Genomic DNA, 144,179 nt, shown 5'->3' on the forward strand with positions numbered 1-144,179 from the left:
ATGTAATGTAACACACACCCATACAATGCGCACCACAACGTGATGTTTTTCTCACTTCTACTTGTGAATGTAATGTAACACACACCCATACAATGCGCACTACCCCGCGATGTTTTTCTCACTCCTACTAGTGAATGTAATGTAACACACACCCATACAATGCGCACCACCCCGTGATGTTTTTCTCACTCCTACTAGTGAATGTAATGTGACACACCCCCATACAATGCGCACAACCCCGTGATGTTTTTCTCACTCCTACTAGTGAATGTAATGAAACACACACCCATACAATGCGCACCACCCCGCGATGTTTTTCGGAAACCTACCCTACATTGCCACTGCATGTTCCCTGACCTCCCCATGTGGACCACCCCGCGGTGCTTTTCTCCATCCTACATTGCCACTCACTGCCTATCCTTATTCAGACCCTCCGATTCACACCACCGCGTGATGTTATTCTCACTCCTACTAGTGAATATAATGTAACACACACCCATACAATGTGCACCACCGCGCGATATTTTTCAGAAACCTATCCTACATTGCCACTGCATGTTCCCTGTCTTCCCCATGCTGACCACCCCGCGGTGCTATTCTCCATCCTACATTGCCACTCACTGCCTATCCTAATTCAGACCCTCCGATTCACACCACCCCGTGATGTTTTTCTCACTCCTACTAGTGAATGTAATGTAACACACACCCATACAATGCGCACCACCCCACGATGTTTTTCAGAAACCTATCCTACATTGCCACTGCATTTTCCCTGACCTCCCCATGCTGACCACCCCGCGGTGGTTTTCTCCATCCTACATTGCCACTCACTGCCTATGCTAATTCAGACCCTCCGATTCACACCACCCCGTGATGTTTTTCTCACTCCTACTAGTGAATGTAATGTAACACACAACCATACAATGCACACCACCCCGCGATGTTTTTCAGAAACCTATCCTACATTGCCACTGCATGCTCCCTGACCACCCCATGCTGACCACACCGCGGTGCATTTCTCCATCCTACATTGCCACTCACTGCCTATCCTAATTCAGACCCTCCGATTCACACCTCCACGTGATGTTTTTCTCACACCTACAAGTGAATGTAATGTAACACACACCCATGCAATGCGCACCACCCCGTGATGTTTTTCGCACTCCTACTAGTGAATGTAATGTAACACACACCCATACAATGCGCACCACCCCGTGATGTTTTTCTCACTCCTACTAGTGAATGTAATGTAACACACACCCATACAATGCACACAACCCCGTTATGTTTTTCTCACTCCTACTAGTGAATGTAATGTAACACACACCATACAATGCGCAGCACCCCGTGATGTTTTTCTCAATCCTACTAGTGAATGTAATGTAACACACACCCATACAATGCGCACCACCCCGTGATGTTTTTCTCACTCCTACTAGTGAATGTAATGTAACACACACCCATACAGTGCGCACCACCCCGAGATGTTTTTCTCACTCGTACTATTGAATGTAATGTAACACACACCCATTCAGTGCGCAACACCCCGTGATGTTTTTCTCACTCCTACTAGTGAATGTAATGTAACACACACCCATACAATGCGCACCACACCGTCATGTTTATCTCACTCCTACTAGTGAATGTAATGTAACACACACCCATACAATGCGCACCACACCGTGATGTTTTTCTCACTCCTATTAGTGAATGTAATGTAACACACACCCATACAATGTGCACCACAACGTGATGTTTTTCTCACTTCTACTTGTGAATGTAATGTAACACACACCCATACAATGCGCACCACCCCACGATGTTTTTCTCACTCCTACTAGTGAATGTAATGTAACACACACCCATACAATGCGCACCACCCCGTGATGTTTTTCTCACTCCTACTAGTGAATGTAATGTGACACACCCCCATACAATGCGCACAACCCCGTGATGTTTTTCTCACTCCTACTAGTGAATGTAATGTAACACACACCCATACAATGCGCACCACCCCGCGATGTTTTTCGGAAACCTACCCTACATTGCCACTGCATGTTCCCTGACCTCCCCATGTGGACCACCCCGCGGTGCTTTTCTCCATCCTACATTGCCACTCACTGCCTATCCTAATTCAGACCCTCCGATTCACACCACCCCGTGATGTTTTTCTCACTCCTACTAGTGAATGTAATGTAACACACACCCATACAATGCGCACCACCCCGTGATGTTTTTCTCACTCCTACTAGTGAATGTAATGTAACACACACCCATACAATGCGCACCACCCCGCGATCTTTTTCAGAAACCTATCCTACATTGCCACTGCATTTTCCCTGACCTCCCCATGCTGACCACCCCGCGGTGGTTTTCTCCATCCTACATTGCCACTCACTGCCTATGCTAATTCAGACCCTACGATTCACACCACCCCGTGATGTTTTTCTCACTCCTACTAGTGAATGTAATGTAACACACAACCATACAATGCACACCACCCCGCGATGTTTTTCAGAAACCTATCCTACATTGCCACTGCATGCTCCCTGACCACCCCATGCTGACCACACCGCGGTGCATTTCTCCATCCTACATTGCCACTCACTGCCTATCCTAATTCAGACCCTCCGATTCACACCTCCCCGTGATGTTTTTCTCACACCTACAAGTGAATGTAATGTAACACACACCCATACAATGCGCACCACCCCGTGATGTTTTTCGCACTCCTACTAGTGAATGTAATGTAACACACACCCATACAATGCGCACCAACCCCTGATGTTTTTCTCACTCCTACTAGTGAATATAATGTAACACACACCCATACAATGCGCACCACCCCGTGATGTTTTTCTCACTCCTACTAGTGAATGTAATGTAACACACACCAATACAGTGCGCACCACAACGTGATGTTTTTCTCACTCCTACTAGTGAATGTAATGTAACACACACCCATACAATGCGCACCTCCCCGTGATGTTATTCTCACTCCTACTAGTGAATGTAATGTAACACACACCCATAAAATGCGCACCACCCCGCGACGTTTTTCAGAAACATATCCTACATCGCCACTGCATGTTCCCTGACCTCCCCATGCTGACCACCCCGTGGTGCTTTTCTCCATCCTACATTGCGACTCACTGCCTATCCTAATTCACACCCTCCTATTCACACCACCCCGTGATATTTTTCTCACTCCTACTAGTGAATCTAATGTAACACGCACCCATACAATGCGCACCACCCCGTGATGTTTTTCTCACTCCTACTAGTGAATGTAATGTAACACACACCCATACAATGCGCACCACCCCGTGATGTTTTTCTCACTCCTACTAGTGAATGTAATGTAACACACACCCATACAATGCACACAACCCCGTGATGTTTTTCTCACTCCTACTAGTGAATGTAATGTAACACACACCATACAATGCGCAGCACCCCGTGATGTTTTTCTCAATCCTACTAGTGAATGTAATGTAACACACACACATACAATGCGCACCACCCCGTGATGTTTTTCTCACCCCTACTAGTGAATGTAATGTAACACACACCCATACAGTGCGCACCACCCCGCGATGTTTTTCTCACTCGTACTATTGAATGTAATGTAACACACACCCATACAGTGCGCACCACCCCGTGATGTTTTTCTCACTCCTACTAGTGAAAGTAATGTAACACACACCCATACAATGCGCACCACACCGTCATGTTTATCTCACTCCTACTAGTGAATGTAATGTAACACACACCCATACAATGCGCACCACACCGTGATGTTTTTGTCACTCCTATTAGTGAATGTAATGTAACACACACCCATACAATGCGCACCACAACGTGATGTTTTTCTCACTTCTACTTGTGAATGTAATGTAACACACACCCATACAATGCGCACCACCCCGCGATGTTTTTCTCACTCCTACTAGTGAATGTAATGTAACACACACCCATACAATGCGCACCACCCCGTGATGTTTTTCTCACTCCTACTAGTGAATGTAATGTGACACACCCCCATACAATGCGCACAACCCCGTGATGTTTTTCTCACTCCTACTAGTGAATGTAATGTAACACACACCCATACAATGCGCACCACCCCGCGATGTTTTTCGGAAACCTACCCTACATTGCCACTGCATGTTCCCTGACCTCGCCATGTGGACCACCCCGCGGTGCTTTTCTCCATCCTACATTGCCACTCACTGCCTATCCTTATTCAGACCCTCCGATTCACACCACCGCGTGATGTTTTTCTCACTCCTACTAGTGAATGTAATGTAACACACAACCATACAATGCACACCACCCCGCGATGTTTTTCAGAAACCTATCCTACATTGCCACTGCATGCTCCCTGACCACCCCATGCTGACCACACCGCGGTGCATTTCTCCATCCTACATTGCCACTCACTGCCTATCCTAATTCAGACCCTCCGATTCACACCTCCCCGTGATGTTTTTCTCACACCTACAAGTGAATGTAATGTAACACACACCCATACAATGCGCACCACCCCGTGATGTTTTTCGCACTCCTACTAGTGAATGTAATGTAACACACACCCATACAATGCGCACCAACCCTTGATGTTTTTCTCACTCCTACTAGTGAATGTAATGTAACACACACCCATACAATGCGCACCAACCCGCGATGTTTTTCAGAAGCCTATCCTACATTGCCACTGCATGTTCCCTGACCTCCCCATGCTGACCACCCCGCGGTGTTTTTGTCCATCCTACATTGCCACTCACTGCCTATCCTAATACAGACCCTCCGATTCACACCACCCCGTGATGATTTTCTCACTATTACTAGTGCATGTAATGTAACACATACCCATACAATGCACACCACACCGTGAAGTTTTTCTCACTCCTACTAGTGAATATAATGTAACACACACCCAATACAATGCGCACAACCCCGCGATGTTTTTCTCACTCCTACTAGTGAATGTAATGTAACACACACCCATACAATGCGCACCACCCCGTGATGTTTTTCTCACTCCTACTAGTGAATGTAATGTAACACACACCCATACAATGCGCACCACCCCGTGATGTTTTTCTCACTCCTACTAGTGAATGTAATGTAACACACACCCATACAATGCGCACCACCCTGCGACGTTTTTCAGAAACCTATCCTACATTGCCACTGCATGTTCCCTGACCTCCCCATGCTGACCATCCCGTGGTGCTTTTCTACATCCTACATTGCGACTCACTGCCTAACCTAATTCAGCTCCTCCTAATCACACCACCCCGTGATATTTTTCTCACGCCTACTAGTGAATGTAATGTAACACACACCCATACAATGCGCACCACCCCGTGATGTTTTTCTCACTCCTACTAGTGAATGTAATGTAACACACACCCATACAATGCGCACCACACCGTGATGTTTTTCAGAAAACTATCCTACATTGCCACTGCATTTTCCCTGACCTCCCCGTGCTGACCACCCCGCGGTGCTTTTCTCCATCCTACATTGCCACTCACTGCCTATCCTAATTCAGACCCTCCGATTCACACCACCCCGTGATGGTTTTCTCACTCCTACTAGTGAATGTAATGTAACACACACCCATACAATGCGCACCACCCCGTGATGTTTTTCTCACTCCTACTAGTGAATGTAATGTAAAACACACCCATACAATGCGCACCACAACGTGATGTTTTTCTCACTCCTAATAGTGATTGTAATGTAACACACACCCATACAATGCGCACCACCCCGTGATGTTTTTCTCACTCCTACTAGTGAATGTAATGTAACACACACCCATAAAATGCGCACCACCCCGCGACGTTTTTCAGAAACATATCCTACATCGCCACTGCATGTTCCCTGACCTCCCCATGCTGACCACCCCGTGGTGCTTTTCTCCATCCTACATTGCGACTCACTGCCTATCCTAATTCAGACCCTCCTATTCACACCACCCCGTGATATTTTTCTCACTCCTACTAGTGAATGTAATGTAACACGCACCCATACAATGCGCAACACCCCGTGATGTTTTTCTCACTCCTACTAGTGAATTTAATGTAACACACACCCATACAATGCGCACCACCCCGTGATGTTTTTCTCACTCCTACTAGTGAATGTAATGTAACACACACCCATACAATGCGCACAACCCCGTCATGTTTTTCTCACTCCTACTACTGAATGTAATGTAACACACACCATACAATGCGCACCACCCCGTGATGTTTTTCTCAATCCTACTAGTGAATGTAATGTAACACACACCCATACAATGCACACCACCCCGTGATGTTTTTCTCACTCCTACTAGTGAATGTAATGTAACACACACCCATACAGTGCGCACCACACCGCGATGTTTTTCTCACTCCTACTAGTGAATGTAATGTAACACACACCCATACAGTGCGCACCACCCCGTGATGTTTTTCTCACTCCTACTAGTGAATGTAATGTAACACACACCCATACAATGCGCACCACACCGTCATTTTTATCTCACTCCTACTAGTGAATGTAATGTAACACACACCCATACAATGCGCACCACCCCGTGATGTTTTTCTCACTCCTATTAGTGAATGTAATGTAACACACACCCATACAATGCACACCACCCCGTGATGTTTTTCTCACTCCTACTAATGAATGTAATGTAACACACACCCATAAAATGCGCACCACCCCGCGACGTTTTTCAGAAACATATCCTACATCGCCACTGCATGTTCCCTGACCTCCCCATGCTGACCACCCCGTGGTGCTTTTCTCCATCCTACATTGCGACTCACTGCCTATCCTAATTCAGACCCTCCTATTCACACCACCCCGTGATATTTTTCTCACTCCTACTTGTGAATGTAATGTAACACGCACCCATACAATGCGCACCACCCCGTGATGTTTTTCTCACTCCTACTAGTGAATGTAATGTAACACACACCCATACAATGCGCACCACCCCGTGATGTTTTTCTCACTCCTACTAGTGAATGTAATGTAACACACACCCATACAATGCGCACCACAACGTGATGTTTTTCTCACTCCTACTAGTGAATGTAATGTAACACACACCCATAAAATGCGCACCACCCCGCGACGTTTTTCAGAAACATATCCTACATCGCCACTGCATGTTCCCTGACCTCCCCATGCTGACCACCCCGTGGTGCTTTTCTCCATCCTACATTGCGACTCACTGCCTATCCTAATTCAGACCCTCCTATTCACACCACCCCGTGATATTTTTCTCACTCCTACTAGTGAATGTAATGTAACACGCACCCATACAATGCGCACCACCCCGTGATGTTTTTCTCACTCCTACTAGTGAATTTAATGTAACACACACCCATACAATGCGCACCACACCGTGATGTTTTTCTCACTCCTACTAGTGAATGTAATGTAACACACACCCATACAATGCGCACAACCCCGTCATGTTTTTCTCACTCCTACTAGTGAATGTAATGTAACACACACCATACAATGCGCACCACCCCGTGATGTTTTTCTCAATCCTACTAGTGAATGTAATGTAACACACACCCATACAATGCACACCACCCCGTGATGTTTTTCTCACTCCTACTAGTGAATGTAATGTAACACACACCCATACAGTGCGCACCACACCGCGATGTTTTTCTCACTCCTACTAGTGAATGTAATGTAACACACACCCATACAGTGCGCACCACCCCGTGATGTTTTTCTCACTCCTACTAGTGAATGTAATGTAACACACACCCATACAATGCGCACCACACCGTCATTTTTATCTCACTCCTACTAGTGAATGTAATGTAACACACACCCATACAATGCGCACCACCCCGTGATGTTTTTCTCACTCCTATTAGTGAATGTAATGTAACACACACCCATACAATGCACACCACCCCGTGATGTTTTTCTCACTCCTACTAATGAATGTAATGTAACACACACCCATAAAATGCGCACCACCCCGCGACGTTTTTCAGAAACATATCCTACATCGCCACTGCATGTTCCCTGACCTCCCCATGCTGACCACCCCGTGGTGCTTTTCTCCATCCTACATTGCGACTCACTGCCTATCCTAATTCAGACCCTCCTATTCACACCACCCCGTGATATTTTTCTCACTCCTACTAGTGAATGTAATGTAACACGCACCCATACAATGCGCACCACCCCGTGATGTTTTTCTCACTCCTACTAGTGAATGTAATGTAACACACACCCATACAATGCGCACCACCCCGTGATGTTTTTCTCACTCCTACTAGTGAATGTAATGTAACACACACCCATACAATGCGCACCACAACGTGATGTTTTTCTCACTCCTACTAGTGAATGTAATGTAACACACACCCATAAAATGCGCACCACCCCGCGACGTTTTTCAGAAACATATCCTACATCGCCACTGCATGTTCCCTGACCTCCCTATGCTGACCACCCCGTGGTGCTTTTCTCCATCCTACATTGCGACTCACTGCCTATCCTAATTCAGACCCTCCTATTCACACCACCCCGTGATATTTTTCTCACTCCTACTAGTGAATGTAACACGCACCCAAACAATGCGCACCACCCCGTGATGTTTTTCTCACTCCTACTAGTGAATGTAATGTAACACACACCCATACAATGCGCACCACCCCGTGATGTTTTTCTCACTCCTACTAGTGAATGTAATGTAACACACACCCATACAATGCGCACCACACCGTGATGTTTTTCAGAAAACTATCCTACATTGCCACTGCATTTTCCCTGACCTCCCCGTGCTGACCACCCCGCGGTGCTTTTCTCCATCCTACATTGCCACTCACTGCCTATCCTAATTCAGACCCTCCGATTCACACCACCCCGTGATGGTTTTCACACTCCTACTAGTGAATGTAATGTAACACACACCCATACAATGCACACCACCCCGTGATGTTTTTCTCACTCCTACTAGTGAATGTAATGTAACACACACCCATACAGTGCGCACCACCCCGTGATGTTTTTCTCACTCCTACTAGTGAATGTAATGTAACACACACCCATACAATGCGCACCACCCCGTGATGTTTTTCTCACTCCTACTAGTGAATGTAATGTAACACACACCCATAAAATGCGCACCACCCCGCGACGTTTATCAGAAACATATCCTACATCGCCACTGCATGTTCCCTGACCTCCCCATGCTGACCACCCCGTGGTGCTTTTCTCCATCCTACATTGCGACTCACTGCCTATCCTAATTCAGACCCTCCTATTCACACCACCCCGTGATATTTTTCTCACTCCTACTAGTGAATGTAATGTAACACGCACCCATACAATGCGCACCACCCCGTGATGTTTTTCTCACTCCTACTAGTGAATGTAATGTAACACACACCCATACAATGCGCACCACCCCATGATGTTTTTCTCACTCCTACTAGTGAATGTAATGTAACACACACCCATACAATGCGCACCACAACGTGATGTTTTTCTCACTCCTACTAGTGAATGTAATGTAACACACACCCATAAAATGCGCTCCACCTCGCGACGTTTTTCAGAAACATATCCTACATCGCCACTGCATGTTCCCTGGCCTCCCCATGCTGACCCCCCCGTGGTGCTTTTCTCCATCCTACATTGCGACTCACTGCCTATCCTAATTCAGACCCTCCTATTCACACCAGCCCGTGATATTTTTCTCACTCCTACTAGTGAATGTAACACGCACCCATACAATGCGCACCACCCCGTGATGTTTTTCTCACTCCTACTAGTGAATGTAATGTAACACACACTTATACAATGCGCACCACCCCGTGATGTTTTTCTCACTCCTACTAGTGAATGTAATGTAACACACACCCATACAATGCGCACCTCCCCGTGATGTTTTTCACACTCCTACTAGTGAATGTAATGTAACACACACTATACAATGCGCACCACCCCGTGATGTTTTTCTCAATCCTACTAGTGAATGTAATGTAACACACACCCATACAATGCGCACCACCCCGTGATGTTTTTCTCACTCCTACTAGTGAATGTAATGTAACACACACCCATACAGTGCGCACCACCCCGCGATGTTTTTCTCACTCCTACTATTGAATGTAATGTAACACACACCCATACAGTGCGCACCACCCCGTGATGTTTTTCTCACTCCTACTAGTGAATGTAATTTAACACACACCCATACAATGCGCACCACACCGTCATGTTTATCTCACTCCTACTAGTGAATGTAATGTAACACACACCCATACAATGCGCACCACACCGTGATGTTTTTCTCACTCCTATTAGTGAATGTAATGTAACACACACCCATACAATGCGACCACAACGTGATGTTTTTCTCACTCCTACTAGTGAATGTAATGTAACACACACCCATACAATGCGCACCACCCCGCGATGTTTTTCTCACTCCTACTAGTGAATGTAATGTAACACACACCCATACAATGCGCACCACCCCGTGATGTTTTTCTCACTCCTACTAGTGAATGTAATGTAACACACACCCATACAATGCGCACCACCCCGCGGTGTTTTTCAGAAACCTACCCTACATTGCCACTGCATGTTCCCTGACCTCCCCATGTGGACCACACCGTGGTGCTTTTCTCCATCCTACATTGCCACTCACTGCCTATCCTTATTCCGACCCTCCGATTCACACCACCGCGTGATGTTATTCTCACTCCTACTAGTGAATATAATGTAACACACACCCATACAATGTGCACCACCGCACGATATTTTTCAGAAACCTATTATACATTGCCACTGCATGCTCCCTGAACACCCCATGCTGACCACACCGCGGTGCATTTCTCCATCCTACATTGCCACTCACTGCCTATCCTAATTCAGACCCTCCGATTCACACCTCCCCGTGATGTTTTTCTCACACCTACAAGTGAATGTAATGTAACACACACCCATACAATGCGCACCACCCCGTGATGTTTTTCGCACTCCTACTAGTGAATGTAATGTAACACACACCCATACAATGCGCACCAACCCGTGATGTTTTTCTCACTCCTACTAGTGAATGTAATGTAACACACACCCATACAATGCGCACCAACCCGCGATGTTTTTCAGAAGCCTATCCTACATTGCCACTGCATGTTCCCTGACCTCCCCATGCTGACCACCCCGCGGTGTTTTTCTCCATCCTACATTGCCACTCACTGCCTATCCTAATACAGACCCTCCGATTCACACCACCCCGTGATAATTTTCTCACTATTACTAGTGCATGTAATGTAACACACACCCATACAATGCGCACCACCCCGTGAAGTTTTTCTCACTCCTACTAGTGAATGTAATGTAACACACACCCAATACAATGCGCACCACCCCGCGATGTTTTTCTCACTCCTACTAGTGAATGTAATGTAACACACACCCATACAATGCGCACCACTCCGTGATGTTTTTCTCACTCCTACTAGTGAATGTAATGTAACACACACCCATACAATGCGCACCACCCCGTGATGTTTTTCTCACTCCTACTAGTGAATGTAATGTAACACACACCCATACAATGCGCACCACACTGCGACGTTTTTCAGAAACCTATCCTACATTGCCACTGCATGTTCCCTGACCTCCCCATGCTGACCATCCCGTGGTGCTTTTCTACATCCTACATTGCTACTCACTGCCTATCCTAATTCAGATCCTCCTAATCACACCACCCCGTGATATTTTTCTCACGCCTACTAATGAATGTAATGTAACACACACCCATACAATGCGCACCACCCCGTGATGTTTTTCTCATTCCTACTAGTGAATGTAATGTAACACACACCCATACAATGCGCACCACACCGTGATGTTTTTCAGAAAACTATCCGACATTGCCACTGCATTTTCCCTGACCTCCCCGTGCTGACCACCCCGCGGTGCTTTTCTCCATCCTACATTGCCACTCACTGCCTCTCCTAATTCAGACCCTCCGATTCACACCACCCCGTGATGGTTTTCTCACTCCTACTAGTGAATGTAATGTAACACACACCCATACAATGCGCACCACCCCGTGATGTTTTTCTCACTCCTACTAGTGAATGTAATGTAACACACACCCATACAATGCGCACCACAACGTGATGTTTTTCTCACTCCTACTAGTGAATGTAATGTAACACACACCCATACAATGCGCACCACCCCGTGATGTTTTTCTCACTCCTACTAGTGAATGTAATGTAACACACACCCATAAAATGCGCACCACCCCGCGACGTTTTTCAGAAACATATCCTACATCGCCACTGCATGTTCCCTGACCTCCCCATGCTGACCACCCCGTGGTGCTTTTCTCCATCCTACATTGCGACTCACTGCCTATCCTAATTCAGACCCTCCTATTCACACCACCCCGTGATATTTTTCTCACTCCTACTAGTGAATGTAATGTAACACGCACCCATACAATGCGCACCACCCCGTGATGTTTTTCTCACTCCTACTAGTGAATTTAATGTAACACACACCCATACAATGCGCACCACCCCGTGATGTTTTTCTCACTCCTACTAGTGAATGTAATGTAACACACACCCATACAATGCGCACAACCCCGTCATGTTTTTCTCACTCCTACTAGTGAATGTAATGTAACACACACCATACAATGCGCACCACCCCGTGATGTTTTTCTCAATCCTACTAGTGAATGTAATGTAACACACACCCATACAATGCGCACCACCCCGCGATGTTGTTCTCTCTCCTACTATTGAATGTAATGTAACACACACCCATATAGTGCGCACCACCCCGTGATGTTTTTCTCACTCCTACTAGTGAATGTAATTAACACACACCCATACAATGCGCACCACACCGTCATGTTTATCTCACTCCTACTAGTGAATGTAATGTAACACACACCCATACAATGCGCACCACCCCGTGATGTTTTTCTCACTCCTATTAGTGAATGTAATGTAACACACACCCATACAATGCGCACCACCCCGTGATGTTTTTCTCACTCCTACTAGTGAATGTAATGTAACACACACCCATAAAATGCGCACCACCCCGCGACGTTTTTCAGAAACATATCCTACATCGCCACTGCATGTTCCCTGACCTCCCCATGCTGACCACCCCGTGGTGCTTTTCTCCATCCTACATTGCGACTCACTGCCTATCCTAATTCAGACCCTCCTATTCACACCACCCCGTGATATTTTTCTCACTCCTACTAGTGAATGTAATGTAACACGCACCCATACAATGCGAACCACCCCGTGATGTTTTTCTCACTCCTACTAGTGAATGTAATGTAACACACACCCATACAATGCGCACCACCCCGTGATATTTTTCTCACTCCTACTAGTGAATGTAATGTAACACACACCCATACAGTGCGCACCACCCCGCGATGTTTTTCTCACTCCTAATAGTGAATGTAATGTAACACACACCCATATAGTGCGCACCACCCCGTGATGTTTTTCTCACTCCTACTAGTGAATGTAATGTAACACACACCCATACAATGCGCACCACACCGTCATGTTTATCTCACTCCTACTAGTGAATGTAATGTAACACACACCCATACAATGCGCACCACCCCGTGATGTTTTTCTCACTCCTATTAGTGAATGTAATGTAACACACACCCATACAATGCGCACCACCCCGTGATGTTTTTCTCACTCCTACTAGTGAATGTAATGTAACACACACCCATAAAATGCGCACCACCCCGCGACGTTTTTCAGAAACATATCCTACATCGCCACTGCATGTTCCCTGACCTCCCCATGCTGACCACCCCGTGGTGCTTTTCTCCATCCTACATTGCGACTCACTGCCTATCCTAATTCAGACCCTCCTATTCACACCACCCCGTGATATTTTTCTCACTCCTACTAGTGAATGTAATGTAACACGCACCCATACAATGCGAACCACCCCGTGATGTTTTTCTCACTCCTACTAGTGAATGTAATGTAACACACACCCATACAATGCGCACCACCCCGTGATGTTTTTCTCACTCCTACTAGTGAATGTAATGTAACACACACCCATACAATGCGCACCACAACGTGATGTTTTTCTCACTCCTACTAGTGAATGTAATGTAACAGACACCCATAAAATGCGCACCACCCCGCGACGTTTTTCCGAAACATATCCTACATCGCCACTGCATGTTCCCTGACCTCCCCATGCTGACCACCCCGTGGTGCTTTTCTCCATCCTACATTGCGACTCACTGCCTATCCTAATTCAGACCCTCCTATTCACACCACCCCGTGATATTTTTCTCACTCCTACTAGTGAATGTAACACGCACCCATACAATGCGCACCACCCCGTGATGTTTTTCTCACTCCTACTAGTGAATGTAATATAACACAAACCCATACAATGCGCACCACCCCGTGATGTTTTTCTCACTCCTACTCGTGAATGTAATGTAACACACACCCATACAATGCGCACCACAACGTGATGTTTTTCTCACTCCTACTAGTGAATGTAATGTAACACACACCCATAAAATGCGCACCACTCCGCGGCGTTTTTCAGAAACATATCCTACATCGCCACTGCATGTTCCCTGACCTCCCCATGCTGACCACCCCGTGGTGCTTTTCTCCATCCTACATTGCGACTCACTGCCTATCCTAATTCAGACCCTCCTATTCACACCACCCCGTGATATTTTTCTCACTCCTACTAGTGAATGTAATGTAACACGCACCCATACAATGCGCACCACCCCGTGATGTTTTTCTCACTCCTACTAGTGAATGTAATGTAACACACACCCATACAATGCGCACCACCCCGTGATGTTTTTCTCACTCCTACTAGTGAATGTAATGTAACACACACCCATACAATGCGCACAACCCCGTGATGTTTTTCTCACTCCTACTAGTGAATGTAATGTAACACACACCCATACAGTGCGCACCACCCCGTGATGTTTTTCTCAATCCTACTAGTGAATGTAATGTAACACACACCCATACAGTGCGCACCACCCCGTGATGTTTTTCTCACTCCTACTAGTGAATGTAATGTAACACACACCCATACAGTGCACACCACCCCGCGATGTTTTTCTCACTCCTACTAGTGAATGTAATGTAACACACACCCATACAGTGCGCACCACCCCGTGATGTTTTTCTCACTCCTACTAGTGAATGTAATGTAACCCACACCCATACAATGCGCTCCAGACCGTCATGTTTATCTCACTCCTACTAGTGAATGTAATGTAACACACACCCATACAATGCGCAGCACCCCGTGATGTTTTTCTCACTCCTAATAGTGAATGTAATGTAACACACCCATACAATGCGCACCACCCCGTGGTGTTTTTCGCAATCCTACTAGTGAATGTAATGTAACACACACCCATACAATGCGCATCACCCTGCGATGTTTTTCTCACTCCTACTAGTGAATGTAATGTAACACACACCCATACAATGCACACCACCCCTTGATGTTTTTCTCACTCCTACTAGTGAATGTAATGTAACACACACGCATACAATGCGCACCACCCCGCGATGTTTTTCTCACTCCTACTAGTTAATGTAATGTAACACACACCCATACAATGCGCACCACCCCATGATGTTTTTCTCACTCCTACTAGTGAATGTAATGTAACAAACCCCCATACAATGCGCACAACCCCGTGAATTTTTTCTCACTCCTACTAGTGAATGTAATGTAACACACACCCATACAATGCGCACCACCCCGCGATGTTTTTCAGAAACCTACCCTACATTGCCACTGCATGTTCCCTGACCTCCCCATGTGGACCACCCCTCGGTGCTTTTCTCCATCGTACATTGCCACTCACTGCCTATCCTAATTCAGACCCTCCGATTCACACCACCGCGTGATGTTATTCTCACTCCTACTAGTGAATGTAATGTAACACAAACCCATACAATGTGCACCACCGCGCGATATTTTTCAGAAACCTATCCTACATTGCCACTGCATGTTCCCTGACTTCCCCATGCTGACCAGCCCGCAGTGCTATTCTCCATCCTACATTGTCACTCACTGCCTATCCTAATTCAGACCCTCCGATTCACACCACCCCTTGATGTTTTTCTCACTCCTATTAGTGAATGTAATGAAACACACACCCATACAATGCGCACCACCCCGTGATGTTTTTCTCACTCCTACTAGTGAATGTAATGTAACACACACCCATACAATGCGCACCACCCCGTGATGTTTATCGCACTCCTCCTAGTGAATGTAATGTAACACACACCCATATAATGCGCACCAACCCGTGATGTTTTTCTCACTCCTACTAGTGAATGTAATGTAACACACACCCATACAATGCGCACCAACCCGCGATGTTTTTCAGAAGCCTATCCTACATTGCCACTGCATGTTCCCTGACCTCCCCATGCTGACCACCCCGCGGTGTTTTTCTCCATCCTACATTGCCACTCACTGCCTATCCTAATTCAGACCCACCGATTCACACCACCCCGTGATGATTTTCTCACTCCTACTAGTGAATGTAATGTAACACACACCCATACAATGCGCACCACCCCGTGATGTTTTTCTCACTCCTACTAGTGAATGTAATGTAACACACACCCATACAATGCGCACCACCCCGTGATGTTTTTCTCACTCCTACTAGTGAATGTAATGTAACACACACCCATACAATGCGCACCACAACGTGATGTTTTTCTCACTCCTACTAGTGAATGTAATGTAACAGACACCCATAAAATGCGCACCACCCCGCGACGTTTTTCAGAAACATATCCTACATCGCCACTGCATGTTCCCTGACCTCCCCATGCTGACCACCCCGTGGTGCTTTTCTCCATCCTACATTGCGACTCACTGCCTATCCTAATTCAGACCCTCCTATTCACACCACCCCGTGATATTTTTCTCACTCCTACTAGTGAATGTAACACGCACCCATACAATGCGCACCACCCCGTGATGTTTTTCTCACTCCTACTAGTGAATGTAATGTAACACACACCCATACAATGCGCACCACCCCGTGATGTTTTTCTCACTCCTACTAGTGAATGTAATGTAACACACACCCATACAATGCGCACCACCCCGTGATGTTTTTCTCACTCCTACTAGTGAATGTAATGTAACACACACCCATACAGTGCGCACCACCCCGCGATGTTTTTCTCACTCCTAATAGTGAATGTAATGTAACACACACCCATATAGTGCGCACCACCCCGTGATGTTTTTCTCACTCCTACTAGTGAATGTAATGTAACACACACCCATACAATGCGCACCACACCGTCATGTTTATCTCACTCCTACTAGTGAATGTAATGTAACACACACCCATACAATGCGCACAACCCCGTGATGTTTTTCTCACTCCTATTAGTGAATGTAATGTAACACACACCCATACAATGCGCACCACCCCGTGATGTTTTTCTCACTCCTACTAGTGAATGTAATGTAACACACACCCATAAAATGCGCACCACCCCGCGACGTTTTTCAGAAACATATCCTACATCGCCACTGCATGTTCCCTGACCTCCCCATGCTGACCACCCCGTGGTGCTTTTCTCCATCCTACATTGCGACTCACTGCCTATCCTAATTCAGACCCTCCTATTCACACCACCCCGTGATATTTTTCTCACTCCTACTAGTGAATGTAATGTAACACGCACCCATACAATGCGAACCACCCCGTGATGTTTTTCTCACTCCTACTAGTGAATGTAATGTAACACACACCCATACAATGCGCACCACCCCGTGATGTTTTTCTCACTCCTACTAGTGAATGTAATGTAACACACACCCATACAATGCGCACCACAACGTGATGTTTTTCTCACTCCTACTAGTGAATGTAATGTAACAGACACACATAAAATGCGCACCACCCCGCGACGTTTTTCCGAATCATATCCTACATCGCCACTGCATGTTCCCTGACCTCCCCATGCTGACCACCCCGTGGTGCTTTTCTCCATCCTACATTGCGACTCACTGCCTATCCTAATTCAGACCCTCCTATTCACACCACCCCGTGATATTTTTCTCACTCCTACTAGTGAATGTAACACGCACCCATACAGTGCGCACCACCCCGTGATGTTTTTCTCACTCCTACTAGTGAATGTAATATAACACAAACCCATACAATGCGCACCACCCCGTGATGTTTTTCTCACTCCTACTCGTGAATGTAATGTAACACACACCCATACAATGCGCACCACAACGTGATGTTTTTCTCACTCCTACTAGTGAATGTAATGTAACACACACCCATAAAATGCGCACCAACCCGCGGCGTTTTTCAGAAACATATCCTACATCGCCACTGCATGTTCCCTGACCTCCCCATGCTGACCACCCCGTGGTGCTTTTCTCCATCCTACATTGCGACTCACTGCCTATCCTAATTCAGACCCTCCTATTCACAACACCCCGTGATATTTTTCTCACTCCTACTAGTGAATGTAATGTAACACGCACCCATACAATGCGCACCACCCCGTGATGTTTTTCTCACTCCTACTAGTGAATGTAATGTAACACACACCCATACAATGCGCACCACCCCGTGATGTTTTTCTCACTCCTACTAGTGAATGTAATGTAACACACACCCATACAATGCGCACAACCCCGTGATGTTTTTCTCACTCCTACTAGTGAATGTAATGTAACACACACCCATACAGTGCGCACCACCCCGTGATGTTTTTCTCAATCCTACTAGTGAATGTAATGTAACACACACCCATACAGTGCGCACCACCCCGTGATGTTTTTCTCACTCCTACTAGTGAATGTAATGTAACACACACCCATACAGTGCGCACCACCCCGCGATGTTTTTCTCACTCCTACTAGTGAATGTAATGTAACACACACCCATACAGTGCGCACCACCCCGTGATGTTTTTCTCACTCCTACTAGTGAATGTAATGTAACCCACACCCATACAATGCGCTCCAGACCGTCATGTTTATCTCACTCCTACTAGTGAATGTAATGTAACACACACCCATACAATGCGCAGCACCCCGTGATGTTTTTCTCACTCCTAATAGTGAATGTAATGTAACACACCCATACAATGCGCACCACCCCGTGGTGTTTTTCGCAATCCTACTAGTGAATGTAATGTAACACACACCCATACAATGCGCATCACCCTGCGATGTTTTTCTCACTCCTACTAGTGAATGTAATGTAACACACACCCATACAATGCACACCACCCCTTGATGTTTTTCTCACTCTTACTAGTGAATGTAATGTAACACACACGCATACAATGCGCACCACCCCGCGATGTTTTTCTCACTCCTACTAGTTAATGTAATGTAACACACACCCATACAATGCGCACCACCCCATGATGTTTTTCTCACTCCTACTAGTGAATGTAATGTAACAAACCCACATACAATGCGCACAACCCCGTGAATTTTTTCTCACTCCTACTAGTGAATGTAATGTAACACACACCCATACAATGCGCACCACCCCGCGATGTTTTTCAGAAACCTACCCTACATTGCCACTGCATGTTCCCTGACCTCCCCATGTGGACCACCCCTCGGTGCTTTTCTCCATCGTACATTGCCACTCACTGCCTATCCTAATTCAGACCCTCCGATTCACACCACCGCGTGATGTTATTCTCACTCCTACTAGTGAATGTAATGTAACACACACCCATACAATGTGCACCACCGCGCGATATTTTTCAGAAACCTATCCTACATTGCCACTGCATGTTCCCTGACTTCCCCATGCTGACCAGCCCGCAGTGCTATTCTCCATCCTACATTGTCACTCACTGCCTATCCTAATTCAGACCCTCCGATTCACACCACCCCTTGATGTTTTTCTCACTCCTATTAGTGAATGTAATGAAACACACACCCATACAATGCGCACCACCCCGTGATGTTTTTCTCACTCCTACTAGTGAATGTAATGTAACACACACCCATACAATGCGCACCACCCCGTGATGTTTATCGCACTCCTCCTAGTGAATGTAATGTAACACACACCCATATAATGCGCACCAACCCGTGATGTTTTTCTCACTCCTACTAGTGAATGTAATGTAACACACACCCATACAATGCGCACCAACCCGCGATGTTTTTCAGAAGCCTATCCTACATTGCCACTGCATGTTCCCTGACCTCCCCATGCTGACCACCCCGCGGTGTTTTTCTCCATCCTACATTGCCACTCACTGCCTATCCTAATTCAGACCCACCGATTCACACCACCCCGTGATGATTTTCTCACTCCTACTAGTGAATGTAATGTAACACACACCCATACAATGCGCACCACCCCGTGATGTTTTTCTCACTCCTACTAGTGAATGTAATGTAACACACACCCAATACAATGCGCACCACCCCGCGATGTTTTTCTCACTCCTACTAGTGAATGTAATGTAACACACACCCATAAAATGCGCACCACCCCGTGAGGTTTTTCTCACTCCTACTAGTAAATGTAATGTAACACACACCCATACAATGCGCACCACCCCGTGATGTTTTTCTCACTCCTACTAGTGAATGTAATGTAACACACACCCATAAAATGCGCACCACCCCGCGACGTTTTTCAGAAACATATCCTACATCGCCACTGCATGTTCCCTGACCTCCCCATGCTGACCACCCCGTGGTGCTTTTCTCCATCCTACATTGCGACTCACTGCCTATCCTAATTCAGACCCTCCTATTCACACCACCCCGTGATATTTTTCTCACTCCTACTAGTGAATGTAACACGCACCCATACAATGCGCACCACCCCGTGATGTTTTTCTCACTCCTACTAGTGAATGTAATGTAACACACACCCATACAATGCGCACCACCCCGTGATGTTTTTCTCACTCCTATTAGTGAATGTAATGTAACACACACCCATACAATACGCACCACCCCGTGATGTTTTTCTCACTCCTACTAGTGAATGTAATGTAACACACACCCATAAAATGCGCACCACCCCGCGACGTTTTTCAGAAACATATCCTACATCGCCACTGCATGTTCCCTGACCTCCCCATGCTGACCACCCCGTGGTGCTTTTTTCCATCCTACATTGCGACTCACTGCCTATCCTAATTCAGACCCTCCTATTCACACCACCCCGTGATATTTTTCTCACTCCTACTAGTGAATGTAATGTAACACGCACCCATACAATGCGCACCACCCCGTGATGTTTTTCTCACTCCTACTAGTGAATGTAATGTAACACACACCCATACAATGCGCACCACCCCGTGATGTTTTTCTCACTCCTACTAGTGAATGTAATGTAACACACACCCATACAATGCGCACCACAAGGTGATGTTTTTCTCACTCCTACTAGTGAATGTAATGTAACAGACACCCATAAAATGCGCACCACCCCGCGACGTTTTTCAGAAACATATCCTACATCGCCACTGCATGTTCCCTGACCTCCCCATGCTGACCACCCCGTGGTGCTTTTCTCCATCCTACATTGCGACTCACTGCCTATCCTAATTCAGACCCTCCTATTCACACCACCCCGTGATATTTTTCTCACTCCTACTAGTGAATGTAACACGCACCCATACAATGCGCACCACCCCGTGATGTTTTTCTCACTCCTACTAGTGAATGTAATGTAACACACACCCATACAATGCGCACCACCCCGTGATGTTTTTCTCACTCCTACTAGTGAATGTAATGTAACACACACCCATACAATGCGCACCACAACGTGATGTTTTTCTCACTCCTACTAGTGAATGTAATGTAACACACACCCATAAAATCCGCACCACCCCGCGGCGTTTTTCAGAAACATATCCTACATCGCCACTGCATGTTCCCTGACCTCCCCATGATGACCACCCCGTGGTGCTTTTCTCCATCCTACATTGCGACTCACTGCCTATCCTAATTCAGACCCTCCTATTCACACCACCCCGTGATATTTTTCTCACTCCTACTAGTGAATGTAATGTAACCCGCACCCATACAATGCGCACCACACCGTGATGTTTTTCTCACTCCTACTAGTGAATGTAATGTAACACACACCCATACAATGCGCACCACCCCGTGATGTTTTTCTCACTCCTACTAGTGAATGTAATGTAACACACACCCATACAATGCGCACAACCCCGTGATGTTTTTCTCACTCCTACTAGTGAATGTAATGTAACACACACCCATACAAGGCGCACCACCCCGTGATGTTTTTCTCAATCCTACTAGTGAATGTAATGTAACACACACCCATACAGTGCGCACCACCCCGTGATGTTTTTCTCACTCCTACTATTGAATGTAATGTAACACACACCCATACAGTGCGCACCACCCCGCGATGTTTTTCTCACTCCTACTAGTGAATGTAATGTAACACACACCCATACAGTGCGCACCACCCCGTGATGTTTTTCTCACTCCTACTAGTGAATGTAATGTAACCCACACCCATACAATGCGCTCCAGACCGTCATGTTTATCTCACTCCTACTAGTGAATGTAATGTAACACACACCCATACAATGCGCAGCACCCCGTGATGTTTTTCTCACTCCTATTAGTGAATGTAATGTAACACACCCATACAATGCGCACCACCCCGTGGTGTTTTTCGCAATCCTACTAGTGAATGTAATGTAACACACACCCATACAATGCGCATCACCCTGCGATGCTTTTCTCACTCCTACTAGTGAATGTAATGTAACACACACCCATACAATGCACACCACCCTTTGATGTTTTTCTCACTCCTACTAGTGAATGTAATGTAACACACACGCATACAATGCGCACCACCCCTTGATGTTTTTCTCACTCCTACTAGTTAATGTAATGTAACACACACCCATACAATGCGCACCACCCCATGATGTTTTTCTCACTCCTACTAGTGAATGTAATGTAACACACCCCCATACAATGCGCACAACCCCGTGAAGTTTTTCTCACTCCTACTAGTGAATGTAATGTAACACACACCCATACAATGCGCACCACCCCGCGATGTTTTTCAGAAACCTACCCTACATTGCCACTGCATGTTCCCTGACCTCCCCATGCGGACCACCCCGCGGTGCTTTTCTCCATCGTACATTGCCACTCACTGCCTATCCTAATTCAGACCCTCCGATTCACACCACCGCGTGATGCTATTCTCACTCCTACTAGTGAATGTAATGTAACACACACCCATACAATGTGCACCACCGCGCGATATTTTTCACAAACCTATCCTACATTGCCATTGCATGTTCCCTGACTTCCCCATGCTGACCACCCCGCGGTGCTATTCTCCATCCTACATTGTCACTCACTGCCTATCCTAATTCAGACCCTCCGATTCACACCACCCCGTGATGTTTTTCTCACTCCTATTAGTGAATGTAATGTAACACACACCCATACAATGCGCACCACCCCGTGATGTTTTTCTCACTCCTACTAGTGAATGTAATGTAACACACACCCATACAATGCGCACCACCCCGTGATGTTTATCGCACTCCTCCTAGTGAATGTAATGTAACACACACCCATATAATGCGCACCAACCCGTGATGTTTTTCTCACTCCTACTAGTGAATGTAATGTAACACACACCCATACAATGCGCACCAACCCGCGATGTTTTTCAGAAGCCTATCCTACATTGCCACTGCATGTTCCCTGACCTCCCCATGCTGACCAGCCCGCGGTGTTTTTCTCCATCCTACATTGCCACTCACTGCCTATCCTAATTCAGACCCACCGATTCACACCACCCCGTTATGATTTTCTCACTCCTACTAGTGAATGTAATGTAACACACACCCATACAATGCGCACCACCCCGTGATGTTTTTCTCACTCCTACTAGTGAATGTAATGTAACACACACCCAATACAATGCGCACCACCCCGCGATGTTTTTCTCACTCCTACTAGTGAATGTAATGTAACACACACCCATAAAATGCGCACCACCCCGTGATGTTTTTCTCACTCCTACTAGTAAATGTAATGTAACACACACCCATACAATGCGCACCACCCCGTGATGTTTTTCTCACTCCTACTAGTGAATGTAATGTAACACACACCCATAAAATGCGCACCACCCCGCGACGTTTTTCAGAAACATATCCTACATCGCCACTGCATGTTCCCTGACCTCCCCATGCTGACCACCCCGTGGTGCTTTTCTCCATCCTACATTGCGACTCACTGCCTATCCTAATTCAGACCCTCCTATTCACACCACCCCGTGATATTTTTCTCACTCCTACTAGTGAATGTAACACGCACCCATACAATGCGCACCACCCCGTGATGTTTTTCTCACTCCTACTAGTGAATGTAATGTAACACACACCCATACAATGCGCACCACCCCGTGATGTTTTTCTCACTCCTACTAGTGAATGTAATGTAACACACACCCATACAATGCGCACCACAACGTGATGTATTTCTCACTCCTACTAGTGAATGTAATGTAACACACACCCATAAAATGCGCACCACCCCGCGGCGTTTTTCAGAAACATATCCTACATCGCCACTGCATGTTCCCTGACCTCCCCATGCTGACCACCCCGTGGTGCTTTTCTCCATCCTACATTGCGACTCACTGCCTATCCTAATTCAGACCCTCCTATTCACACCACCCCGTGATATTTTTCTCACTCCTACTAGTGAATGTAATGTAACACGCACCCATACAATGCGCACCACCCCGTGATGTTTTTCTCACTCCTACTAGTGAATGTAATGTAACACACACCCATACAATGCGCACCACCCCGTGATGTTTTTCTCACTCCTACTAGTGAATGTAATGTAACACACACCCATACAATGCGCACAACCCCGTGATGTTTTTCTCACTCCTACTAGTGAATGTAATGTAACACACACCCATACAATGCGCAACACCCCATGATGTCTTTCTCAATCCTACTAGTGAATGTAATGTAACACTCACCCATACAGTGCGCACCACCCCGTGATGTTTTTCTCACTCCTACTAGTGAATGTAATGTAACACACACCCATACAGTGCGCACCACCCCGCGATGTTTTTCTCACTCCTACTAGTGAATGTAATGTAACACACACCCATACAGTGCGCACCACCCCGTGATGTTTTTCTCAGTCCTACTACTGAATGTAATGTAACACACACCCATACAGTGCGCACCACCCCGCGATGTTTTTCTCACTCCTACTAGTGAATGTAATGTAACATACACCCATACAGTGCGCACCACCCTGTGATGTTTTTCTCACTCCTACTAGTGAATGTAATGTAACACACACCCATACAATGCGCACAACCCTGTGAAGTTTTTCTCACTCCTACTAGTGAATGTAATGTAACACACACCCATACAATGCGCACCACCCCGCGATGTTTTTCAGAAACCTACCCTACATTGCCACTGCATGTTCCCTGACCTCCCCATGCGGACCACCCCGCGGTGCTTTTCTCCATCGTACATTGCCACTCACTGCCTATCCTAATTCAGACCCTCCGATTCACACCACCGCGTGATGTTATTCTCACTCCTACTAGTGAATGTAATGTAACACACACCCATACAATGTGCACCACCGCGCGATATTTTTCAGAAACCTATCCTACATTGCCACTGCATGTTCCCTGACTTCCCCATGCTGACCACCCCGCGGTGCTATTCTCCATCCTACATTGTCACTCACTGCCTATCCTAATTCAGACCCTCCGATTCACACCACCCCGTGATGTTTTTCTCACTCCTATTAGTGAATGTAATGTAACACACACCCATACAATGCGCACCACCCCGTGATGTTTTTCTCACTCCTACTAGTGAATGTAATGTAACACACACCCAATACAATGCGCACCACCCCGCGATGTTTTTCTCACTCCTACTAGTGAATGTAATGTAACACACACCCATAAAATGCGCACCACCCCGTGATATTTTTCTCACTCCTACTAGTAAATGTAATGTAACACACACCCATACAATGCGCACCACCCCGTGATGTTTTTCTCACTCCTACTAGTGAATGTAATGTAACACACACCCATATAATGCACACCACCCCGTGATGTTTTTCTCACTCCTACTAGTGAATGTAATGTAACACACACCCATACAATGCGCACCACCCTGCGACGTTTTTCCGAAACCTATCCTACATTGCCACTGCATGTTCCCTGACCTCCCCATGCTGACCATCCCGTGGTGCTTTTCTCCATCCTACATTGCGACTCACTGCCTATCCTAATTCAGACCCTCCTATTCACACCACCCCGTGATATTTTTCTCACTCCTACTAGTGAATGTAATGTAACACGCACCCATACAATGCGCACCACCCCGTGATGTTTTTCTCACTCCTACTAGTGAATGTAATGTAACACACACCCATACAATGCGCACCACCCCGTGATGTTTTTCTCACTCCTACTAGTGAATGTAATGTAACACACACCTATACAATGCGCACAACCCCGTGATGTTTTTCTCAATCCTACTAGTGAATGTAATGTAACACACACCCATACAGTGCGCACCACCCCGTGATGTTTTTCTCAATCCTACTAGTGAATGTAATGTAACACACACCCATAGAGTGCGCACCACCCCGTGATGTTTTTCTCACTCCTACTAGTGAATGTAATGTAACACAAACCCATACAGTGCGCACCACCCGGCGATGTTTTTCTCACTCCTACTAGTGAATGTAATGTAACACACACCCATACAGTGCGCACCACCCCGTGATGTTTTTCTCACTCCTACTAGTGAATGTAATGTAACCCACACCCATACAATGCGCTCCAGACCGTCATGTTTATCTCACTCCTACTAGTGAATGTAATGTAACACACACCCATACAATGCGCAGCACCCCGTGATGTTTTTCTCACTCCTAATAGTGAATGTAATGTAACACACCCATACAATGCGCACCAGCCCGTGGTGTTTTTCGCAATCCTACTAGTGAATATAATGTAACACACACCCATACAATGCGCATCACCCTGCGATGCTTTTCTCACTCCTACTAGTGAATGTAATGTAACACACACCCATACAATGCACACCACCCCTTGATGTTTTTCTCAATCCTACTAGTGAATGTAATGTAACACACACGCATACAATGCGCACCACCCCGCGATGTTTTTCTCACTCCTACTAGTTAATGTAATGTAACACACACCCATACAATGCGCACCACCCCATGATGTTTTTCTCACTCCTACTATTGAATGTAATGTAACACACCCCCATACAATGCGCACAACCCCGTGAATTTTTTCTCACTCCTACTAGTGAATGTAATGTAACACACACCCATACAATGCGCACCACCCCGCGATGTTTTTCAGAAACCTACCCTACATTGCCACTGCATGTTCCCTGACCTCCCCATGTGGACCACCCCTCGGTGCTTTTCTCCATCGTACATTGCCACTCACTGCCTATCCTAATTCAGACCCTCCGATTCACACCACCGCGTGATGTTATTCTCACTCCTACTAGTGAATGTAATGTAACACACACCCATACAATGTGCACAACCGCTCGATATTTTTCAGAAACCTATCCTACATTGCCACTGCATGTTCCCTGACTTCCCCATGCTGACCAGCCCGCAGTGCTATTCTCCATCCTACATTGTCACTCACTGCCTATCCTAATTCAGACCCTCCGATTCACACCACCCCGTGATGTTTTTCTCACTCCTATTAGTGAATGTAATGTAACACACAGCCATACAATGCGCACCACCCCGTGATGTTTTTCTCACTCCTACTAGTGAATGTAATGTAACACACACCCATACAATGCGCACCACCCCGTGATGTTTATCGCACTCCTCCTAGTGAATGTAATGTAACACACACCCATATAATGCGCACCAACCCGTGATGTTTTTCTCACTCCTACTAGTGAATGTAATGTAACACACACCCATACAATGCGCACCAACCCGCGATGTTTTTCAGAAGCCTATCCTACATTGCCACTGCATGTTCCCTGACCTCCCCATGCTGACCACCCCGCGGTGTTTTTCTCCATCCTACATTGCCACTCACTGCCTATCCTAATTCAGACCCACCGATTCACACCACCCCGTGATGATTTTCTCACTCCTACTAGTGAATGTAATGTAACACACACCCATACAATGCGCACCACCCCGTGATGTTTTTCTCACTCCTACTAGTGAATGTAATGTAACACACACCCAATACAATGCGCACCACCCCGCGATGTTTTTCTCACTCCTACTAGTGAATGTAATGTAACACACACCCATACAATGCGCACCACCCCGTGATGTTTTTCTCACTCCTATTAGTGAATGTAATGTAACACACACCCATACAATGCGCACCACCCCGTGATGTTTTTCTCACTCCTACTAGTGAATGTAATGTAACACACACCCATAAAATGCGCACAACCCCGCGACGTTTTTCAGAAACATATCCTACATCGCCACTGCATGTTCCCTGACATCCCCATGCTGACCACCCCGTGGTGCTTTTCTCCATCCTACATTGCGACTCACTGCCTATCCTAATTCAGACCCTCCTTTTCACACCACCCCGTGATATTTTTCTCACTCCTACTAGTGAATGTAACACGCACCCATACAATGCGCACCACCCCGTGATGTTTTTCTCACTCCTACTAGTGAATGTAATGTAACACACACCCATACAATGCGCACCACCCCGTGATGTTTTTCTCACTCCTACTAGTGAATGTAATGTAACACACACCCATACAATGCGCACCACAACGTGATGTTTTTCTCACTCCTACTAGTGAATGTAATGTAACACACACCCATAAAATGCGCACCACCCCGCGGCGTTTTTCAGAAACATATCCTACATCGCCACTGCATTTTCCCTGACCTCCCCATGCTGACCACCCCGTGGTGCTTTTCTCCATCCTACATTGCGACTCACTGCCTATCCTAATTCAGACCCTCCTATTCACACCACCCCGTGATATTTTTCTCACTCCTACTAGTGAATGTAATGTAACCCGCACCCATACAATGCGGACCACCCCGTGATGTTTTTCTCACTCCTACTAGTGAATGTAATGTAACACACACCCATACAATGCGCACCACCCCGTGATGTTTTTCTCACTCCTACTAGTGAATGTAATGTAACACACACCCATACAATGCGCACAACCCCGTGATGTTTTTCTCACTCCTACTAGTGAATGTAATGTAACACACACCCATAAAATGCGCACCACCCCGTGATGTTTTTCTCAATCCTACTAGTGAATGTAATGTAACACACACCCATACAGTGCGCACCACCCCGTGATGTTTTTCTCACTCCTACTAGTGAATGTAATGTAACACACACCCATACAGTGCGCACCACCCCGCGATGTTTTTCTCACTCCTACTAGTGAATGTAATGTAACACACACCCATACAGTGCGCACCACCCCGTGATGTTTTTCTCACTCCTACTAGTGAATGTAATGTAACCCACACCCATACAATGCGCTCCAGACCGTCATGTTTATCTCACTCCTACTAGTGAATGTAATGTAACACACACCCATACAATGCGCAGCACCCCGTGATGTTTTTCTCACTCCTATTAGTGAATGTAATGTAACACACCCATACAATGCGCACCACCCCGTGGTTTTTTTCGCAATCCTACTAGTGAATGTAATGTAACACACACCCATACAATGCGCATCACCCTGCGATGCTTTTCTCACTCCTACTAGTGAATGTAATGTAACACACACCCATACAATGCACACCACCCCTTGATGTTTTTCTCACTCCTACTAGTGAATGTAATGTAACACACACGCATATAATGCGCACCACCCCGCGATGTTTTTCTCACTCCTACTAGTTAATGTAATGTAACACACACCCATACAATGCGCACCACCCCATGATGTTTTTCTCACTCCTACTAGTGAATGTAATGTAACAAACCCCATACAATGCGCACAAGCCCGTGAAGTTTTTCTCACTCCTACTAGTGAATGTAATGTAACACACACCCATACAATGCGCACCACCCCGCGATGTTTTTCAGAAACCTACCCTACATTGCCACTGCATGTTCCCTGACCTCCCCATGCGGACCACCCCGCGGTGCTTTTCTCCATCGTACATTGCCACTCACTGCCTATCCTAATTCAGACCCTCCGATTCACACCACCGCGTGATGTTATTCTCACTCCTACTAGTGAATGTAATGTAACACACACCCATACAATGTGCACAACCGCGCGATATTTTTCACAAACCTATCCTACATTGCCATTGCATGTTCCCTGACTTCCCCATGCTGACCACCCCGCGGTGCTATTCTCCATCCTACATTGTCACTCACTGCCTATCCTAATTCAGACCCTCCGATTCACACCACCCCGTGATGTTTTTCTCACTCCTATTAGTGAATGTAATGTAACACACACCCATACAATGCGCACCACCCCGTGATGTTTTTCTCACTCCTACTAGTGAATGTAATGTAACACACACCCATACAATGCGCACCACCCCGTGATGTTTATCGCACTCCTCCTAGTGAATGTAATGTAACACACACCCATATAATGCGCACCAACCCGTGATGTTTTTCTCACTCCTACTAGTGAATGTAATGTAACACACACCCATACAATGCGCACCAACCCGCGATGTTTTTCAGAAGCCTATCCTACATTGCCACTGCATGTTCCCTGACCTCCCCATGCTGACCACCCCGCGGTGTTTTTCTCCATCCTACATTGCCACTCACTGCCTATCCTAATTCAGACCCACCGATTCACACCACCCCGTGATGATTTTCTCACTCCTACTAGTGAATGTAATGTAACACACACCCATACAATGCGCACCACCCCGTGATGTTTTTCTCACTCCTACTAGTGAATGTAATGTAACACACACCCAATACAATGCGCACCAACCCGCGATGTTTTTCTCACACCTACTAGTGAATGTAATGTAACACACACCCTTAAAATGCGCACCACCCCGTGATGTTTTTCTCACTCCTACTAGTAAATGTAATGTAACACACACCCATACAATGCGCACCACCCCGTGATGTTTTTCTCACTCCTACTAGTGAATGTAATGTAACACACACCCATAAAATGCGCACCACCCCGCGACGTTTTTCAGAAACATATCCTACATCGCCACTGCATGTTCCCTGACCTCCCCATGCTGACCACCCCGTGGTGCTTTTCTCCATCCTACATTGCGACTCACTGCCTATCCTAATTCAGACCCTCCTATTCACACCACCCCGTGATATTTTTCTCACTCCTACTAGTGAATGTAACACGCACCCATACAATGCGCACCACCCCGTGATGTTTTTCTCACTCCTACTAGTGAATGTAATGTAACACACACCCATACAATGCGCACCACCCCGTGATGTTTTTCTCACTCCTACTAGTGAATGTAATGTAACACACACCCATACAATGCGCACCACAACGTGATGTATTTCTCACTCCTACTAGTGAATGTAATGTAACACACACCCATACAATGCGCACCACCCCGTGATGTTTTTCTCACTCCTACTAGTGAATGTAATGTAACACACACCCATACAGTGCGCACCACCCCGTGATGTTTTTCTCACTCCTACTAGTGAATGTAATGTAACACACACCCATAAAATGAGCACCACCCCGCGGCGTTTTTCAGAAACATATCCTACATCGCCACTGCATGTTCCCTGACCTCCCCATGCTGACCACCCCGTGGTGCTTTTCTCCATCCTACATTGCGACTCACTGCCTATCCTAATTCAGACCCTCCTATTCACACCACCCCGTGATATTTTTCTCACTCCTACTCGTGAAAGTAATGTAACACGCACCCATACAATGCGCACCACCCCGTGATGTTTTTCTCACTCCTACTAGTGAATGTAATGTAACACACACCCATACAATGCGCACCACGCCGTGATGTTTTTCTCACTCCTACTAGTGAATGTAATGTAACACACACCCATACAATGCGCAACACCCCGTGATGTCTTTCTCAATCCTACTAGTGAATGTAATGTAACACTCACCCATACAGTGCGCACCACCCCGTGATGTTTTTCTCACTCCTACTAGTGAATGTAATGTAACACACACCCATACAGTGCGCACCACCCCGCGATGTTTTTCTCACTCCTACTAGTGAATGTAATGTAACACACACCCATACAGTGCGCACCACCCCGTGATGTTTTTCTCACTCCTACTAGTGAATGTAATGTAACACACACCCATACAGTGCGCACCACCCCGCGATGTTTTTCTCACTCCTACTAGTGAATGTAATGTAACACACACCCATACAGTGCGCACCACCCCGTGATGTTTTTCTCACTCCTACTAGTGAATGTAATGTAACACACCCCCATACAATGCGCACCACCCTGCGACGTTTTTCAGAAACCTATCCTACATTGCCACTGCATGTTCCCTGACCTCCCCATGCTGACCATCCCGTGGTGCTTTTCTAAATCCTACATTGCGACTCACTGCCTATCCTAATTCAGACCCTCCTATCCACACCACCCCGTGATATTTTTCTCACGCCTACTAGTGAATGTAATGTAACACACACCCATACAATGCGCACCACCCCGTGATGTTTTTCTCACTCCTACTAGTGAATTTAATGTAACACACACACATACAATGCGCACCACACCGTGATGTTTTTCAGAAAACTATCCTACATTGCCACTGCATTTTCCATGACCTCCCCGTGCTGACCACCCCGCGGTGCTTTTCTCCATCCTACATTGCCACTCACTGCCTATCCTAATTCAGACCCTCCAATTCACACCACCCCGTTATGGTTTTCTCACTCCTACTAGTGAATGTAATGTAACACACACCCATACAATGCGCACCACCCCGTGATGTTTTTCTGACTCCTACTAGTGAATGTAATGTAACACACACCCATACAATGCGCACCACAACGTGATGTTTTTCTCACTCCTACTAGTGAATGTAATGTAACACACACCCATTTAATGCGCACCCCCCCGTGATGTTTTTCTCACTCCTACTAGTGAATGTAATGTAACACACACCCATACAATGCGCACCTCCCCGTGATATTTTTCTCACTCCTACTAGTGAATGTAATGTAACACACACCCATAAAATGCGCACCACACCGAGACGTTTTTCAGAAACATATCTTACATCGCCACTGCATGTTCCCTGACCTCCCCATGCTGACCACCCCGTGGTGCTTTTCTCCATCCTACATTGTGACTCACTGCCTATCCTAATTCAGACCCTCCTATTCACACCACCCCGTGATATTTTTCTCACTCCTACTAGTGAATGTAATGTAACACGCACCCATACAATGCGCACCACCCCGTGATGTTTTTCTCACTCTACTAGTGAATGTAATGTAACACACACCCATACAATGCGCACCACCCCGTGATGTTTTTCTCACTCCTACTAGTGAATGTAATGTAACACACACCCATACAATGCGCACAACCCCGTGATGTTTTTCTCACTCTTACTAGTGAATGTAATGTAACACACACCATACAATGCGCACCACCCCGTGATGTTTTTCTCACTCCTACTAGTGAATGTAATGTAACACACACCCATACAATGCGCACCACCCAGTGATGTTTTTCTCACTCCTACTAGTGAATGTAAAGTAACACACACCCATACAGTGCGCACCACCCCGCGATGTTTTTCTCACTCCTACTAGTGAATGTAATGTAACACACACCCATACAATGCGCACCCCACCGTCATGTTTATCTCACTCCTACTAGTGAATGTAATGTAACACACACCCATACAATGCGCACCACCCCGTGATGTTTTTCTCACTCCTATTAGTGAATGTAATGTAACACACACCCATACAATGCGCACCACCCCGTGATGTTTTTCTCACTCCTACTAGTGAATGTAATGTAACACACACCCATACAATGCGCACCACCCCGCGATGTTTTTCAGAAACCTATCCTACATTGCCACTGCATGTGCCCTGACCTCCCCATGCTGAACACCCTGCGGTTATTTTCTCCCTCCTACATTGCCACTCACTGCCTATCCTAATTCAGACCCTCCGATTCACACCACCCCGTGATGTTTTTCTCACTCCTGCTAGTGAATGTAATGTAACACACACCCATACAATGTGCACCACCCCGCGATGTTTTTCAGAAACCTATCCTACATTGCCACTGCACGTTCCCTTACCACCCCATGCAGACCACCCCGCGGTGCTTTTCTCCATCCTACATTGCCAATCACTGCCTATCCTAATTCAGACCCTCCGATTCACACCACCCCGTGATGTTTTTCTCACACCTACTAGTGAATGTAATGTAACACACACCCATACAATGCGCACCACCCCGTGATGTTTATCGCACTCCTCCTAGTGAATGTAATGTAACACACACCCATATAATGCGCACCAACCCGTGATGTTTTTCTCACTCCTACTAGTGAATGTAATGTAACACACACCCATACAATGCGCACCAACCCGCGATGTTTTTCAGAAGCCTATCCTTCATTGCCACCGCATGTTCCCGGACCTCCCCGTGCTGACCACCCCGCGGTGTTTTTTTCCATCCTACATTGCCACTCACTGCCTATCCTAATTCAGACCCACCGATTCACACCACCCCGTGATGATTTTCTCACTCCTATTAGTGAATGTAATGTAACACACACCCATACAATGCGCACCACCCCGTGATGTTTTTCTCACTCCTACTAGTGAATGTAATGTAACACACACCCAATACAATGCGCACCACCCCGCGATGTTTTTCTCATTCCTACTATTGAATGTAATGTACCACACACCCATAAAATGCGCACCACCCCGTGATGTTTTTCTCACTCCTACTAGTAAATGTAATGTAACACACACCCATACAATGCGCACCACCCCGTGATGTTTTTCTCACTCCTACTAGTGAATGTAATGTAACAAACACCCATATAATGCGCACCACCCCGTGATGTTTTTCTCACTCCTACTAGTGAATGTAATGTAACACACACCCATACAATGCGCACCACACTGCGACGTTTTTCAGAAACCTATCCTACATTGCCACTGCATGTTCCCTGACCTCCCCATGCTGACCATCCAGTGGTGCTTTTCTAAATCCTACATTGCGACTCACTGCCTATCCTAATTCAGACCCTCCTTTTCACACCACCCCGTGATATTTTTCTCTCGCCTACTAGTGAATGTAATGTAACACACACCCATAAAATGCGCACCACCCCGTGATGTTTTTCTCACTCCTACTAGTGAATGTAATGTAACACACACGCATACAATGCGAACCACCCCGTGATGTTTTTCTCATTCCTACTAGAGAATGTAATGTAACACACACCCATACAATGCGCACCACAACGTGATGTTTTTCTCACTCCTACTAGTGAATGTAATGTAAGACACACCCATACAATGCGCACCTCCCCGTGATGTTTTTCTCACTCCTACTAGTGAATGTAATGTAACACACACCGATACAATGCGCACCTCCCCATGATGTTTTTCTCACTCCTACTAGTGAATGTAATGTAACACACACCCATAAAATGCGCACCACCCCGAGACGTTTTTCAGAAACATATCCTACATCGCCACTGCATGTTCCCTGACCTCCCCATGCTGACCACCCCGTGGTGCTTTTCTCCATCCTACATTGCGACTCACTGCCTATCCTAATTCAGACCCTCCTATTCACACCACCACGTGATATTTTTCTCACTCCTACTAGTGAATGTAATGTAACACGCACCCATACAATGCGCACCACCCCGTGATGTTTTTCTCACTCCTACTAGTGAATGTAATGTAACACACACCCATACAATGCGCACCACCCCGTGATGTTTTTCTCACTCCTACTAGTGAATGTAATGTAACACACACCCATAAAATGCGCACAACTCCGTGATGTTTTTCTCACTCCTACTAGTGAATGTAATGTAACACACACCATACAATGCGCACCACCCCGTGATGTTTTTCTCAATCCTACTAGTGAATGTAATGTAACACACACCCATACAATGCGCACCACCCCGTGATGTTTTTCTCACTCCTACTAGTGAATGTAATGTAACACACACCCATACAGTGCGCACCACCCCGCGATGTTTTTCTCACTCCTACTAGTGAATGTAATGTAACACACACCCATACATTGCGCACCACACCGTCATGTTTATCTCACTCCTACTAGTGAATGTAATGTAACACACACCCATACAATGCGCACCACCCCGTGATGTTTTACTCACTCCTACTAGTGAATGTAATGTAACACACACCCATACAATGCGCACCACCCCGTGATGTTTTTCTCACTCCTACTAGTGAATGTAATGTAACACACACCCATACAATGCGCACCACCCCGTGATGTTTTTCTCACTCCTACTAGTGAATGTAATGTAACACACTCCCATAAAATGCGCACCACCCCGCGACGTTTTTAAGAAACATATCCTACATCGCCACTGCATGTTCCCTGACATCCCCATGCCTACGACCCCGTGGTGCTTTTCTCCATCCTACATTGCGACTCACTGCCTATCCTAATTCAGACCCTCCTATTCACACCACCCCGTGATATTTTTCTCACTCCTACTAGTGAATGTAATGTAACACGCACCCATACAATGCGCACCACCCCGTGATGTTTTTCTCACTCCTACTAGTGAATGTAATGTAACACACACCCCTACAATGCGCACCACCCCGTGATGTTTTTCTCACTCCTACTAGTGAATGTAATGTAACACACACCCATACAATGCGCACCACGTGATGTTTTTCTCACTCCTACTAGTGAATGTAATGTAACACACACCCATAAAATGCGCACCACCCCGCGACGTTTTTCAGAAACATATCCTACATCGCCACTGCATGTTCCCTGACCTCCCCATGCTGACCACCCCGTGGTGCTTTTCTCCATCCTACATTGCGACTCACTGCCTATCCTAATTCAGACCCTCCTATTCACACCACCCCGTGATATTTTTCTCACTCCTACTAGTGAATGTAATGTAACACGCACCCATACAATGCGCACCACCCCGTGATGTTTTTCTCACTCCTACTAGTGAATGTAATGTAACACACACCCATACAATGCGCACCACCCCGTGATGTTTTTCTCACTCCTACTAGTGAATGTAATGTAACACACACCCATACAATGCGCACCACCCCATGATGTTTTTCTCACTCGTACTAGTGAATGTAATGTAACACACACCCATACAATGCGCACCACCCCACGATGTTTTTCAGAAACCTATCCTACATTGCCACTGCATGTTCCCTGACCTCCCAATGCTGACCACCCCGCGGTGCTTTTCTCCATCCTACATTGCCACTCACTGCCTATACTAATTCAGACCCTCCGATTCACACCACCCCGTGATGTTTTTCTCACTCCTACTAGTGAATGTAATGTAACACACACCCATAACATGCGTACCACCCCGCGATGTTTTTCAGAAACCTATCCTACATTGCCACTGCATGTTCGCTGACCTCAACATGCTGACCTCCCCGCGGTGCTTTTCTCCATCCTACATTGCCACTCACTGCCTATCCTAATTCAGACCCTCCGATTCATACCACCCCGTGATGTTTTTCTCACTCCTACTAGTGAATGTAATGTAACACACACCCATACAATGCGCACCACCCCGTGATGTTTTTCTCACTCCTACAAGTGAATGTAACGTAACACACACCCATACAATGCACACCACCCCGTGATGTTTTTCTCACTCCTACTAGTGAATGTAACGTAACACACACCCATACAATGCGCACCACCCCGTGATGTTTTTCTCACTCCTACTAGTGAATGTAATGTAACACACACCAATACAATGCGCACGACCCCGTGATGTTTTTCTCACTCCTACTAGTGAATGTAATGTAACACACACCCATACAATGCGCACCACCCCGTGTTATTTTTCTCACTCCTACTAGTGAATGTAATGTAACACACACCCATTCAATGCGCACCACCCCGCGATGTTTTTCAGAAACCTATCCTACATTGCCACTACATGTTCGCTGACCTCAACATGCTGACCACCCCGCGGTGCTTTTCTCCATCCTACATAGACACTCACTGCCTATCCTAATTCAGACCCTCCGATTCACACCACCCCGTGATGTTTTTCTCACTCCTACTAGTGAATGTAATGTAACACACACCCATACAATGTGCACCACCCCGTGATGTTTTTCTCACTCCTACTAGTGAATGTAATGTAACACACACCCATACAATGCGCACCACTCCGTGATGTTTTTCTCACTCCTACTAGTGAATGTAATGTAACACACACCCATACAATGCGCACCACCCCGTGATGTTTTTCTCACTCCTACTAGTGAAAGTAATGTAATACACACCCATACAATGCGCACCACCCCGTCATGTTTTTCTCACTCCTACTAGTGAATGTAATGTAACACACAACCATACAATGCGCACCACCCTGTGATGTTTATCTCACTCCTACTAGTGAATGTAATGTAACACACACCCATACAATGTGCACCACCCCGTGATGTTTTTCTCACTCCTACTAGTGAATGTAATGTAACACACACCCATACAATGCGCACCACCCCATGATGTTTTTCTCACTCCTACTAGTGAATGTAATGTAACACACACCCATACAATGCGCACCACCCCGCGATGTTTTTCAGAAACCTATCCTACATTGCCACTGCATGTTCCCTGACCTCCCAATGCTGACCACCCCGCGGTGCTTTTCTCCATCCTATATTGCCACTCACTGCCTATCCTAATTCAGACCCTCCGATTAACATCACCCTGTGATGTTTTTCTCACTCCTACTAGTGAATGTAATGTAACACACACCCATACCATGCGCACCACCCCGCGATGTTTTTCAGAAACCTATCCTACATTGCCACTGCATGTTCGCTGACCTCAACATGCTGACCACCCCGCGGTGCTTTTCTCCATCCTACATTGCCACTCACTGCCTATACTAATTCAGACCCTCCGATTCACACCACCCCGTGATGTTTTTCTCACTCCTACTAGTGAATGTAATGTAACACACACCCATAACATGCGTACCACCCCGCGATGTTTTTCAGAAACCTATCCTACATTGCCACTGCATGTTCGTTGACCTCAACCTGCTGACCTCCCCGCGGTGCTTTTCTCCATCCTACATTGCCACTCACTGCCTATCCTAATTCAGACCCTCCGATTCATACCACCCCGTGATGTTTTTCTCACTCCTACTAGTGAATGTAATGTAACACACACCCATACAATGCGCACCACCCCGTGATGTTTTTCTCACTCCTACAAGTGAATGTAACGTAACACACACCCATACAATGCACACCACCCCGTGATGTTTTTCTCACTCCTACTAGTGAATGTAACGTAACACACACCCATACAATGCGCACCACCCCGTGATGTTTTTCTCACTCCTACTAGTGAATGTAATGTAACACACACCCATACAATGCGCACCACCCCGTGATGATTTTCTCACTCCTACTAGTGAATGTAATGTAACACACACCCATACAATGCGCACCACCCCGTGATGTTTTTCTCACTCCTACTAGTGAATGTAATGTAACACACACCCATACAATGCGCACCACACCGTGATGTTTTTCTCACTCCTACTAGTGAATGTAATGTAACACACACCCATACAATGCGCACCACCCCGTGATATTTTTCTCCCTCCTACTAGTGAATGTAATGTAACACACACCCATACAATGCGCACCACCCCGTGATGATTTTCTCACTCCTACTAGTGAATGTAATGTAACACACAGCCATACAATGCGCACCACCCCGTGATGTTTTTCTCACTCATACTAGTGAATGTAATGTAACACACACCCATACAATGCGCACCACCCCGTGTTATTTTTCTCACTCCTACTAGTGAATGTAATGTAAAACACACCCATACAATGCGCACCACCCCGCGATGTTTTTCAGAAACCTATCCTACATTGTCACTACATGTTCGCTGACCTCAACATGCTGACCACTCCGCGGTGCTTTTCTCCATCCTACATAGACACTCACTGCCTATCCTAATTCAGACCCTCCGATTCACACCACCCCGTGATGTTTTTCTCACTCCTACTAGTGAATGTAATGTAACACACACCCATACAATGTGCACCACCCCGTGAGGTTTTTCTCACTCCTACTAGTGAATGTAATGTAACACACACCCATACAATGCGCACCACTCCGTGATGTTTTTCTCACTCCTACTAGTGAATGTAATGTAACACACACCCATACAATGCGCACCACCCCGTGATGTTTTTCTCACTCCTACTAGTGAAAGTAATGTAATACACACCCATACAATGCGCACCACCCCGTCATGTTTTTCTCACTCCTACTAGTGAATGTAATGTAACACACAACCATACAATGCGCACCACCCTGTGATGTTTATCTCACTCCTACTAGTGAATGTAATGTAACACACACCCATACAATGTGCACCACCCCGTGATGTTTTTCTCACTCCTACTAGTGAATGTAATGTAACACACACCCATACAATGCGCACCACCCCATGATGTTTTTCTCACTCCTACTAGTGAATGTAATGTAACACACACCCATACAATGCGCACCACCCCGCGATGTTTTTCAGAAACCTATCCTACATTGCCACTGCATGTTCCCTGACCTCCCAATGTTGACCACCCCGCGGTGCTTTTCTCCATCCTACATTGCCACTCACTGCCTATCCTAATTCAGACCCTCCGATTCACACCACCCCGTGATGTTTTTCTCACTCCTACTAGTGAATGTAATGTAACACACACCCATACCATGCGCACCACCCCGCGATGTTTTTCAGAAACCTATCCTACATTGCCACTGCATGTTCGCTGACTTCAACATGCTGACCACCCCGCGGTGCTTGTCTCCATCCTACATTGCCACTCACTGCCTATCCTAATTCAGACCCTCCGATTCACACCACCCCGTGATGTTTTTCTCACTCCTAGTAGTGAATGTAATGTAACACACACCCATACAATGCGCACCACCCCGTGATGATTTTCTCACTCCTACTAGTGAATGTAATGTAACACACACCCATACAATGCGAACCACCCCGTGATGTTTTTCCCACTCCTACTAGTGAATGTAATGCAACACACACCCATACAATGCGCACCACCCCGTGATGTTTTTCTCACTCCTACTAGTGAATGTAATGTAACACACACCCATACAATGCGCACCACCCCGTGAATTTTTCTCACTCCTACTAGTGAATGTAATGTAACACACACCCATACAATGCGCACCACACCGCGATGTTTTTCAGAAACCTATGCTACATTGTCACTGCATGTTCCCTGACCTCCCAATGCTGCCGACCCCGCGGTGCTTTTCTCCATCCTACAATGCCACTCACTGCCTATCCTAATTCAGACCCTCCGATTCATACCACCCCGTGATGTTTTTCTCACTCCTACTAGTGAATGTAATGTAACACACACCCATACAATGCGCACCACCCCGTGACGTTTTTCTCACTCCTACTAGTGAATGTAACGTAACACACACCCATACAATGCACACCACCCCGTGATGTTTTTCTCACTCCTACTAGTGAATGTAACGTAACACACACCCATACAATGCGCACCACCCCGTGATGTTTTTCTCACTCCTACTAGTGAATGTAATGTAACACACACCAATACAATGCGCACGACCCCGTGATGTTTTTCTCACTCCTACTAGTGAATGTAATGTAACACACACCCATACAATGCGCACCACCCCGTGATATTTTTCTCACTCCTACTAGTGAATGTAATGTAACACACACCCATACAATGCGCACCACACCGTGATGTTTTTCTCACTCCTACTAGTGAATGTAATGTAACACACACCCATACAATGCGCACCACCCCGTGGTATTTTTCTCCCTCCTACTAGTGAATGTAATGTAACACACACCCATACAATGCGCACCACCCCGTGATGATTTTCTCACTCCTACTAGTGAATGTAATGTAACACACACCCATACAATGCGCACCACCCCGTGATGTTTTTCTCACTCCTACTAGTGAATGTAATGTAACACACACCCATACAATGCGCACCACCCCGTGTTATTTTTCTCACTCCTACTAGTGAATGTAATGTAACACACACCCATACAATGCGCACCACCCCGCGATGTTTTTCAGAAACCTATCCTACATTGCCACTACATGTTCGCTGACCTCAACATGCTGACCACCCCGCGGTGCTTTTCTCCATCCTACATAGACACTCACTGCCTATCCTAATTCAGACCCTCCGATTCACACCACCCCGTGATGTTTTTCTCACTCCTACTAGTGAATGTAATGTAACACACACCCATACAATGTGCACCACCCCGTGATGTTTTTCTCACTCCTACTAGTGAATGTAATGTAACACACACCCATACAATGCGCACCACTCCGTGATGTTTTTCTCACTCCTACTATTGAATGTAATGTAACACACACCCATACAATGCGCACCACCCCGTGATGTTTTTCTCACTCCTACTAGTGAAAGTAATGTAATACACACCCATACAATGCGCACCACCCCGTCATGTTTTTCTCACTCCTACTAGTGAATGTAATGTAACACACAACCATACAATGCGCACCACCCTGTGATGTTTATCTCACTCCTACTAGTGAATGTAATGTAACACAAACCCATACAATGCGCACCACCCCGTGATGTTTTTCTCACTCCTACTAGTGAATGTAATGTAACACACACCCATACAATGCGCACCACCCCATATGTTTTTCTCACTCCTACTAGTGAATGTAATGTAACACACACCCATACAATGCGCACCACCCCGCGATGTTTTTCAGAAACCTATCCTACATTGCCACTGCATGTTCCCTGACCTCCCAATGCTGACCACCCCGCGGTGCTTTTCTCCATCCTACATTGCCACTCACTGCCTATCCTAATTCAGGCCCTCCGATTCACACCACCCCGTGATGTTTTTCTCACTCCTACTAGTGAATGTAATGTAACACACACCCATACCATGCGCACCACCCCGCGATGTTTTTCAGAAACCTATCCTACATTGCCACTGCATGTTCGCTGACCTCAACATGCTGACCACCCCGCGGTGCTTTTCTCCATCCTACATTGCCACTCACTGCCTATCCTAATTCAGACCCTCCGATTCACACCACGCCGTGATGTTGTTCTCACTCCTAGTAGTGAATGTAATGTAACACACACCCATACAATGCGCACCACCCCGTGATGATTTTCTCACTCCTACTAGTGAATGTAATGTAACACACACCCATACAATGCGAACCACCCCGTGATGTTTTTCCCACTCCTACTAGTGAATGTAATGTAACACACACCCATACAGTGCGCACCACCCCGCGATGTTTTTCTCACTCCTACTAGTGAATGTAATGTAACACACACCCATACAGTGCGCACCACCCCGTGATGTTTTTCTCACTCCTACTAGTGAATGTAATGTAACACACCCCCATACAATGCGCACAACCCCGTGAAGTTTTTCTCACTCCTACTAGTGAATGTAATGTAACACACCCATACAATGCGCACCACCCCGCGATGTTTTTCAGAAACCTACCCTACATTGCCACTGCATGTTCCCTGACCTCCCCATGCGGACCACCCCGCGGTGCTTTTCTCCATCGTACATTGCCACTCACTGCCTATCCTAATTCAGACCCTCCGATTCACTCCACCGCGTGATGTTATTCTCACTCCTACTAGTGAATGTAATGTAACACACACCCATACAATGTGCACCACCGCGCGATATTTTTCAGAAACCTATCCTACATTGCCACTGCATGTTCCCTGACTTCCCCATGCTGACCACCCCGCGGTGCTATTCTCCATCCTACATTGACACTCACTGCCTATCCTAATTCAGACCCTCCGATTCACACCACCCCGTGATGTTTTTCTCACTCCTATTAGTGAATGTAATGTAACACACACCCATACAATGCGCACCACCCCGTGATGTTTTTCTCACTCCTACTAGTGAATGTAATGTAACACACACCCAATACAATGCGCACCACCCCGCGATGTTTTTCTCACTCCTACTAGTGAATGTAATGTAACACACACCCATAAAATGCGCACCACCCCGTGATGTTTTTCTCACTCCTACTAGTAAATGTAATGTAACACACACCCTTACAATGCGCACCACCCCGTGATGTTTTTCTCACTCCTACTAGTGAATGTAATGTAACACACACCCATATAATGCACACCACCCCGTGATGTTTTTCTCACTCCTACTAGTGAATGTAATGTAACACACACCCATACAATGCGCACCACCCTGCGACGTTTTTCAGAAACCTATCCTACATTGCCACTGCATGTTCCCTGACCTCCCCATGCTGACCATCCCGTGGTGCTTTTCTAAATCCTACATTGCGACTCACTGCCTATCCTAATTCAGACCCTCCTATCCACACCACCCCGTGATATTTTTCTCACGCCTACTAGTGAATGTAATGTAACACACACCCATACAATGCGCACCACCCCGTGATGTTTTTCTCACTCCTACTAGTGAATTTAATGTAACACACACCCATACAATGCGCACCACACCGTGATGTTTTTCAGAAAACTATCCTACATTGCGACTGCATTTTCCATGACCTCCCCGTGCTGACCACCCCGCGGTGCTTTTCTCCATCCTACATTGCCACTCACTGCCTATCCTAATTCAGACCCTCCAATTCACACCACCCCGTTATGGTTTTCTCACTCCTACTAGTGAATGTAATGTAACACACACCCATACAATGCGCACCACCCCGTGATGTTTTTCTGACTCCTACTAGTGAATGTAATGTAACACACACCCATACAATGCACACCACAACGTGATGTTTTTCTCACTCCTACTAGTGAATGTAATGTAACACACACCCATTTAATGCGCACCTCCCCGTGATGTTTTTCTCACTCCTACTAGTGAATGTAATGTAACACACACCCATACAATGCGCACCTCCCCGTGATGTTTTTCTCACTCCTACTAGTGAATGTAATGTAACACACACCCATAAAATGCGCACCACACCGAGACGTTTTTCAGAAACATATCTTACATCGCCACTGCATGTTCCCTGACCTCCCCATGTTGACCACCCCGTGGTGCTTTTCTCCATCCTACATTGTGACTCACTGCCTATCCTAATTCAGACCCTCCTATTCACACCTCCCCGTGATGTTTTTCTCACTCCTACTAGTGAATGTAATGTAACACGCACCCATACAATGCGCACCACCCCGTGATGTTTTTCTCACTCTACTAGTGAATGTAATGTAACACACACCCATACAATGCGCACCACCCCGTGATGTTTTTCTCATTCCTACTAGTGAATGTAATGTAACACACACCCATACAATGCGCACAACCCCGTGATGTTTTTCTCACTCTTACTAGTGAATGTAATGTAACACACACCATACAATGCGCACCACCCCGTGATGTTTTTCTCACTCCTACTAGTGAATGTAATGTAACACACACCCATACAATGCGCACCACCCCGTGATGTTTTTCTCACTCCTACTAGTGAATGTAAAGTAACACACACCCATACAGTGCGCACCACCCCGCGATGTTTTTCTCACTCCTACTAGTGAATGTAATGTAACACACACCCATACAATGCGCACCCCACCGTCATGTTTATCTCACTCCTACTAGTGAATGTAATGTAACACACACCCATACAATGCGCACCACCCCGTGATGTTTTTCTCACTCCTATTAGTGAATGTAATGTAACACACACCCATACAATGCGCACCACCCCGTGATGTTTTTCTCACTCCTACTAGTGAATGTAATGTAACACACACCCATACAATGCGCACCACCCCGCGATGTTTTTCAGAAACCTATCCTACATTGCCACTGCATGTGCCCTGACCTCCCCATGCTGAACACCCCGCGGTTGTTTTCTCCATCCTACATTGCCACTCACTGCCTATCCTAATTCAGACCCTCCGATTCACACCACCCCGTGATGTTTTTCTCACTCCTGCTAGTGAATGTAATGTAACACACACCCATACAATGTGCACCACCCCGCGATGTTTTTCAGAAACCTATCCTACATTGCCACTGCACGTTCCCTTACCACCCCATGCAGACCACCCCGCGGTGCTTTTCTCCATCCTACATTGCCAATCACTGCCTATCCTAATTCAGACCCTCCGATTCACACCACCCCGTGATGTTTTTCTCACACCTACTAGTGAATGTAATGTAACACACACCCATACAATGCGCACCACCCCGTGATGTTTATCGCACTCCTCCTAGTGAATGTAATGTAACACACACCCATATAATGCGCACCAACCCGTGATGTTTTTCTCACTCCTACTAGTGAATGTAATGTAACACACACCCATACAATGCGCACCAACCCGCGATGTTTTTCAGAAGCCTATCCTTCATTGCCACCGCATGTTCCCGGACCTCCCCATGCTGACCACCCCGCGGTGTTTTTCTCCATCCTACATTGCCACTCACTGCCTATCCTAATTCAGACCCACCGATTCACACCACCCCGTGATGATTTTCTCACTCCTATTAGTGAATGTAATGTAACACACACCCATACAATGCGCACCACCCCGTGATGTTTTTCTCACTCCTACTAGTGAATGTAATGTAACACACACCCAATACAATGCGCACCACCCGGCGATGTTTTTCTCATTCCTACTAGTGAATGTAATGTACCACACACCCATAAAATGCGCACCACCCCGTGATGTTTTTCTCACTCCTACTAGTGAATGTAATGTAACACACACCCATACAATGCGCACCACACTGCGACGTTTTTCAGAAACCTATCCTACATTGCCACTGCATGTTCCCTGACCTCCCCATGCTGACCATCCATTGGTGCTTTTCTAAATCCTACATTGCGACTCACTGCCTATCCTAATTCAGACCCTCCTTTTCACACCACCCCGTGATATTTTTCTCTCGCCTACTAGTGAATGTAATGTAACACACACCCATAAAATGCGCACCACCCCGTGATGTTTTTCTCACTCCTACTAGTGAATGTAATGTAACACACACGCATACAATGCGAACCACCCCGTGATGTTTTTCTCATTCCTACTAGTGAATGTAATGTAACACACACCCATACAATGCGCACCACAACGTGATGTTTTTCTCACTCCTACTAGTGAATGTAATGTAAGACACACCCATACAATGCGCACCTCCCCGTGATGTTTTTCTCACTCCTACTAGTGAATGTAATGTAACACACACCCATACAATGCGCACCTCCCCATGATGTTTTTCTCACTCCTACTAGTGAATGTAATGTAACACACACCCATAAAATGCGCACCACCCCGAGACGTTTTTCAGAAACATATCCTACATCGCCACTGCATGTTCCCTGACCTCCCCATGCTGACCACCCCGTGGTGCTTTTCTCCATCCTACATTGCGACTCACTGCCTATCCTAATTCAGACCCTCCTATTCACACCACCACGTGATATTTTTCTCACTCCTACTAGTGAATGTAATGTAACACGCACCCATACAATGCGCACCACCCCGTGATGTTTTTCTCACTCCTACTAGTGAATGTAATGTAACACACACCCATACAATGCGCACCACCCCGTGATGTTTTTCTCACTCCTACTAGTGAATGTAATGTAACACACACCCATAAAATGCGCACAACTCCGTGATGTTTTTCTCACTCCTACTAGTGAATGTAATGTAACACACACCATACAATGCGCACCACCCCGTGATGTTTTTCTCAATCCTACTAGTGAATGTAATGTAACACACACCCATACAATGCGCACCACCCCGTGATGTTTTTCTCACTCCTACTAGTGAATGTAATGTAACACACACCCATACAGTGCGCACCACCCCTCGATGTTTTTCTCACTCCTACTAGTGAATGTAATGTAACACACACCCATACATTGCGCAGCACACCGTCATGTTTATCTCACTCCTACTAGTGAATGTAATGTAACACACACCCATACAATGCGCACCACCCCGTGATGTTTTACTCACTCCTACTAGTGAATGTAATGTAACACACACCCATACAATGCGCACCACCCCGTGATGTTTTTCTCACTCCTACTAGTGAATGTAATGTAACACACACCCATACAATGCGCACCACCCCGTGATGTTTTTCTCACTCCTACTAGTGAATGTAATGTAACACACTCCCATAAAATGCGCACCACCCCGCGACGTTTTTAAGAAACATATCCTACATCGCCACTGCATGTTCCCTGACATCCCCATGCCTACCACCCCGTGGTGCTTTTCTCCATCCTACATTGCGACTCACTGCCTATCCTAATTCAGACCCTCCTATTCACACCACCCCGTGATATTTTTCTCACTCCTACTAGTGAATGTAATGTAACACGCACCCATACAATGCGCACCACCCCGTGATGTTTTTCTCACTCCTACTAGTTAATGTAATGTAACACACACCCATACAATGCGCACCACCCCGTGATGTTTTTCTCACTCCTACTAGTGAATGTAATGTAACACACACCCATACAATGCGCACCACAACGTGATGTTTTTCTCACTCCTACTAGTGAATGTAATGTAACACACACCCATAAAATGCGCACCACCCCGCGACGTTTTTCAGAAACATATCCTACATCGCCACTGCATGTTCCCTGACCTCCCCATGCTGACCACCCCGTGGTGCTTTTCTCCATCCTACATTGCGACTCACTGCCTATCCTAATTCAGACCCTCCTATTCACACCACCCCGTGATATTTTTCTCACTCCTACTAGTGAATGTAATGTAACACGCACCCATACAATGCGCAACACCCCGTGATGTTTTTCGCAATCCTACTAGTGAATGTAATGTAACACACACCCATACAATGCGCATCACCCCGCGATGTTTTGTCACTCCTACTAGTGAATGTAATGTAACACACACCCATACAATGCACACCACCCCGCGATGTTTTTCTCACTCCTACTAGTGAATGTAATGTAACACACCCCCATACAATGCGCACAACCCCGTGAAGTTTTTCTCACTCCTACTAGTGAATGTAATGTAACACACACCCATACAATGCGCACCACCCCGCGATGTTTTTCAGAGACCTACCCTACATTGCCACTGCATGTTCCCTGACCTCCCCATGCGGACCACCCCGCGGTGCTTTTCTCCATCCTACATTGCCACTCACTGCCTATCCTAATTCAGACCCTCCGATTCACACTACCGCGTGATGTTATTCTCACTCCTACTAGTGAATGTAATGTAACACACACCGATACAATGTGCACCACCGCGCGATATTTTTCAGAAACCTATACTACATTGCCACTGCATGTTCCCTGACTTCCCCATGCTGAACACCCCGCGGTGCTATTCTCCATCCTACATTGTCACTCACTGCCTATCCTAATTCAGACCCTCCGATTCACACCACCCCGTGATATTTTTCTCACTGCTACTAGTGAATGTAATGTAACACACACCCATACAATGCGCACCACCCCGTGATGTTTTTCTCACTCCTACTAGTGAATGTAATGTAACACACACCCATACAATGCGCACCAACCCGCCTTGTTTTTCAGAAGCCTATCCTACATTGCCACTGCATGTTCCCTGACCTCCCCATGCTGACCACCCCGCTGTGCTTTTTTCCATCCTACATTGCCACTCACTGCCTATCCTAATTCAGACCCTCCGATTCACACCACCCCGTGATGGTTTTCTCACTCCTACTAGTGAATGTAATGTAACACAAACCCATACAATGCGCACCACCCCGTGATGTTTTTCTCACTCCTAATAGTGAATGTAAAGTAACACACACCCATACAATGCGCACAACCCCGTGATGTTTTTCTCACTCCTACTAGTGAATGTAATGTAACCCACACCCATACAATGCGCACAACCCCGTGATGTTTTTCTCACTCCTACTAGTGAATGTAATGTAACACACACCCATACAGTGCGCACCAACTCGCGATGTTTTTCTCACTCCTACTAGTGGATGTAATGTAACACACTCCCATAAAATGCGCACCACCCCGCGACGTTTTTAAGAAACATATCCTACATCGCCACTGCATGTTCCCTGACATCCCCATGCCTACCACCCCGTGGTGCTTTTCTCCATCCTACATTGCGACTCACTGCCTATCCTAATTCAGACCCTCCTATTCACACCACCCCGTGATATTTTTCTCACTCCTACTAGTGAATGTAATGTAACACGCACCCATACAATGCGCACCACCCCGTGATGTTTTTCTCACTCCTACTAGTGAATGTAATGTAACACACACCCATACAATGCGCACCACCCCGTGATGTTTTTCTCACTCCTACTAGTGAATGTAATGTAACACACACCCATACAATGCGCACCACAACGTGATGTTTTTCTCACTCCTACTAGTGAATGTAATGTAACACACACCCATAAAATGCGCACCACCCCGCGACGTTTTTCAGAAACATATCCTACATCGCCACTGCATGTTCCCTGACCTCCCCATGCTGACCACCCCGTGGTGCTTTTCTCCATCCTACATTGCGACTCACTGCCTATCCTAATTCAGACCCTCCTATTCACACCACCCCGTGATATTTTTCTCACTCCTACTAGTGAATGTAATGTAACACGCACCCATACAATGCGCAACACCCCGTGATGTTTTTCGCAATCCTACTAGTGAATGTAATGTAACACACACCCATACAATGCGCATCACCCCGCGATGTTTTGTCACTCCTACTAGTGAATGTAATGTAACACACACCCATACAATGCACACCACCCCGCGATGTTTTTCTCACTCCTACTAGTGAATGTAATGTAACACACCCCCATACAATGCGCACAACCCCGTGAAGTTTTTCTCACTCCTACTAGTGAATGTAATGTAACACGCACCCATACAATGCGCACCACCCCGTGATGTTTTTCTCACTCCTACTAGTGAATGTAATGTAACACACACCCATACAATGCGCACCACCCCGTGATGTTTTTCTCACTCCTACTAGTGAATGTAATGTAACACACACCCATACAATGCGCACCACAACGTGATGTTTTTCTCACTCCTACTAGTGAATGTAATGTAACACACACCCATAAAATGCGCACCACCCCGCGACGTTTTTCAGAAACATATCCTACATCGCCACTGCATGTTCCCTGACCTCCCCATGCTGACCACCCCGTGGTGCTTTTCTCCATCCTACATTGCGACTCACTGCCTATCCTAATTCAGACCCTCCTATTCACACCACCCCGTGATATTTTTCTCACTCCTACTAGTGAATGTAATGTAACACGCACCCATACAATGCGCAACACCCCGTGATGTTTTTCGCAATCCTACTAGTGAATGTAATGTAACACACACCCATACAATGCGCATCACCCCGCGATGTTTTGTCACTCCTACTAGTGAATGTAATGTAACACACACCCATACAATGCACACCACCCCGCGATGTTTTTCTCACTCCTACTAGTGAATGTAATGTAACACACCCCCATACAATGCGCACAACCCCGTGAAGTTTTTCTCACTCCTAGTAGTGAATGTAATGTAACACACACCCATACAATGCGCTCCACCCCGCGATGTTTTTCAGAGACCTACCCTACATTGCCACTGCATGTTCCCTGACCTCCCCATGCGGACCACCCCGCGGTGCTTTTCTCCATCCTACATTGTCACTCACTGCCTATCCTAATTCAGACCCTCCGATTCACACCACCGCGTGATGTTATTCTCACTCCTACTAGTGAATGTAATGTAACACACACCCATACAATGTGCACCACCGCGCGATATTTTTCAGAAACCTATACTACATTGCCACTGCATGTTCCCTGACTTCCCCATGCTGAACACCCCGCGGTGCTATTCTCCATCCTACATTGTCACTCACTGCCTATCCTAATTCAGACCCTCTGATTCACACCACCCCGTGATATTTTTCTCACTGCTACTAGTGAATGTAATGTAACACACACCCATACAATGTGCACCACCCCGTGATGTTTTTCTCACTCCTACTAGTGAATGTAATGTAACACACACCCATACAATGCGCACCAACCCGCCTTGTTTTTCAGAAGCCTATCCTACATTGCCACTGCATGTTCCCTGACCTCCCCATGCTGACCACCCCGCTGTGCTTTTTTCCATCCTACATTGCCACTCACTGCCTATCCTAATTCAGACCCTCCGATTCACACCACCCCGTGATGGTTTTCTCACTCCTACTAGTGAATGTAATGTAACACACACCCATACAATGCGCACCACCCCGTGATGTTTTTCTCACTCCTACTAGTGAATGTAAAGTAACACACACCCATACAATGCGAACAACCCCGTGATGTTTTTCTCACTCCTACTAGTGAATGTAATGTAACACACACCCATACAATGCGCAACACCCCGTGATGTTTTTCTCAATCCTACTAGTGAATGTAATGTAACACACACCCATACAATGCGCACAACCCCGTGATGTTTTTCTCACTCCTACTAGTGAATGTAATGTAACACACACCCATACAGTGCGCACCAACTCGCGATGTTTTTCTCACTCCTACTAGTGAATGTAATGTAACACACACCCATACAGTGCGCACCACCCCGTGATGTTTTTCTCACTCCTACTAGTGAATATAATGTAACCCACACCCATACAATGCGCTCCACACCGTCATGTTTATCTCACTCCTACTAGTGAATGTAATGTAACACACACCCTTACAATGCGCACCACCCCGTGGTGTTTTTCGCAATCCTACTAGTGAATGTAATGTAACACACACCCATACAATGCGCATCACCCCGCGATGTTTTTGTCACTCCTACTAGTGAATGTAATGTAACACACACCCATACAATGCGCACCACCCCGCGATGTTTTTCTCACTCCTACTAGTGAATGTAATGTAACACACACGCATACAATGCGCACCACCCAGCGATGTTTTTCTGACTCCTACTAGTTAATGTAATGTAACACACACCCATACAATGCGCACCACCCCATGATGTTTTTCTCACTCCTACTAGTGAATGTAATGTAACACACCCCCATACAATGCGCACCACCCCGTGATGTTTTTCTCACTCCTACTAGTGAATGTAATGTAACACACACCCATACAATGCGCACCACCCCGTGATGTTTTTCTCACTCCTACTAGTGAATGTAATGTAACACACACCCATACAATGCGCACCACCCCATGATGTTTTTCTCACTCGTACTAGTGAATGTAATGTAACACACACCCATACAATGCGTACCACCCCGCGATGTTTTTCAGAAACCTATCCTACATTGCCACTGCATGTTCGCTGACCTCAACATGCTGACCTCCCCGCGGTGCTTTTCTCCATCCTACATTGCCACTCACTGCCTATCCTAATTCAGACCCTCCGATTCATACCACCCCGTGATGTTTTTCTCACTCCTACTAGTGAATGTAATGTAACACACACCCATACAATGCGCACCACCCCGTGATGTTTTTCTCACTCCTACAAGTGAATGTAACGTAACACACACCCATACAATGCACACCACCCGTGATGTTTTTCTCACTCCTACTAGTGAATGTAACGTAACACACACCCATACAATGCGCACCACCCCGTGATGTTTTTCTCACTCCTACTAGTGAATGTAATGTAACACACACCAATACAATGCGCACGACCCCGTGATGTTTTTCTCACTCCTACTAGTGAATGTAATGTAACACACACCCATACAATGCGCACCACCCCGTGTTATTTTTCTCACTCCTACTAGTGAATGTAATGTAACACACACCCATACAATGCGCACCACCCCGCGATGTTTTTCAGAAACCTATCCTACATTGCCACTACATGTTCGCTGACCTCAACATGCTGACCACCCCGCGGTGCTTTTCTCCATCCTACATAGACACTCACTGCCTATCCTAATTCAGACCCTCCGATTCACACCACCCCGTGATGTTTTTCTCACTCCTACTAGTGAATGTAATGTAACACACACCCATACAATGTGCACCACCCCGTGATGTTTTTCTCACTCCTACTAGTGAATGTAATGTAACATACACCCATACAATGCGCACCACTCCGTGATGTTTTTCTCACTCCTACTAGTGAATGTAATGTAACACACACCCATACAATGCGCACCACCCCGTGATGTTTTTCTCACTCCTACTAGTGAAAGTAATGTAATACACACCCATACAATGCGCACCACCCCGTCATGTTTTTCTCACTCCTACTAGTGAATGTAATGTAACACACAACCATACAATGCGCACCACCCTGTGATGTTTATCTCACTCCTACTAGTGAATGTAATGTAACACACACCCATACAATGTGCACCACCCCGTGATGTTTTTCTCACTCCTACTAGTGAATGTAATGTAACACACACCCATACAATGCGCACCACCCCATGATGTTTTTCTCACTCCTACTAGTGAATGTAATGTAACACACACCCATACAATGCGCACCACCCCGCGATGTTTTTCAGAAACCTATCCTACATTGCCACTGCATGTTCGCTGACCTCAACATGCTGACCACCCCGCGGTGCTTTTCTCCATCCTACATTGCCACTCACTGCCTATACTAATTCAGACCCTCCGATTCACACCACCCCGTGATGTTTTTCTCACTCCTACTAGTGAATGTAATGTAACACACACCCATAACATGCGTACCACCCCGCGATGTTTTTCAGAAACCTATCCTACATTGCCACTGCATGTTCGTTGACCTCAACATGCTGACCTCCCCGCGGTGCTTTTCTCCATCCTACATTGCCACTCACTGCCTATCCTAATTCAGACCCTCCGATTCATACCACCCCGTGATGTTTTTCTCACTCCTACTAGTGAATGTAATGTAACACACACCCATACAATGCGCACCACCCCGTGATGTTTTTCTCACTCCTACAAGTGAATGTAACGTAACACACACCCATACAATGCACACCACCCCGTGATGTTTTTCTCACTCCTACTAGTGAATGTAACGTAACACACACCCATACAATGCGCACCACCCCGTGATGTTTTTCTCACTCCTACTAGTGAATGTAATGTAACACACACCCATACAATGCGCACCACCCCGTGATGATTTTCTCACTCCTACTAGTGAATGTAATGTAACACACACCCATACAATGCGCACCACCCCGTGATGTTTTTCTCACTCCTACTAGTGAATGTAATGTAACACACACCCATACAATGCGCACCACACCGTGATGTTTTTCTCACTCCTACTAGTGAATGTAATGTAACACACACCCATACAATGCGCACCACCCCGTGATATTTTTCTCCCTCCTACTAGTGAATGTAATGTAACACACACCCATACAATGCGCACCACCCCGTGATGATTTTCTCACTCCTACTAGTGAATGTAATGTAACACACAGCCATACAATGCGCACCACCCCGTGATGTTTTTCTCACTCATACTAGTGAATGTAATGTAACACACACCCATACAATGCGCACCACCCCGTGTTATTTTTCTCACTCCTACTAGTGAATGTAATGTAAAACACACCCATACAATGCGCACCACCCCGCGATGTTTTTCAGAAACCTATCCTACATTGTCACTACATGTTCGCTGACCTCAACATGCTGACCACCCCGCGGTGCTTTTCTCCATCCTACATAGACACTAACTGCCTATCCTAATTCAGACCCTCCGATTCACACCACCCCGTGATGTTTTTCTCACTCCTACTAGTGAATGTAATGTAACACACACCCATACAATGTGCACCACCCCGTGAGGTTTTTCTCACTCCTACTAGTGAATGTAATGTAACACACACCCATACAATGCGCACCACTCCGTGATGTTTTTCTCACTCCTACTAGTGAATGTAATGTAACACACACCCATACAATGCGCACCACCCCGTGATGTTTTTCTCACTCCTACTAGTGAAAGTAATGTAATACACACCCATACAATGCGCACCACCCCGTCATGTTTTTCTCACTCCTACTAGTGAATGTAATGTAACACACAACCATACAATGCGCACCACCCTGTGATGTTTATCTCACTCCTACTAGTGAATGTAATGTAACACACACCCATACAATGTGCACCACCCCGTGATGTTTTTCTCACTCCTACTAGTGAATGTAATGTAACACACACCCATACAATGCGCACCACCCCATGATGTTTTTCTCACTCCTACTAGTGAATGTAATGTAACACACACCCATACAATGCGCACCACCCCGCGATGTTTTTCAGAAACCTATCCTACATTGCCACTGCATGTTCCCTGACCTCCCAATGTTGACCACCCCGCGGTGCTTTTCTCCATCCTACATTGCCACTCACTGCCTATCCTAATTCAGACCCTCCGATTCACACCACCCCGTGATGTTTTTCTCACTCCTACTAGTGAATGTAATGTAACACACACCCATACCATGCGCACCACCCCGCGATGTTTTTCAGAAACCTATCCTACATTGCCACTGCATGTTCGCTGACTTCAACATGCTGACCACCCCGCGGTGCTTTTCTCCATCCTACATTGCCACTCACTGCCTATCCTAATTCAGACCCTCCGATTCACACCACCCCGTGATGTTTTTCTCACTCCTAGTAGTGAATGTAATGTAACACACACCCATACAATGCGCACCACCCCGTGATGATTTTCTCACTCCTACTAGTGAATGTAATGTAACACACACCCATACAATGCGAACCACCCCGTGATGTTTTTCCCACTACTACTAGTGAATGTAATGCAACACACACCCATACAATGCGCACCACCCCGTGATGTTTTTCTCACTCCTACTAGTGAATGTAATGTAACACACACCCATACAATGCGCACCACCCCGTGAATTTTTCTCACTCCTACTAGTGAATGTAATGTAACACACACCCATACAATGCGCACCACACAGCGATGTTTTTCAGAAACCTATGCTACATTGTCACTGCATGTTCCCTGACCTCCCAATGCTGCCGACCCCGCGGTGCTTTTCTCCATCCTACAATCCCACTCACTGCCTATCCTAATTCAGACCCTCCGATTCATACCACCCCGTGATGTTTTTCTCACTCCTACTAGTGAATGTAATGTAACACACACCCATACAATGCGCACCACCCCGTGACGTTTTTCTCACTCCTACTAGTGAATGTAACGTAACACACACCCATACAATGCACACCACCCCGTGATGTTTTTCTCACTCCTACTAGTGAATGTAACGTAACACACACCCATACAATGCGCACCACCCCGTGATGTTTTTCTCACTCCTACTAGTGAATGTAATGTAACACACACCAATACAATGCGCACGACCCCGTGATGTTTTTCTCACTCCTACTAGTGAATGTAATGTAACACACACCCATACAATGCGCACCACCCCGTGATGTTTTTCTCACTCCTACTAGTGAATGTAATGTAACACACACCCATACAATGCGCACCACACCGTGATGTTTTTCTCACTCCTACTAGTGAATGTAATGTAACACACACCCATACAATGCGCACCACCCCGTGGTATTTTTCTCCCTCCTACTAGTGAATGTAATGTAACACACACCCATACAATGCGCACCACCCCGTGATGATTTTCTCACTCCTACTAGTGAATGTAATGTAACACACACCCATACAATGCGCACCACCCCGTGATGTTTTTCTCACTCCTACTAGTGAATGTAATGTAACACACACCCATACAATGCGCACCACCCCGTGTTATTTTTCTCACTCCTACTAGTGAATGTAATGTAACACACACCCATACAATGCGCACCACCCCGCGATGTTTTTCAGAAACCTATCCTACATTGCCACTACATGTTCGCTGACCTCAACATGCTGACCACCCTGCGGTGCTTTTCTCCATCCTACATAGACACTCACTGCCTATCCTAATTCAGACCCTCCGATTCACACCACCCCGTGATGTTTTTCTCACTCCTACTAGTGAATGTAATGTAACACACACCCATACAATGTGCACCACCCCGTGATGTTTTTCTCACTCCTACTAGTGAATGTAATGTAACACACACCCATACAATGCGCACCACTCCGTGATGTTTTTCTCACTCCTACTAGTGAATGTAATGTAACACACACCCATACAATGCGCACCACCCCGTGATGTTTTTCTCACTCCTACTAGTGAAAGTAATGTAATACACACCCATACAATGCGCACCACCCCGTCATGTTTTTCTCACTCCTACTAGTGAATGTAATGTAACACACAACCATACAATGCGCACCACCCTGTGATGTTTATCTCACTCCTACTAGTGAATGTAATGTAACACAAACCCATACAATGCGCACCACCCCGTGATGTTTTTCTCACTCCTACTAGTGAATGTAATGTAACACACACCCATACAATGCGCACCACCCCATGATGTTTTTCTCACTCCTACTAGTAATGTCATGTAACACACACCCATACAATGCGCACCACCCCGCGATGTTTTTCAGAAACCTATCCTACATTGCCACTGCATGTTCCCTGACCTCCCAATGCTGACCACCCCGCGGTGCTTTTCTCCATCCTACATTGCCACTCACTGCCTATCCTAATTCAGGCCCTCCGATTCACACCACCCCGTGATGTTTTTCTCACTCCTACTAGTGAATGTAATGTAACACACACCCATACCATGCGCACCACCCCGCGATGTTTTTCAGAAACCTATCCTACATTGCCACTGCATGTTCGCTGACCTCAACATGCTGACCACCCCGCGGTGCTTTTCTCCATCCTACATTGCCACTCACTGCCTATCCTAATTCAGACCCTCCGATTCACACCACGCCGTGATGTTGTTCTCACTCCTAGTAGTGAATGTAATGTAACACACACCCATACAATGCGCACCACCCCGTGATGATTTTCTCACTCCTACTAGTGAATGTAATGTAACACACACCCATACAATGCGAACCACCCCGTGATGTTTTTCCCACTCCTACTAGTGAATGTAATGTAACACACACCCATACAATGCGCACCACCCCGTGATGTTTTTCTCACTCCTACTAGTGAATGTAATGTAACACACACCCATACAATGCGCACCACCCCGTGAATTTTTCTCACTCCTACTAGTGAATGTAATGTAACACACACCCATACAATGCGCACCACACCGCGATGTTTTTCAGAAACCTATGCTACATTGCCACTGCATGTTCCCTGACCTCCCAATGCTGCCGACCCCGCGGTGCTTTTCTCCATCCTACAATGCCACTCACTGCCTATCCTAAATCAGACCCTCCGATTCCCACCACCCCGTGATGTTTTTCTCACTCCTACTAGTGAATGTAATGTAACACACACCCATACAATGCGCACCACCCCGTGATGTTTTTCTCACAGCTACTAGTGAATGTATTGTAACACACACCCATACAATGCACACCACCCCGTGATGTTTTTCTCACTCCTACTAGTGAATTTAATGTAACACACACCCATACAATGCGCACCACACCGTGATGTTTTTCAGAAAACTATCCTACATTGCGACTGCATTTTCCATGACCTCCCCGTGCTGACCACCCCGCGGTGCTTTTCTCCATCCTACATTGCCACTCACTGCCTATCCTAATTCAGACCCTCCAATTCACACCACCCCGTTATGGTTTTCTCACTCCTACTAGTGAATGTAATGTAACACACACCCATACAATGCGCACCACCCCGTGATGTTTTTCTGACTCCTACTAGTGAATGTAATGTAACACACACCCATACAATGCGCACCACAACGTGATGTTTTTCTCACTCCTACTAGTGAATGTAATGTAACACACACCCATTTAATGCGCACCTCCCCGTGATGTTTTTCTCACTCCTACTAGTGAATGTAATGTAACACACACCCATACAATGCGCACCTCCCCGTGATGTTTTTCTCACTCCTACTAGTGAATGTAATGTAACACACACCCATAAAATGCGCACCACACCGAGACGTTTTTCAGAAACATATCTTACATCGCCACTGCATGTTCCCTGACCTCCCCATGTTGACCACCCCGTGGTGCTTTTCTCCATCCTACATTGTGACTCACTGCCTATCCTAATTCAGACCCTCCTATTCACACCTCCCCGTGATGTTTTTCTCACTCCTACTAGTGAATGTAATGTAACACGCACCCATACAATGCGCACCACCCCGTGATGTTTTTCTCACTCTACTAGTGAATGTAATGTAACACACACCCATACAATGCGCACCACCCCGTGATGTTTTTCTCATTCCTACTAGTGAATGTAATGTAACACACACCCATACAATGCGCACAACCCCGTGATGTTTTTCTCACTCTTACTAGTGAATGTAATGTAACACACACCATACAATGCGCACCACCCCGTGATGTTTTTCTCACTCCTACTAGTGAATGTAATGTAACACACACCCATACAATGCGCACCACCCCGTGATGTTTTTCTCACTCCTACTAGTGAATGTAAAGTAACACACACCCATACAGTGCGCACCACCCCGCGATGTTTTTCTCACTCCTACTAGTGAATGTAATGTAACACACACCCATACAATGCGCACCCCACCGTCATGTTTATCTCACTCCTACTAGTGAATGTAATGTAACACACACCCATACAATGCGCACCACCCCGTGATGTTTTTCTCACTCCTATTAGTGAATGTAATGTAACACACACCCATACAATGCGCACCAACCCGTGATGTTTTTCTCACTCCTACTAGTGAATGTAATATAACACACACCCATACAATGCGCACCACCCCGCGATGTTTTTCAGAAACCTATCCTACATTGCCACTGCATGTGCCCTGACCTCCCCATGCTGAACACCCCGCGGTTGTTTTCTCCATCCTACATTGCCACTCACTGCCTATCCTAATTCAGACCCTCCGATTCACACCACCCCGTGATGTTTTTCTCACTCCTGCTAGTGAATGTAATGTAACACACACCCATACAATGTGCACCACCCCGCGATGTTTTTCAGAAACCTATCCTACATTGCCACTGCACGTTCCCTTACCACCCCATGCAGACCACCCCGCGGTGCTTTTCTCCATCCTACATTGCCAATCACTGCCTATCCTTATTCAGACCCTCCGATTCACACCACCCCGTGATGTTTTTCTCACACCTACTAGTGAATGTAATGTAACACACACCCATACAATGCGCACCACCCCGTGATGTTTATCGCACTCCTCCTAGTGAATGTAATGTAACACACACCCATATAATGCGCACCAACCCGTGATGTTTTTCTCACTCCTACTAGTGAATGTAATGTAACACACACCCATACAATGCGCACCAACCCGCGATGTTTTTCAGAAGCCTATCCTTCATTGCCACCGCATGTTCCCGGACCTCCCCATGCTGACCACCCCGCGGTGTTTTTCTCCATCCTACATTGCCACTCACTGCCTATCCTAATTCAGACCCACCGATTCACACCACCCCGTGATGATTTTCTCACTCCTATTAGTGAATGTAATGTAACACACACCCATACAATGCGCACCACCCCGTGATGTTTTTCTCACTCCTACTAGTGAATGTAATGTAACACACACCCAATACAATGCGCACCACCCGGCGATGTTTTTCTCATTCCTACTAGTGAATGTAATGTACCACACACCCATAAAATGCGCACCACCCCGTGATGTTTTTCTCACTCCTACTAGTAAATGTAATGTAACACACACCCATACAATGCGCACCACCCCGTGATGTTTTTCTCACTCCTACTAGTGAATGTAATGTAACACACACCCATATAATGCGCACCACCCCGTGATGTTTTTCTCACTCCTACTAGTGAATGTAATGTAACACACACCCATACAATGCGCACCACACTGCGACGTTTTTCAGAAACCTATCCTACATTGCCACTGCATGTTCCCTGACCTCCCCATGCTGACCATCCAGTGGTGCTTTTCTAAATCCTACATTGCGACTCACTGCCTATCCTAATTCAGACCCTCCTTTTCACACCACCCCGTGATATTTTTCTCTCGCCTACTAGTGAATGTAATGTAACACACACCCATAAAATGCGCACCACCCCGTGATGTTTTTCTCACTCCTACTAGTGAATGTAATGTAACACACACGCATACAATGCGAACCACCCCGTGATGTTTTTCTCATTCCTACTAGTGAATGTAATGTAACACACACCCATACAATGCGCACCACAACGTGATGTTTTTCTCACTCCTACTAGTGAATGTAATGTAAGACACACCCATACAATGCGCACCTCCCCGTGATGTTTTTCTCACTCCTACTAGTGAATGTAATGTAACACACACCCATACAATGCGCACCTCCCCATGATGTTTTTCTCACTCCTACTAGTGAATGTAATGTAACACACACCCATAAAATGCGCACCACCCCGAGACGTTTTTCAGAAACATATCCTACATCGCCACTGCATGTTCCCTGACCTCCCCATGCTGACCACCCCGTGGTGCTTTTCTCCATCCTACATTGCGACTCACTGCCTATCCTAATTCAGACCCTCCTATTCACACCACCACGTGATATTTTTCTCACTCCTACTAGTGAATGTAATGTAACACGCACCCATACAATGCGCACCACCCCGTGATGTTTTTCTCACTCCTACTAGTGAATGTAATGTAACACACACCCATACAATGCGCACCACCCCGTGATGTTTTTCTCACTCCTACTAGTGAATGTAATGTAACACACACCCATAAAATGCGCACAACTCCGTGATGTTTTTCTCACTCCTACTAGTGAATGTAATGTAACACACACCATACAATGCGCACCACCCCGTGTTTTTCTCAATCCTACTAGTGAATGTAATGTAACACACACCCATACAATGCGCACCACCCCGTGATGTTTTTCTCACTCCTACTAGTGAATGTAATGTAACACACACCCATACAGTGCGCACCACCCCTCGATGTTTTTCTCACTCCTACTAGTGAATGTAATGTAACACACACCCATACATTGCGCACCACACCGTCATGTTTATCTCACTCCTACTAGTGAATGTAATGTAACACACACCCATACAATGCGCACCACCCCGTGATGTTTTACTCACTCCTACTAGTGAATGTAATGTAACACACACCCATACAATGCGCACCACCCCGTGATGTTTTTCTCACTCCTACTAGTGAATGTAATGTAACACACACCCATACAATGCGCACCACCCCGTGATGTTTTTCTCACTCCTACTAGTGAATGTAATGTAACACACTCCCATAAAATGCGCACCACCCCGCGACGTTTTTAAGAAACATATCCTACATCGCCACTGCATGTTCCCTGACATCCCCATGCCTACCACCCCGTGGTGCTTTTCTCCATCCTACATTGCGACTCACTGCCTATCCTAATTCAGACCCTCCTATTCACACCACCCCGTGATATTTTTCTCACTCCTACTAGTGAATGTAATGTAACACGCACCCATACAATGCGCACCACCCCGTGATGTTTTTCTCACTCCTACTAGTTAATGTAATGTAACACACACCCATACAATGCGCACCACCCCGTGATGTTTTTCTCACTCCTACTAGTGAATGTAATGTAACACACACCCATACAATGCGCACCACAACGTGATGTTTTTCTCACTCCTACTAGTGAATGTAATGTAACACACACCCATAAAATGCGCACCACCCCGCGACGTTTTTCAGAAACATATCCTACATCGCCACTGCATGTTCCCTGACCTCCCCATGCTGACCACCCCGTGGTGCTTTTCTCCATCCTACATTGCGACTCACTGCCTATCCTAATTCAGACCCTCCTATTCACACCACCCCGTGATATTTTTCTCACTCCTACTAGTGAATGTAATGTAACACGCACCCATACAATGCGCAACACCCCGTGATGTTTTTCGCAATCCTACTAGTGAATGTAATGTAACACACACCCATACAATGCGCATCACCCCGCGATGTTTTGTCACTCCTACTAGTGAATGTAATGTAACACACACCCATACAATGCACACCACCCCGCGATGTTTTTCTCACTCCTACTAGTGAATGTAATGTAACACACCCCCATACAATGCGCACAACCCCGTGAAGTTTTTCTCACTCCTACTAGTGAATGTAATGTAACACACACCCATACAATGCGCACCACCCCGCGATGTTTTTCAGAGACCTACCCTACATTGCCACTGCATGTTCCCTGACCTCCCCATGCGGACCACCCCGCGGTGCTTTTCTCCATCCTACATTGCCACTCACTGCCTATCCTAATTCAGACCCTCCGATTCACACTACCGCGTGATGTTATTCTCACTCCTACTAGTGAATGTAATGTAACACACACCCATACAATGTGCACCACCGCGCGATATTTTTCAGAAACCTATACTACATTGCCACTGCATGTTCCCTGACTTCCCCATGCTGAACACCCCGCGGTGCTATTCTCCATCCTACATTGTCACTCACTGCCTATCCTAATTCAGACCCTCCGATTCACACCACCCCGTGATATTTTTCTCACTGCTACTAGTGAATGTAATGTAACACACACCCATACAATGCGCACCACCCCGTGATGTTTTTCTCACTCCTACTAGTGAATGTAATGTAACACACACCCATACAATGCGCACCAACCCGCCTTGTTTTTCAGAAGCCTATCCTACATTGCCACTGCATGTTCCCTGACCTCCCCATGCTGACCACCCCGCTGTGCTTTTTTCCATCCTACATTGCCACTCACTGCCTATCCTAATTCAGACCCTCCGATTCACACCACCCCGTGATGGTTTTCTCACTCCTACTAGTGAATGTAATGTAACACAAACCCATACAATGCGCACCACCCCGTGATGTTTTTCTCACTCCTACTAGTGAATGTAAAGTAACACACACCCATACAATGCGCACAACCCCGTGATGTTTTTCTCACTCCTACTAGTGAATGTAATGTAACACACACCCATACAATGCGCAACACCCCGTGATGTTTTTCTCAATCCTACTAGTGAATGTAATGTAACACACACCCATACAATGCGCACAACCCCGTGATGTTTTTCTCACTCCTACTAGTGAATGTAATGTAACACACACCCATACAGTGCGCACCAACTCGCGATGTTTTTCTCACTCCTACTAGTGAATGTAATGTAACACACACCCATACAGTGCGCACCACCCCGTGATGTTTTTCTCACTCCTACTAGTGAATGTAATGTAACCCACACCCATACAATGCGCACAACCCCGTGATGTTTTTCTCACTCCTACTAGTGAATGTAATGTAACACACACCCATACAGTGCGCACCAACTCGCGATGTTTTTCTCACTCCTACTAGTGGATGTAATGTAACACACTCCCATAAAATGCGCACCACCCCGCGACGTTTTTAAGAAACATATCCTACATCGCCACTGCATGTTCCCTGACATCCCCATGCCTACCACCCCGTGGTGCTTTTCTCCATCCTACATTGCGACTCACTGCCTATCCTAATTCAGACCCTCCTATTCACACCACCCCGTGATATTTTTCTCACTCCTACTAGTGAATGTAATGTAACACGCACCCATACAATGCGCACCACCCCGTGATGTTTTTCTCACTCCTACTAGTGAATGTAATGTAACACACACCCATACAATGCGCACCACCCCGTGATGTTTTTCTCACTCCTACTAGTGAATGTAATGTAACACACACCCATACAATGCGCACCACAACGTGATGTTTTTCTCACTCCTACTAGTGAATGTAATGTAACACACACCCATAAAATGCGCACCACCCCGCGACGTTTTTCAGAAACATATCCTACATCGCCACTGCATGTTCCCTGACCTCCCCATGCTGACCACCCCGTGGTGCTTTTCTCCATCCTACATTGCGACTCACTGCCTATCCTAATTCAGACCCTCCTATTCACACCACCCCGTGATATTTTTCTCACTCCTACTAGTGAATGTAATGTAACACGCACCCATACAATGCGCAACACCCCGTGATGTTTTTCGCAATCCTACTAGTGAATGTAATGTAACACACACCCATACAATGCGCATCACCCCGCGATGTTTTGTCACTCCTACTAGTGAATGTAATGTAACACACACCCATACAATGCACACCACCCCGCGATGTTTTTCTCACTCCTACTAGTGAATGTAATGTAACACACCCCCATACAATGCGCACAACCCCGTGAAGTTTTTCTCACTCCTAGTAGTGAATGTAATGTAACACACACCCATACAATGCGCTCCACCCCGCGATGTTTTTCAGAGACCTACCCTACATTGCCACTGCATGTTCCCTGACCTCCCCATGCGGACCACCCCGCGGTGCTTTTCTCCATCCTACATTGTCACTCACTGCCTATCCTAATTCAGACCCTCCGATTCACACCACCGCGTGATGTTATTCTCACTCCTACTAGTGAATGTAATGTAACACACACCCATACAATGTGCACCACCGCGCGATATTTTTCAGAAACCTATACTACATTGCCACTGCATGTTCCCTGACTTCCCCATGCTGAACACCCCGCGGTGCTATTCTCCATCCTACATTGTCACTCACTGCCTATCCTAATTCAGACCCTCCGATTCACACCACCCCGTGATATTTTTCTCACTGCTACTAGTGAATGTAATGTAACACACACCCATACAATGTGCACCACCCCGTGATGTTTTTCTCACTCCTACTAGTGAATGTAATGTAACACACACCCATACAATGCGCACCAACCCGCCTTGTTTTTCAGAAGCCTATCCTACATTGCCACTGCATGTTCCCTGACCTCCCCATGCTGACCACCCCGCTGTGCTTTTTTCCATCCTACATTGCCACTCACTGCCTATCCTAATTCAGACCCTCCGATTCACACCACCCCGTGATGGTTTTCTCACTCCTACTAGTGAATGTAATGTAACACACACCCATACAATGCGCACCACCCCGTGATGTTTTTCTCACTCCTACTAGTGAATGTAATGTAACACACACCCATAAAATGCGCACAACTCCGTGATGTTTTTCTCACTCCTACTAGTGAATGTAATGTAACACACACCATACAATGCGCACCACCCCGTGATGTTTTTCTCAATCCTACTAGTGAATGTAATGTAACACACACCCATACAATGCGCACCACCCCGTGATGTTTTTCTCACTCCTACTAGTGAATGTAATGTAACACACACCCATACAGTGCGCACCACCCCTCGATGTTTTTCTCACTCCTACTAGTGAATGTAATGTAACACACACCCATACATTGCGCACCACACCGTCATGTTTATCTCACTCCTACTAGTGAATGTAATGTAACACACACCCATACAATGCGCACCACCCCGTGATGTTTTACTCACTCCTACTAGTGAATGTAATGTAACAAACACCCATACAATGCGCACCACCCCGTGATGTTTTTCTCACTCCTACTAGTGAATGTAATGTAACACACACCCATACAATGCGCACCACCCCGTGATGTTTTTCTCACTCCTACTAGTGAATGTAATGTAACACACTCCCATAAAATGCGCACCACCCCGCGACGTTTTTAAGAAACATATCCTACATCGCCACTGCATGTTCCCTGACATCCCCATGCCTACCACCCCGTGGTGCTTTTCTCCATCCTACATTGCGACTCACTGCCTATCCTAATTCAGACCCTCCTATTCACACCACCCCGTGATATTTTTCTCACTCCTACTAGTGAATGTAATGTAACACGCACCCATACAATGCGCACCACCCCGTGATGTTTTTCTCACTCCTACTAGTTAATGTAATGTAACACACACCCATACAATGCGCACCACCCCGTGATGTTTTTCTCACTCCTACTAGTGAATGTAATGTAACACACACCCATACAATGCGCACCACAACGTGATGTTTTTCTCACTCCTACTAGTGAATGTAATGTAACACACACCCATAAAATGCGCACCACCCCGCGACGTTTTTCAGAAACATATCCTACATCGCCACTGCATGTTCCCTGACCTCCCCATGCTGACCACCCCGTGGTGCTTTTCTCCATCCTACATTGCGACTCACTGCCTATCCTAATTCAGACCCTCCTATTCACACCACCCCGTGATATTTTTCTCACTCCTACTAGTGAATGTAATGTAACACGCACCCATACAATGCGCAACACCCCGTGATGTTTTTCGCAATCCTACTAGTGAATGTAATGTAACACACACCCATACAATGCGCATCACCCCGCGATGTTTTGTCACTCCTACTAGTGAATGTAATGTAACACACACCCATACAATGCACACCACCCCGCGATGTTTTTCTCACTCCTACTAGTGAATGTAATGTAACACACCCCCATACAATGCGCACAACCCCGTGAAGTTTTTCTCACTCCTACTAGTGAATGTAATGTAACACACACCCATACAATGCGCACCACCCCGCGATGTTTTTCAGAGACCTACCCTACATTGCCACTGCATGTTCCCTGACCTCCCCATGCGGACCACCCCGCGGTGCTTTTCTCCATCCTACATTGCCACTCACTGCCTATCCTAATTCAGACCCTCCGATTCACACTACCGCGTGATGTTATTCGCACTCCTACTAGTGAATGTAATGTAACACACACCCATACAATGTGCACCACCGCGCGATATTTTTCAGAAACCTATACTACATTGCCACTGCATGTTCCCTGACTTCCCCATGCTGAACACCCCGCGGTGCTATTCTCCATCCTACATTGTCACTCACTGCCTATCCTAATTCAGACCCTCCGATTCACACCACCCCGTGATATTTTTCTCACTGCTACTAGTGAATGTAATGTAACACACACCCATACAATGCGCACCACCCCGTGATGTTTTTCTCACTCCTACTAGTGAATGTAATGTAACACACACCCATACAATGCGCACCAACCCGCCTTGTTTTTCAGAAGCCTATCCTACATTGCCACTGCATGTTCCCTGACCTCCCCATGCTGACCACCCCGCTGTGCTTTTTTCCATCCTACATTGCCACTCACTGCCTATCCTAATTCAGACCCTCCGATTCACACCACCCCGTGATGGTTTTCTCACTCCTACTAGTGAATGTAATGTAACACAAACCCATACAATGCGCACCACCCCGTGATGTTTTTCTCACTCCTACTAGTGAATGTAAAGTAACACACACCCATACAATGCGCACAACCCCGTGATGTTTTTCTCACTCCTACTAGTGAATGTAATGTAACACACACCCATACAATGCGCAACACCCCGTGATGTTTTTCTCAATCCTACTAGTGAATGTAATGTAACACACACCCATACAATGCGCACAACCCCGTGATGTTTTTCTCACTCCTACTAGTGAATGTAATGTAACACACACCCATACAGTGCGCACCAACTCGCGATGTTTTTATCACTCCTACTAGTGAATGTAATGTAACACACACCCATACAGTGCGCACCACCCCGTGATGTTTTTCTCACTCCTACTAGTGAATGTAATGTAACCCACACCCATACAATGCGCACAACCCCGTGATGTTTTTCTCACTCCTACTAGTGAATGTAATGTAACACACACCCATACAGTGCGCACCAACTCGCGATGTTTTTCTCACTCCTACTAGTGGATGTAATGTAACACACTCCCATAAAATGCGCACCACCCCGCGACGTTTTTAAGAAACATATCCTACATCGCCACTGCATGTTCCCTGACATCCCCATGCCTACCACCCCGTGGTGCTTTTCTCCATCCTACATTGCGACTCACTGCCTATCCTAATTCAGACCCTCCTATTCACACCACCCCGTGATATTTTTCTCACTCCTACTAGTGAATGTAATGTAACACGCACCCATACAATGCGCACCACCCCGTGATGTTTTTCTCACTCCTACTAGTGAATGTAATGTAACACACACCCATACAATGCGCACCACCCCGTGATGTTTTTCTCACTCCTACTAGTGAATGTAATGTAACACACACCCATACAATGCGCACCACAACGTGATGTTTTTCTCACTCCTACTAGTGAATGTAATGTAACACACACCCATAAAATGCGCACCACCCCGCGACGTTTTTCAGAAACATATCCTACATCGCCACTGCATGTTCCCTGACCTCCCCATGCTGACCACCCCGTGGTGCTTTTCTCCATCCTACATTGCGACTCACTGCCTATCCTAATTCAGACCCTCCTATTCACACCACCCCGTGATATTTTTCTCACTCCTACTAGTGAATGTAATGTAACACGCACCCATACAATGCGCAACACCCCGTGATGTTTTTCGCAATCCTACTAGTGAATGTAATGTAACACACACCCATACAATGCGCATCACCCCGCGATGTTTTGTCACTCCTACTAGTGAATGTAATGTAACACACACCCATACAATGCACACCACCCCGCGATGTTTTTCTCACTCCTACTAGTGAATGTAATGTAACACACCCCCATACAATGCGCACAACCCCGTGAAGTTTTTCTCACTCCTAGTAGTGAATGTAATGTAACACACACCCATACAATGCGCTCCACCCCGCGATGTTTTTCAGAGACCTACCCTACATTGCCACTGCATGTTCCCTGACCTCCCCATGCGGACCACCCCGCGGTGCTTTTCTCCATCCTACATTGTCACTCACTGCCTATCCTAATTCAGACCCTCCGATTCACACCACCGCGTGATGTTATTCTCACTCCTACTAGTGAATGTAATGTAACACACACCCATACAATGTGCACCACCGCGCGATATTTTTCAGAAACCTATACTACATTGCCACTGCATGTTCCCTGACTTCCCCATGCTGAACACCCCGCGGTGCTATTCTCCATCCTACATTGTCACTCACTGCCTATCCTAATTCAGACCCTCCGATTCACACCACCCCGTGATATTTTTCTCACTGCTACTAGTGAATGTAATGTAACACACACCCATACAATGTGCACCACCCCGTGATGTTTTTCTCACTCCTACTAGTGAATGTAATGTAACACACACCCATACAATGCGCACCAACCCGCCTTGTTTTTCAGAAGCCTATCCTACATTGCCACTGCATGTTCCCTGACCTCCCCATGCTGACCACCCCGCTGTGCTTTTTTCCATCCTACATTGCCACTCACTGCCTATCCTAATTCAGACCCTCCGATTCACACCACCCCGTGATGGTTTTCTCACTCCTACTAGTGAATGTAATGTAACACACACCCATACAATGCGCACCACCCCGTGATGTTTTTCTCACTCCTACTAGTGAATGTAAAGTAACACACACCCATACAATGCGAACAACCCCGTGATGTTTTTCTCACTCCTACTAGTGAATGTAATGTAACACACACCCATACAATGCGCAACACCCCGTGATGTTTTTCTCAATCCTACTAGTGAATGTAATGTAACACACACCCATACAATGCGCACAACCCCGTGATGTTTTTCTCACTCCTACTAGTGAATGTAATGTAACACACACCCATACAGTGCGCACCAACTCGCGATGTTTTTCTCACTCCTACTAGTGAATGTAATGTAACACACACCCATACAGTGCGCACCACCCCGTGATGTTTTTCTCACTCCTACTAGTGAATGTAATGTAACCCACACCCATACAATGCGCTCCACACCGTCATGTTTATCTCACTCCTACTAGTGAATGTAATGTAACACACACCCTTACAATGCGCACCACCCCGTGGTGTTTTTCGCAATCCTACTAGTGAATGTAATGTAACACACACCCATACAATGCGCATCACCCCGCGATGTTTTTGTCACTCCTACTAGTGAATGTAATGTAACACACACCCATACAATGTGCACCACCGCGCGATATTTTTCAGAAACCTATACTACATTGCCACTGCATGTTCCCTGACTTCCCCATGCTGAACACCCCGCGGTGCTATTCTCCATCCTACATTGTCACTCACTGCCTATCCTAATTCAGACCCTCCGATTCACACCACCCCGTGATATTTTTCTCACTGCTACTAGTGAATGTAATGTAACACACACCCATACAATGCGCACCACCCCGTGATGTTTTTCTCACTCCTACTAGTGAATGTAATGTAACACACACCCATACAATGCGCACCAACCCGCCTTGTTTTTCAGAAGCCTATCCTACATTGCCACTGCATGTTCCCTGACCTCCCCATGCTGACCACCCCGCTGTGCTTTTTTCCATCCTACATTGCCACTCACTGCCTATCCTAATTCAGACCCTCCGATTCACACCACCCCGTGATGGTTTTCTCACTCCTACTAGTGAATGTAATGTAACACAAACCCATACAATGCGCACCACCCCGTGATGTTTTTCTCACTCCTACTAGTGAATGTAAAGTAACACACACCCATACAATGCGCACAACCCCGTGATGTTTTTCTCACTCCTACTAGTGAATGTAATGTAACACACACCCATACAATGCGCAACACCCCGTGATGTTTTTCTCAATCCTACTAGTGAATGTAATGTAACACACACCCATACAATGCGCACAACCCCGTGATGTTTTTCTCACTCCTACTAGTGAATGTAATGTAACACACACCCATACAGTGCGCACCAACTCGCGATGTTTTTATCACTCCTACTAGTGAATGTAATGTAACACACACCCATACAGTGCGCACCACCCCGTGATGTTTTTCTCACTCCTACTAGTGAATGTAATGTAACCCACACCCATACAATGCGCACAACCCCGTGATGTTTTTCTCACTCCTACTAGTGAATGTAATGTAACACACACCCATACAGTGCGCACCAACTCGCGATGTTTTTCTCACTCCTACTAGTGGATGTAATGTAACACACTCCCATAAAATGCGCACCACCCCGCGACGTTTTTAAGAAACATATCCTACATCGCCACTGCATGTTCCCTGACATCCCCATGCCTACCACCCCGTGGTGCTTTTCTCCATCCTACATTGCGACTCACTGCCTATCCTAATTCAGACCCTCCTATTCACACCACCCCGTGATATTTTTCTCACTCCTACTAGTGAATGTAATGTAACACGCACCCATACAATGCGCACCACCCCGTGATGTTTTTCTCACTCCTACTAGTGAATGTAATGTAACACACACCCATACAATGCGCACCACCCCGTGATGTTTTTCTCACTCCTACTAGTGAATGTAATGTAACACACACCCATACAATGCGCACCACAACGTGATGTTTTTCTCACTCCTACTAGTGAATGTAATGTAACACACACCCATAAAATGCGCACCACCCCGCGACGTTTTTCAGAAACATATCCTACATCGCCACTGCATGTTCCCTGACCTCCCCATGCTGACCACCCCGTGGTGCTTTTCTCCATCCTACATTGCGACTCACTGCCTATCCTAATTCAGACCCTCCTATTCACACCACCCCGTGATATTTTTCTCACTCCTACTAGTGAATGTAATGTAACACGCACCCATACAATGCGCAACACCCCGTGATGTTTTTCGCAATCCTACTAGTGAATGTAATGTAACACACACCCATACAATGCGCATCACCCCGCGATGTTTTGTCACTCCTACTAGTGAATGTAATGTAACACACACCCATACAATGCACACCACCCCGCGATGTTTTTCTCACTCCTACTAGTGAATGTAATGTAACACACCCCCATACAATGCGCACAACCCCGTGAAGTTTTTCTCACTCCTAGTAGTGAATGTAATGTAACACACACCCATACAATGCGCTCCACCCCGCGATGTTTTTCAGAGACCTACCCTACATTGCCACTGCATGTTCCCTGACCTCCCCATGCGGAACACCCCGCGGTGCTTTTCTCCATCCTACATTGTCACTCACTGCCTATCCTAATTCAGACCCTCCGATTCACACCACCGCGTGATGTTATTCTCACTCCTACTAGTGAATGTAATGTAACACACACCCATACAATGTGCACCACCGCGCGATATTTTTCAGAAACCTATACTACATTGCCACTGCATGTTCCCTGACTTCCCCATGCTGAACACCCCGCGGTGCTATTCTCCATCCTACATTGTCACTCACTGCCTATCCTAATTCAGACCCTCCGATTCACACCACCCCGTGATATTTTTCTCACTGCTACTAGTGAATGTAATGTAACACACACCCATACAATGTGCACCACCCCGTGATGTTTTTCTCACTCCTACTAGTGAATGTAATGTAACACACACCCATACAATGCGCACCAACCCGCCTTGTTTTTCAGAAGCCTATCCTACATTGCCACTGCATGTTCCCTGACCTCCCCATGCTGACCACCCCGCTGTGCTTTTTTCCATCCTACATTGCCACTCACTGCCTATCCTAATTCAGACCCTCCGATTCACACCACCCCGTGATGGTTTTCTCACTCCTACTAGTGAATGTAATGTAACACACACCCATACAATGCGCACCACCCCGTGATGTTTTTCTCACTCCTACTAGTGAATGTAAAGTAACACACACCCATACAATGCGAACAACCCCGTGATGTTTTTCTCACTCCTACTAGTGAATGTAATGTAACACACACCCATACAATGCGCAACACCCCGTGATGTTTTTCTCAATCCTACTAGTGAATGTAATGTAACACACACCCATACAATGCGCACAACCCCGTGATGTTTTTCTCACTCCTACTAGTGAATGTAATGTAACACACACCCATACAGTGCGCACCAACTCGCGATGTTTTTCTCACTCCTACTAGTGAATGTAATGTAACACACACCCATACAGTGCGCACCACCCCGTGATGTTTTTCTCACTCCTACTAGTGAATGTAATGTAACCCACACCCATACAATGCGCTCCACACCGTCATGTTTATCTCACTCCTACTAGTGAATGTAATGTAACACACACCCTTACAATGCGCACCACCCCGTGGTGTTTTTCGCAATCCTACTAGTGAATGTAATGTAACACACACCCATACAATGCGCATCACCCCGCGATGTTTTTGTCACTCCTACTAGTGAATGTAATGTAACACACACCCATACAATGCGCACCACCCCGCGATGTTTTTCTCACTCCTACTAGTGAATGTAATGTAACACACACGCATACAATGCGCACCACCCCGCGATGTTTTTCTGACTCCTACTAGTTAATGTAATGTAACACACACCCATACAATGCGCACCACCCCATGATGTTTTTCTCACTCCTACTAGTGAATGTAATGTAACACACCCCCATACAATGCGCACCACCCCGTGATGTTTTTCTCACTCCTACTAGTGAATGTAATGTAACACACACCCATACAATGCGCACCACCCCGTGATGTTTTTCTCACTCCTACTAGTGAATGTAATGTAACACACACCCATACAATGCGCACCACCCCATGATGTTTTTCTCACTCGTACTAGTGAATGTAATGTAACACACACCCATACAATGCGTACCACCCCGCGATGTTTTTCAGAAACCTATCCTACATTGCCACTGCATGTTCGCTGACCTCAACATGCTGACCTCCCCGCGGTGCTTTTCTCCATCCTACATTGCCACTCACTGCCTATCCTAATTCAGACCCTCCGATTCATACCACCCCGTGATGTTTTTCTCACTCCTACTAGTGAATGTAATGTAACACACACCCATACAATGCGCACCACCCCGTGATGTTTTTCTCACTCCTACAAGTGAATGTAACGTAACACACACCCATACAATGCACACCACCCCGTGATGTTTTTCTCACTCCTACTAGTGAATGTAACGTAACACACACCCATACAATGCGCACCACCCCGTGATGTTTTTCTCACTCCTACTAGTGAATGTAATGTAACACACACCAATACAATGCGCACGACCGCGTGATGTTTTTCTCACTCCTACTAGTGAATGTAATGTAACACACACCCATACAATGCGCACCACCCCGTGTTATTTTTCTCACTCCTACTAGTGAATGTAATGTAACACACACCCATACAATGCGCACCACCCCGCGATGTTTTTCAGAAACCTATCCTACATTGCCACTACATGTTCGCTGACCTCAACATGCTGACCACCCCGCGGTGCTTTTCTCCATCCTACATAGACACTCACTGCCTATCCTAATTCAGACCCTCCGATTCACACCACCCCGTGATGTTTTTCTCACTCCTACTAGTGAATGTAATGTAACACACACCCATACAATGTGCACCACCCCGTGATGTTTTTCTCACTCCTACTAGTGAATGTAATGTAACACACACCCATACAATGCGCACCACTCCGTGATGTTTTTCTCACTCCTACTAGTGAATGTAATGTAACACACACCCATACAATGCGCACCACCCCGTGATGTTTTTCTCACTCCTACTAGTGAAAGTAATGTAATACACACCCATACAATGCGCACCACCCCGTCATGTTTTTCTCACTCCTACTAGTGAATGTAATGTAACACACAACCATACAATGCGCACCACCCTGTGATGTTTATCTCACTCCTACTAGTGAATGTAATGTAACACACACCCATACAATGTGCACCACCCCGTGATGTTTTTCTCACTCCTACTAGTGAATGTAATGTAACACACACCCATACAATGCGCACCACCCCATGATGTTTTTCTCACTCCTACTAGTGAATGTAATGTAACACACACCCATACAATGCGCACCACCCCGCGATGTTTTTCAGAAACCTATCCTACATTGCCACTGCATGTTCGCTGACCTCAACATGCTGACCACCCCGCGGTGCTTTTCTCCATCCTACATTGCCACTCACTGCCTATACTAATTCAGACCCTCCGATTCACACCACCCCGTGATGTTTTTCTCACTCCTACTAGTGAATGTAATGTAACACACACCCATAACATGCGTACCACCCCGCGATGTTTTTCAGAAACCTATCCTACATTGCCACTGCATGTTCGTTGACCTCAACATGCTGACCTCCCCGCGGTGCTTTTCTCCATCCTACATTGCCACTCACTGCCTATCCTAATTCAGACCCTCCGATTCATACCACCCCGTGATGTTTTTCTCACTCCTACTAGTGAATGTAATGTAACACACACCCATACAATGCGCACCACCCCGTGATGTTTTTCTCACTCCTACAAGTGAATGTAACGTAACACACACCCATACAATGCACACCACCCCGTGATGTTTTTCTCACTCCTACTAGTGAATGTAACGTAACACACACCCATACAATGCGCACCACCCCGTGATGTTTTTCTCACTCCTACTAGTGAATGTAATGTAACACACACCCATACAATGCGCACCACCCCGTGATGATTTTCTCACTCCTACTAGTGAATGTAATGTAACACACACCCATACAATGCGCACCACCCCGTGATGTTTTTCTCACTCCTACTAGTGAATGTAATGTAACACACACCCATACAATGCGCACCACACCGTGATGTTTTTCTCACTCCTACTAGTGAATGTAATGTAACACACACCCATACAATGCGCACCACCCCGTGATATTTTTCTCCCTCCTACTAGTGAATGTAATGTAACACACACCCATACAATGCGCACCACCCCGTGATGATTTTCTCACTCCTACTAGTGAATGTAATGTAACACACAGCCATACAATGCGCACCACCCCGTGATGTTTTTCTCACTCATACTAGTGAATGTAATGTAACACACACCCATACAATGCGCACGACCCCGTGTTATTTTTCTCACTCCTACTAGTGAATGTAATGTAAAACACACCCATACAATGCGCACCACCCCGCGATGTTTTTCAGAAACCTATCCTACATTGTCACTACATGTTCGCTGACCTCAACATGCTGACCACCCCGCGGTGCTTTTCTCCATCCTACATAGACACTAACTGCCTATCCTAATTCAGACCCTCCGATTCACACCACCCCGTGATGTTTTTCTCACTCCTACTAGTGAATGTAATGTAACACACACCCATACAATGTGCACCACCCCGTGAGGTTTTTCTCACTCCTACTAGTGAATGTAATGTAACACACACCCATACAATGCGCACCACTCCGTGATGTTTTTCTCACTCCTACTAGTGAATGTAATGTAACACACACCCATACAATGCGCACCACCCCGTGATGTTTTTCTCACTCCTACTAGTGAAAGTAATGTAATACACACCCATACAATGCGCACCACCCCGTCATGTTTTTCTCACTCCTACTAGTGAATGTAATGTAACACACAACCATACAATGCGCACCACCCTGTGATGTTTATCTCACTCCTACTAGTGAATGTAATGTAACACACACCCATACAATGTGCACCACCCCGTGATGTTTTTCTCACTCCTACTAGTGAATGTAATGTAACACACACCCATACAATGCGCACCACCCCATGATGTTTTTCTCACTCCTACTAGTGAATGTAATGTAACACACACCCATACAATGCGCACCACCCCGCGATGTTTTTCAGAAACCTATCCTACATTGCCACTGCATGTTCGCTGACCTCAACATGCTGACCACCCCGCGGTGCTTTTCTCCATCCTACATTGCCACTCACTGCCTATACTAATTCAGACCCTCCGATTCACACCACCCCGTGATGTTTTTCTCACTCCTACTAGTGAATGTAATGTAACACACACCCATAACATGCGTACCACCCCGCGATGTTTTTCAGAAACCTATCCTACATTGCCACTGCATGTTCGTTGACCTCAACATGCTGACCTCCCCGCGGTGCTTTTCTCCATCCTACATTGCCACTCACTGCCTATCCTAATTCAGACCCTCCGATTCATACCACCCCGTGATGTTTTTCTCACTCCTACTAGTGAATGTAATGTAACACACACCCATACAATGCGCACCACCCCGTGATGTTTTTCTCACTCCTACAAGTGAATGTAACGTAACACACACCCATACAATGCACACCACCCCGTGATGTTTTTCTCACTCCTACTAGTGAATGTAACGTAACACACACCCATACAATGCGCACCACCCCGTGATGTTTTTCTCACTCCTACTAGTGAATGTAATGTAACACACACCCATACAATGCGCACCACCCCGTGATGATTTTCTCACTCCTACTAGTGAATGTAATGTAACACACACCCATACAATGCGCACCACCCCGTGATGTTTTTCTCACTCCTACTAGTGAATGTAATGTAACACACACCCATACAATGCGCACCACACCGTGATGTTTTTCTCACTCCTACTAGTGAATGTAATGTAACACACACCCATACAATGCGCACCACCCCGTGATATTTTTCTCCCTCCTACTAGTGAATGTAATGTAACACACACCCATACAATGCGCACCACCCCGTGATGATTTTCTCACTCCTACTAGTGAATGTAATGTAACACACAGCCATACAATGCGCACCACCCCGTGATGTTTTTCTCACTCATACTAGTGAATGTAATGTAACACACACCCATACAATGCGCACCACCCCGTGTTATTTTTCTCACTCCTACTAGTGAATGTAATGTAAAACACACCCATACAATGCGCACCACCCCGCGATGTTTTTCAGAAACCTATCCTACATTGTCACTACATGTTCGCTGACCTCAACATGCTGACCACCCCGCGGTGCTTTTCTCCATCCTACATAGACACTAACTGCCTATCCTAATTCAGACCCTCCGATTCACACCACCCCGTGATGTTTTTCTCACTCCTACTAGTGAATGTAATGTAACACACACCCATACAATGTGCACCACCCCGTGAGGTTTTTCTCACTCCTACTAGTGAATGTAATGTAACACACACCCATACAATGCGCACCACTCCGTGATGTTTTTCTCACTCCTACTAGTGAATGTAATGTAACACACACCCATACAATGCGCACCACCCCGTGATGTTTTTCTCACTCCTACTAGTGAAAGTAATGTAATACACACCCATACAATGCGCACCACCCCGTCATGTTTTTCTCACTCCTACTAGTGAATGTAATGTAACACACAACCATACAATGCGCACCACCCTGTGATGTTTATCTCACTCCTACTAGTGAATGTAATGTAACACACACCCATACAATGTGCACCACCCCGTGATGTTTTTCTCACTCCTACTAGTGAATGTAATGTAACACACACCCATACAATGCGCACCACCCCATGATGTTTTTCTCACTCCTACTAGTGAATGTAATGTAACACACACCCATACAATGCGCACCACCCCGCGATGTTTTTCAGAAACCTATCCTACATTGCCACTGCATGTTCCCTGACCTCCCAATGTTGACCACCCCGCGGTGCTTTTCTCCATCCTACATTGCCACTCACTGCCTATCCTAATTCAGACCCTCCGATTCACACCACCCCGTGATGTTTTTCTCACTCCTACTAGTGAATGTAATGTAACACACACCCATACCATGCGCACCACCCCGCGATGTTTTTCAGAAACCTATCCTACATTGCCACTGCATGTTCGCTGACTTCAACATGCTGACCACCCCGCGGTGCTTTTCTCCATCCTACATTGCCACTCACTGCCTATCCTAATTCAGACCCTCCGATTCACACCACCCCGTGATGTTTTTCTCACTCCTAGTAGTGAATGTAATGTAACACACACCCATACAATGCGCACCACCCCGTGATGATTTTCTCACTCCTACTAGTGAATGTAATGTAACACACACCCATACAATGCGCACCACCCCGTGATGTTTTTCCCACTACTACTAGTGAATGTAATGCAACACACACCCATACAATGCGCACCACCCCGTGATGTTTTTCTCACTCCTACTAGTGAATGTAATGTAACACACACCCATACAATGCGCACCACCCCGTGAATTTTTCTCACTCCTACTAGTGAATGTAATGTAACACACACCCATACAATGCGCACCACACAGCGATGTTTTTCAGAAACCTATGCTACATTGTCACTGCATGTTCCCTGACCTCCCAATGCTGCCGACCCCGCGGTGCTTTTCTCCATCCTACAATCCCACTCACTGCCTATCCTAATTCAGACCCTCCGATTCATACCACCCCGTGATGTTTTTCTCACTCCTACTAGTGAATGTAATGTAACACACACCCATACAATGCGCACCACCCCGTGACGTTTTTCTCACTCCTACTAGTGAATGTAACGTAACACACACCCATACAATGCACACCACCCCGTGATGTTTTTCTCACTCCTACTAGTGAATGTAACGTAACACACACCCATACAATGCGCACCACCCCGTGATGTTTTTCTCACTCCTACTAGTGAATGTAATGTAACACACACCAATACAATGCGCACGACCCCGTGATGTTTTTCTCACTCCTACTAGTGAATGTAATGTAACACACACCCATACAATGCGCACCACCCCGTGATGTTTTTCTCACTCCTACTAGTGAATGTAATGTAACACACACCCATACAATGCGCACCACACCGTGATGTTTTTCTCACTCCTACTAGTGAATGTAATGTAACACACACCCATACAATGCGCACCACCCCGTGATGTTTTTCTCACTCCTACTAGTGAATGTAATGTAACACACACCCATACAATGCGCACCACCCCGTGTTATTTTTCTCACTCCTACTAGTGAATGTAATGTAACACACACCCATACAATGCGCACCACCCCGCGATGTTTTTCAGAAACCTATCCTACATTGCCACTACATGTTCGCTGACCTCAACATGCTGACCACCCTGCGGTGCTTTTCTCCATCCTACATAGACACTCACTGCCTATCCTAATTCAGACCCTCCGATTCACACCACCCCGTGATGTTTTTCTCACTCCTACTAGTGAATGTAATGTAACACACACCCATACAATGTGCACCACCCCGTGATGTTTTTCTCACTCCTACTAGTGAATGTAATGTAACACACACCCATACAATGCGCACCACTCCGTGATGTTTTTCTCACTCCTACTAGTGAATGTAATGTAACACACACCCATACAATGCGCACCACCCCGTGATGTTTTTCTCACTCCTACTAGTGAAAGTAATGTAATACACACCCATACAATGCGCACCACCCCGTCATGTTTTTCTCACTCCTACTAGTGAATGTAATGTAACACACAACCATACAATGCGCACCACCCTGTGATGTTTATCTCACTCCTACTAGTGAATGTAATGTAACACAAACCCATACAATGCGCACCACCCCGTGATGTTTTTCTCACTCCTACTAGTGAATGTAATGTAACACACACCCATACAATGCGCACCACCCCATGATGTTTTTCTCACTCCTACTAGTGAATGTCATGTAACACACACCCATACAATGCGCACCACCCCGCGATGTTTTTCAGAAACCTATCCTACATTGCCACTGCATGTTCCCTGACCTCCCAATGCTGACCACCCCGCGGTGCTTTTCTCCATCCTACATTGCCACTCACTGCCTATCCTAATTCAGGCCCTCCGATTCACACCACCCCGTGATGTTTTTCTCACTCCTACTAGTGAATGTAATGTAACACACACCCATACCATGCGCACCACCCCGCGATGTTTTTCAGAAACCTATCCTACATTGCCACTGCATGTTCGCTGACCTCAACATGCTGACCACCCCGCGGTGCTTTTCTCCATCCTACATTGCCACTCACTGCCTATCCTAATTCAGACCCTCCGATTCACACCACGCCGTGATGTTGTTCTCACTCCTAGTAGTGAATGTAATGTAACACAAACCCATACAATGCGCACCACCCCGTGATGATTTTCTCACTCCTACTAGTGAATGTAATGTAACACACACCCATACAATGCGAACCACCCCGTGATGTTTTTCCCACTCCTACTAGTGAATGTAATGTAACACACACCCATACAATGCGCACCACCCCGTGATGTTTTTCTCACTCCTACTAGTGAATGTAATGTAACACACACCCATACAATGCGCACCACCCCGTGAATTTTTCTCACTCCTACTAGTGAATGTAATGTAACACACACCCATACAATGCGCACCACACCGCGATGTTTTTCAGAAACCTATGCTACATTGCCACTGCATGTTCCCTGACCTCCCAATGCTGCCGACCCCGCGGTGCTTTTCTCCATCCTACAATGCCACTCACTGCCTATCCTAAATCAGACCCTCCGATTCCCACCACCCCGTGATGTTTTTCTCACTCCTACTAGTGAATGTAATGTAACACACACCCATACAATGCGCACCACCCCGTGATGTTTTTCTCACAGCTACTAGTGAATGTATTGTAACACACACCCATACAATGCACACCACCCCGTGATGTTTTTCTCACTCCTACTAGTGAATGTAATGTAACACGCACCCATACAATGCGCACCACCCCGTGATGTTTTTCTCACTCCTACTAGTGAATGTAATGTAACACACACCCATACAATGCGCACCACCGCGTGATGTTTTTCTCACTTCTACTAGTGAATGTTATGTAACACACACCCATACAATGCGCACCACCCCGCGATGTTTTTAAGAAACCTATCCTACATTGCCACAGCATGTTCCCTGACCTCACCATGCTGACCACCCCGCGGTGCTTTTCTCCATCCTACATTGCCACTCACTGCCTATCCTAATTCAGACCCTCCGATTCACACCACCCCGTGATGTTTTTCTCACTCCTACTAGTGAATGTAATGTAACACACACCCATACAATGCGCACCACCCCGTGATGATTTTCTCACTCCTACTAGGGAATGTAATGTTACACACACCCATACAATGCGCACCACCGCTTGATGTTTTTCTCACTCCTACTAGTGAATGTAATGTAACACACACCCATACAATGCGCACCACCCCGTGATATTTTTCTCACTCCTACTAGTGAATGTAATGTAACACACACCCATACAATGCGCACCACCCCGCGATGTTTTTCAGAAACCTATCCTACATTGCCACTACATGTTCGCTGACCTCAACATGCTGACCACCCCACGGTGCTTTTCTCCATCCTACATAGACACTAACTGCCTATCCTAATTCAGACCCTCCGATTCACACCACCCCGTTATGTTTTTCTCACTCTTACTAGTGAATGTAATGTAACACACACCCATACAATGTGCACCACCCCGTGATGTTTTTCTCACTCCTACTAGTGAATGTAATGTAACACACACCCATACAGTGCACACCACCCCGTGATGTTTTTCTCACTCCTACTAGTGAATGTAATGTAACACACACCCATACAATGCGCACCACCCCGTGATGTTTTTCTCACTCCTACTAGTGAATGTAATGTAACACACACCCATACAATGCGCACCACCCCGTGATGTTTTCTCACTCCTACTAGTGAATGTAATGTAACACACACCCATACAATGCGCACCACCCCGTGATGTTTATCTCACTCCTTCTAGTGAATGTAATGTAACACACACCCATACAATGCGCACCACCCCGTGATGTTTTTCTCACTCCTACTAGTGAATGTAATGTAACACACACCCATACAATGCGCACCACCCCGCGATGTTTTTCAGAAACCTATCCTACATTGCCACTGCATGTTCCCTGACCTCCCAATGCTGCCCACCCCGCGGTGCTTTTCTCCATCCTACAATGCCACTCACTGCCTATCCTAAATCAGACCCTCCGATTCCCACCACCCCGTGATGTTTTTCTCACTCCTACTAGTGAATGTAATGTAACACACACCCATACAATGTGCACCACCCCGTGATGTTTTTCTCACACCTACTAGTGAATGTATTGTAACACACACCCATACAATGCGCACCACCCCGTGATGTTTTTCTCACTCCTACTAGTGAATGTAATGTAACACGCACCCATACAATGCGCACCACCCCGTGATGTTTTTCTCACTCCTACTAGTGAATGTAATGTAACACACACCCATACAATGCGCACCACCCCGTGATGTTTTTCTCACTTCTACTAGTGAATGTAATGTAACACACACCAATACAATGCGCAGCACCCCGCGATGTTTTTCCGAAACCTATCCTATATTGCCACAGCATGTTCCCTGACCTCACCATGCTGACCACCCCGCGGTGCTTTTCTCCATCCTACATTGCCACTCACTGCCTATCCTAAAACAGACCCTCCGATTCACACCACCCCGTGATGTTTTTCTCATTCCTACTAGTGAATGTAATGTAACACACACCCATACAATGCGCACCACCCCGTGATGTTTTTCTCACTCCTACTAGTGAATGTAATGTAACACACACCCATACAATGCGCACAACCCCGTGATGTTTTTCTCAATCCTACTAGTGAATGTAATGTAACACACACCCATACAATGCGCACCACCCCGTGATGTTTTTCTCACTCCTACTAGTGAATGTAATGTAACCCACAGCCATACAATGCGCACCACCCCGTGATGTTTTTCTCCCTCCTACTAGTGAATGTAGTGTAACACACACCCATACAATGCGCACCACCCCGCGATGTTTTTCAGAAACCTATCCTACATTGCCACTGCATGTTCGCTGACCTCAATATGCTGACCACCCCGCGGTGCTTTTCTGCATCCTACATTGCCACTCACTGCCTATCCTAATTAAGACCCTCTGATTCACACCACCCCGTGATGTTTTTCTCACTCCTACTAGTGAATGTAATGTAACACACACCCATACAATGCGCACCTCCCCGTGATGTTTTTCTCACTCCTACTAGTGAATGCAATGTAACACACACCCATACAATGCGCACCTCCCCGTGATGTTTTTCTCACTCCTAGTAGTGAATGTAATGTAACACACACCCATACAATGCGCACCACCCCGTGATGTTTTTCTCACTCCTACTAGTGAATGTAATGTAACACACACCCATACAATGCGCACCACCCCGTGATGTTTTTCTCACTCCTACTAGTGAATGTAATGTAACACACACCCATACAATGCGCACCACCCCGTGATGTTTTTCTCACTCCTACTAGTGAATGTAATGTAACACACACCCATACAATGCGCACCACCCCGTGATGTTTTTCTCACTCCTACTAGTGAATGTAACGTAACACACACCCATACAATGTGCACCACCCCTTGATGTTTTTCTCACTCCTACTAGTGAATGTAATGTAACACACACCCATATAATGCGCACCACACCGTGATGTTATTCTCACTCCTACTAGAGAATGTAATGTAACACACACCCATAAAATGCGCACCAATCCGCGATGTTTTTCAGAAACCTATCCTACATTGCCACTGCATGTTCGCTGACCTCAACATGCTGACCACCCCGCGGTGCTTTTCTCCATCCTACATTGCGACTCACTGCCTCTCCTAATTCAGACCCTCCGATTCCCAACACCTCGTGATGTTTTTCTCACTCCTACTAGTGAATGTAATGTAACACACACCCATACAATGCGCCCCACGCCGTGATGTTTTTCTCACTCCTACTAGTGAATGTAATGTAACACACACCCATACAATACGCACCATCTCGTGATGTTTTTCTCACTCCTACTAGTGAATGTAATGTAACACACACCCATACAATGCGCACCACCCCGTGATGTTTTTCTCACTCCTACTAGTGAATGTAATGTAACACACACCGATACAATGCGCACCACCCCGTGATGATTTTCTCACTCCTACTAGTGAATGTAATGTAACACACACCCATACAATGCGCACCACCCCGTGATGTTTTTCTCACTCCTACTAGTGAATGTAATGTAACACACACCCATACAATGCGCACCACCCCGTGATGTTTTTCTCACTCCTACTAGTGAATGTAATGTAACACACACCCATACAATGCGCACCACCCCGCGATGTTTTTCTGAAACCTATCCTACATTGCCACTACATGTTCGCTGACCTCAACATGCTGACTACCCCGCGGTGCTTTTCTCCATCCTACATAGCCACTCACTGCCTATCCTAATTCAGACCCTCCGATTCACACCACCCCGTGATGTTTTTCTCACTCCTACTAGTGAATGTAATGTAACACACACCCATACAATGTGCACCACCCTGTGATGTTTTTCTCACTCCTACTAGTGAATGTAATGTAACACACACCCATACAATGCGCACCACCCCGTGATGTTTTTCTCACTCCTACTAGTGAATGTAATGTAACACACACCCATACAATGCGCACCACCCCGTGATGTTTTTCTCACTCCTACTAGTGAATGTAATGTAACACACACCCATACAATGCGCACCACCCCGTGATGTTTTTCTCACTCCTACTAGTGAATGTAATGTAACACACACCCATACAATGCGCACCACCCCGTGATGTTTATCTCACTCTTACTAGTGAATGTAATGTAACACACACCCATACAATGCGCACCACCCCGTGATGTTTTTCTCACTCCTACTAGTGAATGTAATGTAACACACACCCATACAATGCGCACCACCCCGTGATGTTTTTCTCACTCCTACTAGTGAATGTAATGTAACACACACCCATACAATGCGCACCACCCCGCGATGTTTTTCAGAAACTATGCTACATTGCCCCTGCATGTTCCCTGACCTCCCAATGCTGACAACCCCGCGGTGCTTTTCTCCATCCTACATTGCCACTCACTGCCTATCCTAATTCAGACCCTCTGATTCACATGACCCCGTGATGTTTTTCTCACTCCTACTAGTGAATGTAATGTAACACACACCCATATAATGCGCACTACCCCGTGATGTTTTTCTCACTCCTACTAGAGAATGTAATGTAACACACACCCATAAAATGGGCACCAACCCGCGATGTTTTTCAGAAACCTATCCTACATTGCCACTGCATGTTCGCTGACCTCAACATGCTGACCACCCCGCGGTGCTTTTCTCGATCCTACATAGCCACTCACTGCCTATCCTAATTCAGACCCTCCGATTCACACCACCCCGTGATGTTTTTCTCACTCCTACTAGTGAATGTAATGTAACACTAACCCATACAATGCGCACCACCCCGCGATGTTTTTCAGAAACCTATCCTACATTGCCACTGCATGTTCCCTGACCTCCCAATGCTGACCACCCCGCGGTGCTTTTCTCCATCCTACATTGCCACTCACTGCCTATCCTAATTCAGACACTCCGATTCCCAAAACCCCGTGATGTTTTTCTCACTCCTACTAGTGAATGTAATGTAACACTCACCCATACAATGCGCACCACCCCGTGATGTTTTTCTCACTCCTACCAGTGAATGTAATGTAACACACACCCATACAATGCGCACCTCCCCGTGATGTTTTTCTCACTCCTACTAGTGAATGTAATGTAACACACACCCATACAATGCGCACCACCCCGTGATGTTTTTCTCACACCTACTAGTGAATGTATTGTAACACACACCCATACAATGCGCACCACCCCGTGATGTTTTTCTCACTCCTACTAGTGAATGTAATGTAACACGCACCCATACAATGCGCACCACCCCGTGATGTTTTTCTCACTCCTACTAGTGAATGTAATGTAACACACACCCATACAATGCGCACCACCCCGTGATGTTTTTCTCACTTCTACTAGTGAATGTAATGTAACACACACCAATACAATGCGCAGCACCCCGCGATGTTTTTCCGAAACCTATCCTACATTGCCACAGCATGTTCCCTGACCTCACCATGCTGACCACCCCGCGGTGCTTTTCTCCATCCTACATTGCCACTCACTGCCTATCCTAAAACAGACCCTCCGATTCACACCACCCGGTGATGTTTTTCTCATTCCTACTAGTGAATGTAATGTAACACACACCCATACAATGCGCACCACCCCGTGATGTTTTTCTCACTCCTACTAGTGAATGTAATGTAACACACACCCATACAATGCGCACAACCCCGTGATGTTTTTCTCAATCCTACTAGTGAATGTAATGTAACACACACCCATACAATGCGCACCACCCCGTGATGTTTTTCTCACTCCTACTAGTGAATGTAATGTAACACACAGCCATACAATGCGCACCACCCCGTGATGTTTTTCTCCCTCCTACTAGTGAATGTAGTGTAACACATACCCATACAATGCGCACCACCCCGCGATGTTTTTCAGAAACCTATCCTACATTGCCACTGCATGTTCGCTGACCTCAATATGCTGACCACCCCGCGGTGCTTTTCTGCATCCTACATTGCCACTCACTGCCTATCCTAATTCAGACCCTCTGATTCACACCACCCCGTGATGTTTTTCTCACTCCTACTAGTGAATGTAATGTAACACACACCCATACAATGCGCACCTCCCCGTGATGTTTTTCTCACTCCTACTAGTGAATGTAATGTAACACACACCCATACAATGCGCACCTCCCCGTGATGTTTTTCTCACTCCTAGTAGTGAATGTAATGTAACACACACCCATACAATGCGCACCACACCGTCATGTTTTTCTCACTCCTACTAGTGAATGTAATGTAACACACACCCATACAATGCGCACCACCCCGTGATGTTTTTCTCACTCCTACTAGTGAATGTAATGTAACACACACCCATACAATGCGCACCACCCCGTGATGTTTTTCTCACTCCTACTAGTGAATGTAATGTAACACACACCCATACAATGCGCACCACCCCGTGATGTTTTTCTCACTCCTACTAGTGAATGTAATGTAACACACACCCATACAATGCGCACCACCCCGTGATGTTTTTCTCACTCCTACTAGTGAATGTAATGTAACACACACCCATACAATGTGCACCACCCCTTGATGTTTTTCTCACTCCTACTAGTGAATGGAATGTAACACACACCCATAAATGCGCACCACACCGTGATGTTATTCTCACTCCTACTAGAGAATGTAATGTAACACACACCCATAAAATGCGCACCAATCCGCGATGTTTTTCAGAAACTTATCCTACATTGCCACTGCATGTTCGCTGACCTCAACATGCTGACCACCCCGCGGTGCTTTTCTCCATCCTACATTGCGACTCACTGCCTCTCCTAATTCAGACCCTCCGATTCCCAACACCCCGTGATGTTTTTCTCACTCCTACTAGTGAATGTAATGTAACACACACCCATACAATGCGCTCCACGCCGTGATGTTTTTCTCACTCCTACTAGTGAATGTAATGTAACACACACCCATACAATGCGCACCATCTCGTGATGTTTTTCTCACTCCTACTAGTGAATGTAATGTAACACACACCCATACAATGCGCACCACCCCGTGATGTTTTTCTCACTCCTACTAGTGAATGTAATGTAACACACACCCATACAATGCGCACCACCCCGTGATGATTTTCTCACTCCTACTAGTGAATGTAATGTAACACACACCCATACAATGCGCACCACCCCGTGATGTTTTTCTCACTCCTACTAGTGAATGTAATGTAACACACACCCATACAATGCGCACCACCCCGTGATGTTTTTCTCACTCCTACTAGTGAATGTAATGTAACACACACCCATACAATGCGCACCACCCCGCGATGTTTTTCTGAAACCTATCCTACATTGCCACTACATGTTCGCTGACCTCAACATGCTGACTACCCCGCGGTGCTTTTCTCCATCCTACATAGCCACTCACTGCCTATCCTAATTCAGACCCTCCGATTCACACCACCCCGTGATGTTTTTCTCACTCCTACTAGTGAATGTAATGTAACACACACCCATACAATGCGCACCTCCCCGTGATGTTTTTCTCACTCCTACTAGTGAATGTAATGTAACACACACCCATACAATGCGCACCTCCCCGTGATGTTTTTCTCACTCCTAGTAGTGAATGTAATGTAACACACACCCATACAATGCGCACCACCCCGTGATGTTTTTCTCACTCCTACTAGTGAATGTAATGTAACACACACCCATACATGCGCACCACCCCGTGATGTTTTTCTCACTCCTACTAGTGAATGTAATGTAACACACACCCATACAATGCGCACCACCCCGTGATGTTTTTCTCACTCCTACTAGTGAATGTAATGTAACACACACCCATACAATGCGCACCACCCCGTGATGTTTTTCTCACTCCTACTAGTGAATGTAACGTAACACACACCCATACAATGTGCACCACCCCTTGATGTTTTTCTCACTCCTACTAGTGAATGTAATGTAACACACACCCATATAATGCGCACCACACCGTGATGTTATTCTCACTCCTACTAGAGAATGTAATGTAACACACACCCATAAAATGCGCACCAATCCGCGATGTTTTTCAGAAACCTATCCTACATTGCCACTGCATGTTCGCTGACCTCAACATGCTGACCACCCCGCGGTGCTTTTCTCCATCCTACATTGCGACTCACTGCCTCTCCTAATTCAGACCCTCCGATTCCCAACACCCCGTGATGTTTTTCTCACTCCTACTAGTGAATGTAACGTAACACACACCCATACAATGTGCACCACCCCTTGATGTTTTTCTCACTCCTACTAGTGAATGGAATGTAACACACACCCATATAATGCGCACCACACCGTGATGTTATTCTCACTCCTACTAGAGAATGTAATGTAACACACACCCATAAAATGCGCACCAATCCGCGATGTTTTTCAGAAACTTATCCTACATTGCCACTGCATGTTCGCTGACCTCAACATGCTGACCACCCCGCGGTGCTTTTCTCCATCCTACATTGCGACTCACTGCCTCTCCTAATTCAGACCCTCCGATTCCCAACACCCCGTGATGTTTTTCTCACTCCTACTAGTGAATGTAATGTAACACACACCCATACAATGCGCCCCACGCCGTGATGTTTTTCTCACTCCTACTAGTGAATGTAATGTAACACACACCCATACAATGCGCACCATCTCATGATGTTTTTCTCACTCCTACTAGTGAATGTAATGTAACACACACCCATACAATGCGCACCACCCCGTGATGTTTTTCTCACTCCTACTAGTGAATGTAATGTAACACACACCCATACAATGCGCACCACCCCGTGATGATTTTCTCACTCCTACTAGTGAATGTAATGTAACACACACCCATACAATGCGCACCACCCCGTGATGTTTTTCTCACTCCTACTAGTGAATGTAATGTAACACACACCCATACAATGCGCACCACCCCGTGATGTTTTTCTCACTCCTACTAGTGAATGTAATGTAACACACACCCATACAATGCGCACCACCCCGCGATGTTTTTCTGAAACCTATCCTACATTGCCACTACATGTTCGCTGACCTCAACATGCTGACTACCCCGCGGTGCTTTTCTCCATCCTACATAGCCACTCACTGCCTATCCTAATTCAGACCCTCCGATTCACACCACCCCGTGATGTTTTTCTCACTCCTACTAGTGAATGTAATGTAACACACACCCATACAATGCGCACCTCCCCGTGATGTTTTTCTCACTCCTACTAGTGAATGTAATGTAACACACACCCATACAATGCGCACCTCCCCGTGATGTTTTTCTCACTCCTAGTAGTGAATGTAATGTAACACACACCCATACAATGCGCACCACCCCGTGATGTTTTTCTCACTCCTACTAGTGAATGTAATGTAACACACACCCATACAATGCGCACCACCCCGTGATGTTTTTCTCACTCCTACTAGTGAATGTAATGTAACACACACCCATACAATGCGCACCACCCCGTGATGTTTTTCTCACTCCTACTAGTGAATGTAACGTAACACACACCCATACAATGTGCACCACCCCTTGATGTTTTTCTCACTCCTACTAGTGAATGTAATGTAACACACACCCATATAATGCGCACCACACCGTGATGTTATTCTCACTCCTACTAGAGAATGTAATGTAACACACACCCATAAAATGCGCACCAATCCGCGATGTTTTTCAGAAACCTATCCTACATTGCCACTGCATGTTCGCTGACCTCAACATGCTGACCACCCCGCGGTGCTTTTCTCCATCCTACATTGCGACTCACTGCCTCTCCTAATTCAGACCCTCCGATTCCCAACACCCCGTGATGTTTTTCTCACTCCTACTAGTGAATGTAATGTAACACACACCCATACAATGCGCCCCACGCCGTGATGTTTTTCTCACTCCTACTAGTGAATGTAATGTAACACACACCCATACAATGCGCACCATCTCGTGATGTTTTTCTCACTCCTACTAGTGAATGTAATGTAACACACACCCATACAATGCGCACCACCCCGTGATGTTTTTCTCACTCCTACTAGTGAATGTAATGTAACACACACCCATACAATGCGCACCACCCCGTGATGATTTTCTCACTCCTACTAGTGAATGTAATGTAACACACACCCATACAATGCGCACCACCCCGTGATGTTTTTCTCACTCCTACTAGTGAATGTAATGTAACACACACCCATACAATGCGCACCACCCCGTGATGTTTTTCTCACTCCTACTAGTGAATGTAATGTAACACACACCCATACAATGCGCACCACCCCGCGATGTTTTTCTGAAACCTATCCTACATTGCCACTACATGTTCGCTGACCTCAACATGCTGACTACCCCGCGGTGCTTTTCTCCATCCTACATAGCCACTCACTGCCTATCCTAATTCAGACCCTCCGATTCACACCACCCCGTGATGTTTTTCTCACTCCTACTAGTGAATGTAATGTAACACACACCCATACAATGTGCACCACCCTGTGATGTTTTTCTCACTCCTACTAGTGAATGTAATGTAACACACACCCATACAATGCGCACCACCCCGTGATGTTTTTCTCACTCCTACTAGTGAATGTAATGTAACACACACCCATACAATGCGCACCACCCCGTGATGTTTTTCTCACTCCTACTAGTGAATGTAATGTAACACACACCCATACAATGCGCACCACCCCGTGATGTTTTTCTCACTCCTACTAGTGAATGTAATGTAACACACACCCATACAATGCGCACCACCCCGTGATGTTTATCTCACTCTTACTAGTGAATGTAATGTAACACACACCCATACAATGCGCACCACCCCGTGATGTTTTTCTCACTCCTACTAGTGAATGTAATGTAACACACACCCATACAATGCGCACCACCCCGTGATGTTTTTCTCACTCCTACTAGTGAATGTAATGTAACACACACCCATACAATGCGCACCACCCCGCGATGTTTTTCAGAAACTATGCTACATTGCCCCTGCATGTTCCCTGACCTCCCAATGCTGACAACCCCGCGGTGCTTTTCTCCATCCTACATTGCCACTCACTGCCTATCCTAATTCAGACCCTCTGATTCACACCACCCCGTGATGTTTTTCTCACTCCTACTAGTGAATGTAATGTAACACACACCCATATAATGCGCACCACCCCGTGATGTTTTTCTCACTCCTACTAGAGAATGTAATGTAACACACACCCATAAAATGAGCACCAACCCGCGATGTTTTTCAGAAACCTATCCTACATTGCCACTGCATGTTCGCTGACCTCAACATGCTGACCACCCCGCGGTGCTTTTCTCGATCCTACATAGCCACTCACTGCCTATCCTAATTCAGACCCTCCGATTCACACCACCCCGTGATGTTTTTCTCACTCCTACTAGTGAATGTAATGTAACACTAACCCATACAATGCGCACCACCCCGCGATGTTTTTCAGAAACCTATCCTACATTGCCACTGCATGTTCCCTGACCTCCCAATGCTGACCACCCCGCGGTGCTTTTCTCCATCCTACATTGCCACTCACTGCCTATCCTAATTCAGACACTCCGATTCCCAAAACCCCGTGATGTTTTTCTCACTCCTACTAGTGAATGTAATGTAACACTCACCCATACAATGCGCACCACCCCGTGATGTTTTTCTCACTCCTACCAGTGAATGTAATGTAACACACACCCATACAATGCGCACCTCCCCGTGATGTTTTTCTCACTCCTACTAGTGAATGTAATGTAACACACACCCATACAATGCGCACCACCCCGTGATGTTTTTCTCACACCTACTAGTGAATGTATTGTAACACACACCCATACAATGCGCACCACCCCGTGATGTTTTTCTCACTCCTACTAGTGAATGTAATGTAACACGCACCCATACAATGCGCACCACCCCGTGATGTTTTTCTCACTCCTACTAGTGAATGTAATGTAACACACACCCATACAATGCGCACCACCCCGTGATGTTTTTCTCACTTCTACTAGTGAATGTAATGTAACACACACCCATACAATGCGCAGCACCCCGCGATGTTTTTCCGAAACCTATCCTACATTGCCACAGCATGTTCCCTGACCTCACCATGCTGACCACCCCGCGGTGCTTTTCTCCATCCTACATTGCCACTCACTGCCTATCCTAAAACAGACCCTCCGATTCACACCACCCCGTGATGTTTTTCTCATTCCTACTAGTGAATATAATGTAACACACACCCATACAATGCGCACCACCCCGTGATGTTTTTCTCACTCCTACTAGTGAATGTAATGTAACACACACCCATACAATGCGCACAACCCCGTGATGTTTTCTCAATCCTACTAGTGAATGTAATGTAACACACACCCATACAATGCGCACCACCCCGTGATGTTTTTCTCACTCCTACTAGTGAATGTAATGTAACACACAGCCATACAATGTGCACCACCCCGTGATGTTTTTCTCCCTCCTACTAGTGAATGTAGTGTAACACACACCCATACAATGCGCACCACCCCGCGATGTTTTTCAGAAACCTATCCTACATTGCCACTGCATGTTCGCTGACCTCAATATGCTGACCACCCCGCGGTGCTTTTCTGCATCCTACATTGCCACTCACTGCCTATCCTAATTCAGACCCTCTGATTCACACCACCCCGTGATGTTTTTCTCACTCCTACTAGTGAATGTAATGTAACACACACCCATACAATGCGCACCTCCCCGTGATGTTTTTCTCACTCCTACTAGTGAATGTAATGTAACACACACCCATACAATGCGCACCTCCCCGTGATGTTTTTCTCACTCCTAGTAGTGAATGTAATGTAACACACACCCATACAATGCGCACCACCCCGTGATGTTTTTCTCACTCCTACTAGTGAATGTAATGTAACACACACCCATACAATGCGCACCACCCCGTGATGTTTTTCTCACTCCTACTAGTGAATGTAATGTAACACACACCCATACAATGCGCACCACCCCGTGATGTTTTTCTCACTCCTACTAGTGAATGTAATGTAACACACACCCATACAATGCGCACCACCCCGTGATGTTTTTCTCACTCCTACTAGTGAATGTAACGTAACACACACCCATACAATGTGCACCACCCCTTGATGTTTTTCTCACTCCTACTAGTGAATGGAATGTAACACACACCCATATAATGCGCACCACACCGTGATGTTATTCTCACTCCTACTAGAGAATGTAATGTAACACACATCCATAAAATGCGCACCAATCCGCGATGTTTTTCAGAAACTTATCCTACATTGCCACTGCATGTTCGCTGACCTCAACATGCTGACCACCCCGCGGTGCTTTTCTCCATCCTACATTGCGACTCACTGCCTCTCCTAATTCAGACCCTCCGATTCCCAACACCCCGTGATGTTTTTCTCACTCCTACTAGTGAATGTAATGTAACACACACCCATACAATGCGCCCCACGCCGTGATGTTTTTCTCACTCCTACTAGTGAATGTAATGTAACACACACCCATACAATGCGCACCATCTCGTGATGTTTTTCTCACTCCTACTAGTGAATGTAATGTAACAAACACCCATACAATGCGCACCACCCCGTGATGTTTTTCTCACTCCTACTAGTGAATGTAATGTAACACACACCCATACAATGCGCACCACCCCGTGATGATTTTCTCACTCCTACTAGTGAATGTAATGTAACACACACCCATACAATGCGCACCACCCCGTGATGTTTTTCTCACTCCTACTAGTGAATGTAATGTAACACACACCCATACAATGCGCACCACCCCGTGATGTTTTTCTCACTCCTACTAGTGAATGTAATGTAACACACACCCATACAATGCGCACCACCCCGCGATGTTTTTCTGAAACCTATCCTACATTGCCACTACATGTTCGCTGACCTCAACATGCTGACTACCCCGCGGTGCTTTTCTCCATCCTACATAGCCACTCATTGCCTATCCTAATTCAGACCCTCCGATTCACACCACCCCGTGATGTTTTTCTCACTCCTACTAGTGAATGTAATGTAACACACACCCATACAATGTGCACCACCCTGTGATGTTTTTCTCACTCCTACTAGTGAATGTAATGTAACACACACCCATACAATGCGCACCACCCCGTGATGTTTTTCTCACTCCTACTAGTGAATGTAATGTAACACACACCCATACAATGCGCACCACCCCGTGATGTTTTTCTCACTCCTACTAGTGAATGTAATGTAACACACACCCATACAATGCGCACCACCCCGTGATGTTTTTCTCACTCCTACTAGTGAATGTAATGTAACACACACCCATACAATGCGCACCACCCCGTGATGTTTATCTCACTCCTACTAGTGAATGTAATGTAACACACACCCATACAATGCGCACCACCCCGTGATGTTTTTCTCACTCCTACTAGTGAATGTAATGTAACACACACCCATACAATGCGCACCACCCCGTGATGTTTTTCTCACTCCTACTAGTGAATGTAATGTAACACACACCCATACAATGCGCACCACCCCGCGATGTTTTTCAGAAACTATGCTACATTGCCCCTGCATGTTCCCTGACCTCCCAATGCTGACAACCCCGCGGTGCTTTTCTCCATCCTACATTGCCCTCACTGCCTATCCTAATTCAGACCCTCTGATTCACACCACCCCGTGATGTTTTTCTCACTCCTACTAGTGAATGTAATGTAACACACACCCATATAATGCGCACCACCCCGTGATGTTTTTCTCACTCCTACTAGAGAATGTAATGTAACACACACCCATAAAATGGGCACCAACCCGCGATGTTTTTCAGAAACCTATCCTACATTGCCACTGCATGTTCGCTGACCTCAACATGCTGACCACCCCGCGGTGCTTTTCTCGATCCTACATAGCCACTCACTGCCTATCCTAATTCAGACCCTCCGATTCACACCACCCCGTGATGTTTTTCTCACTCCTACTAGTGAATGTAATGTAACACTAACCCATACAATGCGCACCACCCCGCGATGTTTTTCAGAAACCTATCCTACATTGCCACTGCATGTTCCCTGACCTCGCAATGCTGACCACCCCGCGGTGCTTTTCTCCATCCTACATTGCCACTCACTGCCTATCCTAATTCAGACACTCCGATTCCTAAAACCCCGTGATGTTTTTCTCACTCCTACTAGTGAATGTAATGTAACACTCACCCATACAATGCGCACCACCCCGTGATGTTTTTCTCACTCCTACCAGTGAATGTAATGTAACACACACCCATACAATGCGCACCTCCCCGTGATGTTTTTCTCACTCCTAGTAGTGAATGTAATGTAACACACACCCATACAATGCGCACCACCCCGTGATGTTTTTCTCACTCCTACTAGTGAATGTAATGTAACACACACCCATACAATGCGCACCACCCCGTGATGTTTTTCTCACTCCTACTAGTGAATGTAATGTAACACACACCCATACAATGCGCACCACCCCGTGATGTTTTTCTCACTCCTACTAGTGAATGTAATGTAACACACACCCATACAATGCGCACCACCCCGTGATGTTTTTCTCACTCCTACTAGTGAATGTAACGTAACACACACCCATACAATGTGCACCACCCCTTGATGTTTTTCTCACTCCTACTAGTGAATGGAATGTAACACACACCCATATAATGCGCACCACACCGTGATGTTATTCTCACTCCTACTAGAGAATGTAATGTAACACACATCCATAAAATGCGCACCAATCCGCGATGTTTTTCAGAAACTTATCCTACATTGCCACTGCATGTTCGCTGACCTCAACATGCTGACCACCCCGCGGTGCTTTTCTCCATCCTACATTGCGACTCACTGCCTCTCCTAATTCAGACCCTCCGATTCCCAACACCCCGTGATGTTTTTCTCACTCCTACTAGTGAATGTAATGTAACACACACCCATACAATGCGCCCCACGCCGTGATGTTTTTCTCACTCCTACTAGTGAATGTAATGTAACACACACCCATACAATGCGCACCATCTCGTGATGTTTTTCTCACTCCTACTAGTGAATGTAATGTAACAAACACCCATACAATGCGCACCACCCCGTGATGTTTTTCTCACTCCTACTAGTGAATGTAATGTAACACACACCCATACAATGCGCACCACCCCGTGATGATTTTCTCACTCCTACTAGTGAATGTAATGTAACACACACCCATACAATGCGCACCACCCCGTGATGTTTTTCTCACTCCTACTAGTGAATGTAATGTAACACACACCCATACAATGCGCACCACCCCGTGATGTTTTTCTCACTCCTACTAGTGAATGTAATGTAACACACACCCATACAATGCGCACCACCCCGCGATGTTTTTCTGAAACCTATCCTACATTGCCACTACATGTTCGCTGACCTCAACATGCTGACTACCCCGCGGTGCTTTTCTCCATCCTACATAGCCACTCATTGCCTATCCTAATTCAGACCCTCCGATTCACACCACCCCGTGATGTTTTTCTCACTCCTACTAGTGAATGTAATGTAACACACACCCATACAATGTGCACCACCCTGTGATGTTTTTCTCACTCCTACTAGTGAATGTAATGTAACACACACCCATACAATGCGCACCACCCCGTGATGTTTTTCTCACTCCTACTAGTGAATGTAATGTAACACACACCCATACAATGCGCACCACCCCGTGATGTTTTTCTCACTCCTACTAGTGAATGTAATGTAACACACACCCATACAATGCGCACCACCCCGTGATGTTTTTCTCACTCCTACTAGTGAATGTAATGTAACACACACCCATACAATGCGCACCACCCCGTGATGTTTATCTCACTCCTACTAGTGAATGTAATGTAACACACACCCATACAATGCGCACCACCCCGTGATGTTTTTCTCACTCCTACTAGTGAATGTAATGTAACACACACCCATACAATGCGCACCACCCCGTGATGTTTTTCTCACTCCTACTAGTGAATGTAATGTAACACACACCCATACAATGCGCACCACCCCGCGATGTTTTTCAGAAACTATGCTACATTGCCCCTGCATGTTCCCTGACCTCCCAATGCTGACAACCCCGCGGTGCTTTTCTCCATCCTACATTGCCCTCACTGCCTATCCTAATTCAGACCCTCTGATTCACACCACCCCGTGATGTTTTTCTCACTCCTACTAGTGAATGTAATGTAACACACACCCATATAATGCGCACCACCCCGTGATGTTTTTCTCACTCCTACTAGAGAATGTAATGTAACACACACCCATAAAATGGGCACCAACCCGCGATGTTTTTCAGAAACCTATCCTACATTGCCACTGCATGTTCGCTGACCTCAACATGCTGACCACCCCGCGGTGCTTTTCTCGATCCTACATAGCCACTCACTGCCTATCCTAATTCAGACCCTCCGATTCACACCACCCCGTGATGTTTTTCTCACTCCTACTAGTGAATGTAATGTAACACTAACCCATACAATGCGCACCACCCCGCGATGTTTTTCAGAAACCTATCCTACATTGCCACTGCATGTTCCCTGACCTCGCAATGCTGACCACCCCGCGGTGCTTTTCTCCATCCTACATTGCCACTCACTGCCTATCCTAATTCAGACACTCCGATTCCTAAAACCCCGTGATGTTTTTCTCACTCCTACTAGTGAATGTAATGTAACACTCACCCATACAATGCGCACCACCCCGTGATGTTTTTCTCACTCCTACCAGTGAATGTAATGTAACACACACCCATACAATGCGCACCTCCCCGTGATGTTTTTCTCACTCCTACTAGTGAATGTAATGTAACACACACCCATACAATGCGCACCACCCCGTGATGTTTTTCTCACACCTACTAGTGAATGTATTGTAACACACACCCATACAATGCGCACCACCCCGTGATGTTTTTCTCACTCCTACTAGTGAATGTAATGTAACACGCACCCATACAATGCGCACCACCCCGTGATGTTTTTCTCACTCCTACTAGTGAATGTAATGTAACACACACCCATACAATGCGCACCACCCCGTGATGTTTTTCTCACTTCTACTAGTGAATGTAATGTAACACACACCCATACAATGCGCAGCACCCCGCGATGTTTTTCCGAAACCTATCCTACATTGCCACAGCATGTTCCCTGACCTCACCATGCTGACCACCCCGCGGTGCTTTTCTCCATCCTACATTGCCACTCACTGCCTATCCTAAAACAGACCCTCCGATTCACACCACCCCGTGATGTTTTTCTCATTCCTACTAGTGAATGTAATGTAACACACACCCATACAATGCGCACCACCCCGTGATGTTTTTCTCACTCCTACTAGTGAATGTAATGTAACACACACCCATACAATGCGCACAACCCCGTGATGTTTTTCTCAATCCTACTAGTGAATGTAATGTAACACACACCCATACAATGCGCACCACCCCGTGATGTTTTTCTCACTCCTACTAGTGAATGTAATGTAACACACAGCCATACAATGCGCACCACCCCGTGATGTTTTTCTCCCTCCTACTAGTGAATGTAGTGTAACACACACCCATACAATGCGCACCACCCCGCGATGTTTTTCAGAAACCTATCCTACATTGCCACTGCATGTTCGCTGACCTCAATATGCTGACCACCCCGCGGTGCTTTTCTGCATCCTACATTGCCACTCACTGCCTATCCTAATTCAGACCCTCTGATTCACACCACCCCGTGATGTTTTTCTCACTCCTACTAGTGAATGTAATGTAACACACACCCATACAATGCGCACCTCCCCGTGATGTTTTTCTCACTCCTACTAGTGAATGTAATGTAACACACACCCATACAATGCGCACCTCCCCGTGATGTTTTTCTCACTCCTAGTAGTGAATGTAATGTAACACACACCCATACAATGCGCACCACCCCGTGATGTTTTTCTCACTCCTACTAGTGAATGTAATGTAACACACACCCATACAATGCGCACCACCCCGTGATGTTTTTCTCACTCCTACTAGTGAATGTAATGTAACACACACCCATACAATGCGCACCACCCCGTGATGTTTTTCTCACTCCTACTAGTGAATGTAATGTAACACACACCCATACAATGCGCACCACCCCGTGATGTTTTTCTCACTCCTACTAGTGAATGTAACGTAACACACACCCATACAATGTGCACCACCCCTTGATGTTTTTCTCACTCCTACTAGTGAATGGAATGTAACACACACCCATATAATGCGCACCACACCGTGATGTTATTCTCACTCCTACTAGAGAATGTAATGTAACACACATCCATAAAATGCGCACCAATCCGCGATGTTTTTCAGAAACTTATCCTACATTGCCACTGCATGTTCGCTGACCTCAACATGCTGACCACCCCGCGGTGCTTTTCTCCATCCTACATTGCGACTCACTGCCTCTCCTAATTCAGACCCTCCGATTCCCAACACCCCGTGATGTTTTTCTCACTCCTACTAGTGAATGTAATGTAACACACACCCATACAATGCGCCCCACGCCGTGATGTTTTTCTCACTCCTACTAGTGAATGTAATGTAACACACACCCATACAATGCGCACCATCTCGTGATGTTTTTCTCACTCCTACTAGTGAATGTAATGTAACAAACACCCATACAATGCGCACCACCCCGTGATGTTTTTCTCACTCCTACTAGTGAATGTAATGTAACACACACCCATACAATGCGCACCACCCCGTGATGATTTTCTCACTCCTACTAGTGAATGTAATGTAACACACACCCATACAATGCGCACCACCCCGTGATGTTTTTCTCACTCCTACTAGTGAATGTAATGTAACACACACCCATACAATGCGCACCACCCCGTGATGTTTTTCTCACTCCTACTAGTGAATGTAATGTAACACACACCCATACAATGCGCACCACCCCGCGATGTTTTTCTGAAACCTATCCTACATTGCCACTACATGTTCGCTGACCTCAACATGCTGACTACCCCGCGGTGCTTTTCTCCATCCTACATAGCCACTCATTGCCTATCCTAATTCAGACCCTCCGATTCACACCACCCCGTGATGTTTTTCTCACTCCTACTAGTGAATGTAATGTAACACACACCCATACAATGTGCACCACCCTGTGATGTTTTTCTCACTCCTACTAGTGAATGTAATGTAACACACACCCATACAATGCGCACCACCCCGTGATGTTTTTCTCACTCCTACTAGTGAATGTAATGTAACACACACCCATACAATGCGCACCACCCCGTGATGTTTTTCTCACTCCTACTAGTGAATGTAATGTAACACACACCCATACAATGCGCACCACCCCGTGATGTTTTTCTCACTCCTACTAGTGAATGTAATGTAACACACACCCATACAATGCGCACCACCCCGTGATGTTTATCTCACTCCTACTAGTGAATGTAATGTAACACACACCCTTACAATGCGCACCACCCCGTGATGTTTTTCTCACTCCTACTAGTGAATGTAATGTAACACACACCCATACAATGCGCACCACCCCGTGATGTTTTTCTCACTCCTACTAGTGAATGTAATGTAACACACACCCATACAATGCGCACCACCCCGCGATGTTTTTCAGAAACTATGCTACATTGCCCCTGCATGTTCCCTGACCTCCCAATGCTGACAACCCCGCGGTGCTTTTCTCCATCCTACATTGCCACTCACTGCCTATCCTAATTCAGACCCTCTGATTCACACCACCCCGTGATGTTTTTCTCACTCCTACTAGTGAATGTAATGTAACACACACCCATATAATGCGCACCACCCCGTGATGTTTTTCTCACTCCTACTAGAGAATGTAATGTAACACACACCCATAAAATGGGCACCAACCCGCGATGTTTTTCAGAAACCTATCCTACATTGCCACTGCATGTTCGCTGACCTCAACATGCTGACCACCCCGCGGTGCTTTTCTCGATCCTACATAGCCACTCACTGCCTATCCTAATTCAGACCCTCCGATTCACACCACCCCGTGATGTTTTTCTCACTCCTACTAGTGAATGTAATGTAACACTAACCCATACAATGCGCACCACCCCGCGATGTTTTTCAGAAACCTATCCTACATTGCCACTGCATGTTCCCTGACCTCGCAATGCTGACCACCCCGCGGTGCTTTTCTCCATCCTACATTGCCACTCACTGCCTATCCTAATTCAGACACTCCGATTCCTAAAACCCCGTGATGTTTTTCTCACTCCTACTAGTGAATGTAATGTAACACTCACCCATACAATGCGCACCACCCCGTGATGTTTTTCTCACTCCTACCAGTGAATGTAATGTAACACACACCCATACAATGCGCACCTCCCCGTGATGTTTTTCTCACTCCTACTAGTGAATGTAATGTAACACACACCCATACAATGCGCACCACCCCGTGATGTTTTTCTCACTCCTACTAGTGAATGTAATGTAACACACACCCATACAATGCGCACCACCCCGTGATGTTTTTCTCACTCCTACTAGTGAATGTAATGTAACACACACCCATACAATGCGCACCACACAGTGATGTTTTTCTCACTCCTACTAGTGAATGTAATGTAACACACCCATACAATGCCCACCACCCCGTGATGTTTTTCTCACTCCTACTAGTGAATGTAATGTAACACACACCCATACTATGCGCACCACCCCGTGATGTTTTTCTCACTCCTACTAGTGAATGCAACCTAACACACACCCATACAATGCGCACCACCCCGTGATGTTTTTCTCACTCCTACTAGTGAATGTAATGTAACACACACCCATACAATGCGCACCACCTTGTGATGTTTTTCTCACTCCTACTAGTGAATGTAATGTAACACACACCCATACAATGCGCATCACCCCGTGATGTTTTTCTCACTCCTACTAGTGAATGTAATGTAACACACACCCATACAATGCGCACCACCCCGTGATGTTTTTCTCACTCCTACTAGTGAATGTAATGTAACACACACCCATACAATGCGCACCACCCCGTGATGTTTTTCTCACTCCTACTAGTGAATGTAATGTAACACACACCCATACAATGCGCACCACCCCGTGATGTTTTTCTCACTCCTATTAGTCAATGTAATGTAACACACACCCATACAATGCGCACCACCCCGTGATGTTTTTCTCAATCCTACTAGTGAATGTAATGTAACACACACCAATACAATGCGCATCACCCCGCGATGTTTTTCTCACTCCTACTAGTGAATGTAATGTAACACACACCCATACAATGCGCACCACCCCGCGATGTTTTTCGGAAACCTATCCTACATTGCCACTGCATGTTCCCTGACCTCCCCATACTGACCACCCCGCAATGCTTTTCTCCATCCTACATTGCCACTCACGGCCTATCCTAATTCAAACCCTCCAATTCACTCCACTCCGTGATTTTTTTCTCACTCCTACTGGTGAATGTAATGTAACACACACCCATACAATGCGCACAACCCCGTGATGTTTTTCTCACTCCTACTAGTGAATGTAGTGTAACACACACCCATACAATGCGCACCACCCCGCGATATTTTTCAGAAACCTATCCTACATTGCCACTGCATGTTCCCTGACTTCCCCATGCTGACCACCCCGTGGTGCTATTCTCCATTCTACATTGCCACTCACTGCCTATCCTAATTCAGACCCTCCGATTCACACCACCCCGTGATGTTTTTCTCACTCCTACTAATGAATGTAATGTAACACACACCCATACAATGCGCATCACCCCGCGATGTTTTTCTCACTCCTACTAGTGAATGTAATGTAACACACACCCATACAAGGCCACCAACCCGCGATGTTTTTCAGAAGCCTATCCTACATTGCCACTGCATGTTCCCTGTCCTCCCCATGCTGACCACCCCGCGGTGCTTTTCTCCATCCTACATTGCCACTCACTGCCTATCCTAATTCAGACCCTCCGATTCACACCACCCCGTGATGTTTTTCTCACTCCTACTAATGAACGTAATGTAACACACACCCATACGATGCGCATCACCCCGCGATGTTTTTCTCACTCCTACTAATGAATGTAATGTAACACACACCCATACAATGCGCACCACCCCGTGATGTTTTTCTCACTCCTATTAGTGAATGTAATGTAACACACCCATACAATGCGCACCACCCCGTGATGATTTTCTCACTCCTACTAGTGAATGTAATGTAACACACACCCATACAATGCGTACCACCCCGTGATGTTTTTCTCACTCCTACTAGTGAATGTAATGTAACACACACCCAATACAATGCGCACCACCCCGCGATGTTTTTCTCACTCCTACTAGTGAATGTAATGTAACACACACCCATACAATGCGCACCACCCCGTGATGTTTTTCTCACTCCTACTAGTGAATGTAATGTAACACACACCCATACAAAGCGCACCACATCGTGATGTTTTTCTCACTCCTACTAGTGAATGTAATGTAACACAAACCCATACAATGCGCACCACCCCGTGATGTTTTTCTCACTCCTACTAGTGAATGTGATGTAACACACACCCATAAAATGTGCACCATGCCGCGATGTTTTTCAGAAACTTATCGTACATTGCCACTGCATGTTCCCTGACCTCCCCATGCTGACCACACCGCGGTGCTTTTCTCCATCCTATATTGCCACTCACTGCCTATCCTAATTCAGACCCTCCGATTCACACCACCCCGTGATGGTTTTCTCACTCCTACTAGTGAATGTAACGTAACACACACCCATACAATGCGCACCACCCCGTGATGTTTTTCTCACTCCTACTAGTGAATGTAATGTAACACACACCCATACAATGCGCACCACAACGTGATGTTTTTCTCACTCCTACTAGTGAATGTAATGTAACACACAACCATACAATGCGCACCACCCCGTGATGTTTTTCTCACACCTACTAGTGAATGTAATGTAACACACACCCATAAAATGGGCACCACCCCGCGACGTTTTTCAGAAACATATCCTACATCGCCACTGCATGTTCCCTGACCTCCCCATGCTGACCACACCGTGGTGCTTTTCTCCATCCTACATTGCGACTCACTGCCTATCCTAATTCAGACCCTCCTATTCACACCACCACGTGATATTTTTCTCACTCCTACTAGTGAATGTAATGTAACACGCACCCATACAATGCGCACCACCCCGTGATGTTTTTCTCACTCCTACTAGTGAATGTAATGTAACACACACCCATACAATGCGCACCACCCCGTGATGTTTTTCTCACTCCTACTAGTGAATGTAATGTAACACACACCCATACAATGCGCACCACAACGTGATGTTTTTCTCACTCCTACTAGTGAATGTAATGTAACACACAGCCATACAATGCGCACCACCCCATGATGTTTTTCTCACTCCTACTAGTGAATGTAATGTAACACACACCCATAAAATGCGCACAAACCCGTGATGTTTTTCTCACTCCTACTAGTGAATGTAATGTAACACACACCCATACAATGCGCACCACCCCGCGATGTTTTTCGGAAACCTATCCTACATTGCAACTGCATGTTCCCAGACCTCCCTATGCTGACCACCCCGCAGTGCTTTTCTCCATCCTACATTGCCACTCACTGCCTATCCTAATTCAAACCCTCCGATTCACACCACCCCGTGATGTTTTTCTCACTCCTACTGTTGAATGTAATGTAACACACACCCATACAATGCGCACAACCCCGTGATGTTTTTCTCACTACTACTAGTGAATGTAATGTAACACACACCCATACAATGTGCACCACCCCGCGATGTTTTTCAGAAACCTATCCTACAATGCCACTGCATGTTCCCTGACCTCCCCATGCTGACAACCCCGCGGTGGTTTTCTCCATCCTACATTGCCTTTCACTGCTTATCCTAATTCAGACCCTCCAATCACACCAAACCGTGAAGTTTTTCTCACTCCTACTGGTGAATTTAATGTAACACACACCCATACAATGCGCACCACCCCGCGATGTTTTTCAGAAACCTATCCTACATTGCCACTGCATGTTCCCTGACCACCCCATGCTGACCACCCCGCGGTGCTTTTCTCCATCCTACATTGCCACTCACTGCCTATCCTAATTCAGACCCTCCGATTCACACCACCCCGTGATGATTTTCTCACTCCTAATAGTGAATGTAATGTAACACACACCCATACAATGCGCACCACCCCGAGATGTTTTTCTCACTCCTACTAGTGAATGTAATGTAACACACACCCATACAATGCGCACCACCCCGTGATGTTTTTCTCACTCCTATTAGTCAATGTAATGTAACACACACGCATACAATGCGCACCACCCCGTGATGTTTTTCTCAATCCTACTAGTGAATGTAATGTAACACACACCAATACAATGCGCATCACCCCGCGATGTTTTTCTCACTCCTACTAGTGAATGTAATGTAACACACACCCATACAATGCGCACCACCCCGCAATGTTTTTCGGAAACCTATCCTACATTGCCACTGCATGTTCCCTGACCTCCCCATGCTGACCACCCCGCAATCCTTTTCTCCATCCTACATTGCCACTCACGGCCTATCCTAATTCAAACCCTCCAATTCACTCCACTCCGTGATTTTTTTCTCACTCCTACTGGTGAATGTAATGTAACACACACCCATACAATGCGCACAACCCCGTGATGTTTTTCTCACTCCTACTAGTGAATGTAATGTAACACACACCCATACAATGCGCATCACCCCGCGATGTTTTTCTCACTCCTACTAGTGAATGTAATGTAACACACACCCATACAAGGCCACCAACCCGCGATGTTTTTCAGAAGCCTATCCTACATTGCCACTGCATGTTCCCTGTCCTCCCCATGCTGACCACCCCGCGGTGCTTTTCTCCATCCTACATTGCCACTCACTGCCTATCCTAATTCAGACCCTCCGATTCACACCACCCCGTGATGTTTTTCTCACTCCTACTAATGAACGTAATGTAACACACACCCATACGATGCGCATCACCCCGCGATGTTTTTCTCACTCCTACTAATGAATGTAATGTAACACACACCCATACAATGCGCACCACCCCGTGATGTTTTTCTCACTCCTATTAGTGAATGTAATGTAACACACCCATACAATGCGCACCACCCCGTGATGATTTTCTCACTCCTACTAGTGAATGTAATGTAACACACACCCATACAATGCGCACCACCCCGTGATGTTTTTCTCACTCCTACTAGTGAATGTAATGTAACACACACCCAATACAATGCGCACCACCCCGCGATGTTTTTCTCACTCCTACTAGTGAATGTAATGTAACACACACCCATACAATGCGCACCACCCCGTGATGTTTTTCTCACTCCTACTAGTGAATGTAATGTAACACACACCCAAACAAAGTGCACCACATCGTGATGTTTTTCTCACTCCTACTAGTGAATGTAATGTAACACAAACCCATACAATGCGCACCACCCCGTGATGTTTTTCTCACTCCTACTAGTGAATGTGATGTAACACACACCCATAAAATGTGCACCATGCCGCGATGTTTTTCAGAAACCTATCGTACATTGCCACTGCATGTTCCCTGACCTCCCCATGCTGACCACACCGCGGTGCTTTTCTCCATCCTATATTGCCACTCACTGCCTATCCTAATTCAGACCCTCCGATTCACACCACCCCGTGATGGTTTTATCACTCCTACTAGTGAATGTAACGTAACACACACCCATACAATGCGCACCACCCCGTGATGTTTTTCTCACTCCTACTAGTGAATGTAATGTAACACACACCCATACAATGCGCACCACAACGTGATGTTTTTCTCACTCCTACTAGTGAATGTAATGTAATACACAACCATACAATGCGCACCACCCCGTGATGTTTTTCTCACACCTACTAGTGAATGTAATGTAACACACACCCATAAAATGGGCACCACCCCGCGACGTTTTTCAGAAACATATCCTACATCGCCACTGCATGTTCCCTGACCTCCCCATGCTGACCACCCCGTGGTGCTTTTCTCCATCCTACATTGCGACTCACTGCCTATCCTAATTCAGACCCTCCTATTCACACCACCACGTGATATTTTTCTCACTCCTACTAGTGAATGTAATGTAACACGCACCCATACAATGCGCACCACCCCGTGATGTTTTTCTCACTCCTACTAGTGAATGTAATGTAACACACACCCATACAATGCGCACCACCCCGTGATGTTTTTCTCACTCCTACTAGTGAATGTAATGTAACACACACCCATACAATGCGCACCACAACGTGATGTTTTTCTCACTCCTACTAGTGAATGTAATGTAACACACAGCCATACAATGCGCACCACCCCATGATGTTTTTCTCACTCCTACTAGTGAATGTAATGTAACACACACCCATAAAATGCGCACAACCCCGTGATGTTTTTCTCACTCCTACTAGTGAATGTAATGTAACACACACCCATACAATGCGCACCACCCCGCGATGTTTTTCGGAAACCTATCCTACATTGCCACTGCATGTTCCCAGACCTCCCTATGCTGACCACCCCGCAGTGCTTTTCTCCATCCTACATTGCCACTCACTGCCTATCCTAATTCAAACCCTCCGATTCACACCACCCCGTGATGTTTTTCTCACTCCTACTGGTGAATGTAATGTAACACACACCCATACAATGCGCACAACCCCGTGATGTTTTTCTCACTACTACTAGTGAATGTAATGTAACACACACCCATACAATGTGCACCACCCCGCGATGTTTTTCAGAAACCTATCCTACATTGCCACTGCATGTTCCCTGACCTCCCCATGCTGACAACCCCGCGGTGGTTTTCTCCATCCTACATTGGCTTTCACTGCCTATCCTAATTCAGACCCTCCAATCACACCAACCCGTGAAGTTTTTCTCACTCCTACTGGTGAATGTAATGTAACACACACCCATACAATGCGCACCACCCCGCGATGTTTTTCAGAAACCTATCCTACATTGCCACTGCATGTTCCCTGACCACCCCATGCTGACCACCCCACGGTGCTTTTCTCCATCCTACATTGCCACTCACTGCCTATCCTAATTCAGACCCTCCGATTCACACCACCCCGTGATGTTTTTCTCACTCCTACTAGTGAATGTAATGTAACACACACCCATACAATGCGCACTACCCTGTGATTTTTTTCGCACTCCTACTAGTGAATGTAATGTAACACACACCCATACAATGCGCACCAACCCGTGATGTTTTTCTCACGCCTACTAGTGAATGTAATGTAACACACACCCATACAATGCGCACCAACCCGCGATGTTTTTCAGAAGCCTATCCTACATTGCCACTGCATGTTCCCTGACCTCCCCATGCTGACCACCCCGCGGTGCTTTTCTCCATCCTACATTGCCACTCTCTGCCTATCCTAATTCAGACCCTCCGATTCACACCACCCCGTGATGATTTTCTCACTCCTACTAGTGAATGTAATGTAACACATACCCATACAATGCGCACCACCCCGAGATGTTTTTCTCACTGGTATTGGTGAATGTAATGTAACACACACCCAATACAATGCGCACCACCCCGCGATGTTTTTCTCACTCCTAGTAGTGAATGTAATGTAACACACACCCATACAATGCGCACCACCCCGTGATGTTTTTCTCACTCCTACTAGTGAATGTAATGTAACACACACCCATACAATGCGCACCACCCCGTGATGTTTTTCTCACTCCTACTAGTGAATGTAATGTAACACACACCCATACAATGCGCACCACCCCGTGATGTTTTTCTCACTCCTACTAGTGAATGTGATGTAACACACACCCATACAATGCGCACCATGCCGCGATGTTTTTCAGAAACCTATTGTACATTGCCACTGCATGTTCCCTGACCTCCCCATGCTGACCACCCCGCGGTGCTTTTCTCCATCCTACATTGCCACTCACTGCCTATCCTAATTCAGACCATCCGATTCACACCACCCCGTGATGGTTTTCTCACTCCTACTAGTGAATGTAATGTAACACACACCCATACAATGCGCACCACCCCGTGATGTTTTTCTCACTCCTACTAGTGAATGTAATGTAACACACACCCATAAAATGCGCACAACCCGCGACGTTTTTCAGAAACATATCCTACATCGCCACTGCATGTTCCCTGACCTCCCCATGCTGACCACCCCGTGGTGCTTTTCTCCATCCTACATTGCGACTCACTGCCTATCCTAATTCAGACCCTCCTATTCACACCACCCCGTGATATTTTTCTCACTCCTACTAGTGAATGTAATGTAACACGCACCCATACAATGCGCACCACCCCGTGATGTTTTTCTCACTCCTACTAGTGAATGTAATGTAACACACACCCATACAATGCGCACCACCCCGTGATGTTTTTCTCACTCCTACTAGTGAATGTAATGTAACACACACCCATACAATGCGCACCACCCCGTGATGTTTTTCTCACTCCTACTAGTGAATGTGATGTAACACACACCCATAAAATGTGCACCATGCCACAATGTTTTTCAGAAACCTATCGTACATTGCCACTGCATGTTCCCTGACCTCCCCATGCTGACCACACCGCGGTGCTTTTCTCCATCCTACATTGCCACTCACTGCCTATCCTAATTCAGACCCTCCGATTCACACCACCCCGTGATGGTTTTCTCACTCCTACTAGTGAATGTAATGTAACACACAACCATACAATGCGACCACCCCGTGATGTTTTTCTCACTCCTACTAGTGAATCTAATGTAACACACACCCATAAAATGGGCACCACCCCGCGACGTTTTTCAGAAACATATCCTACATCACCACTGCATGTTCCCTGACCTCCCCATGCTGACCACCCCACAGTGCTTTTCTCCATCCTACATTGCCACTCACTGCCTATCCTAATTCAAACCCTCCGATTCACACCACCCCGTGATGTTTTTCTCACTCCAACTGGTGAATGTAATGTAACACACACCCATACAATGCGCACAACCCCGTGATGTTTTTCTCACTACTACTGGTGAATGTAATGTAACACACACCCATACAATGCGCACAACCCCGTGATGTTTTTCTCACTACTACTAGTGAATGTAATGTAACACACACCCATACAATGTGCACCACCCCGCGATGTTTTTCAGAAACCTATCCTACATTGCCACTGCATGTTCCCTGACCTCCCCATGCTGACAACCCCGCGGTGGTTTTCTCCATCCTACATTGCCTTTCACTGCCTATCCTAATTCAGACCCTCCAATCACACCAACCCGTGAAGTTTTTCTCACTCCTACTGGTGAATGTAATGTAACACACACCCATACAATGCGCACCACCCCGCGATGTTTTTCAGAAACCTATACTACATTGCCACTGCATGTTCCCTGACCACCGCATGCTGACCACCCCGCGGTGCTTTTCTCCATCCTACATTGCCACTCACTGCCTATCCTAATTCAGACCCTCCGATTCACACCACCCCGTGAAGTTTTTCTCACTCCTACTAGTGAATGTAATGTAACACACACCCATACAATGCGCACTACCCTGTGATGTTTTTCGCACTCCTACTAGTGAATGTAATGTAACACACACCCATACAATGCGCACCAACCCGTGATGTTTTTCTCACGCCTACTAGTGAATGTAATGTAACACACACCCATACAATGCGCACCAACCCGCGATGTTTTTCAGAAGCCTATCCTACATTGCCACTGCATGTTCCCTGACCTCCCCATGCTGACCACCCCGCGGTGCTTTTCTCCATCCTACATTGCCACTCACTGCCTATCCTAATTCAGACCCTCCGATTCACACCACCCCATGATGATTTTCTCACTCCTACTAGTGAATGTAATGTAACACACACCCATACAATGCGCACCATCCCGAGATGTTTTTCTCACTGGTATTGGTGAATGTAATGTAACACACACCCAATACAATGCACACCACCCCGCGATGTTTTTCTCACTCCTACTAGTGAATGTAATGTAACACACACCCATACAATGCGCACCACCCCGTGATGTTTTTCTCACTCCTACTAGTGAATGTAATGTAACACACACCCATACAATGCGCACCACCCCGTGATGTTTTTCTCACTCCTACTAGTGAATGTAATGTAACACACACCCATACAATGTGCACCACCCCGTGATGTTTTTCTCACTCCTACTAGTGAATGTGATGTAACACATACCCATACAATGCGCACCATGCCGCGATGTTTTTCAGAAACCTATCGTACATTGCCACTGCATGTTCCCTGACCTCCCCATGCTGACCACCCCGCGGTGCTTTTCTCCATCCTACATTGCCACTCACTGCCTATCCTAATTCAGACCATCCGATTCACACCACCCCGTGATGGTTTTCTCACTCCTACTAGTGAATGTAATGTAACACACACCCATACAATGCGCACCACCCCGTGATGTTTTTCTCACTCCTACTAGTGAATGTAATGTAACACACACCCATAAAATGCGCACAACCCGCGACGTTTTTCAGAAACATATCCTACATCGCCACTGCATGTTCCCTGACCTCCCCATGCTGACCACCCCGTGGTGCTTTTCTCCATCCTACATTGCGACTCACTGCCTATCCTAATTCAGACCCTCCTATTCACACCACCCCGTGATATTTTTCTCACTCCTACTAGTGAATGTAATGTAACACGCACCCATACAATGCGCACCACCCCGTGATGTTTTTCTCACTCCTACTAGTGAATGTAATGTAACACACACCCATACAATGCGCACCACCTCGTGATGTTTTTCTCACTCCTACTAGTGAATGTAATGTAACACACACCCATACAATGCGCACCACCCCGTGATGTTTTTCTCACTCCTACTAGTGAATGTGATGTAACACACACCCATAAAATGTGCACCATGCCGCGATGTTTTTCAGAAACCTATCGTACATTGCCACTGCATGTTCCCTGACCTCCCCATGCTGACCACACCGCGGTGCTTTTCTCCATCCTACATTGCCACTCACTGCCTATCCTAATTCAGACCCTCCGATTCACACCACCCCGTGATGGTTTTCTCACTCCTACTAGTGAATGTAATGTAACACACACCCATACAATGCGCACCACCCCGTGATGTTTTTCTCACTCCTACTAATGAATGTAATGTAACACACACCCATACAATGCGCACCACAACGTGATGTTTTTCTCACTCCTACTAGTGAATGTAATGTAACACACAACCATACAATGCGCACCACCCCGTGATGTTTTTCTCACTCCTACTAGTGAATGTAATGTAACACACACCCATAAAATGGGCACCACCCCGCGACGTTTTTCAGAAACATATCCTACATCACCACTGCATGTTCCCTGACCTCCCCATGCTGACCACCCCGCAGTGCTTTTCTCCATCCTACATTGCCACTCACTGCCTATCCTAATTCAAACCCTCCGATTCACACCACCCCGTGATGTTTTTCTCACTCCAACAGGGGAATGTAATGTAACACACACCCATACAATGCGCACAACCCCGTGATGTTTTTCTCACTACTACTAGTGAATGTAATGTAACACACACCCATACAATGTGCACCACCCCGCGATGTTTTTCAGAAACCTATCCTACATTGCCACTGCATGTTCCCTGACCTCCCCATGCTGACCACCCCGCGGTGGTTTTCTCCATCCTACATTGCCATTCACTGCCTATCCTAATTCAGACCCTCCAATCACACCACCCCGTGATGTTTTTCTCACTCCTACTGGTGAATGTAATGTAACACACACCCATACAATGCGCACCACCCCGCGATGTTTTTCAGAAACCTATCCTACATTGCCACTGCATGTTCCCTGACCACCCCATGCTGACCTCCCCGCGGTGCTTTTCTCCATCCTACATTGCCAGTCAATGCCTATCCTAATTCAGACCCTCCGATTCACACCACCCCGTGATGTTTTTCTCACTCCTACTAGTGAATGTAATGTAACACACACTCATACAATGCGCACTACCCTGTGATGTTTTTCTCACTCCTACTAGTGAATGTAATGTAACACACACCCATACAATGCGCACCACCCCGTGATGTTTTTCTCACTCCTACTAGTGAATGTGATGTAACACACACCCATACAATGCGCACCATGCCGCGATGTTTTTGAGAAACCTATCGTACATTGCCACTGCATGTTCCCTGACCTCCCCATGCTGACCACCCCGCGGTGCTTTTCTCCATCCTACATTGCCACTCACTGCCTATCCTAATTCAGACCATCCGATTCACACCACCCCGTGATGTTTTTCTCACTCCTACTGGTGAATGTAATGTAACACACACCCATACAATGCGCACAACCCCGTGATGTTTTTCTCACTACTACTAGTGAATGTAATGTAACACACACCCATACAATGTGCACCACCCCGCGTTGTTTTTCAGAAACCTATCCTACATTGCCACTGCATGTTCCCTGACCTCCCCATGCTGACCACCCCGCGGTGGTTTTCTCCATCCTACATTGCCATTCACTGCCTATCCTAATTCAGACCCTCCAATCACACCACCCCGTGATGTTTTTCTCACTCCTACTGGTGAATGTAATGTAACACACACCCATACAATGCGCACCACCCCGCGATGTTTTTCAGAAACCTATCCTACATTGCCACTGCATGTTCCCTGACCACCCCATGCTGACCACCCCGCGGTGCTTTTCTCCATCCTACATTGCCACTCACTGCCTATCCTAATTCAGACCCTCCGATTCACACCACCCCGTGATGTTTTTCTCACTCCTACTAGTGAATGTAATGTAACACACACCCATACAATGCGCACTACCCTGTGATGTTTTTCGCACTCCTACTAGTGAATGTAATGTAACACACACCCATACAATGCGCACCAACCCGTGATGTTTTTCTCACGCCTACTAGTGAATGTAATGTAACACACACCCATACAATGCGCACCAACCCGTGATGTTTTTCTCACTCCTACTAGTGAATGTAATGTAACACACACCCATACAGTGCGCACCACCCCGCGATGTTTTTCTCACTCCTACTAGTGAATGTAATGTAACACACACCCATACAATGCGCACCACCCCGTGATGTTTTTCTCACTCCTACTAGTGAATGTAATGTAACACACACCCATACCATGCGCACCAAACCGTCATGTTTATCTCACTCCTACTAGTGTATGTAATGTAACACACACCCATACAATGCGCACCACCCCGTGATGTTTTTCTCACTCCTACTAGTGAATGTAATTTAACACACACCCATACAATGCGCACCACCCCGCGGTGTTTTTTTTAATCCTACTAGTGAATGTAATGTAACACACACCCATACAATGCGCATCACCCGGCGATGTTTTTCTCACTCCTACTAGTGAATGTAATGTAACACACACCCATACAATGCGCACCACCCCGCGATGTTTTTCTCACTCCTACTAGTGAATGTAATGTAACACACACCCATACAATGCGCACCACCCGCGATATTTTTCTCACTCCTACTAGTGAATGTAATGTAACACACACCCATACAATGCGCACCACCCCTCGATGTTTTTCTCACTCCTACTAGTGAATGTAATGTAACACACCCCCATACAATGCGCACCACCCCGTGATGTTTTTCTCACTCCTACTAGTGAATGTAATGTAACACACACCCATACAATGCGCACCACCCCGCGATGTTTTTCAGAAACCTACCCTACATTGCCACTGCATGTTCCCTGACCTCCCCATGCGGACCAGCCCGTGGTGCTTTTCTCCATCCTACATTGCCACTCACTGCCTATCCTAATTCAGACACTCCGATTCACACCACCGCGTGATGTTATTCTCACTCCTACTAGTGAATGTAATGTAACACACACCCATACAATGCGCACCACCCCGCGATATTTTTCAGAAACCTATCCTACATTGCCACTGCATGTTCCCTGACTTCCCCATGCTGACCACCCCGCGGTGCTTTTCTCCATCCTACATTGCCACTCACTGCCTATCCTAATTCAGACCCTCCGATTCACACCACCCCGTGATGTTTTTCTCACAGCTACTAGTGAATGTAATGTGACACACACCCATACAATGCGCACCACCCCGTGATGTTTTTCTCACTCCTACTAGTGAATGTAATGTAACACACACCCATACAATGTGCACCACCCCGTGATGTTTTTCTCACTCCTACTAGTGAATGTAATGTAACACACACCCATAAAATGCGCACCACCCCGCGACGTTTTTCAGAAACATATCCTACATCGCCACTGCATGTTCCCTGACCTCCCCACGCTGACCACCCCGCGGTGCTTTTCTCCATCCTACATTGCCACTCACTGCCTATCCTAATTCAGACCCTCCGATTCACACCACCCCGTGATATTTTTCTCACTTCTACTAGTGAATGTAATGTAACACGCACCCATACAATGCGCACCACCCCGTGATGTTTTTCTCACTCCAATAGTGAATGTAATGTAACACACACCCATACAAGGCGCACCACCCCGTGATGTTTTTCTCACTCCTACTAGTGAATGTAATGTAACACACACCCATACAATGCGCACAACCCCTTGATGTTTTTCTCACTCCTACTAGTGAATGTAATGTAACACACAGCCATACAATGCGCACCACCCCGTGATGTTTTTCTCAATCCTACTAGTGAATGTAATGTAACACACACCCATACAATGCGCACCACCCCGTGATGTTTTTCTCAGTCCTACTAGTGAATGTAATGTAACACACACCCATACAGTGCGCACAACCCCGCGATGTTTTTCTCACTCCTACTAGTGAATGTAATGTAACACACACCCATACAATGCGCACCACCCCGTGATGTTTTTCTCACTCCTACTAGTGAATGTAATGTAACACACACCCATACCATGCGCACCAAACCGTCATGTTTATCTCACTCCTACTAGTGTATGTAATGTAACACACACCCATACAATGCGCACCACCACGTGATGTTTTTCTCACTCCTACTAGTGAATGTAATTTAACACACACCCATACAATGCGCACCACCCCGCGGTGTTTTTTTTAATCCTACTAGTGAATGTAATGTAACACACACCCATACAATGCGCATCACCCCGCGATGTTTTTCTCACTCCTACTAGTGAATGTAATGTAACACACACCCATACAATGCGCACCACCCCGCGATGTTTTTCTTCACTCCTACTAGTGAATGTAATGTAACACACACCCATACAATGCGCACCACCCGCGATATTTTTCTCACTCCTACTAGTGAATGTAATGTAACACACACCCATACAATGCGCACCACCCCGCGATGTTTTTCTCACTCCTACTAGTGAATGTAATGTAACACACCCCCATACAATGCGCACCACCCCGTGATGTTTTTCTCACTCCTACTAGTGAATGTAATGTAACACACACCCATACAATGCGCACCACCCCGCGATGTTTTTCAGAAACCTACCCTACATTGCCACTGCATGTTCCCTGACCTCCCCATGCGGACCACCCCGTGGTGCTTTTCTCCATCCTACATTGCCACTCACTGCCTATCCTAATTCAGACACTCCGATTCACACCACCGCGTGATGTTATTCTCACTCCTACTAGTGAATGTAATGTAACACACACCCATACAATGCGCACCACCCCGCGATATTTTTCAGAAACCTATCCTACATTGCCACTGCATGTTCCCTGACTTCCCCATGCTGACCACCCCGCGGTGCTTTTCTCCATCCTACATTGCCACTCACTGCCTATGCTAATTCAGACCCTCCGATTCACACCACCCCGTGATGTTTTTCTCACAGCTACTAGTGAATGTAATGTAACACACACCCATACAATGCGCACCACCCCGTGATGTTTTTCTCACTCCTACTAGTGAATGTAATGTAACACACACCCATACAATGGGCACCAACCCGTGATGGTTTTCTCACTCCTACTAGTGAATGTAATGTAACACACACCCATACAATGCGCACCAACCCGCGATGTTTTCCAGAAGCCTATCATACATTGCCACTGCATGTTCCCTGACCTCCCCATGCTGACCACCCCGCGGTGTTTTTCTCCATCCTACATTGCCACTCACTGCCTATACTAATTCAGACACTCCGATTCACACCACCCCGTGATGATTTTCTCACTCCTACTAGTGCATGTAATGTAACACACACCCATACAATGCGCACCACCCCGTGATGTTTTTCTCACTCCTACTAGTGAATGTAATGTAACACACACCCAATGCAATGCGGATCACCCCGCGATGTTTTTCTCACTCCTACTAGTGAATGTAATGTAACACACACCCATACAATGCGCACCACCCTGTAATGTTTTTCTCACTCCTACTAGTGAATGTAATGTAATACAAACCCATACAATGCGCACCACCCCGTGATGTTTTTCTCACGCCTACTAGTGAATGTAATGTAACACACACCCATACAATGCGCACCACCCCATGATGTTTTTCTCACTCCTACTAGTGAATGTGATGTAACACACACCCATAAAATGCGCACCATGCCGCGATGTTTTTCAGAAACCTATCCTACATTGCCACTGCATGTTCCCTGACCTCCCCAGGCTGACCAGCCCGCGGTGCTTTTCTCCATCCTACATTGCCACTCACTGCCTATCCTAATTCAGACCCTGCTATTCACACCACTCCGTGATGTTTTTCTCACTCTTACTAGTGAATGTAATGTAACACACACCCATACAATGCGCACCACCCCGTGATGTTTTTCTCACTCCTACTAGTGAATGTAATGTAACACACACCCATACAATGCGCACCACCCCGTGATGTTTTTCTCACTCCTACTAGTGAATGTAATGTAACACACACCCATACAATGCGCACCACCCCGTGATGTTTTTCTCACTCCTACTAGTGAATGTAATGTAACACACACCCATACAATGCGCATCACCCCGTGATGTTTTTCTCACTCCTACTAGTGAATGTAATGTAACACACACCCATACAATGCGCACCACACCGTGATGTTTTTCAGAAAACTATCCTACATTGCCACTGCATTTTCCCTGACCTCCCCATGGTGACCACCCCGCGGTGCTTTTCTCCATCCTACATTGCCTCTCACTGCCTATCCTAATTCAGATACTCCGATTCACACCACCCCGTGATGTTTTTCTCACTCCTACTAGTGAATGTAATGTAACAAACACCCATACAATGCGCACCACCCCGTGATGTTTTTCTCACTCCTACTAGTGAATGTAATGTAACACACACCCATACAATGCGCACCACAACATGATGTTTTTCTCACTCCTACTAGTGAATGTAATGTAACACACACTCATACAATGCGCAGCACCCCGTGATGTATTTCTCACTCCTACTTGTGAATGTAATGTAACACACACCCATACAATGCGCACCACCCCATGATGTTTTTCTCACTCCTACTAGTGAATGTAATGTAACACACACCCATACAATGCGCACCACCCCGTGATGTTTTTCTCACTCCTACTAGTGAATGTAATGTAACACACAGCCATACAATGCGCACCACCCCGCGATGTTTTTCGGAAACCTATCCTACACTGCCACTGCATGTTCCCTGACCTCCCCATGCTGACCACCCCGCAGTGCTTTTCTCCATCCTACATTGCCACTCACTGCCTATCCTAATTCAAACACTCCGATTCACACCACCCCGTGATGTTTTTCTCACTCCTACTGGTCAATGTAATGTAACACACACCCATACAATGCGCACCACCCCGTGATGTTTTTCTCACTCCTACTATTGAATGTAATGTAACACACACTCATACAATGCGCAGCACCCCGTGATGTTTTTCTCACTCCTACTTGTGAATGTAATGTAACACACACCCATACAATGCACACCACCCCGCGACGTTTTTCAGAAACCTATCCTACATCGCCACTGCATCTTCCCTGACCTCCCCATGCTGACCACCCCGTGGTGCTTTTCTACATCCTACATTGCCACTCACTGCCTATCCTAATTCAGACCCTCCGATTCACACCACCCCGTGATGGTTTTCTCACTCCTACTAGTGAATGTAATGTAACACACACCCATACAATGCGCACCACCCCGTGATATTTTTCTCACCCCCACTAGTGAATGTAATGTAACACACACCCATACACTGCGCACCACAACGTGATGTTTTTCTCACTCCTACTAGTGAATGTAATGTAACACACACCCATACAATGCGCACCACCCCGTGATGTTTTTCTCACTCCTACTCGTGAATGTAATGTAACACACACCCATAAAATGCGCACCACCCCGCGACATTTTTCAGAAACATATCCTACATCGCCACTGCATGTTCCCTGACCTCCCCAGGCTGACCACCCCGTGGTGCTTTTCTCCATCCTACATTGCGACTCACTGCCTATCCTAATTCAGACCCTCCTATTCACACCACCCCGTGATATTTTTCTCACTCCTACTAGTGAATGTAATGTAAAACGCACCCATACAATGCGCACCACCCCGTGATGTTTTTCTCACTCCTACTAGTGAATGTAATGTAACACACACCCATACAATGCGCACCACCCCGTGATGTTTTTCTCACTCCTACTAGTGAATGTAATGTAACACACACCCATACAATGCGCACCACCCCGTTATGTTTTTCTCACTCCTATTAGTGAATGTAATGTAACACACCCATACAATGCTCACCACCCCGTGTTGTTTTTCGCAATCCTACTAGTGAATGTAATGTAACACACCCCCATACAATGCGCATCACCCCGCGATGTTTTTCTCACTCCTACTAGTGAATGTAATGTAACACACACCCATACAATGCACACCACCCCGCGATGTTTTTCTCACTCCTACTAGTGAATGGAATGTAACACACACCCATACAATGCGCACCACCCCGCGATGTTTTTCTCACTCCTACTAGTTAATGTAATGTAACACACACCCATACAATGCGCACCACCCCGTGATGTTTTTCTCACTCCTACTAGTGAATGTAATGTAACACACCCCAATACAATGCGCACAACCCCGTGATGTTTTTCTCACTCCTACTAGTGAATGTAATGTAACACACACCCATACAATGCGCACTACCCCGCGATGTTTTTCCGAAACCTACCCTACATTGCCACTGCATGTTCCCTGACCTCCCCATGCGGACCACCCCGTGGTGCTTTTCTCCATCCTACATTGCCACTCCCTGACTATCCTAATTCAGACCCTCCGATTCACACCACCGCGTGATGTGATTCTCACTCCTACTAGTGAATGTAATGTAACACACACCCATACAATGTGCACCACCGCGCGATATTTCTCAGAAACCTATCCTACATTGCCACTGCATGTTCCCTGAATTCCCCATGCTGACCACCCCGCGGTGCTATTCTCCATCCTACATTGCCACTCACTGCCTATCCTAATTCAGACCCTCCGATTCCCACCACCCCGTGATGTTTTTCTCACTCCTACTAGTGAATGTAATGTAACACACACCCATACAATGCGCACCACCCCGTGATGTTTTTCTCACTCCTACTAGTGAATATAATGTAACACACACCCATACAATGTGCACCACCCCGCGACGTTTTTCAGAAACCTATCCGACATCGCCACTTCATGTTCCCTGACCTCCCCATGCTGACCACCCCGTGGTGCTTTTATACATCCTACATTGCGACTCACTGCCTATCCTAATTCAGACCCTCCTATTCACACCACCCCGTGATATTTTTCTCACTCCTACTAGTGAATGTAATGTAACACACACCCATAAAATGCGCACCACCCCGTGATGTTTTTCTCACTCCTACTAGTGAATGTAATGTAACACACACCCATACAATTCGCACCACACCGTGATGTTTTTCAGAAAACTATCCTACATTGCCACTGCATTTTCCCTGACCTCCGCATGCTGACCACACCGCGGTGCTTTTCTCCATCCTACATTGCCACTCACTGCCTATCCTAATTCAGACCCTCCGATTCACACCACCCCGTGATGGTTTTCTCACTCCTACTAGTGAATGTAATGTAACACACACCCATACAATGCGCACCACCCCGTGATGTTTTTCTCACTCCTACTAGTGAATGTAATGTAACACACACCAATACAATGCGCACCACAACGTGATGTTTTTCTCACTCCTACTAGTGAATGTAATGTAACACACACCCATACAATGCGCACCACCCCGTGATGTTTTTCTCACTCCTACTAGTGAATGTAATGTAACACACACCCATAAAATGCGTACCACCCCGCGACGTTTTTCAGAAACATATCCTACATCGCCACTGCATGTTCCCTGACCTCCCCATGCTGACCACCCCGTGGTGCTTTTCTCCATCCTACATTGCGACTCACTGCCTATCCTAATTCAGACCCTCCTATTCACACCACCCCGTGATATTTTTCTCACTCCTACTAGTGAATGTAATGTAACACGCACCCATAAAATGCGCACCACCACGTGATGTTTTTCTCACTCCTACTAGTGAATGTAATGTAACACACACCCATACAATGCGCACCACCCCGTGATGTTTTTCTCACTCCTACTAGTGAATGTAATGTAACACACACCCATACAATGCGCACCACAACGTGATGTGTTTCTCACTCCTACTAGTGAATGTAATGTAACACACACCCATAAAAAGCGCACCACCTCGCCACGTTTTTCAGAAACATATCCTACATTCGCCACTGCATGTTCCCTGACCTCCCCATGCTGACCACCCCGTTATGCTTTTCTCCATCTTACATTGCGACTCACTGCCTATCCTAATTCAGACCCTCCTATTCACACCACCCCGTGATATTTTTCTCACTCCTACTAGTGAATGTAATGTAACACACACCCATACAATGCGCACCACCCCGTGATGTTGTTCTCACTCCTACTAGTGAATGTAATGTAACACACACCCATACAATGCGCACAACCCCGTGATGTTTTTCTCACTCCTACCAGTGAATGTAATGTAACACACACCCATACAATGCGCAACACCCCGTGATGTTTTTCTCACTCCTACTAGTTAATGTAATGTAACACACACCCATACAATGCGCAACACCCCGTGATGTTTTTCTCAATCCTACTAGTGAATGTAATGTAACACACACCCATACAATGCGCACCACCCCGTGATGTTTTTCTCACTCCTACTAGTGAATGTAATGTAACACACACCCATACAGTGCGCACCACCCCGCGATGTTTTTCTCACTCCTACTAGTGAATGTAATGTAACACACACCCATACAGTGCGCACCACGCCGTGATGTTTTTCTCACTCCTACTAGTGAATGTAATGTAACACACACCCATACAATGCGCACCACACCGTCATGTTTATCTCACTCCTACTAGTGAATGTAACACACACCCATACAATGCGCACCACCCCGTGATGTTTTTCTCACTCCTATTAGTGAATGTAATGTAACACACCCATACAATGCGCACCACCCCGTGGTGTTTTTCGCAATCCTACTAGTGAATGTAATGTAACACACAGCCATACAATGCGCATCACCCCGCGATGTTTTTCTCACTCCTACAAGTGAATGTAATGTAACACACACCCATACAATGCACACCACCCCGCGATGTTTTTCTCACTCCTACTAGTGAATGTAATGTAACACACACCCATACAATGCGCACCACCCCGCGATGTTTTTCTCACTCCTACTAGTTAATGTAATGTAACACACACCCATACAATGCGCACCACCCCGCGATGTTTTTCAGAAACCTATCCTACATTGCCACTGCATGTTCCCTGACCTCCCCATGCGGACCACCCCGCGGTGCTTTTCTCCATCCTACATTGCCACTCACTGCCTATCCTAATTCAGACAATCTGATTCACACCACTGCGTGATGTTATTCTCACTCCTACTAGTGAATGTAATGTAACACACACCCATACAATGTGCACCACCGCGCGATATTTTTCAGAAACCTATCCTACATTGCCACTGCATGTTCCCTGACTTCCCCATGCTGACCACCCCGCGGTGCTATTCTCCATCCTACATTGTCACTCACTGCCTATCCTAATTCAGACCCTCCGATTCACACCACCCCGTGATGTTTTTCTCACTCCTTTTAGTGAATGTAATGTAACACACACCCATACAATGCGCACCACCCCGTGATGTTTTTCTCACTCCTACTAGTGAATGTAATGTAACACACACCCATACAATGCGCACCACCCCGGGATGTTTTTCAGAAACCTATCCTACATTGCCACTGCATGTGCCCTGACCTCCCCATGCTGACCACCCCGCGGTGGTTTTCTCCATCCTACATTGCCACTCACTGCCTTTCCTAATTCAGACCCTCCGATTCACACCAACCCGTGATGTTTTTCTCACTCCTACTAGTGAATGTAATGTAACACACACCCATAAAATGCACACCACCCCGCGATGTTTTTCAGAAACCTATCCTACATTGCCACTGCATGCTCCCTGACCACCCCATGCTGACCACACCGCGGTGCTTTTCTCCATCCTACATTGCCACTCACTGCCTAGCCTAATTCAGACCCTCCGATTCACACCACCCCGTGATGTTTTTCTCACACCTACAAGTGAATGTAATGTAACAAACACCCATACAACGCGCACCACCCCGTGATGTTTTTCGCACTCCTACTAGTGAATGTAATGTAACACACACCCATACAATGCGCACCAACCCGTGATGTTTTTCTCACTCCTACTAGTGAATGTAATGTAAGACACACCCATACAATGCGCACCAACCCGCAATGTTTTTCAGAAGCCTATCCTACATTGCCACTGCATGTTCCCTGACCTCCCCATGCTGACCACCCCGCGGTGTTTTTCTCCATTCTACATTGCCACTCACTGCCTATCCTAATTCAGACCCTCCGATTCACACCATCCCGTGATGATTTTCTCACTCCTACTAGTGCATGTAATGTAACACACACCCATACAATGCGCACCACCCCGTGAAGTTTTTCTCACTCCTACTAGTGAATGTAATGTAACACACACCCAATACAATGCGCACCACCCCGCGATGTTTTTCTCACTCCTACTAGTGAATGTAATGTAACACACACCCATACAATGCGCACCACCCCGTGATGTTTTTCTCACTCCTACTAGTGAATGTAATGTAACACACACCCATACAATGCGCACCACCCCGTGATGTTTTTCTCACTCCTACTAGTGAATGTAATGTAACACACACACATACAATGCGCACCACCCTGCGACGTTTTTCAGAAACCTATCCTACATTGCCACTGCATGTTCCCTGACCTCCCCATGCTGACCATCCCGTGGTGCTTTTCTACATCCTACATTGCGACTCACTGCCTATCGTAATTCAGATCCTCCGATTTACACCACCCCGTGATGGTTTTCTCACTCCTACTAGTGAATGTAATGTAACACACACCCATACAATGCTCACCACCCCGTGATGTTTTTCTCACTCCTACTAGTGAATGTAATGTAACACACACCCATACAATGCGCACCACAACGTGATGTTTTTCTCACTCCTACTAGTGAATGTAATGTAACACACACCCATACAATGCGCACCACCCCGTGATGTTTTTCTCACTCCTACTAGTGAATGTAATGTAACACACACCCATACAATGCGCACAACCCCGTCATGTTTTTCTCACTCCTACTAGTGAATGTAATGTAACACACACCATACAATGCGCACCACCCCGTGATGTTTTTCTCAATCCTACTAGTGAATGTAATGTAACACACACCCATACAATGCGCACCACCCCGTGATGTTTTTCTCACTCCTACTAGTGAATGTAATGTAACACACACATTCAGTGCGCACCACCCCGCGATGTTTTTCTCACTCCTACTATTGAATGTAATGTAACACACACCCATACAGTGCGCACCACCCCGTGATGTTTTTCTCACTCCTACTAGTGAATGTAATGTAACACACACCCATACAATGCGCACCACACCGTCATGTTTATCTCACTCCTACTAGTGAATGTAATGTAACACACACCCATACAATGCACACCACCCCGTGATGTTTTTCTCACTCCTATTAGTGAATGTAATGTAACACACACCCATACAATGCGCACCACAACGTGATGTTTTTCTCACTCCTACTAGTGAATGTAATGTAACACACACCCATACAATGCGCACCACCCCGTGATGTTTTTCTCACTCCTACTAGTGAATGTAATGTAACACACACCCATAAAATGCGCACCACGCCGCGACGTTTTTCAGAAACTTATCCTACATCGCCACTGCATGTTCCCTGACCTACCCAAGGCTTACCACCCCGTGGTGCTTTTCTCCATCCTACATTGCGACTCACTGCCTATCCTAATTCAGACCATTCTATTCACACCACCCCGTGGTATTTTTCTCACTCCTACTAGTGAATGTAATGTAACACGCACCCATACAATGCGCACCACCCCGTGATGTTTTTCTCACTCCTACTAGTGAATGTAATGTAACACACACCCATACAATGCGCACCACCCCGTGATCTTTTTCTCACTCCTACTAGTGAATGTAATGTAACACACACCCATACAATGCGCACCAGAACGTGATGTTTTTCTCACTCCTACTAGTGAATGTAATGTAACACACACCCATACAATGCGCACCACCCCGTGATGTTTTTCTCACTCCTACTAGTGAATGTAATGTAACACACACCCATACAATGCGCACCACCCCGTGATGTTTTTCTCACTCCTACTAGTGAATGTAATGTAACACACACCCATACAATGCGCACAACCCCGTGATGTTTTTCTCACTCCTACTAGTGAATGTAATGTAACACACACCCATACAATGCGCAACACCCCGTGATGTTTTTCTCAATCCTACTAGTGAATGTAATGTAACACACACCCATACAATGCGCACCACCCCGTGATGTTTTTCTCACTCCTACTAGTGAATGTAATGTAACACACACCCATACAGTGCGCACCACCCCGCGATGTTTTTCTCAATCCTACTAGTGAATGTAATGTAACACACACCCATACAGTGCGCACCACCCCGTGATGTTTTTCTCACTCCTACTAGTGAATGTAATGTAACCCACACCCATACAATGCGCACCACACCGTCATGTTTATCTCACTCCTACTAGTGAATGTAATGTAACACACACCCATACAATGCGCACCACCCCGTGATGTTTTTCTCACTCCTATTAGTGAATGTAATGTAACACACCCATACAATGCGCACCACCCCGTGGTGTTTTTCGCAATCCTACTAGTGAATGTAATGTAACACACACCTATACAATGCGCATCACCCCGCGATGTTTTTCTCACTCCTACTAGTGAATGTAATGTAACACACACCCATACAATGCACACCACCCCGCGATGTTTTTCTCACTCCTACTAGTGAATGTAATGTAACACACACCCATACAATGCGCACCACCCCGCGATGTTTTTCTCACTCCTACTAGTTAATGTAATGTAACACACACCCATACAATGCGCACCACCCCGTGATGTTTTTCTCACTCCTACTAGTGAATGTAATGTAACACACACCCATACAATGCGCACCACCCCGTGATGTTTTTCTCACTCCTACTAGTAAATGTAATGTAACACACACCCATACAATGCGCACCACCCCGCGATGTTTTTCAGAAACCTATCCTACATTGCCACTGCATGTTCCCTGACCTCCCCATGCTGACCACCCCGCGGTGGTTTTCTCCATCCTACATTGCCACTCACTGCCTATGCTAATTCAGACCCTCCGATTCACACCACCCCGTGATGTTTTTCTCACTCCTACTAGTGAATGTAATGTAACACAAACCCATACAATGCACACCACCCCGCGATGTTTTTCAGAAACCTATCCTACATTGCCACTGCATGCTCCCTGACCACCCCATGCTGACCACACCGCGGTGCTTTTCTCCATCCTACATTGCCACTCACTGCCTATCCTAATTCAGACCCTCCGATTCACACCACCCCATGATGTTTTTCTCACACCTACAAGTGAATGTAATTTAACACACACCCATACAATGCGCACCACCCCGTGATGTTTTTCGCACTCCTACTAGTGAATGTAATGTAACACACACCCATACAATGCGCACCAACCCGTGATGTTTTTCTCACTCCTACTAATGAATGTAATGTAACACACACCCATACAATGTGCACCAACCCGCAATGTTTTTCAGAAGCCTATCCTACATTGCCACTGCATGTTCCCTGACCTCCCCATGCTGACCACCCCGCGGTGTTTTTCTCCATCCTACATTGCCACTCACTGCCTATCCTAATTCAGATCCTCCGATTCACACCACCCCGTGATGATTTTCTCAGTCCTACTAGTGCATGTAATGTAACACACACCCATACAATGCGCACCACCCAGTGAAGTTTTTCTCACTCCTAAAAGTGAATGTAATGTAACACACACCCATACAATGCTCACCACCCCGTGATGTTTTTCTCACTCCTACTAGTAAATGTAATGTAACACACACCCATACAATGTGCACCACAACGTGATGTTTTTCTCACTCCTACTAGTGAATGTAATGTAACACACACCCATACAATGCGCACCACCCCGTGATGTTTTTCTCACTCCTACTAGTGAATGTAATGTAACACACACCCATGAAATGCGCACCACCCCGCGACGTTTTTCAGAAACATATCCTACATCGCCACTGCATGTTCCCTGACCTCCCCATGCTGACCACCCCGTGGTGCTTTTCTCCATCCTACATTGCGACTCACTGCCTATCCTAATTCAGACCCTCCTATTCACACCACCCCGTGATATTTTTCTCACTCCTACTAGTGAATGTAATGTAACACACACCCATACAGTGCGCACCACCCCGCGATGTTTTTCTCACTCCTACTATTGAATGTAGTGTAACACACACCCGTACAGTGCGCACCACCCCGTGATGTTTTTCTCACTCCTACTAGTGAATGTAATGTAACACACACCCATACAATGCGCACCACACCGTCATGTTTATCTCACTCCTACTAGTGAATGTAATGTAACACACACCCATACAATGCGCACCACCCCGTGATGTTTTTCTCACTCCTATTAGTGAATGTAATGTAACACACACCCATACAGTGCGCACCACAACGTGATGTTGTTCTCACTCCTACTAGTGAATGTAATGTAACACACACCCATACAATGCGCACCACCCCGTGATGTTTTTCTCACTCCTACTAGTGAATGTAATGTAACACACACCCATAAAATGCGCACCACGCCGCGACGTTTTTCAGAAACATATCCTACATCGCCACTGCATGTTCCCTGACCTCCCTATGCTGACCACCCCGTGGTGCTTTTCTCCATCCTACATTGCGACTCACTGCCTATCCTAATTCAGACCCTCCTATTCACACCACCCCGTGATATTTTTCTCACTCCTACTAGTGAATGTAATGTAACACGTACCCATACAATGCGCACCACCCCGTTATGTTTTTCTCACTCCTACTAGTGAATGTAATGTAACACACACCCATACAATGCGCACCACCCCGTGATCTTTTTCTCACTCCTACTAGTGAATGTAATGTAACACACACCCATACAATGCGCACCACAACGTGATGTTTTTCTCACTCCTACTAGTGAATGTAATGTAACACACACCCATAAAATGCGCACCACCCCGCGACGTTTTTCAGAAACATATCCTACATCGCCACTGCATGTTCCCTGACCTCCCCATGCTGACCACCCCGTGGTGCTTTTCTCCATCCTACATTGCGACTCACTGCCTATCCTAATTCAGACCCTCCTATTCACACCACCCCATGATGTTTTTCTCACACCTACAAGTGAATGTAATGTAACACACACCCATACAATGCGCACCACCCCGTGATGTTTTTCGCACTCCTACTAGTGAATGTAATGTAACACACACCCATACAATGCGCCCCAACCCGTGATGTTTTTCTCACTCCTACTAATGAATGTAATGTAACACACACCCATACAATGCGCACCAACCCGCAATGTTTTTCAGAAGCCTATCCTACATTGCCACTGCATGTTCCCTGACCTCCCCATGCTGACCACCCCGCGGTGTTTTTCTCCATCCTACATTGCCACTCACTGCCTATCCTAATTCAGACCCTCCGATTCACACCACCCCGTGATGATTTTCTCAGTCCTACTAGTGCATGTAATGTAACACACACCCATACAATGCGCACCACCCCGTGAAGTTTTTCTCACTCCTACTAGTGAATGTAATGTAACACACACCCAATACAATGCGCACCACCCCGCGATGTTTTTCTCACTCCTACTAGTGAATGTAATGTAACACACACCCATACAATGCGCACCACCCCGTGATGTTTTTCTCACTCCTACTAGTGAATGTAATGTAACACACACCCATACAATGCGCACCACCCCGTGATGTTTTTCTCACTCCTACTAGTGAATGTAATGTAACACACACCCATACAATGCGCACCACCCTGCGACGTTTTTCAGAAACCTATCCTGCATTGCCACTGCATGTTCCCTGACCTCCCCATGCTGACCATCCCGTGGTGCTTTTCTACATCCTACATTGCGACTCACTGCCTATCCTAATTCAGATCCTCCGATTCACACCACCCCGTGATGGTTTTCTCACTCCTACTAGTGAATGTAATGTAACACACACCCATACAATGCTCACCACCCCGTGATGTTTTTCTCACTCCTACTAGTAAATGTAATGTAACACACACCCATACAATGTGCACCACAACGTGATGTTTTTCTCACTCCTACTAGTGAATGTAATGTAACACACACCCATACAATGCGCACCACCCCGTGATGTTTTTCTCACTCCTACTAGTGAATGTAATGTAACACACACCCATGAAATGCGCACCACCCCGCGACGTTTTTCAGAAACATATCCTACATCGCCACTGCATGTTCCCTGACCTCCCCATGCTGACCACCCCGTGGTGCTTTTGTCCATCCTACATTGCGACTCACTGCCTATCCTAATTCAGACCCTCCTATTCACACCACCCCGTGATATTTTTCTCACTCCTACTAGTGAATGTAATGTAACACGCACCCATACAATGCGCACCACCCCGTGATGTTTTTCTCACTCCTACTAGTGAATGTAATGTAACACACACCCATACAATGCACACCTCCCCGTGATGTTTTTCTCACTCCTACTAGTGAATGTAATGTAACACACAGCCATACAATGCGCACAACCCCGTCATGTTTTTCTCACTCCTACTAGTGAATGTAATGTAACACACACCATACAATGCGCACCACCCCGTGATGTTTTTCTCACTCCTACTAGTGAATGTAATGTAACACACACCCATACAGTGCGCACCACCCCGCGATGTTTTTTTCACTCCTACTATTGAATGTAATGTAACACACACCCATACAGTGCGCACCACCCCGTCATGTTTTTCTCACTCCTACTAGTGAATGTAATGTAACACACACCCATACAATGCGCACCACCCCGTGATGTTTTTCTCACTCCTACTAGTGAATGTAATGTAACACACACCCATACAGTGCGCACCACCCCGCGATATTTTTCTCACTCCTACTATTGAATGTAGTGTAACACACACCCATAAAATGCGCACCACCCCGTGATCTTTTTCTCACTCCTACTAGTGAATGTAATGTAACACACACCCATACAATGCGCACCACAACGTGATGTTTTTCTCACTCCTACTAGTGAATGTAATGTAACACACACCCATAAAATGCGCACCACCCCGCGACGTTTTTCAGAAACATATCCTACATCGCCACTGCATGTTCCCTGACCTCCCCATGCTGACCACCCCGTGGTGCTTTTCTCCATCCTACATTGCGACTCACTGCCTATCCTAATTCAGACCCACCTATTCACACCACCCCATGATATTTTTCTCACTCCTACTAGTGAATGTAATGTAACACGCACCCATACAATGCGCACCACCCCGTGATGTTTTTCTCACTCCTACTAGTGAATGTAATGTAACACACACCCATACAATGCGCACCACCCCGTGATGTTGTTCTCACTCCTACTAGTGAATGTAATGTAACACACACCCATACAATGCGCACAACCCCGTGATGTTTTTCTCACTCCTACTAGTGAATGTAATGTAACACACACCCATACAATGCGCAACACCCCGTGATGTTTTTCTCAATCCTACTAGTGAATGTAATGTAACACACACCCATACAATGCGCACCACCCCGTGATGTTTTTCTCACTCCTACTAGTGAATGTAATGTAACACACACCCATACAGTGCGCACCACCCCGTGATGTTTTTCTCAATCCTACTAGTGAATGTAATGTAACACACACCCATACAGTGCGCACCACCGCGTGATGTTTTTCTCACTCCTACTAGTGAATGTAATGTAACCCACACCCATACAATGCGCACCACACTGTCATGTTTATCTCACTCCTACTAGTGAATGTAATGTAACACACACCCATACAATGCGCACCACCCCGTGATGTTTTTCTCACTCCTATTAGTGAATGTAATGTAACACACCCATACAATGCGCACCACCCCGTGGTGTTTTTCGCAATCCTACTAGTGAATGTAATGTAACACACACCTATACAATGCGCATCACCCCGCGATGATTTTCTCACTCCTACTAGTGAATGTAATGTAACACACACCCATACAATGCACACCACCCCGCGATGTTTTTCTCACTCCTACTAGTGAATGTAATGTAACACACACCCATACAATGCGCACCACCCCGCGATGTTTTTCTCACTCCTACTAGTTAATGTAATGTAACACACACCCATACAATGCGCACACCCCGCGATGTTTTTCAGAAACCTATCCTACATTGCCACTGCATGTTCCCTGACCTCCCCATGCTGACCACCACGCGGTGGTTTTCTCCATCCTACATTGCCACTCACTGCCTATGCTAATTCAGACCCTCCGATTCACACCACCCCGTGATGTTTTTCTCACTCCTACTAGTGAATGTAATGTAACACACACCCATACAATGCACACCACCCCGCGATGTTTTTCAGAAACCTATCCTACATTGCCACTGCATGCTCCCGGACCACCCCATGCTGACCACACCGCGGTGCTTTTCTCCATACTACATTGCCACTCACTGCCTATCCTAATTCAGACCCTCCGATTCACACCACCCCGTGATGTTTTTCTCACACCTACAAGTGAATGTAATGTAACACACACCCATACAATGCGCACCACCCCGTGATATTTTTCGCACTCCTACTAGTGAAGGTAATGTAACACACACCCATACAATGCGCACCAACCCGTGATGTTTTTCTCACTCCTACTAGTGAATGTAATGTAACACACACCCATACAATGCGCACCACCCCGTGATGTTTTTCTCACTTCTACTAGTGAATGTAATGTAAAAAACACCCATACAATGCGCACCACCCTGCGACGTTTTTCAGAAACCTATCCTACATTGCCACTGCATGTTCCCTGACCTCCCCATGCTGACCATCCCGTGGTGCTTTTCTACATCCTACATTGCGACTCACTGCCTATCCTAATTCAGTCCCTCCTATTCACACCACCCCGTGATATTTTTCTCACGCCTACTAGTGAATGTAATGTAACACACACCCATACAATGCGCACCACCCCGTGATGTTTTTCTCACTCCTACTAGTGAATGTAATGTAACACACACCCATACAATGCGCACCACACCGTGATGTTTTTCAGAAAACTATCCTACATTGCCACTGCATTTTCCCTGACCTCCCCGTGCTGACCACCCCGCGGTGCTTTTCTCCATCCTACATTGCCACTCACTGCCTATCCTAATTCAGAACCTGCGATTCACACCACCCCGTGATGGTTTTCTCACTCCTACTAGTGAATGTAATGTAACACACACCCATACAATGCGCACCACCCCGTGATGTTTTTCTCACTCCTACTAGTGAATGTAATGTAACACACACCCATACAATGCGCAACTCCCCGTGAAGTTTTTCTCACTCCTACTAGTGAATGTAATGTAACACACACCCATACAATGCGCACCTCCCCGTGATGTTTTTCTCACTCCTACTAGTGAATGTAATGTAACACACACCCATAAAATGCGCACCACCCCGCGACGTTTTTCAGAAACATATCCTACATCGCCACTGCATGTTCCCTGACCTCCCCATGCTAACCACCCCGTGGTGCTTTTCTCCATCGTACATTGCGACTCACTGCCTATCCTAATTCAGACCCTCCTATTCACACCACCCCGTGATGTTTTTCTCACTCCTACTAGTGAATGTAATGTAACACACAACCATACAATGCGCACCACCCCGTGATGTTTTTCTCAATCCTACTAGTGAATGTAATGTAACACACACCCATACAATGCGCACCACCCCGTGATGTTTTTCTCACTCCTACTAGTGAATGCAATGTAACACACACCCATACAGTGCGCACCACCCCGCGATGTTTTTCTCACTCCTACTAGTGAATGTAATGTAACACACACCCATACAGTGCGCACCACCCCGTGATGTTTTTCTCACTCCTACTAGTGAATGTAATGTAACACACACCCATACAATGCGCACCACACCGTCATGTTTATCTCACTCCTACTAGTGAATGTAATGTAACACACACCCATACAATGCGCACCACCCCGTGATGTTTTTCTCACTCCTACTAGTGAATGCAATGTAACACACACCCATACAATGCGCACCACACCGTCATGTTTATCTCACTCCTACTAGTGAATGTAATGTAACACACACCCATACAATGCGCACCACCCCGTGATGTTTTTCTCACTCCTACTAGTGAATGTAATGTAACACACACCCATACAATGCGCACCACCCCGTGATGTTTTTCTCACTCCTACTAGTGAATGTAATGCAACACACACCCATACAATGCGCACCACAACGTGATGTTTTTCTCACTCCTACTAGTGAATGTAATGTAACACACACCCATAAAATGCGCACCACCCCGCGACGTTTTTCAGAAACATATCCTACATCGCCACTGCATGTTCCCTGACCTCCCCATGCTGACCACCCCGTGGTGCTTTTCTCCATCCTACATTGCGTCTCACTGCCTATCCTAATTCAGACCCTCCTATTCACACCACCCCGTGATATTTTTCTCACTCCTACTAGTGAAGGTAACACGCACCCATACAATGCGCACCACCCCGTGATGTTTTTCTCACTCCTACTAGTGAATGTAATGTAACACACACCCATACAATGCGCACCACCCCGTTATGTTTTTCTCACTCCTACTAGTGAATGTAATGTAACACACACCCATACAATGCGCACCACAACGTGATGTTTTTCTCACTCCTACTAGTGAATGTAATGTAACACACACCCATAAAATGCGCACCACCCCGCGGCGTTTTTCAGAAACATATCCTACATCGCCACTGCATGTTCCCTGACCTGCCCATGCTGACCACCCCGTGGTGCTTTTCTCCATCCTACATTGCGACTCACTGCCTAACCTAATTCAGACCCTCCTATTCACACCACCCCGTGATATTTTTCTCACTCCTACTAGTGAATGTAATGTAACACGCACCCATACAATGTGCACCACCCCGTGATGTTTTTCTCACTCCTACTAGTGAATGTAATGTAACACACACCCATACAATGCGCACCACCCCGTAATGTTTTTCTCACTCCTACTAGTGAATGTAATGTACCACACACCCATACAATGCGCACAACCCCGTGATGTTTTTCTCACTCCTACTAGAGAATGTAATGTAACACACACCCATACAATGTGCAACACCCCGTGATGTTTTTCTCAATCCTACTAGTGAATGTAATGTAACACACACCCATACAGTGCGCACCACCCCGTGATGTTTTTCTCACTCCTACTAGTGAATGTAATGTAACACACACCCATACAGTGCGCACCACCCCGCGATGTTTTTCTCACTCCTACTAGTGAATGTAATGTAACACACACCCATACAGTGCGCACCACACCGTGATGTTTTTCTCACTCCTACTAGTGAATGTAATGTAACCCACACCCATACAATGCGCTCCAGACCGTCATGTTTATCTCACTCCTACTAGTGAATGTAATGTAACACACACCCATACAATGGGCACCACCTCGTGATGTTTTTCTCACTCCTATTAATGAATGTAATGTAACACACCCATACAATGCGCACCACCCCGTTGTGTTTTTCGCAATCCTACTAGTGAATGTAATGTAACACACACCCATACAATGCGCATCACCCTGCGATGTTTTTCTCACTCCTACTAGTGAATGTAATGTAACACACACCCATACAATGCGCACCAACCCGCCTTGTTTTTCAGAAGCCTATCCTACATTGCCACTGCATGTTCCCTGACCTCCCCATGCTGACCACCCCGCTGTGCTTTTCTCCATCCTACATTGCCACTCACTGCCTATCCTAATTCAGACCCTCCGATTAACACCACCCCGTGATGGTTTTCTCACTCCTACTAGTGAATGTAATGTAACACACACCCATACAATGCGCACCACCCCGTGATGTTTTTCTCACTCCTACTAGTGAATGTAATGTAACACACACCCATACAATGCGAACAACCCCGTTATGTTTTTCTCACTCCTACTAGTGAATGTAATGTAACACACACCCATACAATGCGCAACACCCCGTGATGTTTTTCTCAATCCTACTAGTGAATGTAATGTAACACACACCCATACAATGCGCACAACCCCGTGATGTTTTTCTCACTCCTACTAGTGAATGTAATGTAACACACACCCATACAGTGCGCACCAACTCGCGATGTTTTTCTCACTCCTACTAGTGAATGTAATTTAACACACACCCATACAGTGCGCACCACCCCGTGATGTTTTTCTCACTCCTACTAGTGAATGTAATGTAACCCACACCCATACAATGCGCTCCACACCGTCATGTTTATCTCACTCCTACTAGTGAATGTAATGTAACACACACCCTTACAATGCGCACCACCCCGTGGTGTTTTTCGCAATCCTACTAGTGAATGTAGTGTAACACACACCCATACAATGCGCATCACCCCGCGATGTTTTTGTCACTCCTACTAGTGAATGTAATGTAACACACACCCATACAATGCGCACCACCCCGCGATGTTTTTCTCACTCCTAATAGTGAATGTAATGTAACACACACGCATACAATGCGCACCACCCCGCGATGTTTTTCTGACTCCTACTAGTTAATGTAATGTAACACACACCCATACAATGCGCACCACCCCGTGATGTTTTTCTCACTCCTACTAGTGAATGTAATGTAACACACCCCCATACAATGCGCACAACCCCGTGAAGTTTTTCTCACTCCTACTAGTGAATGTAATGTAACACACACCCATACAATGCGCACCACCCCGCGATGTTTTTCAGAAACCTACCCTACATTGCCACTGCATGTTCCCTGACCTCCCCATGCGGACCACCCCGCGGTGCTTTTCTCCATCCTACATTGCCACTCACTGCCTATCCTAATTCAGACCCTCCGATTCACACCACCGCGTGATGTTATTCTCACTCCTACTAGTGAATGTAATGTAACACATACCCATACAATGTGCACCACCGCGCGATATTTTTCAGAAACCTATACTACATTGACACTGCATGTTCCCTGACTTCCCCATGCTGACCACCCCGCGGTGCTATTCTCCATCCTACATTGTCACTCACTGCCTATCCTAATTCAGACCCTCCGATTCACACCACCCCGTGATGTTTTTCTCACTCCTATTAGTGAATGTAATGTAACACACATCCATACAATGCGCACCACCCCGTGATGTTTTTCTCACTCCTACTAGTGAATGTAATGTAACACAAACCCATACAATGCGCACCACCCCGCGATGTTTTTCAGAAACCTATCCTACATTGCCACTGCATGTGCCCTGACCTCCCCATGCTGACCACCGCGCGGTGGTTTTCTCCATCCTACATTGCCACTCACTGCCTATCCTAATTCAGACCCTCCGATTCACACCACCCCGTGATGTTTTTCTCACTACTACTAGTGAATGTAATGTAACACACACCCATACAATGTGCACCACCCCGCGATGTTTTTCAGAAACCTATTCTACATTGCCACTGCATGTTCCCTGACCACCCCATGCACACCACCCCGCGGTGCTTTTCTCCATCCTACATTGCCAATCACTGCCTATCCTAATTCAGACCCTCCGATTCACACCACCCCCTGATGTTTTTCTCACACCTACTAGTGAATGTAATGTAACACACACCCATACAATGCGCACCACCCCGTGATGTTTATCGCACTCCTCCTAGTGAATGTAATGTAACACACACCCATATAATGCGCACCAACCCGTGATGTTTTTCTCACTCCTACTAGTGAATGTAATGTAACACACACCCATACAATGCGCACCAACCTGCGATGTTTTTCAGAAGCCCATCCTACATTGCCACTGCATGTTCCCTGACCTCCCCATGCTGACCACCCTGCGGTGTTTTTCTCCATCCTACATTGCCACTCACTGCCTATCCTAATTCAGACCCACCGATTCACACCACCCCGTGATGATTTTCTCACTCCTACTAGTGCATGTAATGTAACACACACCCATACAATGCGCACCACCCCGTGATGTTTTTCTCTCTCCTACTAGTGAATGTAATGTAACACACACCCATACAGTGCGAACCACAACGTGATGTTTTTCTCACTCCTACTAGTGAATGTAATGTAACACACACCCATACAATGCGCACCACCCCGCGATGATTTTCTCACTCCTACTAGTGAATGTAATGTAACACACACCCATACAGTGCGCACCACTCCGCGATGTTTTTCTCACTCCTACTAGTGAATGTAATGTAACACACACCCATACAGTGCGCACCACCCCGTGATGTTTTTCTCACTCCTACTAGTGAATGTAATGTAACACACACCCATACAATGCGCACCACACCGTCATGTTTATCTCACTCCTACTACTGAATGTAATGTAACACACACCCATACAATGCGCACCACCCTGTGATGTTTTTCTCACTCCTATTAGTGAATGTAATGTAACACACACCCATACAATGCGCACCACCCTGTGATGTTTTTCGCACTCCAACTAGTGAATGTAATGTAACACACACCCATACAATGCGCACCACCCCGTGATGTTTTTCTCACTCCTACTAGTGAATGTAATGTAACACACACCCATACAATGCGCACCAACCCGCGATGTTTTTCAGAAGCCTATCCTACATTGCCACTGCATGTTCCCTGACCTCCCCATGCTGACCACCCCGCGGTGCTTTTCTCCATCCTACATTGCCACTCACTGCCTATCCTAATTCAGACCCTCCGATTCACACCACCCCGTGATGGTTTTCTCACTCCTACTAGTGAATGTAATGTAACACACACCCATACAATGCGCACCACTCCGGGATGTTTTTCTCACTCCTACTAGTGAATGTAATGTAACACACACCCATACAATGCGCACCACAACGTGATATTTTTCTCACTCCTACTAATGAATGTAATGTAACACACACCCATACAATGCGCACCACCCCGTGATGTTTTTCTCACTCCTACTAGTGAATGTAATGTAACACACACCCATAAAATGCGCACCACCCCGCGACGTTTTTCAGAAACATATCCTACTTCGCCACTGCATGTTCCCTGACCTCCCCATGCTGACCACCCCGTGGTGCTTTTCTCCATCCTACCTTGCGACTCACTGCCTATCCTAATTCAGACCCTCCTATTCACACCAACCCGTGATATTTTTCTCACTCCTACTAGTGAATGTAACGTAACACGCACCCATAAAATGCGCACCACCCCGTGATGTTTTTCTCACTCCTACTTGTGAATGTAATGTAACACACATCCATACAATGCGCACCACCCCGTGATGTTTTTCTCACTCCTACTAGTGAATGTAATGTAACACACACCCATACAATGCGTACAACCCCGTGATGTTTTTCTCACTCCTACTAGTGTATGTAATGTAACACACAGCCATACAATGCGCACCACCCCGTGATGTTTTTCTCAATCCTACTAGTGAATGTAACGTAACACACACCCATACAATGCGCACCACCCCGCGATATTTTTCAGAAACCTATCCTACATTGCCACTGCATGTTCCCTGACTTCCCCATGCTGACCACCCCGCGGTGCTTTTCTCCATCCTACATTGCCACTCACTGCCTATCCTAATTCAGACCCTCCGATTCACACCACCCCGTGATGTTTTTCTCACACCTACTAGTGAATGTAATGTAACACACACCCATACAATGCGCACCACCCCGTGATGTTTTTCGCACTCCTACTAGTGAATGTAATGTAACACACACCCATACAATGCGCACCAACCCGTGATGTTTTTCTCACTCCTACTAGTGAATGTAATGTAACACACACCCATACAATGCGCACCACCCCATGATGTTTTTCTCACTCCTACTAGTGAATGTGATGTAACACACACCCATAAAATGCGCACCATGCTGCGATGTTTTTGAGAAACCTATCCTACATTGCCACTGCATGTTCCCTGACCTCCCCATGCAGACCACCCCGCGGTGCTTTTCTCCATCCTACATTGCCACTTACTGCGTATCCTAATTCAGACCCTACTATTCACACCACCCCGTGATGTTTTTCTCACTCGTACTAGTGAATGTAATGTAACACACACCCATACAATGCGCACCACCCCGTGATGTTTTTCTCACTACTACTAGTGAATGTAATGTAACACACACCCATACAATGCGCACCATCCCGTGATGTTTTT

The sequence above is a fragment of the Cavia porcellus genome, unplaced genomic scaffold (genome assembly GCF_034190915.1).
Source record: "Cavia porcellus strain 051 isolate PalLab524CR breed Dunkin Hartley unplaced genomic scaffold, mCavPor4.1 scaffold_22, whole genome shotgun sequence".
Taxonomy (NCBI): domain Eukaryota; kingdom Metazoa; phylum Chordata; class Mammalia; order Rodentia; family Caviidae; genus Cavia; species Cavia porcellus.